Source organism: Ambystoma mexicanum, chromosome 8 (genome assembly GCF_040938575.1).
Source record: "Ambystoma mexicanum isolate Mex_15411 chromosome 8, UKY_AmexF1_1, whole genome shotgun sequence".
In the NCBI taxonomy this organism is placed as follows: Eukaryota; Metazoa; Chordata; class Amphibia; order Caudata; family Ambystomatidae; genus Ambystoma; species Ambystoma mexicanum.
Genome location: NC_090929.1, coordinates 963,578,083 through 963,722,261, shown reverse-complemented (window position 1 = coordinate 963,722,261; position 144,179 = coordinate 963,578,083). Strand labels below are relative to the sequence as shown.

Genomic DNA, 144,179 nt, shown 5'->3' with positions numbered 1-144,179 from the left:
GACAGGTCTTTTGGTCTGTCCTACATACACTTTGCCGCAAGGGCACTTCAACATATATATGACACCTGATGTCAGACACATGGAGTAGTCTCTTAATTTGATTTTTTGACCATTCCTGGGGTGAGTCAGTACATTACCTTTGATTGTGTTATTACAGTGTATACACCCTAAACAGGGGAAGGTGCCTAGTTTTTTGGTGGCTAGGAAAAGTTGTTTCTCTTTTGGTAATCTATGAGGTTTCACCAACTTTTCTCTTTATTTTTACTCCTTTTAGAACACATCATTGGGGAGTGGGGAACAATTCCAATAGAGTTTAATCATTGTGAAGGATATTCCAATGTTTCTTTATACTTTTTGTGATCTGAAAACTCTGTCTTGAGAATTTTGATATGTATAGAAGTGGGGTATCTTTAACATCAGATTTAGGTTTCAATAAATCCGTATTAGAGATCTCGGAAGCTCTCTATTTGGCAATTTCCAAAGTTTTGTGCATTCCTTATCTAGAATTTCTGGGTCAGAAATTATTATTTTCAAGCATAGAATTTGACTATACATTAGACTTTGGAGCATTGCCCTTGGATGGAAGCTGGAATAGTGAAGCAAATTATTAACATCAGTGGTTTGTGGTATATAGACGTAGCAATCTTATTGTTCACAATGCTCATGTTAACGTCAAGAAAATATAGATAAGGGTTACCAATCTCAATAGTAAATTAGATCCTGGGGTGCACTGAATTAAGGTATTCAAAAAACTGATCTAGGTCATCTCGTGTGCCACACCAAATGCAGAAAATATCATCAATAAACCTCTTCCAGGTTAAAATGTATGCTGCCCATGTGGGGTGTTCCAGTACATGCTGACTCTCAAAATGAAACATAAAAGTATTAGCGTACACAGGCGCCATCGATGATCCCATTTATATTGCCCGATTTATATTTTACACTATGTATCTGCACCGCATGTATTTTTCTTTTCAATCGATCTTATTTCACACTTTTGCGCTTTTTGGATTCAAATGACTCCCAGTTATTGTATATCTAGAGGTTCATACTCTATCACAACATATAACCTTGTTTCAAGATGGCTGATCTTTTCGGCATGATTGCTTATTAGTCCCTCTTCTTTATCTATAATTCTAGTCCTCTATTTATCTATTTATCTCCATGGTCACATGCTGTTTCCATAGTTTGTGAACAACAAACCGCTCGGCTGGACAGACCCTGTTCAGGATTGTCCCCCCACGCTCCAGGTAAGCGTGAATGCATTAGCATTTGTCTATCTAGGGACCAGGGATAAAGTAGTCTCATTATTCTTTTTTCCTTACACTTTCTTTAGTTGATACTCTACCTAATCCATTACTGCCGGATTCTTCAGCTGTTGACCGGCTGCACTATCTTGACATCAGCTTCACATCAGCTTCAAGAATTGTGCCATGTGCACATCCTTATCGTGGTAATTTTTTACATTTCAGTTTGCCTTTATTAAACATCAGGTTACGTTTTCACTACTCCATATCAGATTGCTGAGTATTCTATAGTAATCAGGACTCCATTCCTGTTCAGCTTCTTTATTTGCGTGACAGAACTCCTGCATTCTGAGGCACTGCTGCAGCGACAGCGGGATATTTGAGGTCCACACTTTACGTGGGTTCCTCTTTTGACTATTTACCGTCATCCACATTTTGGTAAGGTATGTTATTCGATTTTTTTCATACTAATGTCCGTTCCTTTTGAACATTGAACTTGACACTGATCAGGCTCTGTTATTTACAGATTTCTAGTATCCTTTTGGGAATTGGCCGTGTCTCTAGGAACTAACCGTTATATGAAGACAGTCTGTCTACTTATTTTTCCTGCACCGTCGGATTCTTTGTTTCCGGCACTTTCCACTCACAAAGGTAACGACTTTCGCATTACTTCCCCACTAGATTGATTGAGCTTAGGAACTACTAACATTTTTTCCCTATATATTCACTTTAGCTTATGTTTCACCTTCCACTTGACAAGTCCCATTAGAGGGATCATTCCACTGAACTATAATATGATGTACGTTTTACTGTCTATTTTACAGGAAGGGGTGTATCAATTGACCTTCAGTTTCTCTCTCAAACATGGACCACATAATTCACCTTATAATGTTGCATGTATTACAACGCAAAGAATGACATGTTACAACAAATGTCACTAAATTTTCTAAATTGTAAAATTGAATATGTTATTATTTTGTCTACAAAATTTTCTTTACTGAATTTGTGTTTTTCCTTTTACGTTGAGTCCAAGTTTGGCCTTTTGAAGAAGAGGAGAACTTCCTCGAAACGCGTCGTCATTTAATTTGGACTCCATTTTTTCTCAATTTGAGCTTCATCTATTGATTCCATTTTGTTTCTATGCACTGTAAATAATCTGTCTGTGAACTATAATTCTTGTTGAAAATAATATAGCTTGGCTATAAATATATATTGTTTATCTCACACTTCTGTGTCTGACCATATTTGTTAGAAACAAAAATATGTACAATGCGTATGACTCAATTTGAACAACTGTATTGGATTAATCCAAACATTTGAATGTGTGCAGGGGACGGGAAGGTTCCCAAGTTGAATCCTCTTTCTTTTTACTGTTTATTGTCGGGGTCTTGTGCCATGACCCCAGTTCCTCCCCCGCACCTAAAAATTATTTAAAATAATCCTCGAATTTCTTTACTAAACTTGCTTACCATAGGTGTGCACTTCTATCTAAACCCTAGACATATTTAGTACTGCATGACTGCGTTGGAAATGTAGGACCGGCAAAGAAACCTGAACATGCCCAAACACGGAGGGCAGATGAACCCTGCTCTGCTAATTCCCATAGAAACTCCACTTCTCCTCACAGTGCACATTCATTAGAGCCAGCCAGGCCAGCAGCAGACCTCCAACCCCCACCCAGCCCACCAGGAGTAATGGCCAGAGGCATAGCCAGGATTGTCATACATGTGGGGCCTTAAGCTAATGTAGTTGGGCTCACATCAGTATCATTAACATCTGTAAATGCCCATCCAGAGCTGCTGAGTAGGCATTTACAGAGTTTGGGTGGGTCTTGCCCGTTCAGGCCCTACCCTGACTACGCGTCTGACAATGGCACCCACCAGTGACCCAGTCGAAGAACCCCTGCATTCCATGATAGTGGGTGACCTCAAACCACCTCCCATAAAACCAATGGTCATAAAAGATCTAAACGAACACAACCATTTTACCTTATTCAATAAATACAACCTTTGATGTATGAGGTACAGGGTTGAATACATTATAGTTGAAAACGAGGGTGGAAGCCTTGGGTGTGGAGAGTGCCATATGAACTAAGCAAAGAATGTGTGGGTCAGCATGATTGTGCTCCTCACCTTGTGCCAGTCCCAAAGTTTCCCAAGTGCATGCCATACAGATGTAGTAGCATTATCGCACAATAGTAACTCAGTAATAGCAACATGTGAAGAGCCTGACATTCAGTCCAGGAGAGATGAACCCAGCCGACCCCACGCGCGGGAGGTCAGATGGATGAGACTGGAACCAATCGTAGCCTGGCATACCCTATGGAGCAGACCATGTATAGGGTCTCACCAACCAGCCGTGCAGGTTTCTACAACATGTAATGATGTCACTGATGACGCTATGTACCCTTATAATGTGTTGCTTGTGTAGATTCTGGCAGAACATTCTCGAGCAGCAGAGTTCTTTGCTTGCACCCTTACTTTGTGTACGATTAAAACTTCTAATCCTTGCAAGAAATCTCTTGGCCTTGTGTCCCTAGTGGGCTGTATTTTTTCTGGCGCCAGCATTCAGCAGCGTACCTTCAATTGGTGACCCCCAATGTAATCCCAGCGCCCCCGTACTTGTGGAGGTATTCAGGCAACCTCTCCGAAAGGCCTGTGCCCACCTACATCGACCAGCCCCAAAAACATGTACTTCCCACTGGCTGTGCTTGAGCTGTCTTCGCAGAATCCTGCCTGCTCTTTGGAGTGGGGTATGGCTCCAAGGAGAGGTGCAGACCACTTTTGGAACCCAGTGAACAGAGGAGTTTGGGTGATTGGGCGCACGTGAGTACAGCCTTGCAAAGGATAACAGTAGGGTACAGATATATGGGGAAATGTGAATGGTGTGAACACGCGGAAATTGAAGTTGGGATTGTGGCATGCCTGTGACTTGTTCTGTTTTTTGGGTTTATACATTTTATTAAGGAGAGTAATAAGGAGAAGAAAACGAGAAGATAGGGAGCCTCCTCAAGTGAAGGGGGAGGTGGTGCCACAACCATAGTGTAACTAAGAAGAAAAGAGGAAATACATAGGAGCTCCAAATAATTAGAGAGCTTGGGCATATTAGTGATTGTTATTTTAGCTTGTTATTTTAGTTTGTTTTAGTCATGTATTTTTATTGTGTAGGGAGGAGGCCCAGGAGGTGCATTGTGTGTTTTTTGTGGTTGTGAGGAGAGTGTGGTTTGTGTGAGCAAGGAGACCGAAAGGGGAACAGGTGGTTGGGGGAAGAAACAATAGTATTTTTGATTTTTGTGTGGGCAAAGAGGGGAGGGGGAAATTGAATTGTGTTTTTGACAATCATCTGCATAACTGTTGTGCATTAGCATAGGTGTAGCACTACTAGCAGGCACTCGAAAGACACACCCATTGGGGGAGGGACGCCCATAGAGCACATGTGCAAGGTTCTGCCATTGTACTGCGAGAAGATTAAGAAGTATCACAACCAGTGGGTGACTGAGACTAGGGCAGGGGCGATGCCCCGCTCATGGCCATAGCAGGACTCCTTTGACATAAGTGTGTTTGAACACGTCCATCTTTTTGACAGCGAAACACAAAGGGAAATAATTACAGAAGAGAATGGAAATATTGAACCTCTGGAAAACGTTTGAGGAAACAGAGGAGCATAAGGGGGAAGGAGGGGCACGTGACGATGGTAACGGTGCAGGCCCAAGCGAAGATGGGAAGGCCTCGATAGGAAACAAGGGGATATACCCTTTAGCAGCTTGTCCTGCAGCGGGATACACAAGCCCAATGTATGTGTCAACAGTTTTGAATGTATCGACAGCAGCGACAGCACAACCGCCCAATATGTCTCCCCTCCAGCTGTCGCAGGGCACGCAGATGTTAGCCCAAGTGTGTGAGCAGTGTGTCTTGTGGATACTTTTCCCATTACAAGGAAACTGAACTTTGCAGTCCTCTCTCTGTTTCCAGTGGAATTTCAAACTCTTCCTTCAAAAACACAGCGCATGCGCGGTATGCACGCGGTGTGTCTTGTGTCTAGTGGATGGTGAGTGGGGAGTGACGAACCCTCTATGTTGTAGTGGTAAGCCTGTTTTGCATTGACTTTATCCCCAAGCTGTCTAACAAGTTTCATACTGTCGCACCCCTTGGGCTATGCAAGGACTGAGCCCCTCCTATCACAGACTTTGACAAAATAAAAATTGCCCAAAACGGTGGAGTTATCACTTAAATTTATATGCCAACTGACCGGTGACCCATTCCGCAGCTGCAACTGCAGAGTTTACTCTTTGAGCAGCCGCGTCATGCATTTTGGGCTCCTGCATGGGTAGTATGCAGGTCTCAGTACTGATAAATAAAGTGTGTCTTCAACACGTGGCTGCAACTGCAGAGCTGTGCTCTTTGAGCAGCCGTGCAACTCTTTTCGGACAGTTGCACCGCATCTAGCACTTGATCCTTGTTGTCACTGAAAGTGAGCTTTAATTTGCGGTGAAAACCACAGAGCAGTGATTTTGGAACAGCTCACGTGTCACAGGGTGAAATAGATCGGTAAAAACACCTGTATTCTTGTGATCTCCATTGTGGCCTGTCCGCGTGAGTAGCAAGGAGGTGGAGCCGCATGGCATAATCTATTCCTGCAGTCTGAACGGTTGCATGAACAGAGCCGATCAGTGTTCTAGAACTACTTTGAAAATCATGGGGGCCTTAGATCTAAATTAAGTAACTGGATTTTTGTGATCTCTGTTGTGAACCGCTCGTCTTACTAATGAGGCGGCGGAAACTCAGGGTACATTCCAGCTCCAAGTGACAACGTTTGTGTGAACAGTTCATGACATCTATAATTTAATCTTTGAAAACGGGCATGCCAGACAACATAAAAATCTCCAGTGCCTCGGTGATATTAAAATCAACGCCAAGGAGACCGTCACCTGCGATTACAGTTAAATGTAAAATGCTAGGCCTTGAGCCCTCTGCACAGGACAAAAAGCTATGTGCTGGTGACATCCGTGACTTTTGCAGACCTTGCACTAATCAAGGTGGAAGTGTTCAAAAGTGTGACACAAAAAAGAATGAGAATGACAAAGAAAAGACAAGTGTGGCACCAGAGCAACCCTTCAACATTATCAATCTCTGACACACAGATAATTACAATTGAGGGGTTAGGGGTCACACCCCCCAGGCATTTGTCGCCCCCTGTTGTCTCAAATGAGTTGGACGCAAGGAATGATTTCCCACAACCGATTACAGTGTCTGATTGGGGGCCCCCTGACTCAATTAATCCAGAAACAGAGTCAATTGTGATAATTCCTGAAACTCAGGCTGAGTTAGATCCAGGGGCTCACTTTGTTGGGAACATTTCTATAATAGCATCGTCTTCTCTTATTGACTCTGACACTAATAGCCTCTACCAGTCACTGAGTCTTTTTGAAAACTCTACGCCAATGTCCATTTCCCAGCCAAATAGAGTCGGGTCACCAACTGATATCAATCAGGAGGCAGTTTGCCTACCAACAGTGTTACCAATTCAATCACAAATGGTTTTATTGGAAATAAACTTGAACGCAAGGCATATGACTATTATATCACTCACACAACTGTTTGATACTCTGGAGGGAAAAATTACTCCGCAGAGAAAACAAATCAACCAAATTGCAGCTTTGATGAATGATATTGTAAATGGTAATGGTAACAGAGTAATAAAAGAGTGTGATTGCGTTACGATACTGACCAAAGAACCAAATGATGTAGTTCAAACCTCTCAACAGCATAGTATCAACGGTAGAAGTGTGAGTCTGAGTGTGGTTCCCGATTACCACAGTCATTGGTCCAGTTGAGTTGGTACAAATGGAAAATAACTTGCAGGCACCAATTATCATATCATCGCAACATAGCGATACAGAAGAGACACAGTTGGGGTCTATGGCAATTTACAATCTGTTTGATAATAACATCAGAAATAAAGCTCATGACAAGTCCATAAATACAAAGAAAATCAAGAATCACAAGGTGCTTCCTCCTCGTGCTCGATGTAGTATCAAACAATTTGCAAAGAGAATTACGTCTGGAAACAAAGCAGCTCTAGCGGCCCGTGCAGTGTTATCCAAATATAAATGTTTGGCCACGAAAAAGAGTGACAATACAGGTGAGAAAGAAATTTTGGTGAGTGACTATAATCCCCTGAATGAATTAGTCCCTGCAATTGCGAATGAGCAGAATACTGCTCCAGTTAGAACTGAAAACTTTACAATCAATCTGGCCGACACTCAGGAGCCGCCCAAGAGGGCTATAAAGGTGGTTCCTAGTGCTGCTAGCGAGCAACTGGAACAGGACAGACTTTTTTGTGATATTAAAGCACAAACTGATAAATCAATCGAAATGTGTGTTAAATTGCAACAAACAAGAGCTGGCTCATCTAATTGCACCTTGCCCACTGCTGAACCCAGTAGCATCTCTGACTAACAACTAAGCGGTAAATAACATTGCCAAAGACACCAATTAGAACCAACAACTACTGTATAATCTCGAAGTAAAAAGACAGTGGAACATAATACAATCGCTACACAAAAGGCAGGTTCTCAAATTGAAGTGATACAAGGGCCTCCCTTAACAACTGCGAATGATCAAAAACCTGCTACAGTACATAAGGCGATCCGCCCTTTGGCAGCTCCCAATACGCAGTTTCCCTAAAAACAGATGTTCAGCTACCCAGTATACCATCAGTAGATGGGTCACTACAAGCCCCTGAAAATCAAGCAAAAGATGACATCAGTAAACACATTGCACAAGCGGTACAAAAGTACCTTGATGCAAATCAACTTATCATTGCCAAGCGAGAGGGATCTCAGAAAAGGGCTCAGCTGTGCAGTTATCCAAATATATGCAGAACTGGAACAAGAGACACCGACTTATCCAAAAATTTCATGCGGCCCCTTTCACTGCATATGTTCTTAATACAACAAGTATTGGGAGCCTGCAAGAAAAAAGCTCTCCCGATATTGAACAGGTAGAATTCCTTAATGACAACAACCTGTCTATTGTGCGCTTATGGATGCAGTCAAACGTTGTATGAAATGCCCTACGGCAGCCTCGCCTGGAATTTTTTGCATTGGGCTTTGTGTTGGCGCAGGATCCAACAGCTTTTGTCAGTGATGGTGATTTAAAATCTAGTGGGAGTTGCAACCCCACATCAAGAGACAAGCAAACATTCGATCAAGAGAAGTGTAGGTTCACTAGAAGGGAACAACTCACACAGTGCAAGCCTTATAGTGTGGCATATGAAGCACAATCATAACTTACTTCGACAACCCAGTCACGTGTTATATCTGTAGAAAGTTGGAACACGTGCGGGTTTACACACCTAATAGGCTGTAGTGTGGACTTTCTTGCTGAATATGACATACTAATACTTCAAGAAACACGGTTGACCGAAAAACCCATCTGGGAGTAACACTCTATCATTTTACATCCAGCTAAAGCCTCCTCCCGCGGCCGACCGTCGTCAGGGCTCTTGGTCCCAATCAAGATTCATAAAAACTGGCAAATTACACATTGGAAGCTCCTAATTTATATTTGAAAATGATCAAGGTGACTCATCTGGGAGGCACAATTGCAATTATTAATACATATCGCAACCCGGTGGTAATAATCGACGATACGTTTTTCACTGATTTAGAGCAGCTACTAAACAATGTTGTATTGGCACCTGAGATCACCAACACAATCCTAGCTGGGGATCTAAACATGCAACTAATTGGGCATAATAGTCATAAGATCATATCCACCAATAGAAAGTGATTGTCCTTAATGAAGGAAAGAAATGTTGTTATGTGCAATGGTTCACTACAGAGAGATATACCTGCTGCAAACACCTGGCGGAGGGCAACTAGTGCCTCCATCATTTACTAACTATATGTCAACCAAAACTCTCTTAACCAAGCAACAGACTTCAATGTGCAACAACAACTGCACAGCGATCATGAGTTTCTGAGTTTTCAGTGGTCTTTAGATTATTTCTTCAAGGAACACACTATTCTGAAATTTCAAAAGTCACTGGGCCTCATTACGAAGGTGGTGGTAAGGGATTACCGGCACCGGTAAGGACACTGGTGCCGGTAATCCCTTATCACCCTATTCCGATGGCCCTTAGCGGGTCCCTTCCTTAATGCCTGGTCTGACCAGGGGCCTCATTACAAGGTGGGCGGTAAGGGATTACCGGCACTGGTAAGGGCACCGGTGCCGGTAATCCCTTACCTCCCTACTACGAGTTCCTTTTGCGGGTCCATCCTTAACGCCTGGTTTTTGCAGGCGTTAAGGACGGAACCCGCAAAGGGATTCTAGAGCTAATAACGGTACCGGAATTTGCGGCACTGTTATTAGCGCCTTCCCCATTCCCATTGAGCCCTATGGGGGCTCGAATTGGAATGGGGGAATGGTTCCCGGAATGGGGACTTATCGGGTCCTCCAAGGTTGGTAAGTCCCTATTTCGGGAACCCAGACCCGGAATGTGGTAAGGGGGTAGCCATGGTGCTAATAGCTCCATGGCTACCTCCTACCTCGTAATGAGGCCCATTGACTGTTAATAATGCCTGAACACGATTTTCTTTGAACTTCCCTGCTTTAATGTCACTTAATACAAGCATAGAGAGAAATTATTCTGACTGAATGGAATCCAAACGATTGTATACGTCTTTTTTACATCTGTATCAAATACATTCCCAGACCCCGACACACACTTACTTCAAACCCAGGCATGAATATGATGCAGAAGTGCAAAAGTGGAAAGCTAGCTAAAGGGAATGATTGCAGCATCATCAGTTACCAACAAAAAGGAGGCTATTAGGACGGCACAGTGCAAATACAGGCATCAGATAATAGCCCACAAAGCTCAACTATTACAAGTGGATGGAGAAGTAATGCTGCAATCCATCTGCAAAAAAACACAGCCCAAATTTGGTCCTCGATAAATATAGCCAATCATGCAACCCCAAAACCAGTACAAATAAATGGCGTTAACAAGAGTCAATGGGTTCTGTATTACTCTGAGATGTATGCTCTTCCATTTGCAAATGAAGGAGAAACTATTCCCGAGCCGCCTAATTATAAGTGATTATATATTTCGGAAGAAGATACTATACATTGTATTACTAAATTAAGCAATTCCTGTGCACTGGGCCCAGATGGGCTGAACAACTATATGTTCAAAAAACATCCTGATATATGGGCGCGGATTCTAGACAACATCTTTAGTCAAATAATAAAAACAAATGTAATCCCTTCTACATGGTACAGCTCCGTCGTAGTTCCCATCTTCAAGAGAGGTGATTGGTTGAATGCGGCCAACTATTGATCGCCCTCTTTGATGCACCTGGAAAAATATTTTCCAGGTTCATCCTCAGAGATTTCAATAAATGGACAGCTGAATATTTCCTACGCGATCCACTTCAAACTGGATTTATTCCTGCTTTGGGTACATCTGTGAACTTGTTAACATTTACATCCATCATTTCACATCATGCCATCCTGAACCAGCCTCTATACTTAGTCTTTGTTGTTCTAAAGGCCGCCTTCGACTCAGTTTCAAGACAGATATTATTAAGGAAACTGATTCGTCAGGGCTGCCCGCCATATATAATTTCGTTCATTAGAGATCTACATCATGACAACATTATACAAGTGAAACTGTCATTGGATGGCAAATTGTCTTGTCCAATTAAAACATTTAGAGGGCTGAGGTAGGGGTGCACTCTGGCCTCAGCACTCTTTAATTTCCTCATTTCAGACAAAGGTGGTGCTTTTCAGAACATCCTCACCGATTCCCCTAAACTGAACAATCAAGTCATAACAGCCTTATTATATGCAGATGACTTCGTGTTAATATCTAAGACACCGAAAGGCCTCCAGAGACTACTGGATGCCTTAGATGCATATGTTCAGGAAAACTTGCTCAACATAAATCTACATAAAACAAAAGTGATGAAATGTAACACAACAAGAAAACACAAGACGAAAAATCACTCATGGTCTATCAGGGGTACACAATTGGAATATGTACAACGGTATATCTATTTAGGCACTGTCATTGCAAGTCTTATCAGATTCTGAAGTCTATAAACTAAGTCTAAAAGAGAAACTAGCAACATCGATTACTCACGCCAGAATAATTCAAGCAAAGTATGGCAAATTCATGCTAACTCCTGCTATTACTATCTACAAAAAGTAACACCTATCCTTCGGTACGCATCAGAAACTAAAACAGTGCTTGTTGAACGAGTGTAGGTCAAACTGGAAGGCAAATATTGGTGCAGCATTTTACAATTACCATTGGGTGTTCCTACACCGTGGATTCTTCCTGAACTCGGCCTAATTTCTCTGTATGCTCGACCAATGGCAACTGATAGCCATGTTTAGGAAGTGTATTATGGTGCTACAATCAACCATTGTGCTAGGCAAATTGGCTAACTATATCTTCTCTTCTAAAGACAAATGCATCTCAAAATGGCATAATGTGGTAATGCAAGCTCCAGCTCTTGCAAACGTAACACTATTAGTTCTGATCAAAAATCCAATGAGAGTCAAAACAAAACTCTTCAAGAGTGATTGGAGGCAGACCAGAGCTAAATGTGAATCTTATCGTGACTTCAAGAAAAATCTGTTTATCACCTAAAGATACAGCCATCCAGAGCAGTATATATTGAAACATCCGGCTGAATCATATAGAGGTGACTTTATGCGCCTGTGTTTCAATGTATGGTCTACCAAAGAAGTGCTAGCCAGGCGCAGGGTAATAACATCATCTGAGAATGTGTGTTGGTTTTGTAAGAGAGCAACTGTGAAAGAAACATGCAACATCTAGTAGTTGAATGTGTTGCTTTAGCAGAGCAGAAATTTGGACAATTTAAACTGGCAATGGCCGGATATTGTGAGGTCACACCTGAACTTTTTATGGCGAATGATTCACTGAGGGTTTCTAACACATCTGAGAATTAGAACCATTGACTTTTTGCATCAGCTGAAACTTAAAGAGCCTTAAAGGAAGACAACATTTATCGGTCACCAATCATTGGAACCACACACACATGAGTGAGAATTAAAGTTTTCCATTTTTTAATGGTTGTTGCGAAACAATGATGAGAGGAAGTATTTTAGATTCCAATATTTTACCAAATCAAGACAAAATTGTTTTTCTTCATAATTGTATTAAATTGATGAATGCATTATTACTTTTATGTTCAAAGTATTAACCATTGAAAGTGTTATATTGTATAGTTGACTTAGTTCAGCTAAATCAATAAACATTTTTTTTTAAAAGATGTTAGCCCAAGAGACCTAGAAATAGCACTGGCATCGACATGATCTGAACAAGCCAGACTGCGGGCGGCCTGTGACCTAACAAAGACAGACATGCCAGTGCAACAGGGCATGGATGAGTTGAAGTCAGGAGATGTTTTATTCAGAATAGACAAAACGCCCACAAAAAACGTGCACATAGAGCGTGATGGCGACGCAGACAGCTTGGGTTAGGAGAATGTTGGGTCCCATATGGAAGACAGAGATGAGTAGAACGAAAGTTGAGGACAGGGAGGATGGAGAGGCAGAGCAAGCGCCTCAACACACCGGAGGGTGGAAAACTTATGGGACGGCAGGTTGGGGGAGAAGTTTGTCCGGGTGGCAGTAGCAAGGAAAAAGGGAAGTGCAACAAAGAGCGGAAAGAACTAATTGAAAATGAAAATGCCCCTTATACACAAGGGGGCAGGGATGCCTTAATATGTACCATGGGCCCATGGACAAGAATAATCTCGTACAGGCTCTTCCGGCACTCACGGCGGACATGGGGAAGTAGATATACACTTTCCAAAAGCACACAGAAGGAGTACCCCTAGCAATAGGAGACATAAAAAGCTTATTGGTGGCTGTGGTTGGGGATCAGGCTGCCGATGTGCGGGTAAAGGCGGGATGCCTGAAAGTAGCACTGAGTTACAATGCTTACGATGGAGCATCGTTTAACAAGATCAGAGCAAAAGATTGGGATGCACTGCGGCTAGCGTTCCCAGACACGCCAGATTTGCAGTCCATCATGCAATGTTCAATGGGCGAGGATGAGGGTGCCGCATAATTCATTCTTAAGGTCCAAGAGATGTGGATGGCAGAACAGGTTAACGCCTGGGAACTGTCAATACCCCCTTTCTATTTCATAGTAAAACAAGTCCTGCCATAAGAAGTACAAAAGGCGCCCGACAAAATTGTAGGAGTTGACGCGAAGGGGTGGCCTGAAATTCAAAGCATTATAGTGCATCATTGAAGGAGAATAAAAGAGCACAGGAAAGAAACACTTCAGAGGCGACAGTCAGAGGAAGCAAAACTGGTACATAATAAATGAGCCAATGTGGCTGTGGTGGCATCGGGACCGACGCCAACAAATAGGATACACCCTTAACTTTACAAATGCCAGAATAGCTGTGTTGTGGGCTGAAGGAGGACAAGGACAGTGGGGCAGAGACCCGCAATCCTCTGGGCAACAGTGACAAGAAGGACTGCAGCGAGGACGAGGTGGGTTCAGAGGATTAAGGGCAGAGGGTTTCGGGGTAATGGGACCCAGAGGAGGAGCAATGGGACAATGTTTGACTGTGGGAAGTGGGGGCACTTCTCGAGGGAGTGCAGGAGTAGATAAGGTATGGGGTATAGCTATGGCTAGCAGAATTATGGCCCACCACCCCAAGGGGCCCCTCAAGGACTGGCCCCCTGAATGACCTTGATATCATACGTACGAGATTCACAAAGTTTGCACTCAGATACCCCCACAGATCACAGGCTCCCCCCGCCATGACACCCTAAACAAGTAATGCAACATTACCATCCCCACCCCAACATACATGAGGCGGGGAATGAGCACGCCTTTGTTGGCATGCCCAATAGTACAGTGGCCTCGTTTCAAGGCCCTACAGTGGTTGGGGGAAACCACTTCTCATTCCCAGGAACAGACACCTATCCTGGCTAAGACGGCCCACAGAGAGCACTTGCGTGTCCAATCCTGACAATGACCCTAAACCCAGAAGATGAACCCTTGCTGGGGACAGAGATAGGAAACAAGCAATTAATCGTTATGGTAGACTCAGGTGCCAAGAAATTGTGCACTAGTGAAGGTGACTTCCCGCTATCTGGCAAAACTCAAACATGCTAGGATTCTCTGGGGCTGTTTTAACGGTTCCATATACAAATGATTTGGATATAAAGGTGGGACTAAGGGTAGAACGTGCTCCCCTAATGTATTCTGAGAGCTCTCTGGTCAATTTGCTTGGCAGGGATCTGCTTAGCAAGTTGAACATGACAATCTCAATCACGGACAACAGCATTGTCTTCACCACGCCAGGCATATGCTCAATGAGGGTGATGCTGGTAATACACACCATAACACGTGACATAGTGGTGTGAGGCATTCCCGCTGATCCAGACCTGTTCATCTATGGCATAACAGTGCTTGTGCAAGCAATGCTTCAAATTTACAAGGCCTGCTGGAGATTGCCAACTGATTTCATTTTCCAACCTATAGTATTTCCAGAGTTAGTGGCAGGAACCATACTGTCCCTAGATCTGCAGGGGTTATTAATATCTGCCAAAATAATTGTGGTTGTATGCACAGAACCCAGAGGTGCCAGTGGTGCACTGTATTGTGCATCGATCCCACTATAGCCCTCAAGGAATTGACAGATGTAGAATGTTTTGAGGATAGTAAAAAAGCTGAGGAAATAATACTTAAGATTTGCATCCCCTGTGACATCATGGTGCAGTATGGGATAGTGCAGAGCCCCCTAATGGCCATTGTCACATCTCCCCCCATTTATCCTAGGTGACTTACAACATGTGCTAACACAGTTTTGCACAATTAACCAACAGGATGTAGGGTACTTAAAGAAGTGACCCCAGTGAGAATTCCACTAAAGAACAGAGCAGTACTACCCTGACTGAAACAATACCCAACATCAAGTGAGGCAGAATAAGGGATAACGGCACAATACAGGCCTTACTGCACCACGGGATCATAGTGCCCTCTACCTCACCATGCAAAATGGCCATATACCCTGTCAAAAAGGCAACAGGGGGGTAATTGGAGAATGATCCACGATCTCTGCCCCCTCAATGATGTTGTGCAGAGAAAGAATGTCCTCCGAACACTGACTGCATTTTGTGCAGAATCCCCAAGGAAATGACGCACTTCACATTACAATTGCACCCAGACTCACAGAACCTCACAGCATTTTCACATGGCTGAAAGCGCTATGGGCAAACCTGTTTGCCCCAAGGCTATTGTGAGAGCCCTAGCATATTTGACAGGATACTGCAAGAAGACTTAGGTATAAGGTTGACAAGGCCAAGCTCTAATACTGCCAGTTTGAGGTATTCTACTTGGCACAGATTATTTCAGCAGACAAAAAAGAATTCATCACACCAGCCCAGCAGCAGACCTCCAACCCCCACCCAGCCCACCAGGAGTAATGGCCCCCATCACTGACCCAGTCCAAGAACCCTTCCATTCCGTGATAGTGGGTGACCTCAGACCACCACCCATAAAACCAATGGTCATAAAAGATCTAAAATAACACAACCATTTCACCATATTCAATAAATACACCCTTTGAAGTACGGGGTACAGAAAGGAATACATTATAGTTCAAAACGAGGGTGGAAGCCTTGTGGGCAGGGAGTGCGATATGAACTGAGCAAAGAATGTGTGGGTCAGCGTGATCATGTTCCTCCCCCTGTGCCAGTCCCCACGTTTCCTGGGTGTATGCCATCATGATGTAGTAGCATTATAGTACAAAGGTAACTCATTAATAGCAACATGTGAAGAGCCGGACCTTCAGTCCTGGGAGAGATGAGTCCAGCTGCCCCTACTTGAGGAAAGACAGACGGATGAGACCGGAGTCAATTGTAGCCTGCATCCCCTATGGAGCAGGTCCATGTACAGGGTCTCAACAACCGGCTGTGCAGGTATCTACTATATGGAATATCACTGATGATGACGCTGTGTACCCTAATAATGTGTTGCTTATGCAGATTCTGGCAGAAGGTTTACCAACAGCAGAGTTCATTGCTTTTACCCTTTCTTTTTTGTACAAATAAAACTTGTTATACTTGCAAGAAATCTCATTTTTTTCCCTAGTTGATTGTATTTTTCCTGCGTATGGGGGCGTACCTTCAAGAGCACGTGTTGCATATCATTAACAGTGTGTGAAAGCCAAATTAAAGTAATTGGAGGAACTGATACAAATACAAACAGTGGTAAGAAAGGGTCAGTGACCCAAATCTTTGTTTTGCTTTTCAGACATGTGTAATGACCTCAGAACTACTCACCCTATTGCGTGGACCAAAAGTTCTTAGACTCAGGAAGGCAATAATACACACCTTGATCAACACTTGGAATATAATTGTCTCTTTACAGGCCCTTTCTTCACACAAATTATAAGCATACAATTAACTATTGGAATAAATACAATTGGCTATACATAAAAGCGCAAACAAGGATAGTTACAAAGGGTCTACATCACTGTTAGCGCAATTTAGGAGAAAACTTAATCACAGCCACAATGACACTACCCGGTTCCAAGGCAGGTAGGCAGAGAGATCACACGTACTAATGGGGTATGTAATAGAGCATCCTCCCTCTCAGCGAGAATTCATCACCCGTAGTTCCAATTCTCTGTGCTCATCAGGACACCTCTCTTCTTATGGGGGAAAACTCCCCACCCCTCAAAGGGTGTAGACTGCCCCCCAGCTGAAGGACAGACAGCGAGCATGGGGCGAGCATGGGAGGCAAAGAGTGGAAAAATCCAGACAGTAGTGGAAAAACCCAGCTTGTTTCCCGCACGCTCGTTCTCAGCACTCCTTATCAATGCACCTGCACATCTCTGACTCCCTTCTCCGCTCATCCTTGAGCTAACAATACAACAACTATCCTTCATAGTGAGCTTCTCTGTTTCATAATATAATATTGCAACCATTGTAGAATTCATGTCTGCCTTCTAAATGAGCTCACAGAAATGTAGACTTTCATTGCGGTTCGTAAGTGAATGTCCAAAATGGTTGTACACCGGCGCCATGTTTTAGCTCATTTTCGCACATGCATAACAATCTTGGAAGTAGAGATTGATACAAATACAGACAGTGCTAAGAAAGGATTAGTGACCCAAATATTGCAAAGAGAGATTGATACAACTATGAACAGTGTTAAGAAAGAGTTGGCGACCCAAAACATGGAGAGAGTGGTTGATACGAATACGAAAAGTGTGAAGAAAGGGTTGGTGACCCAATGCTTAGCAAAGGACATTGACACGCATATGACGAGTGTTAAGCAAGGGTTCTTGACCCAATATTTGAAAAGAGCAGTTGATACCAATAAGAACTTTGCTGAGAAAGGGGCAGTGACCTATGGAAAAGCATTATTTTGTGGATGAAAGTAAGACTGAGTGGAGAACGGAAAAGCCCTGGCATGATAGTGAACCAGGCAAACCGTGAGTCTGGGACTCACACCCATGAAAGGATATAAGGCCCTTGCAGGAGAGTAAACCAGACACTGTACGAGTCTGGGACCCACACCCAAGAAACAAAACTGTTATATCCTGGCAGGAGAGTAAACTAGGATTGAGAACAGATTTAATCCTGAAACCGTGGAACTGTAAGAACTAATACAAAAGGGAAGACCCATATCCCTTTTAAGGATCAGTGATAAAGTCACAAAACCCTGGCAGGAGGGGACACCAGGGGTAAAAAGAGGAACAATCCAAGTAAAAGGGAAGAACCATAGCCTTTTAAGGTTAATTAAGATACAGAGTGGGATAAACTGAATATTTAAAAGAACTGTGTATTTAAAGAAGGCTCAAGGGGCCTACTTGAACTGTGATAAAGTGACATTCAAACTACCAGAAGATATCTAGGGGAAGGGAAGACACCTTTCGTGGTGCAAAGTTATTCCTCGTTTTTTGACACCTTAGAACTTTATGTTTTGAACTCCGAAAGAAAACTCCAGGTACCTAGCTTACAGAAATCCCCATTTTACAACTTATATTGAGTTTAGTGTGTAAGGGTCAGTTTAGGGGTTTGGACACAGGCTGGAAAATGCTTTTGCTTTTCTGTTTAACATCCTGACACAGATGTTTCTTAGTTTTGTTGAGTCAGGGAGACCCTTCTTGGGATTAGGGATAGATAGGATTTCTCCTAACCCCCTTATTATTTGGTGACAAATACAAGTTTATAATCAGCACTTAACATGCCACTGTGTCTGAGTCTTACTCTTAATCACTTACAGCACTCAGTTTCTTAATGGCCCTCCTGTTAACAATAATTACACATCAAAAGGTTTGGTGCCAAGGCTCTAGGAGCCTGCTGATTATTACAATTTTCCTGCACTTGCTGACCCTGTGCTTCCCAGCACCTTCTGTTGATTGAGCTGACCCCATTGTCACGGTTGCTATGGCTGTCCTAGCTCCCTGCTGGGTTTGGAATACCTGATTCAATGGTAAGTGTGCAATTCCTTGGTGCTGTCCCTGCACCTGTTCCTGGAGACTTTGCATTTGCAACATCATGAGTTGATTCTCAAATGTTTCCTTCTTCTGTTCCTGGCAAGTGACTCAATGATTCATCACTGAAACCAGCTCAACTAATGGCTTAATCTGCCAGTCTATGCACACATTCTTAAGCTGTACCTGTACCTTTGGAAGCAAGCCAGAAATGTACAAGTTTGCTATGACCTCCTGGGTTGGTTTCTCCGGGTTTGGAATATCAGAGTGCTGAGTGAAAACCACCTTCAGCCTATCCAAGTAATCAGTGAGATATTGACTCGTATTATGTTTGTAATTCAATATCTTTGACCAATCAGTCTTCTTAGGGCACACCTCTGTTGCTGCCATCACTATCCTTTCCCTTGCCTGCATCAGGGCAACCCCTGTGCCTGGTTCGGCAGCTGGCCAAGTCGCCCACTCCACTAACCACTTTCAAACCTCCTGTGGCATTGCTAACCTCATAACTTGATTCATATTAGCCCTTTCAATACAACCATAGAAAGTAGGCAATTCATTTTTAGAATCTACTCGAAGTGATTGCAAACGTGTGGTGAGTTGGCCGACTTCTACAGCAAAATATAATCCTATTTTTGACTGATTTACCTGCTGGAGGCCGATCTAGTGGGGTGTCCAGCACTTCTACTGCGGTGTTGCGGCGTGACAGACAATTGTAGATAATCGCTCAGGTTACCACTGAAACAACAGTAGTAGAAACAGGACTGGTACTACTCTTGAGAACATAGGAAGGCTAACGGAAGAGGAACCAATTGGGGGTGAGCTTACTGGACTGTTAACCTCATAAATCAAGTCACCTGCGGCTCGTACTTACAACTTCCTGGGAAGATGTGGGTTGCTTTTCTTCCTCGCAAAGCTCTACACACAACCGCATTTACGATAAGCGTTGGTGGAATAGATGGTTAATACTGAGGCTCTGCTCGTTGGGCTAAACCGGTGCTCACACCAGTTTCTATAGGTCTGAGTTAAGACCCTGCTCCTCGTGGACGTATGGAGGACTATATTGTTGTTGTTGGGGGTGCTGGCTTTATTTGCTAGTCACAGATCGACGGCAAATAAACCTTCTTGACTTTGTTTTCCATTCGTAGCGAATGGGGAATTCAGATCCCGGGCCGCTTATCAGGAGACGCGAAGGGCGGTCCTAGAGACATTTAAACTGTTTAAAGAGGGAACAATGCTGAGAGGTTCTAAATCCATCGATGCAGATTCAGATCGTTTGGTAACCAGTATAAACTTGGTTGATGGCGGCCAATATAGGTAATTAGATTTAATTGGGGAAACTCAAAGATAACTGTGTGAATTGCGGTGCCACCTTGCTTTTAAATGTGGTTAATCCATATTGAGAGAGCACCCTTTAACATTGTTTTTTTGCCTTCCCTCAGATGGCCAGTTAATACCGCACTGGTCATTTGAGAGATAAAGTACCAGCAAAAAATCATAAGTAACGAATTCTTTAGCTTGGGGATCTCACCAGCCAAATTAAGATGTACTAGACAAAGTCCAGGCTGCCACCATACGTCCAAACACTTTATTCGGTAAGAAGCAGTGGAGGGCAGAGACAGCGGAACTCAATAGAAGAATGATGCTCTATGGGTGGGTTCATCTGATACAACTTAGTTCGAGCTGATGTTCTGTGTTTTTTTTGTGTTGGGCCCCTTTTAGCATGAGCCCCCCTGACCGAAAGATACAGAAGGGTACTCCACAACCAACGGTCCTCTGCCAGTAGAGAGAGATCTAGCGAAGAATGAAAGAACATACCCTAGAAGGAAGGGAAGTGGCTCTGGCTTGTTTGGGAAACCTTTGAGAACAGAGCTCTCTGGCCACATGTTTTCCAGAAAGGAGATGACTTCGGTCAGAGGTAGACTATGATGGTAGACAGAGGTAACACTGCTTGAACAGGCATACAGAGGCTGTCAATGCAATAAAAGTCACAGGGCATTTCTAAGCCATGATTTAACATAAAAATCTAAGGCAGGTTGATCGGGGTTGTGTTGAATTGGGGAGTAGGGACCAACAGTCTGTTTTAAGGGACTTGTAGATATTAAATGGCATGTAGTATTTCCGTTGTGATGAGAGATACTACCTAGAAGAGATTAAGTCTCTTTGACATATGAATCTTAATTCTCAGTGCCCGTTTTTGTTATAGAGGAAGATTTGTATATCTGTAGATGCCACATCAGAAGACTGAAACTTTAAGACGTATAATTAAACCAGGCGGTTTATGAACTACAATCGAATATTGTCATTTGGGTTGTTTGTGTCACAACAAGAAACCCCTGATGAATTTCCAAATGTTTTTTTATGCAAATGGTATGAAATGCGTGTGTTAAGTATGGTATGAATGGTGTGAAAGGTGAACAGTGTTTTAGAGTGAAGGTACTTTGATGTGAATTTACACAGCACTAGTCACTTTAATAGTTAGGAGTCGCAAAATAAGTTTTGTTTGCTTCTTTTCCATGTGTCTGTGTTCTGTGTCCCGCGTACTGTGACTACACCAATTGAATTGATGTACCGTCATGTATTTTGCTAAGAATTTTATTTTTTTACTACGCTATAATGATATTAAACTATGTAAATGTTTGAAAATCTAACTTTTGGCTACACTGATTACTTGTCCACATAGGTCAGTAGCAGTATCTATCCCTTATCACAAAAACACAAGCCATGTTGTTTGCTAACTGAAGGTTAGTCACCTATTTGAGGGATCGCTTGCTGGCTCTCACGCCCTCTTGCCTCTTATAGGTTTATGTTTTGTTCATATTAGCCCATGACATGTTATGACACTGCATTACTATCTGCAGTTCCACCACAAATCGTTGGGGCACTTTCCTTCTATTGGGGAACTCCTTTGACAATGCCTTAAGGACCCCATGTGACCAGGGTACATGAACAGTAACCAAACTCCGATGTTTTTCTTTGTCCTCATGACCAGATGGTACTTGCCAGAAGGGTGCTTGAAAAGGGTGTGAATCCCTTGCATATATTGTACTACCGCTTGTCATAGAGGGGGAATATGAGGCAGGTGCCCCCCTGGATGCCTGTGCCGCTGCAGAACCGAAAACTGTGGAGGCGGCATCTCTACCACTGGTAGCTCCTGCTTTGCCTCCTCTGGCCTTGCTACTGGAAGTGGTCTCATGCGAGTGAACAATTCATGTAAGTCTTCTGGCATCTCATTATCCTGATCTACCAATCTATTTCTCCCCTGCCTTTATCCATCGCTCTCCTTTGAATAAGTTGGGGGCACATCCAAACTCCTTCCATTCCTCTTCTACTTTTCAGAAGCTTTATTTGTCCCCTCAGTCGATCGTTGATCTCACTCAGTCCCCTCATTTTCCTGTCATTCCTCCTGGCTGTTGCCGCTTCCAGCCACGTGGCAAACATTCTCTACTGTACTTCTGATATCTTAGTACATTCTGCCTCCAAAGCTATTTTAAGGGCTCCCAATTTGTACAAGTTAAATGTCCCTCAACTGGAAGTTTAGTCTGTCCTCGGTTGTCAAATAATGCCATGAGTCCCAATAATCACAAGAAGAACTGCTGAACTGCCTAAACATTTAATGGATGGGCAACCCCTTTAGAGATTACTCCACCCACTTTGATTGCTGTTTGCCCTTTTTCCTTTCCCTTTTTAAATCTGCATTCACTCATCACTTGCTCCGTTACCCAGGCGCCCCTGCTACATCTGTTCTTTGACTCCACGCCTTTGTGGGTTAATATTTAACAATCCAAGGGGAACGCAAAGTGGTCTGGACAGGGATAAGGACTCTCAACTTGCAATCATCCCCCTGTCCCTGTTTAATTCTGGCCCTTACCCTATCCCAAAATTGTTATTCTAACCAGTACCTGGACGTGATACACAAGCCAAGATCACATACCCTCTTGAGTACCGGGTGCAATCCTACCCTTGCTATTTCGCTAGATCAATCTCTGGATAAAATAGAGACATAACTAAGAGAATCACAGTTATGAAACAAGCAAAAACTACCACCAATATCATATACCTAGCCAAAAATCACCATCCTATTTCAGCATATCCCTTGAAAACATCCAATCCCACATTGTCCATTCCTTGGTCCCAAATTAGACTCCCTGGATTTCCTGTGTTGCCCCGCATGCACACTCACCAGCTCTGGTATCCTGCTCCTGAAACCCCCTATTGACATTTGAAAGTAGGTCTCCAACCTTACCGTCTTGAGCGCTCATAGGGGTGTCCCGAAGCAGTACCTCGGGATCCAATGGTCTGCAGAGATTCAAGGTATAAATGCAAGATGCCATTTATTATGGGTTTGCAAACCAATAAACGCACAACACATCACTCACCCACCACCCAAGCTGACCCATCCCTCCTACAATTTGCCTTCCCCTTATATCTCCCCATGGTCTGTCCCCTTTCAATAGACATAACTTCTCTTTGACATCTCCCACCCCCAGAACATACCAATAGTACTCCTTGTACATTTCCATAGTTTGTCTTCAATGTCCATCCTGTCTCACGTCATCACGGGAACCTCTACTTTTGGGTTTGTCGCTCTGGTCCACCGATATCTAGCATTCACCTACTCAGATGAGGGCCGCAGGGACCATCACCCCCTAGGCACTTCTGGAAAAGGTATAGGGCTCCTTTGTCTGACCTGATATGAACAGGTGGAATCCATAAACGGCATCCAGATGGCCTTCACCAAATCCTGCGAGAGCTCCTGAAAGTGCTGTCTCAGCAGTCCCACAGCACATGTCCCATTAGAGAGCCCTCTGCCGAAGCATTACCGCAAGCCAATAAATTAATATTTCCCTACCTAAAGTCAGCTAGAATAAAAGAATAAAAGAAGATTAATAAACACTACGGCGTATAAAAGGAGTGACACTTCGGGTTCTCAGACGTCTTCCCAAACTCCTCCCTGATATCATTGTTTACCCACATTTATGACCTCTCATTATTGCATGCCTTTGTGTCATTCTCATAACATAAATCCTGTTCGCCCCACCCCCGGGGGCCATCAAAGTTCAAAGAGTAGAATCCCTGGCATTTTTGTTTTTTAGGAATTAATTCTATCTCAGTAAGCTATTCAGACTCCAATTTTATAAAGCTCCATGACAAAAGCATAGTGAAACATGTTTCCAGCTGCATCAGTCTCCTAAACTGCAGGGTCTGCTCTCCAGAGTGGCTAAGCACAAGTTCAGAGGTCAAAGACCCCCCTGTAACTGTTGCTTTGACAGCCAAGTTACTTCACTGTAGAGGTTGCCTTTAAATCTACACTGCTAATCCAAAACCATCATTCTTATGATAAACTACTGACCTGGTGGCACAATAATCTGGAAATATAAGCCATACCTATGTGGGTGCAGTGGTTGGTAGTTCACATAATTTTAAAGCCAATGTACTGAAAAACATTCCCTCATTTTGAACCTTTTTGAGGCCAGGTTACATTATTCTCAGCAGGGCTGTATGAGCACAAGCTTCCCTGGGAAACAATCATCAAAGAGAACACCCTAAACCAAATGGACAGCCTCACACCAGGATGTTGCATACCAAAAGTCCTTTGATGTGCAGGGCTAGAGAAGTGGGCAGATTAAGCCTGCAGGCAGAGCAGAACCATCAGGAAGAAAGGTTACACCATCTTAGTTTTGTGTCGGCCTTTCTCTCCTTCCTGTTTCCCATACTTCCTGCACAGAAAGCACATTATATATGAGACAATTTAGCAAAGATCAATTGTTACCGTAGCAGGAATTGGGTCACTCAAAGAAGGGGCTTTTTCATCCACTCCTCAGTAAACTTAGCCTTTAAAAGGAAAGCCCCCCCCCTCATTCTTTGATTCATTTTGCACATTCCAGAATTAAAGATTAATTCATTTTGGCCACTTTTTGAAGAGTTTACTTATATATAGCCCTAAGCCATTGAGGTGAAGTTGGAGTGATCCACGGCAGAGGCAAACTTGTCACCCTATCCAAACCCATGTAACATTGAGGGTGAGGTGCTGCTGAAGGAAGTCTTACCTCTCTATCAGCTACACTCGTACCCAGGACCATGCTGGAGGTGAATGACTCCTGCAGGTGTTAGCCAGCATCCCCTGGGATGGGAGCAAAAGGACATTGACTAATCTTGTCCCTGAGCCGCAGGATTGAGATTCATAGCAACTGAAGAATCAAAACAGCTTGCCTCCTGCATTTTTGCTGCATCAAACTGCATCAAACCATTATTGACCACCCTTGAATGAATTCAAAACAAAAGGAACCCACCTTACTGTCTTTGGCGCTTCTTTGAACCTCTTCAAACCGCTGTTTCTGCTCCTCAAAACAGTTTGCCACCACCCTCTGCACAACTTAGCATGTCGCTAAGAAGCTCCCCGCTGCGAAAGACTTTGAACTGCCACGTCTCGAGCCACCAGCATCCTAACCTTTGACCTGAAGTCGAGCATCAAGCAGACCATGGTGGCTCAATAGACCCACTTCATTAGAATTCTTTATCGAAATGCAACAAGCTTTACTTCGAACGTAACTCAACGCATGCTCCCCATCTAGATCACCAAGACTCGCGATATCCGAATCTAATTCACAATGCTCGCACAAGGATAAGAAGCCTGGTGTGACTCTGTCAAACTGCCAATAACTAAATAGGTACTGTTGGAAGACTCCAGGACCCTTGGTCCACTTATTGGGACACTGTAGACTGGTTAAACCCCCTCTTGCACCTTTTTCCCAAAGGTATATCCTTTTTTCAGCAACATTCAAGTGATATATTGCCTTTTCCTTCATGCTAAGTGTCCAGAATTCTACCATCATAAAGTCTGCATTCATGTGTCTTCCCTTACAGGGGTGGCTTTTGTTAGAATTTTCTAATGATGTTTAATTGCATGCTGGTGTGTTTATTTAAAGTATATATATTTGTATAGACCTTTGATTGGACATTCCTTTATTTTGGACTGTTGGACTATTGCTGTTTGGGTTGACACTGTCCCTCATTCACACCCCTCTTAAGAGTATAGCCGGGCATAAGCCCACAATAGCATGAAAGGAGAAGGAGGTATATCTTTTATCTTTGCTTATTTCGCATTTATGATTGGATTCACCATTGTTTTGTAGAGGTGTGAGGGCTGAATAAGAGGTTTAGCCAATACTCTTCCTTTTACTACAGCTGGGCAGTAGTCATTTGTCACAGCCCTGTTGTATTTGAAAGGGTGGGTGGTATGGGTTTGCCATGCATATGTCTATGTAAATAATTGTACTCTCAATGTAAGAAGAAGCCAATTCCAAGTATGGAATACTTTGTTATGGGTTGTCTGGGATTTGTGTGAACTGCTCATGGTCCTAATTAATAGAATGATGTATACGATTTCCCTATGAGTGGAAACTCAGTGATACATGTAAATAACAGATTGTGGTGGGTAATTTTGTGTGCTCACTTGAATGTATGTGTTTGGGTGCAAATCAGAGGTCGGGGTTAGCAGGAACTGTCAGAAAAATGAGTTCTGCTATTATGCTGTTAGTGTTGTTAAGAGTTCCAATACTTTTTACAACCATGTTCCCCATTCTGGAACAGTTCTTTTGAAGCCAAAGGATACCTCCTCATTTGAAAACCCTCTAACAGTTACAGATACACAGAAATAAGTGTTCCTATACATTATTATTCACATATTAATGAATCCTGGGTGACCTCTCAGCCTAGATGGACTCTAGTTGGCTTGATCCTAACCAGAGGAAGATGGAACAGGTCCTTGTAACACTAAGAATAGATCTCTCCTCACAGTCTGTATCCCTATGAATATTGGAACTGGGTGACCTCTCCGCCTAGATGGACTCTAGTTGGCTTCAACCTAACCAGAGGAAGATTGAACAGGTCTTTGTAGCACTAAGAATGGCTCTCTCCTCACAGTCTGTATCCCTATGAATATTGGACCAGGGTTACCTATCATCCTGGATGAACTCTAGTTGGCTTCATCCTAACCAGAGTAAGATGGAACAGGTTCTTGTAGCACTAAGAATGGCTCTCTCCTCACAGTCTGTATCCCTATGAATCTTGGAAAGCGTGTCATGAAAAAGTGTTTAAGGTTAAATGCTTAGATGTTATAGTTGATAAAGGTCCAGGCCATTCACAACAGGTGTTATTTTTATATCACTTGGCTATGCAAGATTTGTCCAGACATGCCACCTGGCAATTGTATAGTTGTAGTAGGAGCCCTATTTGACAAGTCACTTTTGTCGTGCACTCCAGGGGGATAATTCAATGAAAATGAATAGGAGAAAAACTGGTTTCTGGAAGTAGGAACAATAATCATGCTCTTGCTGCACACAGGAAGCTGCTATGACTTCCTGTGCATTCAAGAATTCCGTTTTAAATTCTCTGCACCATCTTTAATTTCAGCACGTTTTTACTCATATTAAGGCACACAATGAAAACCTCTGCAACACATTAGAAGCTGCACACTAGCTTTTTAAAATCCAAACACATTCTACAGTAATTATATGGAACCGCAAATGGAAGATCTCTTGCATTAGATTAAGCAAGAGGGCAGGTATTAAAGGAGATGGCAGTGTGTGGCCGTGTTTTATAAGTAATAAAATACCCCCCTAACATACGTATAAAGGCTTTTTGCAAATCATCTCCGATTTGCATGAACTTGAAAAAAACGAGGCCTTCACCCAGGGTTCTCTATTTGGCCATGGAAGTCCTTGGTGACTTGCAATATCTTTTTAACGTATGGTAGGGGTACTTTATTCCATGCATTATGTTGCTGCATCACTCTCAAGCTCCCTTTCATTGGTTTTCGGATGATTATTTTAACCTGTTGGAAGAATTAGTTGAAGCAGGTGGGTGAGAAATAAATGAGGAATGAATGAGCCAGCTTGTTTTCCTTCCACTATTTCAGCTGAATTCACGCCCGTGTGCATTCCAGCCCTGGCTGCAGGGCATCTCATCTTCCCAGCATCGCATTTACAGATTCGCATCCCTTGTGATCCAGAAAAAAAATGGCAGCATAGGGCACCACACAACTCGTATGCCACCGCCCTAATACTTTTTATAGAGCCAGGAATGGGTCTGAAAGGAGGCCTTAATGATGTACCCCAACACAGACGACGTTCACAAGGCCTGTGGAAGAGTTACAATTTCACAACTTTCTAGGACCCAAGGATGTGGTACTCGAATATTAAGAACGTGGGAATCCATGTTGTTAGCATTCACAATTAAATGATGAGGACCTGGGTCTCCAAATCTTTGTGGCAGTGGCTCTCGCTATTGAAAGAACCCTGTGCTGTTGCAGGAATTTCAGCCACAACATTTACAATCCTTCCAGCATCTTAGATATCTCTAAAGTCTGAAGCAGCATAACACAGGCCTCCAGAGAGGCCTACACAAATCCCATTAACGTTGCAATAGCCATGCTAACTCATCTACAAATGGAGGCCCCCAAGCTTGGTGCTCTATTGCAAATAAAAGTACATGTGTGTACATAGTCCTTCTCTTTATTTCACTGTACACCAATAGTCCCCTTTTCGCAATATACCTTCGATAATACACATAAAAGGGTACATTCCAACTCTTGCATCCTCTGGCACCATTGAATGTATGCATTCTTAATATTATGCAATATCCACATTTTCCCTGTAAAAATAGCGCACAGTCTGGTGCTACTTAACTTAAATCCTGTTTCTTCTTCGACCTCACCCTCTAATGTGTTCTTCACGGGGTCTCCACATACAGTGCTGATATCTTCCACATGCTTGATCTCATGTTACTGATTTTCACATGTGTTCCCCTTCTGCAATTGCCAGGCGGGCTCAATGACGATTCAGACGTTTGTCCAGAGCAATACCCGTGACTATGACTAATTCAAATTTTCCATCCATCAAACTTTAGTATCACACAGGGCCGCAGCAAACCAAGCTTTCTTCTGTCTGCTTCCATCAATACTGCAGTGGGTTTAAACAAGCATCATAAACACCTTTCTTCCTGAAACGTGAAAAAGGCTATTTCAGCGAACCCACACATGCCTCAACTCTGTCCAGCAGCCGCCATCTTTGGAATGGCCTCTGCATCTTAGAGCCACTAAAGAATGCATCTAGCTTCAAAAAATCTGATTAAGACCATACTTTCGGCTGCAGAAATATATCGAGAACATAAACAGCCACATAAATGTTCCACCTTCACTAGGGATTATCAGTGCAGCACAAACTGACGTTCTTCCAGTTGAAGCATTGGGGCAATCCTCGCCATTCATCACCACTGGTATCCTTGGTTTATAAAACATGAAGAAAAAACTTCTACCAGAAACATGAGAGTAGAATGGGATATTTTGAGCTAAGCCACGAATGCATAGTGACACCCTGTAACCATCCCTAGTGGTGGTGGAACTCTAGGGCAGAGCATATGAGCAATGCTATATGGCTATGCACATTTGATTAAAAGCAAACATTTTGCTCCAAAAACCTGTCTTTGTCCAGGGGTGCTGTGGCATGTCTGGCTACAGTACACAACCTAGCATATACTCACAGTTCAAGCTTCTTTCAAACCCACCATAACATTGATGGTGTTCGTTAAACATTACCCAATGCTCCAAGCACAAGGATGGCAGACTATACTGTACTGATGACCATATGGGAGGGCGAACTGGGTTCGTGGTTGCCTGCATCTTTGAGGGCTTGTTGTGTTATGCTTGTTTGGTAAAGCTATTTATGAGATAGCTTGGAGTACAAACCATGCATTTGAGCTGATTTGCATATGTACCATGCATTGTCAAGCGGCATTCACCTTTCAGGAGTGGCCACTGGGTGACACTGAAATTACCATGTTTTTTCAAACTCTGTGTACCAGTAATAAACTTTGCTTAACATACCCTAATGTTCCAACCATAAGGCTGTCAGGCTATACAGATTGATGCACTTTAACAAGAGAGTGAGACATTGGGCCTCATTACACGGAAGGCCGTAAGGGTTAACGGTCACCGGTAATGGTACCGGTGACCGTTAACCCTTACCGCCTTAAAAAGAGGTCCCTTTGCGGGTTGGTACTTTAACGCCTGCTTTTAGCAGGTGTTAAAAACCAACCCGCAAAGGGACCAGGGTGCTAATTACGGTACCGCAATTTGCGGTACCGTAATTAGCACCTTCCCCATTATGCCCTATGGGGCAAAAATGGGAATGGGGAAGGGCAATGGGGGAAGGGGTAATTACCGCCCCGCCAACCTTGGAATAGGGCGGTAATTCCCCTTTCCTCCAAGGCTCTGCCGGTATTTTACCGGCATGGACCAAGGTGCTAATAGCACCTAGGTACACCGCCAACCGTGTAATGAGGCCCATTGTGTGGTTGGTTGCATCCTGCTGCCTTGGGTTGATAAATCTATGTATAAAATACTACCCTATAAAGCAAAGATGATGTTCAGGAGCAAAAAGCATTTGAGCCAATGTGCATAGCCACTGTGCATTGCTCTGTGATTCTGAAGTGGATCAGAACTTCGAGCGATGGCTGCTGGGTGATGCTGTGGCATGTGCTGGTTAGATTACAAGGTCTATTCTACTCTCACGTTTCAGGTAGAAGTGCTATTGAGCTAAACTGCATCCCAATAATTCACTGCTCAGTTGCGCTGAATTGGAGCTGATCTTCCAGGGATGACTACTGGGGGGAGCTGTGGCATGCGCGGTTTAGCAGAAATGGTCTAATGCACTTCTTTCTACCCTCAAAGAATGATGTCTCCCCTTGGTGTCTCCATCATATTGACGCTCTGTTCTTCCTATTTCAAACTAGGTGACACTTAAGTACCACTTCCTTTCTCTATTTCAATATGTAGCTTTGTTACCATTCTCTCAGATTTTCCCCAGAGTCATATGCAAACTGTTTTTGTTGCAACTCCGGCCAGGGTTTTCAATCTGTATCTCACCATCGATCACATGTGTTTTCCCCCCCTAAATTAGTGGAACTGGGTTGGCTTTATTCAGTGTCATAACTTGAATAGGGCCCTGCTTCGCTTATGGACAACATTTGACACTCAGAAAACAACTCTAAAGGGGAACACACAAAATAACAGGATGACAAAATTAACAAATATATGTATTTGTTTGTTTATTTGTTGGTTTATTTATTTGTAGTGCGCACCTAACCTAAGGGTATCAGGGCGCAGAAGGAACAAGAGGATGGCAAAGCTTAGGTTAGAGGAGCATAATAGATGGAGTCCAGCTGAAGTTACAATGTTGGACAGCATCAAGAACAGTGAAAACCAAACGGTCAATAATAATTACAGGAGGTATACAATATTTACAAGTCTAAACGTGGATGATCAGTAAATGTACAAGTAATACACAATTTACAATGGTTGAATATGGAGCGGCAGGCAAAGCATAAGGTGTCATGTTCCTTGAGCCAGAGGATGGTATTAGATCTGAATTGGAGGTAGGGGAGATCTTCCCTGATGGATGGAGGTAGGGCGTTCCAGAATTGTGCAGCTTTCACGGGGAAGCTGTTCCCTCCAGGCATAGTGCATTTGAATCTTTGAAAAATATGTTATGGATAATCAATTCTGAAGGGGTACACAAAAAGTAATGGAATTGATGAATAAATAAATAAATAAATGCATTGGATAATAAGAAAAGGTTTGATTTGAATGACGAGGGCAACATCCCTCATGCCAGCTGCCTGCTCCCCTGCACACTATGCAAACATAGATTGATAAACTGTAGGTTGAATTCCCAAGGAAGACACTGTGGGCTGATCTCTGGAATTTGTGCGCCGAAAAACGGGGATTTGTGCGCCATTCTGCCCGCAAATCCCCATTTGTTGAACAGGGATTTGCGGGCAGAATGGCGCACAAATCCCCGTTTTTCGGCGAACAAATTTCATGAATCAGGTTGCCATCAGAGGAGAGATACATTGTGGAAAAGAGAAGTAAAGGCATAAGGGGAAATCAAATTGCACAACCTGCAAATCCAAATCGCTAAGTTTGCAATACATATAAATAAACTTATTTTCAGTAAATCAAATTGCAGAACAGGAAATGGAAGCAGGATCAGAAACCTGTCTTTGCTGTGCTTACACATTTTTAAATTGTGGCTAATATCATGATCACAGGGCATGGTTTCAAAGATTGCTTCATGTTCGGGCTCCAGTTCTCTGCCTCTGTATTTTACTTCCCCTTAATTCTCCGAGGTTCGAGGGCGCCCCTCGCCTGTGTGTAGAGCGCACCGAGCTACTGAGACTTCTACTGCATTGCTTTATTATCCTTAAAGAAAGCAGCCGCCAGCAAGGTAAGAGAGGCATCTCAATGACACTTTGCAATTGCACACGAAGATGGCACTCGCCACTAAAACAAAGCATGGGCACAGACAGAGCAATAAAGCATGTGGGCCTGATTCATGGAATTTCTTGCACGGTTCAAAGTGACTTTGAACTACTGAAAAGTGATTTTGCACTATGACACAGACCCTGAATCATGGAACGGCGAAACGTGTATTTTTCAGAGTAAAGTCAGTACATAGGCATGTTTGCAGTACCAAATGACTTTGCAGTGCAAAACTACACTTTGCACGGTTTCATGAATCAGGGTTTGTGTTGGTAGTGCAAAGTCACTGTTCAGAAGCGCAAAGTCACTTCGAAGTACAAAAAAATCCCAAGAATCGGGTGTGTTCAATACATTCTTAGATTTTGTTTCAAAGGTTCAGTGCTGAATGAACTCTATGTAGATGCAATGTAGAGTGCATTTCATTCTGTGTAAAATGTATGTAGAATATGCAAGCAAATCTGTAAAAAAGAAAAACACATTTCACAAGAAATCTTAAAATTGCTTTAGGTTTCTTCAAATATACTTGATTGCATTATATCATATTCACTTACGTTTTTTCGTGATAATGTGATATGATATGATAGGTTATTTATAACGCACTTAATACCCAGAGTTTTCTAAGCACGGATCCGGAGATCGAACTAGTGGTGCTCCGTGTTGTCTTGCTTCCAGGGCAAGTGTGTTGCCCCTGAGCTATCCTCTCAAGACCCCCTGAGCTATCCTCTCGAGTTAAAGTGCTGGGGGGCAGAATGCCGGAAGTGGGATTTCCTCTCTGAAGTACCATGGCGCGTGTGCAGCAATGCGAGAGGGGGGTGAGAAGAATGTCTGTTCACTAGAGGAAACAACAAAGCCATATGCACGGTTTCATTTCGTACATCTATAAATTGGATGTCTACATTTAGGGAACTCACCACCATTGAATGGTGCATACAATGCGCCTGTTCTGTACCATAAACGATCTACACGTGTGTACATACGCAAACATGATGCAGTATAACCGAAGTAGAACGCCCAATAGATGTTTATGTTTATGTTTATTGAATTTATATAGCGCTTTAAGCCAAAGCGCTTTACAATATAACAACAGGTACAAAAGTGAAAGAAGCCTATTTACAAACATGAAAAGGTCATAGATGCAGTAGTATGGTGCACAAGCCATGTGTATCCACACCACACAATACGATTCATTATGATTTGAAAATTGTTATGTCCAGACATATATATGTGAGGTTTTTACTTAAATAGATGCGCCCAGAATGATAATTGACTTATTATTGTAGATTAGATCAGTATAGTTCGATTCAACCAATTTAAAGTGTGCAATGCAATTGTAATTGGTTATTTATAACGCACTTAATACTCGGGATGGAACCTGTGGTGATTTATGTCGTCTTGCTTCCAAAGCCAGCACGTTGCCCCTGAGCTATCCACCAGAGACCATGCATTCAGGTATCCATGTGCCCCAGCATGTGCCATATATCAAACTGCACACATGCACACTCTCTCTCACACGCGCAAACACACATCGCAGACATATACATGCCATCAAACACACACATTCACACCCAAATACCCACGCCCCAGCTGTTGAGACTGGAGCCAGTGTCTGGCTGGACGAAGCTCTTAGCACTTCCAACCAAAGCAAACATTCAAGTGCGTGTCCTGCTCAATAACATATCAAAAGTGAATGGACGTCCAGATGGAAGGGGGAATTCCCCTGTTCCAAATGTGAACTTTACTCAACTGGCTCACTGCACGATGTGAATCACAGTGATGTTATCTCCCTCCACAATCTTGTATCCCTCACACACATGCACATATGCACTTGCACTCGTATTTCAATTGACACACTGACACCCAACTGCCAACTCAAACATTCACTCGTGAACACACACACACACACACACACACACACACAGAAACGTGCAGACACATACAAAACACTCAAAGATGTGCTCACTCATGAACTAGCACGCACACTTGCACTAATGAGGGACTGATGAGAATTACTTAATCAGTGATAGGAAGGGGTGAATGAGTGATGTCAGTGGGTGAGTGGTATGAGTCAGATACATGTGTGGAGTGATGTCAGTGGGGTGAGTGAAGTGAAGAGTGACCTTAGTGGGATGATGGTGTGCATGGGGTAAGGAGTTAAGTGGGTAAGTACATAATGATACACTCACATATACAATCACTCAGTAAGTGACTCGGAGAATGGCGAGTGATTGAGTGAGTGAGATAAAGAGTGTGAGTACGGCTGGCACGATTGTTCACGAGAGCATCCACTTGCCAAATGCTGTTGCTGAGCTTGAATAGACCTAATGCCCTGGGCGTGCCAAAAGCAGCAAAGGAATACACAAGTATTTGCAATGATACAATGTATGCTTGAGTTTATGCTGCTATTGGACTGCATCAGTCCATGGGCCGAAAGTGGTTAATCAAGTACCTTGCCTTGTATTGCAGGAACACATATATTTAGCGACAAACTCATATGTAGGCGAGATAGTCATTAAATAATGATGTCCCCACAGATCTGTGCGGCACCTTTGGCACCAAACCGTAGTAGGACAACTGTGTTGAAGGCGGAGGGGCGGGCCATGCATTGCAGAACCTGGGTATATGTTGCCACTTCTCGAGTTAGATGTATACTTGTTTATTTAAGGCTTTGCTTAGGCATATTGTTGCAATATCTGGGCAAAGGTTGGCAAGGCCTGGCCACCTGATGGTTAAACCTAGCAATAAGGGAGCAGCTCTTAGACATACAAATGCTACATTTGGCATTATAATGGCATATCATGGGTACATGTAAGAGATAACTTTCTGTATGCTGGCAGTGGCAAGGCAGAAGTAGTTCTTGGACATTTGAAGGGCATATTTGGTCATATGGTGACACGTCTATGGAATTTGATGAAAGTAGCTAGCCATTAGCTGAATTAACCTCATCATAACTTTACCCCGCCATTGAACATGGTGTCTAAAAATGGTCATGTATTGGTCATTCTAAGGCAAAAACCAGCCTTGCTTAGGATTGTGGTAGTGTTGGTTGAGCATATATTCAAAGTAGTTTGCAAATAGTTGCCAATTTCAGGCTATAGTTTCCCAGTGCCTGGGTACATGATTGTTGAACTTTTCCATACATAGCCAGTCTTATAAAGGCTAATGTTGACAGCATTCATTCAAACTAAATCCAAAAATAATACCAGCTGCTGTCATATTGATGCTCATGTTTGTAATCTTGCATATTTTCCAGGCAATTCCAAACCACACAAATCATCATTTTATACAAAAGTCTGGAGCAGGTCAGCACTAAACATACAGCATTTTGGACAATGAAAGGAGCCTCCTAGATATTATTTATTCAATTTATCTGGGACATTCCTATTACCTTATGTTGCAAGTCAACAAGTATCAAAGATTTTTATTTTTTGGGAGGGTTGGGGGAGGGACAATTGATATGCTAATTGCATAGAGGGAACATCCAGCGTTATCATGTATGTGCTCTTGGGGGCCCTCCATGCAGTGTTCTTTATTTGCAAAACAGAGCACAAAAATCAAGTGTACACACAGACAAAATCGCTTCTACGTTTTTCATTCCATTTTGAAAAAAAGTATAAGTTCCACCTGCAATGTACATATTACAGCCAGCATTTTCAATGGATTCCTACATAACTCATTTGCTTTCAGGAGGTGCTAAAACAGTGTGAATCCATTGGAATCCGCTTTTTTTTATGCCAGCGGGAAAATATCTTCATGGAATAAAACTAGCAGGGATTTGAAGGTGGAGGAGGAATACACAGCCACAAATGCTAGTTCTGTTCTGTGCCCCTAATACGCCCCCGCATGTCTTCAAAATCCTCCAGAGAGAAAAGTAAAGTATACATTGCTCATGACTTGGATCTTTGACTTACTCGTATACACTGAGACTTAGAAAATGACCGATTAGTGTGAAAGAAGGTGGCAGTCTTAAGGCCTAATTCAAAGAAAAAGTGCTAAGCCCCTACAAACCACTTAACGCCATAAATAACATTGCTCTTACTTTGCATGTGCAAGTCCTGAAACCACCCCCAACTGACCTTGCACTGCAACCCACAGGCAGCCCCTGCAATCCCTTACACCATCCTGCATTGACATCCGACCAAATCCCCATGCAGTCCCCTCAAGTCTTGACATCCCATACCACCACTGACCTCTGCAACAACTGCCAGTTAGTGCCCTCAAGTCCTGAAACCACCTGCCCCCCCACTCACCTCTGCTCCAACTCCCCCACACAGCCCCCTCAAGTCCTGACAACACCCACCACCCACTGACCTTCACCCCAAACTCCTGCCGTCCCACCCCCAAGACTGGACATCACCCACTACCACTGACCTTTGCCCAAACACCCAGACAGCCCCCTTATCCCTGACACCACCCACATCCACACTTACCACCACCCCAAACCCTGCACAGATTCCTTAAATCCTGACAACACCCACCCCCCACTGACCCCTGCCTCGCCCCCAGGCAGCCCTCTCAAGTCCTGACAACACTCAACCCCCACTCACCTCCTCCCCAACTACCAGGCAGCTCCCTCAAGTCCTGTGCCCCCCCCACTCACTTCCACCTCTAATCCATGGCAGCCAACTCAATTCCAGACAACACCCACCCCCACACTCACCTCTGCCCCAACCCCCAGGCAGCACCCTCAAGTCACAACAACACCCAACCCACCGACCTTCACTCCAAACTCCAGGCAGACCTATCAAGTCCTGTTAACACCCACACACCACTGACCTCCTCTGCAAAACCCAGGCAGTAAACTGCTAGTCCACCCTGCTCCCAACAACCCCACTGAATAATGGCCAGGCAACCACCTCAAGTCCTGACATCCCCCAACCCCCACTCTCCTCTGCCCCAACCCACAGGCAGCCCCCACAATTCCTTACATGATAGACCTCCGAAACTCACCTCCAACCCAACCACCAGGCAGTCCCCTCAAGTCCTGACAACACCCACCCCCCACTGACCACTGCACCAAGACCCAGGCAACCCCCTCAAGGAGTGACAACACCCACCCCTACTGATCTCTGCCCCAAATCCCAGGCAGCGCCCTGCCTGTCCAACCTTCTCCCAACACCCCCACTGACCTCCACCCCAAACCCCAGGAAGCAACCTGATAGTATACCCTCCTACCAACACTCCCATTGACCTCCACCCCAAACCCCAGGGAGACCCTCTAGTCTTCACAGCACCAATCCCTCACACAGACCTCAGCCCTAAACCAAGCCCCCACTCATCTCTGCCCCAGCCACCAGGCAGCACCCACAAGTCCTGACACCAACCACCACCCCCACTGACATCTGCCCCAACCCCCAGGCAGCCCCCTCAAGTCCTGAAAACACCCAACACACACTGACCTCTGGCCCAAACACCAGGCAGCCCCCTCAAGTCCAGACCCCACCTTCTACCCTCACTCACCTCTGCCCCAACCACCAGTTAGCCCCCTCAATTCCTGACAACTCCCACCCCCCACTCACTTCCGCCCCAACCACCAGTTAGCCCCCTCAATTCTTGACAACACCCACCCCTCACTCACCTCCACCCCAACCGCTAGGCAGCCCCCTCAAGCCCTGTCATCCCCCACCCCCCACTTTACTCTGCCCAACCCGCAAGCAGCCCTCAAAAGTCCTGACACCATCAACCTCCCAAACTCACCTCTGCCCCAATCCCCAAGCACCCTGTAAGTCTTGAAACCCCCACTCCCACTGACCTCCGCCCCAAACCTCAGGCAGCACCCTCAAGTCCTGACAACACAAACCCCCACTGACCTCCTCACCAAACCCCAGGCAGCAAACTGCTAGTACACCCTGATCCTATCACCCCCCATGGAACTCTGCCCCAACCCCCAGGCTAACCCCTCAAGGCCTGAGCTCCCCCATCCACCACTATCCTCCACTCCATCCCCAGGCAGCCCCCACAATTCCTGACACCATCTACCTCCTTAACTCACCTTCACCCCAACACCCAGACAGCCCCCTCAAGACCTGACAACACCCACCCCCACTGACCTCTGCACCAAGCACCCCACTCAAGGACTGACAACACCCATCCCCCACTGATCTCTGCTTCAAACCCCAGGCGACACGCTGCTGGTCCAACCTCCTCCCAACATCCCCAGTGACCTCCACCCCAAACCCCAGGGGGACCGCTCTAGTCTTGACAGCACCCACCCCCCACTGAGCTCCGCCCCAACCCCCTGGCAGCACCTCAAGTCCTGACATAAACCACGCACCCATCCACCTCTGCCCCAACCACCAGGCAGCACCCTCAAGTCCTGACACCAACCACCCCCCCCACTGACCTCCGCCCCAACCCACAAGCAACCACCTAAAGTTCTGAAAACACCCAATCCACACTGATCTCTGCCCCAAACCCAAGGCAGCCTCCTCAAGTCCACACACCAGCTACTACCCTCACTCACCTGTGCCCCAACCACCAGGCAACCCCCTCAAATCCTAATACCACCCAACCCCCACTCACCTCTGCCAGCACTCTGATCCAGCCCCCTCAATATCTGGCAGCATCCACCCCCCCCCACTGACCTCCACCCCAATCCCCAGGCAGCACAATGCTAGTTCCCCCTCCTCCCACCCCCCACTGACCTCCACCCCAAAATACAAGCAGGCCCCTCAAGTCCTGATACCATCCACCCCCCCACTGACCTCTGCCCCAAACCCCAGGAATCCCTCTCACGTCCTGACAATGCCCACCCCCACTGACCTCCTCCCCAAACTCCAAGCAGCACCCTGCTAGTCCACCTTCCTCCCAACACCCCCACCGACCGCTGCCCCAAATCCCAGACAACACCCTGATAGTCCGCTCAGACTCAACACCCCCACTGAGCTCTGCCCCAACCCCCAGGCAGGACCCATCTAGTCCAACCTCACTCCAACACCACACTGAGCTCTGCCCCAATACCCAGGCAGACCCCTGAAGTCCTGATAACACCTGCCCCCACTGACCTATGTCCCACCCACCAGGCAGCCCCCTCAAGTCCTGACAACACTCACCCCACACTGACCTCTGCCCCAAACCCCAAGCAGCATCCTTCTAGTTCACCCATCTCCCAACACCTGCACTGACCTCTGTGTCAACTCCCAGGCATCACCCTGCCAGTCCAACCTTGTCACAATACCCCCACTGACCTCTGCCCGAGTCCCTAGACAGCCCCCACAAGTTATGACAAACCCCACCCCCCACTGACCTCTGCCCCAACCTCCAGGCAGTCCCATCAAGTCCTGAAAACACCCACCCCACTGATCTCTGCCCCACTCCGTAGGCAGCACCATGATAGTCCACCCTCATCTCGACATCTGCAATGACCACGGCCCCAACCCCAGGAAGCACCCTGCTAGTCCATCCTCCTCCCAACAGCCCACTGAACTCTGCCGCAACCCCCAGGCAACCCACTCAACTCCTGACATCCCACACACCCACTATCCTCCACCCCAAACCCCAGGCAGCCCCTTCAATCCTGACACCAACCTCCACCCCAGTTACCTCTGCCCCAACCTCCAGAGGGCTCACTCAATCCTGACACCATCAACCTCCTGAACTCACCTCCAGCCCAACCCCCAAGCAGCCCAAAGTCCTGACAACACCCACCCACCACTTACCTCTGCAGCAATCCCCAGGCACCTCCCTCAAGTCCTGACAATACCTAGTCCCCACTGATCGCTGCCCCAAACCCCAGGCAGCACCCTGCTAGTCCCCCTCCTCCCAACACCCACACTGACCTCCACCCAACCCCCAGGAAGCATCCTGATAGTCCACTCTCCTACCAACACTCCCACCAACCTCTGCCCCAAACCCCAGACAGACCACTCTAGTCTTGGCAGCACCCACCCCCCACTGACCTCCACCCCAACCCCCATGCAGCACCTTCAAGTCCTGAAACAAACCATCTCCACTCACCTCTGCCCCAACCACCAGGAAGCCCCCTCAAGTCCTGACACCAATCACCACCTCTGCTGACCTTTGCCCCAACCCCCAGGCAACCCCCTCAAGTCCTAAAACCACCCAACCCCCACTGACCTCTGCCACAACCTTCAGGCTGCCCCCTCAAGTCCTGACATCACCTACTACCCTCACTCACCTCCTCCCCAACCAACAGGCAACCCCTCAATCCTGACACCACCCACGCCCCACTGACCTCTGCTCAACCCCAGGTAGCCCCCTCAAGTCCTGATACCACCCACCTCCCCACTCACCTCTGCCCCAAACTCTGATGCAACCCCCTTAAATCCTGGCAACACCCACCCACCCACTGACCTCCACCAACCATCAGGCAGCCCCCTCAAGTCCTGACATCACCCACCGCCACTCACCTATGCACCAAACCCTAGGCAGCACCCTGATAGTCCACCGTTTTCCCTACACTCCCACTGACCTCTGCCCCAACCCCAAGTTAGCACCCTGCTAGTCCATCCTCTTTCCAACACCTCCACTGACCTCCCCCCAAACCCCAGGAAGCCCCCTCAAGTCCTGACAATGCCCAACCCCACTGACCTCCACTAAAAACCCCATGCAACACCCTGCTAGTCCATCCTTCTCCCAACAGCCCACTGAACTCTGCGGCAACCCCCAGGCAACCCACTCAACTCCTGACATCCCACACGCCCACTATCCTCCACCCGAAACCCCAGGCAGCCCCTTCAATCCTGACACCAACCTCCACCCCAGTTACCTCTGCCCCAACCTCCAGAGGGCTCACTCAATCCTGACACCTTCAACCTCCTGAACTCACCTCCAACCCAACCCCCAAGCAGCCCAAAGTCCTGACAACACCCACCCACCACTGACCTCTGCAGCAATCCCCAGGCACCTCCCTCAAGTCCTGACAATACCTAGCCCCCACTGATCGCTGCCCCAAACCCCAGGCAGCACCCTGCTAGTCCCCCTCCTCCCAACACCCACACTGACCTCCACCCAACCCCCAGGAAGCATCCTGATAGTCCACTCTCCTACCAACACTCCCACCGACCTCTGCCCCAAACCCCAGACAGACCACTCTAGTCTTGGCAGCACCCACCCCCCACTGACCTCCACCCCAACCCCCATGCAGCACCTCAAGTCCTGAAACAAACCATCTCCACTCACCTCTGCCCCAACCACCAGGAAGCCCCCTCAAGTCCTGACACCAATCACCACCTCTGCTGACCTTTGCCCCAACCCCCAGGCAACCCCCTCAAGTCCTAAAACCACCCAACCCCCACCGACCTCTGCCCCAACCTTCAGGCAGCCCCCTCAAGTCCTGACATCACCTACTACCCTCACTCACCTCCTCCCCAAACAACATGCAACCCCCTCAATCCTGACACCACCCATGCCCCACTGACCTCTGCTCAACCCCAGGTAGCCCCCTCAAGTCCTGATACCACCCACCTCCCCACTCACCTCTGCCCCAAACTCTGATGCAACCCCCTTAAATCCTAGCAACACCCACCCACCCACTGACCTCCACCAACCATCAGGCAGCCCCCTCAAGTCCTGACATCACCCACCGCCACTCACCTATGCACCAAACCCTAGGCAGCACCCTGATAGTCCACCGTCCTCCCTACACTCCCACTGACCTCTGCCCCAACCCCAAGTCAGCACCCTGCTAGTCCATCCTCTTTCCAACACCTCCACTGACCTCCTCCAAAACCCCAGGAAGCCCCCTCAAGTCCTGACAATGCCCAACCCCACTGACCTCCACTAAAAACCCCAGGCAACACCCTGATAGTCCACCCTCCTCCCAACACCAAATATGACCTCTGCACAAAACCCCAGGCAGCACTCTGCTAGTCCACCCTCCTCCCACCACCCACTGACATTCGCCCCAATCCCTAGATAACCCCTCAAATCTGACATTACCCACCGTGCACTGACCTCCACCACAAACTACCAGGCAACCCCCTCAAGTTCTGATATCACCCACCCCCCCACTCCTCTCTGCCCCAAGCACAAGGCAGCCCCCTCAAGTCCTGACAACACCCACCCCCACTGACCTCTACCGAAACCCCTAGAGAGCTCACTCAAGTCCTGATAACACCCACCCTCCACTGACCTCAGCCCCAAACCCCAGACAGCACCCTCAACTCCTGACACCAACAGCCACCCCAGTTACCTCAGCCCCAACCCCCACACAGCCCCCTCAATTCCTGAAAATGCCTACCCCCACAGACCACCACTCCAACCCCACGCAGCTCCCTCAAGTCCTGACTACATCAACCCCCCACTGACCCCAGACACCAAACCCAGGCAGCACCCTCAAATATTGACACCAACCACCATCCCCACTGACATCTTCCCCATCCCCCAGGTGACACCTATTCCCACCGACCTCTGCCTCAAACCCCAGGCAGCTCCCTCAATTCCTAACAACACCCACACCCCACTGATCTCAGGCCCCAAACCCGGGCAACACCCTGCTTGTCCACCGTCCTCCCAACAACCCCACTGACCCCTGCCCCAACCCCCAGGCAGCACCCTGCTAGTCCATCCTCCTCCCAACACCCCAACTGAACGCTGCCCCAACCCCCAGCCAAACCACTCTGTAAAAGTATATTTTGCATGAACACCGCCTGATAGTAAACGATTGGCCTAAGCACATTTGCATCGCACTATAAATCGCATTGAATGAACCTGAAACAGGCTGACTACACCACCATGTTAAGTTATCCGCCATTTTGAATCGCCTCTTGCTTTCTGTCGCATGTTAGAATTGGTGTTTTCAGCTCCCGCAGAGCAAGATGAACTTTGTACTGTTTCATGATGTCCACATAGATAAACATGTTGAAGCTGATAAAGTGGATAGCTTGTCGTAGACTGAGGAACCTTGGAGCTAAACAAAAGGCATACTAATCAGTAATTTAGAAACCATCTGTACCAACAATGTCTTCTCCGTTCAAACAGCAAAATGGAATGATGAATAGCTGAACATGTGCTTTTGCAGAAATCTTTGTTTTCTCTCCTTGAAAATAAACTGACTTTAAGCTCAAGAACAAATGGTAGACAAATATAACTGAGTAAAAAAAGGAATGTTACCTTTGTGTCTTCTGTTTGGAAAACATGTGAAATATTTAAAGGAAAACAACAAACTATGTAAAGATGTTTGAGCATGTATTAGTTATCTGGAGTGGCTATGAACCCTAGGTAAATGTATTACACAAAGAGGGGCTGCGCGATGTATTTGGGATTGTGGAAGACTTGTATATATACATGTGTTTTTGATATGTCCAGCTCTCTCTCATCCCATGGTGTCTGGTTGCACACATTGCGGGGTGTTGAGAGCCAGACAGCTGCCTGTTAATAAATAGTACATTGTACCATTGGACTTGTGACAGGCGTATTTATTTTATGTAGTAATATGCCTCGATATTCTTTAATCTTTCAACTCAAGTCTTGACATCCCACACAACCAATATCCTCTGCCCCAACCCCCAGGCCGCCCCCTGAATCCTTACACCATCCACCTCCTGAACTCACCTTCACCCCAACCCCCAGGCAGCCCAAAGTCCTGGCACCACCCCACCACTGACCTCTGCACCAATCCCCAGGCAGCTCCCTCAAGCCCTGACAATATCCCCCACACTGACCTCCAACCTAACCCCTAGGCAGCCCTCTGAAGTCCTGATACCACCCACTGCCCCAACTGACTTCCGCCCATCACCTTTTGCAGCCCCCTGCTAGTCCTTCCTACTCACACTACCCCACTCACCTCTGTCCATCACTCCTTACAGCCCCCTGCTAGTCCTGCCCACTCTCACTATCGCCACACACCTCAATCCATCACCCCAGGCAACCCCCTGCTAATCCAGCATACTCCAAGTAGACCCATGGAGCTCTGCGTATCACTCCTGCCAAGTCCTTGCTAGTCTGCCCCCTACCAGTCCAATGTGTATCTTCAACTTAACCTCAACTCCTCTGGGCTGCCTGCACCATGAAGTAACCCTGCGACATATCCTCCTCCAATACGATTGACTGGGAGCACTGCTACTGAATCCAAGCCTGAAGCATCTTCCATTTCTCCCTGGTAGACCACACCTCGCATCAACAGGACAGCACAGAGTTGTACCACCTACATTAGACATGGTAATGCAATGCAATGTTGCATATGTATATTGCCTTTGTGACATTGCAATGGCCTCAATCCCTGTAACTGAATGCCTTGGTTGACAGAAGTCCAAGGAATCACTGACTGGGCTAACTATATAGAATGTATGGGTGCATTTCAGCCTGTGCAAATGTAGGTAGGTATGTAGGTGTGACAAAGTCCCTTCCAAAGCCGAACAGGCCTCTGATTATGGGTGATGTGAAGCCTGTCAGAGAGTGACTTAAGACAGAAATTGTGTGCTGCTAGACTCAACCATAAAACAGGGGACTCATTTGCATTCCTGGGCAGTGGTGATGCATGATAGGAGAGCAGGTAGAGGCTGACTGCCGAGCGTGTGCGGGTGGGTAGCTGCACGGTGTGTGATTGATACAGCAATCTACCATCCACTGAACAAGTGACGCTTTTAGCCCTCCCATCCACAGTGAGACCACATCTCACTGCAACACTCACAATGCCAAGCACCCATACCAGTGAATGAAGCGTTGGCACATAGACATTGACAAACAAGCCCCAGAGGAATATTTAAACATCAATCAAGCAATAAGGAACTCAACATACAATAAAATCCACTCCCATTACCAAATGATCAGCAGTGAATGAGCCGTCATATGTACAACAAGCAAGTAAAACATGTTGAACATTTTGTAACACACATGAATAAGTGAATACCCATCCACAATGAGAGAGACAAAACACCATAATTACGCATCTCACTCATCACCATTACCATCCATGTATGCCCACCATTACACACACACTGAACATATCACTCCACCAACACCAACACACTGACAACAAACATGCAGTGCCACTGAGCAAAGTATAGCATCAGAAAGACAGACATAGCCCACTCCAACTGTCTGCTCTCCCCACTCCTACATGAGAAAATCTATGTGCACATGTCCAAGTCAATCCAAATAAAGCCACCATTTCAAACAACATCACAGAATATCAACAAACACACAAGAAAACATTTAGCAATAAAGTATATACTCAACCACAGCAAATAACTCTCACGCGCACACACACACCATGCATACAATTCAATAACATGCCTGTATTTCAAAGCACGCCTGTAGGCCACCAACACGTGCATAAAAAAAAAATGGGAATCCAAAAGCACATCACCTTCACACACATACAAGCCCCCACACATGGTCATAGAGCATGGATGCCACAACTAACACACACGTGTAGCAGGCACACACGTTCCCCACAAAACATCACAGTAACAACATGAGACACACAGTGAGGCCCCAATCTACATGACTGACACAAAACATATGCACTAGGAGAACATAAAAAAAGGAAATGTGCACACAGACATAGAGACTGCACGAAGCACGGAATGACCTGAATAAAAAGTTGTATTCAAATGTAACTATGCACAATGAAATAATGGGAAGGGTAAAACTATCCATGGATAAATCATTAAAAAGTCCAAAATGAAACCTAACTCTAAGTAACTAAATACATTGGTAGCAGGATACTCCACTCCAATCTCTGACAACCCCTTGACCAGGGCTAACTCACAATCAAGGTACTCTGCCTTTAGGTGGGCCTCTGTTGTTGCCTGGAGGGCTTGCATAGTCGCCACCATCTGCTTCTCTGATTCATCTGCCAACCTGCAAGTATCCCCCAGGATGGCAGCCCACCTCCTCGCCCGCCTTAGTGCCACCTCAGCAATGGCCACCATCACTGCTCCTTCCCTCGCCCACTGCCTCTCTGCCACACAGAGGACAATGCATGCAGGACCTCCCTGTGTACCTCCTGCATCATGGTGCAAAATGCCTCCTCTGGATGGTAAACCCTGTACAAATCTGCCTCCTCATGGTCACCACCTTCTGCTGCTGGGCAGCATGGATGCTCTGGAGGCACGCCCTCCGATGACCGTCACCAGAGGCTTACAGCACCTGAACTGCCCTGCATTTCCAGCTGTGCCTCCACTGCCTGGGCATGTGTTCATACCTGGGCAGGCACAGTGACAACCTCATCTGCCATCTGAGGGACTGCCATCTTGGGCAGGGATGAAGGCGCAACCAGAACGGTCACTGGTGGCGGGACAGGTGCAAGGGTGCCGTGGTGGTATGTGGCATGGAAGGCTCCATGGAGGATGACTGACGCATAGAGGAGGAATTGGAGTAGGGGGCCATTGTAGCAGACAAACCTGAGATCCCTTCTGAGAACAGGGCCCTTGCCAGCTGGGACAGGAAGTGGCACATCTCATTGTGAGAAGCTTGTACAGCATACCGAATCAATGAAGTCCGTCTCGTGACACCCCCCAGCAGGTGCAGCACCTGATCCCGGATGGACACATTGGTCACAAGCGGGGCATCGGTCTGGGTGGAGTCATTCTGGAAGGTGGTCACTGCTGCAGCAGATGGCCCAGAGACAGGAGGTTGTGAAGAATGGTGGACTGCACAACATCATGTTCCTGGACTAGGGGTGCAGCCCGAATAACCTCATTGATGCCCCTACCTGAGCCGGTCGGCTGGCTAGCAATAGCCTGCTTCTCCACCTCCACCTCCATCAACCCTGATCACTCCAGAGAGTCTTTTGCCCTTGATGACCCTTGTGTGACAGCACCATGTCCAACCGCTGCTGAGGTGTCCCCCACCACAATCACCTCCTGGGACATACCCCCAGCTGCCTCACCCGATGGTACAGGTGCCCCCACAGTCGCATCGCTCTCAGAAGAGGAGTTACTTGTGTGTCTCTGTTGTCTGTGCCTTGATCTGGAGGCTTGGTCCCTTCATCTGTGCGCCACAGCATGGCTGCAACCATCTTCCCCAGCTGCAACATCTGTGGGATGGGAAAGTGGACAAAGAACATTGGGCCTCATTACACGGATGGCAGTGAACCATGGCGCTATTAGCGCCATGGTTAATGCCAGTAAAATACCGGCACCGCCTTGGTGGAAAGGGGAATTACTGCCCTATTCCAAGGTTGGCGGGGCGGTAATTCCCCCTTCCACCATTGCTCTTCCCCATTCCCATTTTTGCCCCATAGGGCTCTATGGGAATGGGGAAGGCGCTAATTACGGTACCGCAAATTGCGGTACCGTAATTAGCTCCCTGGTCCCTTTGCGGGTTGGATTTTTAACAACTGCAAAAAGCAGGCGTTAAATTCCCGAACCCGTTAAGGGACCTCGTAGTAAGGCGGTAAGGATTTACCGGTACCGGTAAAATACCGGTACCGGTAAACCCTTACTGCCATCCGTGTAATGAGGCCCATTGACATCAGTCAACAGTGTCGAAGGATGTGTGGCATACACAGAATAAACAATAACAGTAAGTCAGCACGGGTCAACCAGCAACAGCCACACACACACATCCATGCAATTTTCATGAATACTGACACACACATGTAGGGATAAGGATGAGTCACAGTCATGACACATGCACATGTCAACACAGCACATTGATGTGTGTCCACAAACCCATTGTAAGAAACATGACATGCCACAAAACCAATGTCAAAGTGACCTAAGTCTAACCAGCAGCAAGGCGAGGGATTGAAATAAGGAGTTGTCGGGAAGGAGTAAAAAGAAGCTCCTGGGTATCAGGCATCACATGTAACGCAGGAGCAAGCACATTCTGCAGAGCAAATCCGACTTGGGCGAATATGCACATCCTAACTTTTTGCACATAACATATTTTCCAATGATCTCTACATGTTCCTTACTTCTGTCCTACAATCTCTATCATACATATTCCCACAACTACAGGCATAATATCACATAGCAATGTTTTCATGTCACCACGTGCCTACAGAGTCAATCCAAGCTCCTGGTAGCTTTTGTTTGCAAACTAACCAGGCTCAACCTGGATGTTTCAATGAGCTAAATAGCTCCCAACACTTGGCAATTCTGAACCATGCAGTCCCATGGGAAGTGCACCTGGGCACATGTCTCCCTAACCCACTGCATGTCTCGCTTGATCACCTTGTCTGCATGCATACTCATGCGGTGTGGGAAAGGCTACAAACAGAACAGCCACAAGGATTCACGCATGGAAGAGGGAAACTTGGCTGCCATGCCTCACATCGTGACCCACAAGCATGGCAACAATGTGCACCGCTGGGGCTATGCTATTGAGGCAGCAAACCAATACCCCCTGGAGAGGGTCGGGAACCCCAACTGCCTTATGGAGCCAAACTAGCACTTCCCTGGGACATCTGCTTTGCCCCGTGGCCCTTCAACTGCTGGCCTTGCCGAGCCACTCCCACAGCATGCAGGCCTGAAGTCACACACCTGCTATGGTGGCCCAGTACCAGCACTGATGAGCTGCTCAACCTCCCATGCCACAAGTATGTCACACCTACCACAGAGTACAATGCATTCACATGGGGTCCATGGAGGCCTGCTGCAGACAGATGTGGTACACAGCTGGGCCAGCTGTGAATCAGACCATCAGGAAGGCGTGACCCAGCACCATGGGCAGTTTTGCATGGCCAAAGGAACTGGCCGAAGGAACAGCTGGATGTGAGTCCATGAAGCAGGGTCAGCAATAACACCGCCATCCAGGCTCTGGCCTTGAGTCACCAACCCTTTGTCTGGGTCTGCAAGTGGCAGAACACCGTCTATGGGTTGAGCCCCATCTAGAAGACTTGTGACCCCTAATCGATGCTGGGAAGATGCCACTTCATACCACATGCCCCATGTCCGCAGTTGTATGAACAAATAGCACAGTCCACTGTGGATTAACCACATCACTCGATGTGACTGAGGGATTCCTGGACATGTATTGAGTATCCACACAAATAAAATACCCTAATGTTGCATTCTGCCAACTCTGATCTGAGTACATAGTCAGGTGACATATACCCAGGTGGCTGTCCCGGGATGAGTCTCACATTCCTGGGCTACTCTGTGTGACCCTGTGTAAGTGGATGTTCCAATGCTAAAGGGTGGGTGTCCCTGTTGGTCAAGAATGCATCAATAGCTCAGTTGAATCATTGGGAGTAAGATCCTGGGCCCAGGCACAAATCTTGCGAGAAGGGGTTAGCTGCTGCGCATGCCCACACCACCGGTGTGGTGAAGGGTGGTCTGCCAACCTGTGCAACTGTCATCACCTTGGACTGCAGTTGACAAACAACTTTTGTTTAAGCGCATGGACCACGTGGGCACACCCCCACTGTGTGTAGTCAAAGCCCTGAGTCCATGCCACCAACCTTGTGCTCCCACATGACCACTGGGAAACTGCTGAACTACTCTGTCACAGCACTGCTTGATGGTGAGAGAGTCCCATGCAAGGTGGCAATCTCTGAGGAGCCATGGCCTCCATTATTCACTCTCCAAATGCAGGTGGTACATGGATGCCTGTTTCGACAGCCTTGGCTGGATGAGCAGTCCAACCAAAGATGAACCAAGTGTACAAATGCATCTGTGGATTGCAAGGAGCAAAACCGAGAGGCTGACCTACTGCCGTGGTGCAAGTCATCAAGGGTAATTTGATGACCATGCACAACCCACACCGAAGATTACCACTATCAGGCAAAGCTCTGTTGGCACATCGCGTGGTGAACGGCTGCTGTTCGTCTTAAGAATGTGTGGAGCATGGGTGTGTCAGTGGGAAACAAGTGCAGGGCAGACAGGACTGTTACACGCTGTCAACAATAGGCCAGCATAAGCAGTGGTCGAAGTGAGCGGGAGCGGTCGGGAGCAGTTCTCCTCTACTTTTTTTAATTACTTTTTACAGCTCCTATACTTTTATTTTAAAAATAAACCGTTTCCGGAATGGTTTCATTTTAAAAGTGTAGGTAGAAGTTAAAACTTGCACTGTCAGTGCACTGCACTGAACGTTCCCTTACACAGCAAGTGCAAGTGTTTAGTGGTGTGTATTGTGTGTGGGAGGGGACGTGATGATGGAATTTGTGGGGAGTGGGTGCAGGCCAGCAGGGAACATAGTTCTACTACTTCTTTTCGTACACTTCGACCACTGAGCATAAGGCAACTGTGCCAACTTCTAAACTGTGTACCTTGGGTGACAGAGGAGGAATAGTGTCCAAAAGTATCATGTTGCCTAGTTTACACAACTGGAATACACACCAGAATGTAGTACATCCAGCTCTTCGGACCAGGCCAGCCTACTGGGACTACTAGTCATACCTAAGTTCCACCATTACCGGGAATTTCAAAGGATCATGAAGGGCACATGCAGACTATGGACCAGCCCCGTTGCCAAAGCCCACCACTCCTGCAGCGTGGCCACAGGAGTCAGAACACAGTGGCCCAGGAGTGTGCAGTGAGTATCTTGGTAGGATTGACAACCACTGAATTCATGGAAGCATAGCTGGCATGGATTACTGCTGGGAACACATTGGTGTCAAGACACCCAGTTGTATGCTCAATCCCACAAGACAGTCTTGATTTGATTATGCACAGCATGGCCATGACAACACCTGCTTGGGTATCTGTCCACCCAATTGCATCTATTAACATGCATCCCTTACAGCTTGACCTGTAAGTATGCAACACGTACAGGTACACATTGCAGAGGTAAAAGTGCATATGCTGTTGGCCAGAACACAAACGTATGGCATGATCACACGTCAACTCTGGCTTCACATGCAGTGGGATGACAGATCACTTCCCTGTGCCTGAGAGGTCAGTGCACCAACATGACATTTTCCGACATCCATACACATGGTGTCACTCTCAGATGATGAGGCTATTTGGCTTCACTTGCAAATGTGCAACCCATTGAGGTGGTGTGCATGCATGTTCCTCACATGGCTACAACATCATTATCTGACATACGTAGTGTCTGAGCACTTGTTCCGAACAACTCACATTGTATGTGCACAAGTGCCCCGAGTCACCAAGAACCAACAGTCCACATACCAAACCATGTCAAATTAACAGATGCCTGCCATCACATATGTCCAGCATTGGAGGGAGGCTGCATGCCACTGTGGATCACTGCAACACACATGCTGAATGCAGAAGCTAGTATCTGCAATCCTGCATACCCCTGCACAACACACATACACACATACACTGTAGAGCTCTGCACCACATGGGTACTCACCAGCAGCTTCCATATGTCCTTGCCACTCACAGATCTGGGTGTGGAGGGCCAGATAGAACCTCTCGAGGACCAACAGCTGGACAGACAACATCCTGTAGCAGCCCACACAGCAAACCGCCACAGTGGCACCTGCATTGATGGCCGATACCGCCTTGGTATGGCTACGGGTCTTGAGGTCCTTACAGCGCTTCCGCCCACTCTTCACAGAATGGGGTGCCACCCCTCCAGGTTGATGGCAGCCGTGATGTGCACCCAGATCTGGTGACATCCTTTGGGCCCAAGCTGCAATCCTAGGTTGAAGAGGGCATAATAATTATCCAGGACTCGATCCTCCCGGATGCCAACTTCGGTACTGGAGAAGTTGGCAAACCTCTTCCATACTGCCTTGGGGGCACCGCTCAGTGGTGAGGAGGATGGAGCAGACATGGCAACCCTTGAGGCAGGCGTGGGAGGGCTAACTGGGTCCTGGAAATGTGCTGTAGAACTGTTGTGGTGGAATTGAGAGGTGGGAGTCACACGCCAGCAAATAAGGTGGTCAGAGGGTTTTACAGGCTAGCCACAGGAGCATAGGTAATGGGGGGGACAGCAGACACTCTTTTGTATTGCTGGTGAGCAGCAGGCATGTACACACGACCAGGCAGCAGCAGATGGTGAGGTGGGAGGCAGTACAGGGTAAGAGTAGACACAGAAAACAGCACAGAGGCCGGTGCATGCTCTTGTCACATCGGTCATGAGGCAGCATGGATAACGGAGTAAGGGACCTTAGCACATAAATTACATGGTACACGCTTCACGGAGCATGCTTACGCATCAAACGGCAATGACACTGATATTTACGAGGTGCACTTCACATTACTAGTTGAAGGGGAGATGGAGGATTTGCTATCGCTGACACATATTTGGGGGTACATCGCAAGCATTTTTTTGATTTTGGGAGGTATTCTACATATCACGTACTGCTTTTTTGGTTTTGGGGAGCCCATATGGTATCGCGTATGTACTTTTTGGTTTTGGGAAGCCTTCTATGTATCGCATACCTCTTTCTCTGGTCCAAGGGAACCCACACTGTTTTGCGTACACATGTTTTGGTTTTGGGATGCCTTTTACCTATTGCGTACCACTTTCTTTGGTTTTGGGGTGCCTTGACGCCTTGCAGGATCACTCATCTAGGTAGTCCATCACAGGCTGTTTTTTTTTTCTTTTGGTGTGATCTACTTTTGTGGGTGCTTTTCACTTTGCCTGCACCATGAGTGGGAAGGCTCCAAGAGGGAGCGAACAGGGATGTGATGTTGACACGTTTTCCCCAGCCCCAAGAAGAGGATGTGGTGAACCTCAACCTACAGGTGCCCTGGCACCTGGACGCAAGCACCTGGATGGAGGCCTACGGGTGGCCCAGCACCACCAAGAGCAAACGGGAACAAGAGGAGACGACCTACACCACCACATGATCAGGCACAGGTGAAGCAAGAAGAGGCATATCGGAATAAGCGCTTCACTTGTGAGGAGCTTGAAATTGTCACAGCATATGTGTTGGAACACCATTGGGACCTATACCACTCGGCTGGCAGCTTCCGACTCTGACACAAAGAATGAGGATGTGGCAGGAGGTCATATACCTCATAAATGCATGTGGAATTTGAAGGGCACACTGCTAAATAGGTCCACAAATGGATGTATGACTTCCTTCGAAGGACTAAGGATAAGCACAGTGTCACCTGGCCTCTGCCCAGGCCCCTGAAGCGGGGGCTGCCAGAAGTGAACAAGCTGACTCCATTCGAAGAGGTTGCAAGTGAACTGATCAGCAGTGAGCAGGTGCAAGGCATGGCGAGGCATAGAAGCCTATGCGCACACATCTGGTGAGTGGCATTTGTTCGTATTTTATGTGTTGGCAATTTTGCATGACATGCTCGTATATGTGTTGGACTACAGTTGGCTTTAGTTCACTGCCATCCATGGCCACTGCACAATTGCTATCTTGTATACTTCTGTCACATGACCTGTATTCAGGGAGGAGGTTGTATGGTTTACGTGTGTGGTACATGTTGGTGTCAAAGTACACATCACTGTCTGCTGGCTTTCACTGCTGTGCCAGTACTTGCATGAGTGGCAACGGCATGAAACACATATATCAGTGTACACTTTCACAGTGTCATGCATGTGTATTGTCTATTGGGAGAGATAATCATGACTCACATAGACTCAAATCAATTTGTGCATGATGTCACAGTCATCTATTCCTTGGACCTGGCTGCCAGTGAAAATGGATGAGCAACAATGTATGAGCATAGGCACATGAGGCTGTCTTCAAGACGGGATGAGATGTGGATGGCCAATAGTTGTTTCAGTGAAGTACATTCCACATTTGCAGGCGTGCCTTGTTCAGTTCCATGTCGCAGTCTCCTCACACATTTCTGTGAGGCATGTGATTGTGACCAACCGCATATCTTGTGAGGGGCTATGTTGCAATGGTGGTTGAGGAGATCATGGAAACACATATGCATGCCTTATATTTTGGGTCAACACTTCAACATGTTGCAACAAGAAAGTGTTGGAATAGAGAATGGGCACAGTGATGATACACAGACCTCCATCCTTCCACTGATGTGAATTAGAGACCATCATGTCAGTGTTGTAATATGTACTCTTGATCCCACAACACATGTCTTGTTGCACAGCCTGATATGCACAGCCATGATTGCACAGGTGCCATTTATGTGTGGTTTACAGGTCACAGTGTGCTCACTCACAATGTGTGATGTATGTATGCCTGACCATTGTGTGTCTGTATGCATTGTAATGCACATAAGTATGTTCTGCCAGGTACTCATGCCTTGGAATTCTGTTGTCTGGCTTTGTGCAGATGAAGAGACGGAGGAGGAAGAGGAGGCAGTCACATGACAGGCCACCAGTGGAGGCCGGGGTGTCATGCCCCATGAGAATCCCCATGTGCGGCAGGCAATTGTCTGTAGGGTTGTCAACTCTTCGGACTCTTCATACTCTGCAGATGCAGCTTCTGATTCAGATGTGGAGGACACACTGAGGGATATTGAGGGTGCCCCAATGGGCAGTCCGGATGGGGCCATTGAGTCAGAGGATACAAGCCAGGAATCACGGGTCAGGCCAGTGGGAAGCGCTGTGTCTACAGAGGTTATGGTTGCAAGATCGGCTTCACCTGTGTCAGAATCAGCATCAGGGGCTGATGTCCAAGGGAGGGTTGCAGATGTACAGCCAAGGACAGGGGTCCAACTGCAACAGGCCTGGACCCTGGCAAGCCACCACCGTCGGCCCGCACATGTGGTGGAAGTGTGCATGATAGACATTTAGAGTGGGAGCAGCAGATGCTACATGGGGACATCCGTCGCCTAGCTGAGAACATCTCCTTACCTGCTGCACGGGATGCACAGCAGCGGTTGATGGATTGCATGACAAGGACACTTCATGCAGAGATGCAGACCTCCAGGTACAGCAACACAAACTGGACCTCAACTCCAACATCAAAAGCCAGCATGCTGATCTGGCGTGTCTGTGTGATTCCATGCATTGAGATGTGGTGGCACCGAAAAAGAAACTGCAGCTAGAAATGTAGGCGTCTCGGGACACCCATTGCCATGAGATCCAGAGCTTGATTTCAATACATGATGAGCTTTGGCTACAAGGACCCACCTCTACCAGGAGGTGGATGCCTTGAGGCAGATGCTCTCCCAGCAGTCTGATGCATCACAAGTGAGTGCACATGTGGACTCTGATGCCACTCGTGAGAAAGTCCATTGTGACCTCATCCACAATTGGGTTAATCATGCATAAATCTCTGTCATGAGTGACCCTAGTCAATGAAGAGCAGGCTTTGGCACTGCATGGACAGGATGCTCCACCACTAACACCCTGAAAACCACCTGAGAAATCACCACAGGATGGCAGTCCCAAGCCACCCACATAACCTCAACCACCTGTGCCCTGATGTTCATGAGGGAGTATGATTTTTGTTTTGATGTGGACTATTTTCAGTTCACTTATGTGGGGACACACCTCCCCCCTTCCCTCCCTGGATATACTTATTTATGTTTACCCCTGTCCAACAACGACACTTTTTCTTTTTTTTCACCTTGGGGGGATGTGCCATTGCCCTCGTGAGGCCTTCCTGGGTGGATGACTGGGCATGCAGCCATTTACAGTAGAGTCAACTGCCATGGTTTACTTGACTGCAACAGCGCCACACATACAGGTAGAGATTGCACTCTGCATCGATGAACACATGAATGGCCTTTTTACTAGTCTATTCCAATGTCCTATGTCATTACAAGTGTCTTGCCTCATCCAGTACCTGCACTCATCGAGAAGTCCACTCAGCACCCTGTTTCCACCCTAGTCCACATAATCTCAGCCAGACACTGGCCCTCCATTACCCAACGCAGAAACACAGTGTTAGGTGGAGGTGATGAGGGAATCACAGCGCAACAACTCTGCCAGCATGTAAGGTTGTGCACTGTCATGGCTGTTGATATTTGCACCCCAATATTGGCATGCAGTGGCACAGGTACGGTTTGCATGGACAATGTGATTCCATGATGGTGACTGTCAATGAAGATTCGAATTGGGCAACATATCTATTTGTTTGTTTGTTTGTTTATTTTATTTGTAAGGCGCACCTAACCCAGGGGTAACTGGGCGCAACAAATACAAGGTTACTTTAGGCTTGAGTTACAGAGTACATCGTATTAGAGATAAGATTATACAGGCAAGAATACAAAGATATACAGTAAATGAAAGTAGTACAGTGAATGATACATGCAAAAAAGGAATGGAATACAGCAAAGTCAGATGTCGCTGGTTCGCAACCAGTTCAAATAGTTAAGTCTATAGCTGAGGTACGACTGGTCCACTCTGAGTGAAAGTGGGAGTGTGTTCCAAGTCTGTGCAGCTTTGACTGGGAAGCTACTACCTCCAGATTGTTTTAGCTTAAATCTAGGTTTGTTAAGGCAAGAGCAGTTGGCAGTTCTCGAAGGGCGGTGGAAGATTTTCTGACTATTCTCTCAGTTAGGTAAGGAGGTGCGGCTTTGTTGAGGCACTTGAAAGTAACGGAAACTGTTTTAAGCAGGATTCTGTCATTGACCTTCAACCGATGATTTTCTCTCCTTAGCTCTGATATATGTTCTCTATTAGGAATGTTTAAATCAGTTCTCAGGGACGTAATTTAGGGCTCGCCAGAGTTCACAACTGTGACCTCTGTGGTCTCCCTTGCAACCTCTGTGGTCTCCCTTGCAACCTCTAAATTTGTTTTTTTTTTTGTAATGTAAGCTCTGGGGCTGTGGCCAGCACCATGTGTCTCTTTACTTCTGGAGTGGCTGGCTTTCTTGTTCAGGCCCCTTAAAAAAAGAAAAAAAATAATAACATGAGTGTCAGGAGGGTGCCTTGCCAAAAGGTGTACATCACCTCACATGCACACTGATGGCAGGGTGTATGTCTCCCTGCATTCCACAGGACTGATTTAGCACACTAGGACTTTCAGGATTTGTACTGCTTGGCACATGTGGTCCACTGTCAGCTTTTAGATATGTTGCACATACAGTCACTTGTTGCTTTCGATTGGTTTTCTGTATGTTTTCTCATCTTTAATGTATTGCATGACTTTTCTTTTCAAAATTGTTGTCAAAATCTTGGACTGTGAGTGACTGCAATGTATTTGACAGTGTGTTGTGGGCACATGCATGTGAAATATCTTCCCCTCCCCACAGCTTATTTTAATCTGTTGTCCCTGCAAGTTGAGCTGTCCATGAACTGTTGTGTTCAACAAGGATGATCGGTGGGTGTGGCAGAGTCTGGAGTGGGGGTGCCACAGCGTTATATGCGTGGTGATTTAGGACCCTGGTCTCTTTCTGGGTTTCATGCCATGGGGGGTTGAAATGTTGGTAGGGGTATGTGAAGCTGAGGGGTCCCCTTTAGCAGGTATCCTTTCTTTGCCAGTCTGCCCTTCACCCTCTCCCCCTAGTGTCCTCCTTCATCACCATCCTGTGCTACATTTACAACAGTGTGCCTCCTCGACTCTCTGCCACTGATTCCTTCTTTTCCTCTCTTTCTGTCTCTGTTTCCCTCTCTTTCCCCCTTCTCTCAGTCCTCACCCACTCAAACAGCTGAACTCCTCCTTGGTCCCCAATGTCACTCTCTCACTCTGCTCCACAGATGTGCATTATTCACCCTGTCTCCTCTTTACCCAGTCCCTCTATCCCTCTTCCATCCTTCCCATCAGCTCCCCCACTTGTACTTTCACTCCACAGCCCTTCCACTCCTCCCTTGGTGCTCCTCTCCCTCCCCTGCATCCAAGGGTACCCCACAGTTCCCCAGGAAACTTGACAATGAGTGTGCCTGACTTTAATGCCTGCCACCGATGCACCGCCTTGTGCCTGCATCCCAGGGTAAACTAACCCCTGTGTCCAGAGTGCAGAATTTACTCTGGTGGTAATTTGTTTACTTCACAGCCAGTGATTACTCTGTACCTGATTTCAAATGTTGGTGTATTCATTGAAGCTCACACTCATTGATGTGACCTTGTTATTGTTGCCATAGGGCATCCATCTTGTTGTTGCCATAGGCATGTCCATCTGTGCATGGCACACACACTCATTGTGTTGGTTAATCCCCAGCCCAGAACTGTGGCTCTATCTGGGGGGCACCCGCAAAACCTTCCCCATGCTGGCGTGCCTCCCACATTCATGGCAGTATTTTTAGGAAATGGATTCCACCCACCTTGGGAATGTGTCAAGGGTATGCCCCCTCAGGTGGGCCCCCTTATATCTGGATGTCTTCCCACTACAGCCAGAGAAGAGGTGTAGCACCCTGGAAGCTCACTGCTGACCAGTTCATAGTGGACAGGGATGGGGTTGTATTCCCCAGTGCATGCACTCTCAGCCATGTTTTACAGCCTCAGTACTGAGCACCTATGGGCAGCAGTTCAGAACAACTGTTTAGTGGGGTGTCAACCCACCCTGTCACCATACTAGTGTTGGCACATGGCGTGACCTCTCCTACTTTCATTTGTGCCTGAGGCCAGTCCCTCCCCTTCCACCACCACCCATCAGTGCAGGTTGGGCTGCTGGTGCATATGTGGTTGACTTGTCAACCCCTCAAGTGTTGTGGCTTTGCATGCTCTGTTGCTTCTGTCCCCCAGAAGTCTCAAAGTGAGTGCAGATTGGCCCAAGGTCGGTGCAAGGCATCACCATTGCTAGGCTCGGGCAGGTGCATCTACTGTGAGTATACATACAGTGGCTTTTTCTTTTCTCAATGAGTGAGGCATACATGGGTCTGTACACATGGCTAGTATGGTTACAGTGCAAATGGTTCATTGAGATACTGATATCCCTTTTGATGGCTGGCACAGTTACGTTGATTTCCATGGATGATGTTCAACTAATACGTGCCAGCAGACGCTGATCTCCTGGCACGCGTGCATTGATCAAACCTAGAACATTATGGCATATGATGGTCAGTTCAGTGACTGTAGTTACACTTGTTAATTTTGCACCTCCGTTTGTCAGCAAACATACACAGTGATGTCTGGCATGTCAACTTCCCGGGCCTACCATGGTGCTCACAGGTAAGGGTGAATCAAGTTTCAGTTCAAGTGAGTGATCTTGACAAACAGACACCACATCCAAGGAAGGCAGCAGGCAGGCTAATTGGCCAATCCCAATTTGGCGAGGTAGTGGCTTTAATCCATCACATGATTCTTTAAATTTCCTGTGAATGGAATGTGTTCAGTTCACATCTCTGAACAGGGAATCATTGGGGGAGAGAATCTGGTGGAAGCAGTCATGGTGTGTCTGGGTCCACATGCATATGTTTCAGTTGCTGCACTTGTAATTGGCCCTTGCTGTTTCTTGTGATGGAGCTTGTGGTCTTGCACACAGCTCACATATGCCTGTCTCAACCCTGGCCACCATCACCATGGGAATGTCCATCATACTGCCACACACACCAGCAAGCAGATTTAGAGGTCAGTGCACTGGGAACATGTTTATTGTGTTAAACAATGTTCTTGTTGGACTCCCAAGTATGGATGCTGAAATGGTTATGGGTCCATCTCACCATGGAGGCAGAGTGACTGCCAGATGGATGGTGTTAGGCTGGTAGTGTCCAATAGCACAGTATTTTCAATGCAAAGAGCAGGTGGGACAACAAGAACCAAGAAGCACACAGACAGGTCCCTTGAACATTGTGTACAGTAATCCAGAGGAAGGTGAATTATTGCATCATATGTACCCTTGGTGACAGAGGAGGAGCTCTGGCCATGAGCAACCTGCCTCCTTCTGGACACACATATAAACTGGATTTTTTAAATTGTCAACCTTCTGGACTTCCAGAGGAGGGCAGTCATCTGGTAATGCAACTGATTCCAATTGTCCTGGGATTGGAAGGTCCATGTGGCCCCCTGTCCAAAGGACAGCAGGACCCACTGGGCAGGGGCTGCAGCAGACTCATATGTGATCCAGGTGCACAAGGGTCAGGGGCTAGGAGGTGCATCAGTGGCGCTCTGGCCAGGGGACAGGGACCCCAGCAGGATGTCCCAGGTCTGCTCTTAGCCAAGCAAACTGTCAACCCACATTCAAGGCAGGTTCTCAGGGATGGGAGTGGCATGCCCAGCCATCATGTAGCTCAGGCCAGGGGCACAAGATGGCTCTTCAAAGAGCTGTATAAGAAGGTTACAGGCCCCTGGCCTCCAGGCACCGAACAACCCCTTCTTCATGACCTCCGGAGTGCACGCCCAGGTGGTTGAATGGTCAAGGGGGATGGCTGTGGGGCCCTTGGTAGGGCAGGAAGCAGCTAAACACATTGGAGCTTTGAAGGGCCAGGGGCACACCCCAGGCACGCAGAAGGTAGTGCTCAGTAAACAGTGGTTGTCAAGTTTCACAGTTCCATGCAACATTCATTTACAAAGTCCATTTTTTAATATGAAATGCATGCCTAGGCAAGCAGGCAAGGAGGTTTGACAGACCATGCCTAAGCCCATCCAGATGACATGGCTCAGAGTTGTCCCAGCCATTGACCTGGCCATCCAGGGGTCCTAAACTAGCCATTGTACACCTGCCTCTGATGCAGTGTGCCAGCATTGTTACTTTGCAGAGTTCCTCACAGGGGACATAGCCCACTCTGGAAAGCAAAGCTCAAAGACATCGAGGGTAGGCTCCTGGATGGTCAAGGATGATAGCCCAACCTTTGTTGCCACTGCATGTCTATGCAAGCTGAGAAGGTGATTTATGGATGCATGCTGTGGATGGGAGCCAGGTGTGTACTTTGTGAAGGTTTGTTCATGGCCCTCAGGGAAGCACAGGGTATGGTGACATTTTTGGTAACAATGTGTTCACTGTTTGTGGTGTATTTATGTGCATTGGCGTGAGTTGAGCAGGTCCAAATGCATGGGTGCAGGCAGAGACACAGATATCAGACTGGCGAATCATTGCTTGCAGTTGCATGGCACTCAGGGGAGCACACATTGGTGGTGTTGTGGGCGGTGATGCGGTCACTGTGTGGGGTGTTTTTCAGTGCATTGGTCTGAGGTGAGCAGGCCCAGCGGCATTGGGTGCGGTGGTAGGTATGGAGAGGGGAGACTGGCGAGTCATTGATTGCAGTTGTTGCATGGCACTCAGGGGGAACACAATGGTAATGGCGTGGGCAGGGATGCTGTCACTGTATGGGGTGTTTTTCAGTGTGTTGGTCTGAGGTGAGCAGCTCTAGCTGCATTGGGTGCATGGGGAGACGTGGAGATGGGAGGCTGATGAGTCATTGCTTGCAGTCATTTCATGGCACTCAGCAGGGTACCCAGTGGTGGTGGTGTGGGCAGTGATGCTGTCACCATGTGGGGTGTTTTTCATTGTGTTAGTCTGACGTGAGTAATGTCTAGCTGCATTGGTTGTGGGGGGAGACAGGGATATGGGAGGCTGGTGAGTCATTGCTTGCAGTTGTTGCATGGGTGAACCAGGGTACACTATCATTGGGTGCAGAGATGGGTTACCTGCTCTTGCCTTTTTTTCCCTTTCTTCTGAGGCATTCTGCTGAGGGACATGGTTGCTACTATGCATGAACACAAGGCTGTGGAATGCCTGCACGCCACACCTCACCAGCATCAGCAGTTTTGAAGACCCACAGAGAGTTGCGTTGCTGAATGACTAGGGACAGTTGGAGCAGACTCTCAAGGCAACAGAGCTGAGGTGATATGTGCATCTTTTTTTAACTGAACTTGCACTTTTCACAGTCTGTATGACTATTTCTATGTAGATGTATTTTATGAGCTATATTGTTGGTAGTGAATGGAATAGCCACTCCACCTGCATATTGGGCTGAGCCATGCCTAGGGTGGCCAGAGCAGTCTTCGCAAGTGTTCATTACTGCTTAGATTATATTCTGTGCTTTTCTGCTCATGTTCTCCTGTGAGATCTTGGGTATCTGAGTGCACAATTGTTGGATGTGAGCATGTGGAAGCGATAAACAGGTTTCATTGATTGTGTTGTGTGCTTTTGTGTGTGCGCCAAATATACTGTTGTTTCCACTTGCTATAACTGTGTCAGTGGTTTGTGCAGCTGATTTGATGGCTATGGACACACACACAGTTTGCCTCTACCAGTCACATATTCTTAGGGTGTTGTTATGGGCAAGATGGATTATCCTTGATTCATCATAGAAGGGCAGCAGCGATGTGGCTTCACTGTGTGTGCTCCACAGAGGCTACAATTCATGTGAAGTATCTTTGCAAAAGCTGTCTGTATGCATCCTGTCCCTGTACCCTTTGGCCTGCCAAGGGGGCGGGTAGTGTCTGTGGCTGAGGGCATTGTCACTCCTGCTGCTCTACTGGTAGGCCACGCCATCTGGCAACATGGTGCAGGACACAAGATGCCACAATTATATTGCATACTACTGGTGGGTCATATAGAAATATGCTGCCAAAGTGGTCAAGGCAGCGGAAGCGTGACTTCAGCACCCCCGATGCGTGCTCCACTATGCCCCTAATGGCTACGTGTGCTGCGTTATACCTTGCCTCAGCTGGGGTGGCAAGATTCCTTAATGGTGTGAGGAGGAATGATGAGGGTACGTAGGTACTGTCCCCTGCGAATGTGGAAATGGTTGTTGTTAACATTGATTGCCGTTCTCTCTTATTCTGTGTGTCATGTGAATGCTTGCATGTGTGCTGTAGTTGATACTCACAAATGAGCCAGGTGTTGCCAAAGGTTCCTGTTGCCAGGGCCTGGTATAGTGGTGACCGCCGGCAAATGAAGCTATCATGTTTTCTTCCAGGAAAATTGGTATTCACATGCATGTGACTCCCTTTGATTTGCAGATGACCTGTACATTGGGTGAATACCAATGCTTGCGGTACATGTGCTCAGTTGCTCGGGGAGGCTATAGCGCAGCATGCATGCAATCAATGGCTCACAGTAACCCTGGGAAGTGTGTAATGGCATTGCACTCCTGGTACACTCTCAAACTTTCCTGCGGTGTGTGTGGCATGTATATGTGCCTACGCAGATGTGATGTAATGCAGCACAATAACATACATACTCCTAGCCAGAGTTAATAATAAATTATACATTTATTTAAATATGACAAGTGGTAATATCACAATTATACAGACATTTTCATACACAAACACCTGATAAAAAAGATTTTAATGCCCCAACTCCACTCAACCTATTTGATTAAGCGGACTCAGTCATAAACTCATTTATACTTCTCATTAGATGTATATTTTCTGTGGCCTGTGTGAATAAAAGGCTTTGTAACAATAATTCATCAATTAATATACCCCCCCATATGTCTACAGATATGTCTTTCTATTACACAACAAATGTTGTTGCCACTTGTTTTAGTTGGAATGTGCGTGCCTTTGTACTCTGGCCCTCAGATGTCTCAAACCTTCTTCAGGACAAAAATGAGTGCCTTGCTGTGCCCCACTTCTACGCTTTACAGTGTTGATGCCTCATCTCCAGAGATACATTCTGGATGCAGGCTCGGGACCATGGGATTTCTCCGGAATGTTCCGGCGACTGTATCAATTCCAACAGTGCCTGTTCTGTTCTGTGCATTTTTATTTTTATGTAAACAGGCTAGAAATAGTTTCACAACTTTGCACAAATATTTCTTGACGCTGCATATTGAAGAACATTTCCATAAAATAAGAGGTTCTATTACGTCAGCAGAATTATACCCACATTTTTCCTTTAGTTCCTGAGGAAAGTTTTACTTCTACATTTTCACTTTTGTCTTTAACTCTGTATCCTCTTTCTCTTTCACTGATAGCAAAAGTAAGTGGCATTTAAATTTGATGGAAACTCTCTTCATTAAAAAAAACTCTCAATATGAGATCTATGTAACCATTCTGCTCCAAACAATGTAAATGAATGTTCTTTCTTTACTTTACTAAACTTTATAGTTCAATTCAAAACTAAAATGAACACTTCTTTTTACATTTGAACCCTAATTAATATGTGCCTCTATTTCTTTTCTGTAGAAACCCTTGTAGATAACTCTGCTTTAGTGCCACACTCCTCCAGAGTTTTGAATACATTCCATGATGAAACATTCTTAATTGTATTCCTTACAACAAAGAGACTGTGGGGGTAATTCATAGAAATTAGCGGACAAGTGGCGCATGGGGCTGGCACGCAGAGTGCCCGTGTGGCAGTCTGCGCCAGCCGCGTGCGCCAAAACCCATTTTAGCGCACAGCGTGTTCATGGATACTTTCATCCATAACCAGCCATGGTGCAGAGTGGCACAAAGACCAGTGGACCAGCATACAGCCCCCCTACCATGACAACGCGTGGAAAACTCCCTGCGCACCCCTCAGAATACGTGTACCCCGCTTGTGCTTGGGAAATCGCATGTAAAACTCCCTGCGCACCACTCCGAATACGCGTACCCCACTTGCGCTAGCAAAATCACGTGTAAAACTCCCTGTGCACCCCTCGGAATATGCTTATTCCGGTCGTGCCAGCGAAACCCCATGTACCCCTCAGAATATGCGTACCCCACTCGCGCCAGAGAAATCGCGTGTAAAACTCCCTGCGCACCCCTCCGAATACACGCACCCGGCTCGCGTTAGCAAAATCGCGTGTAAAACTCCCTGCGCACCCCTCAGAATACGTGTACCCCGCTTGTGCTTGGGAAATCGCATGTAAAACTCCCTGCGCACCACTCCGAATACGCGTACCCCACTTGTGCTAGCAAAATCACGTGTAAAACTCCCTGTGCACCCCTCGGAATATGCTTATTCCGGTCGTGCCAGCGAAATCGCATGTAAAACTCCCCATGTACCCCTCAGAATATGCGTACCCCACTCGCGCCAGAGAAATCGCATGTAAAACTCCCCGCGCACTCCTCCAAATACACGCACCCGGCTCGCGTTAGCGAAATCGCGTGTAAAATTCCCTGCGCACCTCTCCAAATACGCTTCCCCCGCTCGCGCTAGCAAAATCGCGTGTAAAACTCCTCGCGCACCCCTCGGAATACACATACCCAATTCGCGCCAGCGAAATCGCATGTAAAACTCCCCACGCACCCCTCGGAATACGCGTACCCCACTCGCGCCAGCTAAATCGTGTGTAAAACTCCCCACGCACCCCTCGGAATTCGCGTCCCCCGCTCGCACCAGCGAAATCACGTCTAAAACTCCCTGCGCACCCCTCCAAATACATGTACCCCGCTGCGTCAGGTAAAATGTGTGGAAAAAGTCCCCCCTGTGTTGTGGGCTGCCTGTGGAGCATGGGGAGGGTGGATGGGCTGCCTGCGGGTCATGGACTGGGGTGATGGGCTGCCTGTGGGGCATGCCCAGGAATGATGGGCTACCTGCAGGCCATGGAGTGGGGTGATGGGCTGCCTGCGGGTCATGCCCAGGGGTGATGGGCTTCCTGAGGGGCATGGACTTGGGTGATGGGCTGCCTGCGGGGTATGGATGGACTGGGGTGATGGGCTGCCTGTGGGGCATGGACTGCGGTGTTGGGCTGGCTTCGGGGCATGGGGAGGGTGGATGGGCTGCCTGCGCGTATATCAGGGGTGCGTGTGGACTTTCGCACGCGATTGGCCTGACGCGAGCGTGGTACGTGTATTCCCAGGGTGCGCGGGGAGTTTTACACGTGATTTTGCTAGCATGAGTGGGGTACATGTATTCCGGGGGTGCGCAGGGATTTTCACATGCGATTTGGCAGTGAGTGTCCTCCAGGGTGTGCCCCCCCTCTCCATGCCCCGCAGGCAGCCCACACCACAGGGGACCACCCCACACCCCTGGCCATTCCCCGCAGGCAGCCCATTACCCCAGTCCATGCCCCACAGGCAGCCCATCACCCCTGGGCATGCCCTGCAGGCAGCCCATCACCCCAGTCCATGTCCCGCAGGCAGCCCACACCACAGGGGACCACCCCACACCCCTGGCCATGCCCCGCAGGCACCCATCACCCCATAACATGCCCCGCAGGCAGCCCTTCACCCCAGTCCATGCCCTGCAGGCATCCCACACCACAGAGAACCACCCCACACCTCTAGCCATGCCCTGCAGGCAGCTCATCACCCCATACCATGCCCCGCAGGCAGCCCATCACCTGAGTTCATACCCCGCAGGCAGCCCACACCAAAGGGGACCACCCCATACCCCTGGCCATGCCCCGCAGGCAGCCCATCTCCCCATACCATGCCCCGCAGGCAGGCCCCATAGCACCATGCACTTGGGAGCCCAGACACATGTCCCCCACCCCACCCCCAGTGACGGGCACCTGCCAGCAGGCCCCGACTCATGTACCCCACCCCACCCACCATTGACAGGCACCTGCCAGCAGGCCCCGACTCATGTCCTCCCACCCCCACACCCACCCACATTGACGGGCACCTGCCAGCAGGCCCCGACTCATGTCACCCCACCCCCCCACCCACCCCCATTGACGGGCACCTGCCAGCAGGCCCCGACTCATATCCCCCACCCCACCCCCCATTGACGGGCACCTGCCTGCAGGCCCAGACTCATGTCCCAAACCCCACCCACCATTGACGGGCCCCTGCCAGCAGGCCCCGACACATGGCCCACCAAAAAACATGTCCTAACAAAACAGACCCATGGCCCTAATGCCAACCCAAATCCCCCCTGCCCCCCAGTACAAGCTGGCAACCATCCACTGCACCCACTCCCAAATTACCCATGCCATGAGAAACTTAAAAGTTTCACCATGGCCATGCATAAATGCACAACAGATCCACACAGTGGCAACACATGACTGAGGCAATGTTCATTGAGACATGAACAAAACCAATGATAGTACACAACACCAATCATGAAGTAAAAAGAAATGTATTAAAACACATAATGAAATAACATAATGAAAATCAAATTTGCGAATTAAGAAATAATGAAAGCAATTCCAAAAAAAAGTAAAATCCAAAGAAAAACAAAAATCCACGACATGAAAAAAGAAAAGTGGTCCATTGCCAATGTCAATATGAATTAACTAATAATAAAAAAAAAGAAAACCATTGATCCATGGGAATTGTAAAAAAAAAGTATGTACAAGTCTTGAACTATATGCAATGCAAGTCCAAAGGGTCCATGATCCCAAAACAAAAGGAAACCTACAAAAAAGTCCTATGAATAAAAAACTATATACATAAAGGGGAGCAAAGTCCATGAACTCCCCAAAAAAATATAAAACAAAGGAAACCTACGCCTAAAGAACTATGTACAAAGGGGGCGGGCAAGTCCTACGGCTCACTTTTTGATGTTCCAGGCCAGGGCATCATCGAACTCCATGTCTATGTTCCGGAGGCGGGCCTCCTCCCTGGCCTTGGGGTCTCACAGGGATGCATCCATGGCGTCCTCCAACTCCCTTTGAGTTGCCTTGAGACACTCAGCCCACCTAGATGCCCTGCACATGGAGTTCTCTGCCCTTACCATAGTGAGCCGTGCCCTCTCCGCCCGCCGCCCGCCCGCCGCCTCTCTGCATCTATTTGCCGGCCCAACCACTGCCACATGGAAGACACTCCCAGTCTGGGGTCCTCCTGCCCCTCGGCGGATGCCTGCCCCCGGGGTGTTGATGGCCCTGAGCCATGATGCCTCCCATGCTGAGCCTGCTGCTGCCTCCGACGAAACTGCCTCTGCCACCACGACGGACTGCGGGCTGATGGAATTCCCCGGTGCCGTCGTACACATTCCCCAGGAAGCACGCACCTCATCAAGAATGTCACGTGTGCGCAACGCAACGCCAATCAGGACGGACTCAATCCGGTCACAGGTCCCCACATCCACAGGTAGAGGAGTGCCAGATGATGTGGACCTCCCCCCTACCTGCAGACGGGCCTGGAACACGGCATCCCTGCTGGTGCACAGTGATGCAGTCACAGTGTCAGGGACAGTGACATGCACAGACCCCTCCGCGGCGACCTGTGCTGCCTCCTGCCCCTGCCCCTGGACTGCACCACTTGCACCAGTGGTATCACCCCCACCAGGCCCCATGTGTGGCAGTGTAGCGGCCTCCTCCTCCTCCATACACACCGCCAACCTGGATGGCTCTGCACCGTCTTTCGCCGTTGCAAGCCCCTGTGGGGGCTCACCCACCCCTTCCGCTTCAGCCGTAGTGGCAGACGCGGCACCAGTCCCCTCGCTCCGGGATGATGGAATGTCCTGGGAGGGTGACTGGGCCTTGCATCGGCGGCCGGTGGAGGCGTCCCTGCCGCTTTCCTCCACAGCATTGTCTCCGCCCTCTTCTTCGCTCGCCACTGTGTAAAGGGAGACATTGAACACAAGCATCAGGGTACTGTACAATAGTCCCCTAGACACAAAACAATAGCACATGAGTGGCACTGTCAAACGTCACTTCCATCATGTCCCTCCACAACACATGGGTCAGTGCAGGCAACACACATGCAGGAATAGGCATGGCACATGCAACAAACATTTGCATCCATGTCCAAGGCACCATGGAAACATTCAATGGTGGGCTGAAACTCACATGCATCATGGGACATGCTGATCACATGCACACGCATCACCGGAGGGTCATGCATCTGGCCCTGTATACCTCAAGACACAGTGGAGACAAGGATGACTAGGCTGTATCAGTGGATAAACACATCATGGACATGTGTCATGCATCCATGGCGTTTACCAGTCACTCACACACTACTCAGACTCACGGACATATACACCATGCATGTCCATGACAGCAGCACCCATCTCTCAGACCCCAAACATGTCCAAGTACAGAAACAGGCATGTATACACGTGTACAATCGGCATGCTGCTCCGCATGATGCATTGTGACACATACACCATCCATGTGGGTCACGCCTGACTGCACTCACATGCAGCATCATTATGTCCCTGCACACACACATCCATACATGACCCATGTCACACATACAGCCAAGTAGCTAACTACCACCACACTGCAACATGCACTGGGTACTTACCGCTCGACTCCAGATGGGACTGCATCCTAAGGATCTGGTGGTGAAGCACTGGGCGAATGCGCTCCAGGACCCTCATCTGCTGGGTGGTAAGCTGGCCCCGGCGCCCCACTGCATCCGCTGCGTCTAAGAGGTGCCGGGCCTTCTTGGGGGTCCTGGACTTGTAGTACTCCCAGTGCTTCTGGACGTGTTTGATGTCGCGGGGTACCACCCACTCCGCGTTGATGGCACCCACTATGTCCGTACAGATCCTCCTTCGTCCTTCCTTGTCGGCGCGTGATGGTGTGAAGAGGGCATCATAATGCCCCAGAACTTGGTCCACCAGGATACCAACTTCCTTTTCACTGAAGCTGGTAGCCCTCTGCCTCTCCGGCTGGGTGTTGCCAGTGGTCTCGATTGGTGTTTGCCCTGACATGGCATTCCCCGAGGCAGGTGTGGGTGGACAACTGGGTCCTGGGGCTGGGCTGTGTAGTGATGGAACACCAGTAGGGAGTCTTCTGTTCCAGCAGGGGTGATCACAGCAACTGGACCCCTGCAGATCGCTGATGTGCAGGCACCAAATGGCAGGGCACGGTGGCAGCAGGCAGGCAGCTGCAGATGGCTCGTGGGAGGCTGCTCGGGACTCTGGGGGGCAGTAATTCAGTCTTCTGGGCAGGAGCGTGGTCTTCAGTGTGTTGTCGCATGGCCAGCTTGATACGGAGTGATTTGGCACGTGAAAAACAGCATGTTTGTATGAATTCCGAGGAAAGGCCCTTAGCGCGTAAGTGCGTAGGTGACGTAATGTGTGCATGGGCGTTTCCCTCAGCACTGGTTAACGGTCCCATGTGGGTTTCCATCAATCTGTATGTGCTTTTCGTGGAGAGCGGTGCTTGTGTTTTCCAGTTGTTGGGATTCACAAGCGAATACTTCTCAGCGACTACAGTGTATACTTCTTCTTTTGGCCTGGGTGTTGGCTACGCGTTCTTCTTCTACACGCAAGGCAGACGGTGAGTCGCGCAGGATAATTTTCTCACTGCGGGTGTCCCTGTTTGTTACATACCCCTTTTTTTCAGTCGTACTAGCTTGCGTGTTGATCATGTAAGCATTTTTTGTGTTCCTGGCTGCCACAGTGTACTGCGTGTGTTTTTTTACACACACGTGGGCTACAGGGGTCCTGTATCTCTTTTTCTTGATTTTTTGGGATGCCTGAGCCTTGCGTGACCTGTCATTTTTCCTAAGGGGCCACAGGCAGCCTTGCAGGAGCACAGGGGTGCTTTTTGCATCACGTACCTTGCCCCCCTCACCCAAGTTGCCCAGGACAATTGTTGTGTGCACCTCCCATTGGTACTAGTACATCCGTGCCATGGCTGGGAGGCTACAAAAGGTGAGGGGCACCTCAGTTGGGCAGCCTCCACGTGCCCTTTCCCCTCCCATGCGCAGCGCCTGTGCGTGTGGTTGGGGATGTGGGGGCACCACCATATCCACCGGTACGCCCCGCCTTGTTGGAACAGTGTGCAGGACACAAGCTGCCACAATGATCCTGCACACTACTAGGGGTGCATGGAGTAGCTGCCTGCCAGAGCAGTCAAGTGAGCAGTAGTGTGACTTGAGCACTCCAAATGTGCGCTCCACTATGGCCCAGGTTGTAATATGGGCTGCCTTGTATTTTACCTGTGGTGGGGTGGTGGGGTTCCGTATTGGCGTCATCATGTGGGTGCTCAGGGGGTAGGCACTGTCCCCTGGGGAGGTGATAATGGTGGTCATTAGTTTGGTATGTGTATTTGTCTGTGTGTGACATGCATGCATGTGCACAGGCATTTGTACTCACCAATGATCCATGTGTCGCCATGCTTCCCTACTTCCAGGTCCCAGCTCAATGCGGACATTCTGCATATGAGACTGTCATGGGTGGAACGAGGATAGTTAGCATTGACAGAGGTGATGATCCCCTGTGCATCGCATACTACCTGCACATTGATGGTATGTCAGTGCTTGCAGTTGCGGTGGATATTCTCTGTGGCCCTAGGTGGACGTAGGGGCACATGGGTGCAATCTAGCGCACCGGGCACTTTGGGGAAGTGTGCCACCCTGTAAAAGTCCTGGACCATGGCCTGCCTTTCTGAGGGTGTTCAGGACATGTATATGTGCTTGCGGACTAAGGGTCGCACAGTCATGATTGCCAACACCTGGTGTAGGCAGTTGTGACTGCGGGGGCTGTGAGACCCCCCCACTATGGCAGTGGTCTGCTGAAATGACCCAGTGGCCAAGAAATGCAGTACATTGAGCACCCTTTCCAAGGGGCTCAGTGCTTGGGAGCACAAGGTGGGTGATGTGAGGTCATCCTCCCACTCCTGGACCAGGTATAGGATGATATGAGGTGGAAAGCTGTACCTGCCATAGACCTGGTCATCAGGCATCCCAAAAAGGCTGGTCCTGGGCAAAAAAATGCGGGTCCTGGCTATTCTCCTTCTCCTGCAGTGTCCCATGATCAGTGCTGAGAGAAATGGGACATTCAGCGTAGCTGTATGTACGTGTTTGTTGTTCGCGTGCATTTTTATACTGTGCAGGGTTGCTTCCGCCAACCTTCGTGTGGCGGACGTCTTTAGGCCTGTGCGTGTCTTTAGGCGTGCACAGGTTTCCCCTTTTCGATTCCATGAATAAGTGTGGTTCGCGTGTGTGTGGGCGTTCCGTGTACTTCCCAACAGTACTTCCCCAGTTACGCCCTTATTTTTACACGTTGTTCCCCATTCTGCGTGTTCCACCCTGTGTTCCGCCCCCTTTTTGGTGTGTGCGCTAACGTTTGAGCACAGCATTCGGGATGTTGCAGTGACGTGTGCGCCCGTGTGTGCCACCTGCGGATTTGCCGCACATCCCGGGGAAAACACGTGCAGGGCCTTCCATGAATCTCACGTGTGCACATGCACTTGCTTTTTCACGCTTGCGCCACAAATTTTGGCGCACATTTGTTCCATGAATCGGCCCCTGTGTGTTTCACTTTTTTTCTGAGTGCTCATATCTTTCCCTTTTTGAAGTAATCTCCTAATTGACATTTTATACTTATTTTGGGATTTCTTTTGATGTGGTTCTACTTGTATCTGTAGCTCGACTGACTTATTTCACTAATTCTGCGTTTTCATATATCTGTTGTTTACTAGGAATCACAGTCAATGATTCAATACATCTTTTTAGAACATGTCACAATATCAAACACATTGTTTTCCTTTTCACAGGTTCATTTCAGTCCTTTGTTGGCATTTGTAATTCATTTTCTTTTTTTTTAATTATGAATTATTCGTACTTCTTTTTATGAATAATTAAATCCAAAGAACACATAGAAAAGCACCCATCCATCTTCTTTCCATTACAAGAGGAACTCATTACATGCACAATTAATGCATTAACTCTAAACACTCTACTTAAAAATAAGAATTGCAGGCCCTAAATAACATAAAAATGGTTGTTACTAAATGATAGAACGTGCAAGAAACCAAGCAATATATATTTGTCAAGCAACGCCGCCACAACAGAACTAAAAACTGAAAATATTGCAAAAAGACAATCATTGGATGTCACTCTCTCACAAATGGATATCTAATACCACACCGCGCCTTGAAACACTTGTGTATAGGCGCGTTACAAATGCCATATCATATCATATCATATCATACCATTGACTGGGAATAGCAAAGGTAATTCAAATGCCCAGACATTGTACATTCTTCACTAAGGGCCTCATTACAACTGAGGCGGTAATGGGTTAACAGCGCCGGTAAAGTTGTCGGCACCGGTAACCCCGTACCGCCTCATTACGAGGTTCCCTCGCGGGACCCGCTCTGGACGTCTGGTCAGATCAGACGTCCTTTGCGGGTCCCGCGAGGGGACCAGCATGCTAACAACGGGCCCGACATTAACAGGCCCGTTGTTAGCATGCTCCCCATTCCCATTGAGCCCTAGGGGGGCTCAAATGGGATTGGAGATTGTCCGGGTCTGGGTGCCCTGAATGGGGAAATACCGGGCCCTCCGATATCAGAATGGCCAGGTATTTCCTCATTCAGGGAACCCAGACACGATTTTGGAGGCAGCCATGGTGCTAATAGCACCATGGCTACCTCCAAAGTCATAATGAGGCCTAATAATTTGCCTTTACACTTCTTAAATAGAAATAACCACAACATGTTGGTTCCACTCATTTAAGTGTAAAAATATACTGATAAAAGAAAATACAAAGTGTTTTCACATCATGGAATGAAAATAAGAGGAATAGAAGATCTGATTTCATAGTTTTTAAAAAAAAATAATTCATTATCCACTCCACTATGTAGCTACAACAACCTTTCACACACAATTACAACCTGGTGGTAGGGGTTAATGGCGCTGGTAGAGCTGCCAGTGCCATTAACCCCCTACCGCCTCATTACGAGGTCTGCTTGCGGGACCCGCTAAGGACGCCTGGTAAAACCAGGCATCCTTAGCCAGTCCCGCGAGCAGACCAGGATGCTAAAAATGGGCCCGTCATTAACAGGCCCGTTGTTAGCATCCTCCTCATTCCCATTGAGCCCTATGGGGGCTCAAATGGGAATGGGGATGTACCGGGTCCGGGTTCCTTGAATGTGGAAATACCGAGCCCTCCAAGGTTGGAATGGCCCGGTATTTCCCCATTCAAGGAACCCAGACCCGGTACCCGGTATGGGGGTAGCCATGCTGCTAAAAGCGTCATGGCTACCTCCATACTTGGAATGAGGCCCATTTTGACCCTCATTACGATACTGGCAGTAGCCATGCTGGTAAAACTAGCACCGCTGCCGATGTATCATTTTTTTTACTTCACTTTGAATGGGCAATTACCGGGTCATTACGGCCTTGCCGTACCCGGCAATTGCCCATTAGCGGGCGCCAGAAAATATTCTTCCCCAATTGAATGGGCAATTACCGGGTCATTACGGCCTTGCTGTACCCAGCAATTGCCCATTAGCGGGCGCCAGAAAATATTCTTCCCCATTCCCATTGAGCCCTCGTAGGGCTCAATGTGTATGTGGTAGCCGGATGCACCGGCACCATTCGTGAATGGTGCTGGTGCATCTGACATGCTCTGCTCACGGGTGCCGGTACGCCCGCCAGGTAAGACCTGGCAGGCGAAAAGGCACCCGTGAGCAGAACTCGTAGTTTGCCAGTCCGGTAATAACGATAACGGCACCGGTACCTTACCGGTGCCATTACTACTAGACCGGCAAACTTATAATGAGGCACAATTGGCTTTTCATCACATCTCAGTTTTTCTCTAATCCTGCTTTGCTACACACACAGATGCACCCATATACCCTATTATTGAAATGTCATCCCTCATTCGTCCTCAAAGTGGTCTCTATGTTCCACCAATCAAACAAAATTGTCCTCCTGCCTTCTTTCCAAATCTCTCCTCTCCAGAAGGAAAACAACAGAGTACACTGGATGTACAGAGCATGGCACTGGCCTAGAACACTTGTGTACACGCGTGTTATAAATGCCATATAGTATCATATCTGGAGGAGTGTAATCTTTTCTGCAATTCTAATACGGTGGAGGTTGAGTGTACAGTGCAAGAAATAAGTGTTTGGATCCACTCTAAAGATATGATATGATAGTTTCTTTATATAGTGCCTATACACAATGGGCCTCATTATGACACTGGCGGTACGGGGTTAACGTCGCCGTAAAAGGTGCCGGCGCCGTTAACCCCATACCGCCTCATTATGAGGTCCCCTCGCGGGACCTGGTAAGTAACGCCTGGTCAAACCAGGCATGCTTACCGGGTCCCGCGAGGGGAAGAGGGAGCAAACAACAGGCCAACTCGTAATGGCCCGTTGTTTGCTCCCTCTCCCATTCCCATTCAGCCCTATGGAAGCTGAACTCGGAATGGGGAAGGACCGGGTCCGGGTCCTTGGAGGGAAGAATTGCCGGGCCTTCCAAACTCGGAATGGCCCGGTAATTCCTCATTCCGTGGACCCGGACGCGATTTCAGTGGCACCCAGGCATGGCACCGCCGAGGTCGTAATGAGGGCCAATGTGTTTCAAAGCGCTTCACGGCAAGGGAGGCAACAAGGGAAAACACAATGACATTCTTACAGGCCACGAATAACAAGAATGTGAAATTAACTATCGTACTCAGCCAAACAACATTTCAGATAGTTCAAGAGCTAAAACACAGATAGGAAGGAAATGGGAAACATACAGGCGACTACCGTACAAGGCCTGATGACAATTCTGGTAGAGCCAGAGATTAACAAGAGGTGAGGGAGGGGGAGGAGAAAAGAGGGAGAGGAACAAAACAAGTGTCTATCGTACTATGCCTGATGGCATTTCAGATAGTGCGGGAGGCGGGCGACAAGTAAAGGGAGGGGGGGAGGAGACAAACATGTGTTGCTATCATACTAGGTCCAGGGACAATTTTGATAGAGTAAGTGCTTAGAAATGTATGAAGCTGTCTTCAATATAAACTCCCCTAGTCTCAGGCCATGAAGCACACATTCTCCTTGAACATCTAACCAGTACTCCAGAAGTGGGGTCTGATCTTTAGGCCAATGGTCTAAAGTGGGGCATTACCACTTCAGGTAATGGTAATTACCTCGCTTCACTTGGGCCTGTAACTATGGGCCCCGGGGCATTACCTGAAGTGGTAATGCCCCTTTGCTTTGGGCTTATTGCTTAATTCAATGTTTGGCAGCTTTTATTTTCTTTTTCCATGCAGCTAACTCACCTACACCCATGACATAACCTTCTAATTGTGTGTGCTTGTATAATGCCAAAATAATTTTTTGTTCCAACGTGGACTGCAGATTCGGAGGCAGGTTGTAGTTTCTATGGGTATTTTCGGGCCATGGGAGCAGTATTCCCTGTGAGTTAGTCAAGTTTTAAATATGATGCCTTAATCAGGAGCCAGTATAGGGATTGCAGTGCTGGAGTAGTTAGTGCAGATTTTTTTAAAACCAAGCATCTCTGACTGCATTATCTCAGATTCGTTAAGTGTTTGTCTCTGACATTTGAGTGCAACCTGAAGACTTTGTAACACTCCCAAAAAACCTGAAGCTATTGAACATTTATTTAGGGAGTGTGGAGGCGCATTAAATATACGTAGGAATCACGTAATGTTGACAGTGAAGAAATAAACTCTCTAAGATTCTGTTAAAGACTTATGAATTGCAACATCTCCATTCTGATTCTGATATACAGACCATATATCGATCTAGACCATGTATTTGTATTTGTATTTATTATTTATAACGCGCAAACCCGCAGGCCCGGAGGCATCAGGGGGAATTTGGCTACTTGTTAATGTTAAGAATTAATTTACTTTAAATTGATAAATGATCTTGCATTGTGATAATATTTTTGTAAAGTAGTATTAATGCATTATTACTGACGCTGAAATGGCTTTTACATGAAAACATTAATTAGTAGGCTGAGATGAAATCAGGGAGATGCAACAGTATGTAATATTTGTATGAATGTATATGGGAGTTGTGATATCATGATCTATATATTTGAAAGTGTAAAGGTTTTATTTAAATCATATATACATAAAATTAAAATTAAAAACGTAAAAAACTGTTTATTATTAGGAATCCTATTACATTGACTACTAGATGTGACATTCCGGATGAAGGAAATGTATTAATGAGTCGCAAAGGAAGGCTTTTCAACACTTTTTCCCTTTTTCGTTTGTGGTCCAGTGGAGAAATGGCAGCCATTGCCAGCATGACAGTGAAGATAATGCTGCTACATTGGATGGTGATCACAATTGCCAACACCCAAAGTTGCACTGGCCGTTCTGCTATACCCGGTATTCCTGGTGTGCCCGGTACACCTGGGGCAAATGGGAATGATGGAAGTGATGGTGCTAAAGGAGATATTGGTAAGCAAGATAAACGAGATAATATTGCCTCCCCCACTCCTCAAGTCTCACTTTTCACCCACACAGAATTGGATAAAAATACTCCTTGCTCAGCTGGGCATATTCACTTTTGTATCTCAGCCCAGCCTCAGAACGCAGACAGGAGCAAGCCATTTGGGCAGAGGGGTTATGACACTCATCAATGTGTATCTCGATTCACTACGGATGCTATTGGATCTAATATGCAGCAGGTGTATGTCCCTTTCCCCTTTTCCTGGTCTGCCCTGTCCGAGACCAGTTTCAATGGACAGAGCATTGCTGCCAAGGGTCCCCTTGAAGTTTTGTTCTGCCTACTACCTAAAATGTAAATGCTCATGCTTTGCAGGAACATTTGATCTTCTTTATATTTTCTTTAAACATTTCTACAAGCCACACAAATTCGAAAACTGCATTTCCAGTGCCGGCCTTTTAAAGCTTGTCACTGCAAATGCACTTGCTGACCTGACATGCGTTGAGGGTGACCCTATGCCTCAGTGCAGGGAGATAGTAAGTCAACGAAGGTCCAGTGTTGGGAACTTGCTTAACTCTTGAAATGCATGGAGGGGGTGGTTCTGGGTCCCTCATACTAGCAGCCAGGCCCTGTTTCTCAGCACAGGCACGAGGGTTGAAATCTACATGAAGAGGCTGCATGTGTACTTTGCACCTCACATCTCTCACCGCAGGGACTTTTTTGAATGTGCCTCATTGAGAACATTGGCCTTCATGTTTATGTATTTGCTTCTTGTTCTTATTTGGCACAATGACTGAGGCATTTTTACAGCACATCTTTCACTACTGTCAATAAATTAAAATAGTGGCAATACAAACTTCAACAAAGATGTTGCCATGAGTATCTCTGACTTGGAGAGTGCTGACTTACCCATGATATGCTCCTGGAGGTTGGCATTTGATTCAGGGCTATTAAAGCTATATATTTATTTATTTATGTTTACATTTGTGAAGTGCCTAAGCCGGAGGCATCGAGGCACTGTTTTAGGACCAGTTACTCACAGGATGACTTCAATGAGAGGGGAGGAGGGAAGAAAAAAACATTACAGACATGTAGGAAGTTTCACAATGTTACTTGCTGAGGCATGCATGTGGCATGCCTTATAATGTTCAGAGTTTAGGAGAAAAACAGTGTTTTTTAAGGCATTTCGAAAGGCCCAGTAGGATTCCTCCACTCGTAGGGCATGTTGGAGGGCATTCCAATGTTTGATGCTAGTGTAGGGAGGCTAGATCCTCCTCCTTTAACTCGATCAAATCTAGGAATTGCAACGAGGTGTGCATGCATTGACCTGGTCGGTCTGACTAATTTCTTGGGCCTGGTATACTTCTATTCACTATTGCTCCTCAAAGACGTTGCTATGAGTAACTCTTACTTTTTCCTGAGATGAAGTCAGGGCTGCTCATAGCTGACTGTTCTATGAATGAATAGCCCTTTGCAGAATTCAGTCAAAGGTAAGTCGGTTAGTCGTAGTCATCAGTCCCATAGTAACTTCATTGTGAATCAAACAGACTTCTCCAGGAGTAATTTAGCAATTATGAAAAGCAGCTCAATACTTAAAGGATACAACCCAACGTATTACCTTGTTAAGAATAGCAGTCAGCAGATCAAGGTTAGGTAAACATTTAACACAATCAGAATGCCATCGGCTATTCTCGGGGAGTAAAACCAGGTCACATATACTTTTTGAATTGTCAGTAATTCAAGAGTAGTAGATCCTGTCAGTCATGCAGTGACACTCAGTTAAGGAATCCATATTAACTTATTTGTGAACTGATTCCTATAAAATGAACTCAATAAATGATACATCCAGTTTAGTAGGAATAACAGACATATATCATATCCAGAACTCTTACAATTTATAAGACACCCTCAAACTCAGATTAAAAACATATCTCCAATCATTTCACGCAGGTAATCGTACAGACTTTTAATAATATCATGCCACATTGTAATTTGACACATTCAGGGGTGCATGAATGTCTCCTGAGATAACTAGGTCCAAACCAAGAGGGTGAGATGAAAGAAATGTCAGTGTCTTGACATTTGTAAAAAGAGACCATGAATAATGATTATAAATATTGCTCTAATATTTGTGTGATTTCTTGTGTGAATTTCTTCTTACATATGTATGAATATATGTACAAATATATCTATTTCAGAACCATTGATAAAACCTCTGTAGTTATGGTTAATTTGAAGTTACTATTAAAATGGACATTTTGTGGCTCGTAACTGTGACATCGATCAATGAATGTGAATGATGAAATTATCAGGAAAGTCTGAATGTTTACAATAAAATGCTGAATCAAGTGTCTTTCAACGGTGTTGAAAATATTTGCATTTGACAAAATTTAAATTTTCCATAAAATTATAAGTGGTTTATTATTTTTTAAATTCCCTGGTGATATTTGAAAATCTAACAAAATATACTACATTTGCAAAATTATCCTTATAATGTATAGGAAAATCAAGCATACTGTGTTAGGAAGATAGCTCAGGAGCAACATGCTCATCTTTTGAGCAAGACAATGCAGATCAACATGTGTTCAATAACTTGTCTTGCACTTAGATACATGAAGCGCAATATAAATACCCAATTGTCTATATTGAAAGATATTTAAAAATGTTTTTTAATTATTAAAAAATGAATATATAAAGCCTTTTGAATGTGAACGGTGAGATTACATTTAACATGAGCTCTTGTAAACTGTCACAACATTATTATAAAGTGAGGGGACATTAAACAAATCAAGTCATGTTTAATAAGAATTCACATAAACGTTAAAACTAGTTAAAACAAAATAAAAAATTAATAATTTATCAAAAAATGTGCGACAATTTCCAAGGACAAACTTCCTAAAATGATTATATATATTTCTTATAAATCATGCTGTGGAAAAGGCAAATGATCAAAATATCATATATAGCTTTGTTTTAGAAATCTTTAATCAATTAAAATGAAACATGTAAATTGCTATTAATAAATCAAGTGTTATCATGGTACACATTTGTATTACAAATAGATTATAAACTCGAAGAAATTGCTAAAACATATGATATCATTATAGATGGTTTCACTCATTACCTTTATTTAGAATGTTTTCTTGTGCTTGTTTATTAATTTCATATCACATTCCTTATTGAAGATGGTTACCATTTTAAACAGATTTAAAGTATCTAAATGTGTACAAACATTTGACTACACTTTGTACACGTTATAATGCCTAACCTGTATCAGGTGAGTCCCATTACTTCAGCTACCAAAACCTTATCACCTTACTCACATATGAGGTCCTTCCACCTCATCAGTACCATGTAATATATTCTAACTCATGCCTCCAAATAGTGCCAAGGCCCCCCTTTAGGCTCCTGCCATAGGGGCTCCAGCACTTATCTCACATCCTTGGCTACCTCAGGGGACTTACAGAATCCAGTGGGGACCCCTGAAATCCAGTTAGGAGGGAAGAACGATTGGTAGGTAAGGTGGCAAGGAATGGTAGTGGAGGTAATGGGAATGACCTGGTATATTTAGGCATAACCCCCCTGCTCCCCTCCATCATCAACCTCCTCCTTAATCAGGATATACCTAAGACCTTTTTTGCCAGGTGCCTAAAGAAATTAGAGAGATCCACAACAATCTACTGCAACCCCAACACTTTATTTTGTGTACTCCCTCTTCGGAATTTACAGATTCCAGAATCGAAATGCCTATGTTAGTATCTCCTGCACCTTTAAATTGGATTTTGCAGTGATAAAAAAAATAACAGTGAAGTCCAAGTTGCTGCTCGGCAAATATGAATCGTAGAAGCCCCAGGACCTGTGACCAGCCCCGCGTAATGGGAAAAGGGGCTGCCTGTAAACTCTTATGCTTTAACAATTGCCAGCCAAATTCACCTATTCAAAGATGGCACTGCAGGGTAACTGCCATGTCTGTGTCCACCAAAGGGACTGCCATGTATCTTAAATTATGCTATGAATTTCAGGTAACCAGCACTGCCCTTCTAACACCTAGAAGATCTATCTTATTCTCTAATTCAAATCACTTAATGAACCCAATGCTGGAATGATAATCTCTTTCAGTGGAAGGAGGACTCATTTTTGGTAAAATGCCCAGACTTAGCTTGAGAATATCTGGGAGAATATGCAAATAGGGTGACCTACACAGAAGATGACTCAGATCCCCAATCTATAAATAGACAGAAGTGTGATAAGAAAAATAATCTTATAAATCAGACACTCAAGTAGTAATGGCTGTAGATTTTCAAATGGGGACTGTATCAAGACTTTGAGGCCTAGGGGGGTATTCCATTGGGGAACATTTGTATGCCTAAGGTGTTAACAATGAATCCCTTAAAGAAGCTCAAAATTAGGCTTTCTTGCACTTGCCTTCCTCCCCAAGGACTTCTAAAGGACTTCTAGGATTTCTAAAGTTTATGATTTTGTGATTTGAACAAAATGATTTTAGAGTGGCCTTTTACATGATTTTAAGTTAAAGAGTGAGGCCATTTTGCGCAAAATTGTGGTTTCTATTGATTCACTGATTACAAACACATTAAGGGTAAAGAAGACATTATTTCTCCATGATTGGTGCAACACAATTGGGAAACAAACCCATTTTAAAATGTATAGTCATGTTCCGAAATGTGATAAACCTTTGGGCTCATTACCAAGATACCTGTCCAAAATTCTGTACCCATTTTGAAGAGACCAATTCTCATGATTTTGATTTAATTTGCTCTCTACGGGGGAGATACTGACTGTGCGGAAGAGAATGATGGACTCAGAAGAGGCTTTTTGTTTTGTGGAATCCAAGCTGCTACTCAAACACTCAAACAACTTTTGCTTGAGTGTCTTAAGTTAGCCAATATATGTATATGCATTTTTTGAAAATGTGTGAATATGAATGAATGGCTTTCTGAAGAGGATTTCTTGCTCTGCTTGTCGAGTGGAATGAAACACCTCTCACAATCGCCTTTTTAAAATGTCTACAATACATCAAGATAATTGGCGTCTGCAGCAGGACGGGCCTTTACTATTTTATTACCCATGACCTGATAGAAGACAACGGGTATCATTAAGAGTTTGGTGGTCCGGATATAAAGGTGCCGATAGCAAAGTACCAGAACCCTTTCCAGACCGCTAAACTACGATTCTGCTGGCAGGGGCACGGTACCCCTACCGGCAGTGTTTTCACTGAAGCACTGGCACTGTTAGCAATGGTTCCAGTGCTCCATTGACCTCCTTCCGGTGGAGTGTCGGACTCCATGGGAATGTGGATTTACTGTTAAACTGTTGCTCGTGATATCCCAGTCCTACTGGGATATCAGATGGCAGAAACAGTGTTACGGGGTTGGCAGTAGCTTGTTGCCTACTGGTGGGTTCTTCCGGCGACCTCGTAATGAAGTCCAATGTTGCCTTTCTTCTGATTCCAATGTTATTTTACTTCTGATTCCAATTGTGTTTGCCTAGAACAGAGGGATATATTATTTATCAAGCGCATAAAACTTTATAACTATAAATTTAATTATTGTGGAATGCTCTTGTTAAATAATTCTATTGATCTGCTTGTTTTAATCATCCTAAATGTTGATAATGTATTGATATGCTTTAAATGTACTAAATGTTGATTTACTGATATGTTTTGGGATTTGAATTTTTGTGTAAGGTTTATGTGCTGTACACCAATATCACAATACATTTTTTAAAAAAAGAAAGGCTTTTATAGCAACCTATTGAAGCTACACAGTTGAGAGGGTCAATAATTTGCAAAATATCTCCAGCAAGAATTCATAGATAAACGAAGTGCCACAAGATAGAACATGCATAGCCCAAGCCCCAGACCAAGATTGGAAGGAACACCAGAGATGCAAGTGCACACTAATGGCAGAGGGATGCAGAGCATTGTGGAGTTCTAATGCTGCCTCCGCAGAAAACCTTAGGCCTCTGTACTCGCTTTTCAATTCCATGCCATCAATCAAAGATGGGACAATTTCAACATTGGCACAGAGGAATCCCCTAGAAGGGTTGGGAAGAGAGGAAGAGCAGGTTCTTAAAATGCAACTAACTCCAGAAGGAGCAGGAATCAATGTTCTTCTTATCCAACATTGAGCTGCCAGATTCAAATCGCCCTTTCTTTCCACATCAATTTCCTGAATACTTGGGAGATTAACAGGAAGAGAGAAAAGGCATATTAAATGGTTTTTGGCCACTAAACCCCAAGTGCATCTGTGCCTCAAACTAATGAGTCCAGACGCATGCTGCAGAATGTGACCGCCTTCACATTGTAGCACAATGAAAATACATCTATTTCTGGGGATCCAATCAATCAAAATGAACTGATAGACACGGCAACTCTTGGTAAGAGGGAAGGCCTCAGCTTAGCCTGTATGTTCCCTAATTAAGTGACCTCCGGATGTAAACAGTTGATAGCACGGTATTTTGAAATCAGCCGAAGCAAAACATTTCTCTGCTATACTTGATAAAGACAGTGAAATAGTGCCTTATGTATTTTTTTAAATTTATTTTATATAGGCCCTGGCAACCATATTGTCCATCTAAACCAAAACAGCTTTGTTCTTCTGCACTGGAGCAAATGCCAGCAAGGCCTCGTGGATTACGGATAACTCCCTGCAGGGTTTTGACAACCTGCTCTACAGATGGGACAATTTTCCCTTTGTGCAACAGTATTCTGTTATTATCCTCACACCAGCTGGCTCATATTGGTTGTCAACACCTTTGGCTCTGTTGGGGTCCTATAGATTCCCTTTTCCACGTTCTGCATTGATAACCACCATTGGCATAATGCTTTGGTTTCCTAGGTGACTGTTAGTAATACACCAATTATGGTCTCCAGTTGTTCAGCATAAGGTTGAAAAGATACTTGATGTGGTACTTTGCACGGGGCACCAGGAACATGGTAGCCACCTTCAACCGTTTCACTTTATGAAATGACTGGCTGAGCTGTGATGGTGATGACAGAGTTGATACAGCCTGTACCAACGAACCACAGTTCTTTTCGGTGACAGAAACACTTTTCCAACATCTGTTACAAGGATATTTCCAATGAAATCCAATTGTTTGACTTGAGTGATATCAGAATTCTCGTAGTTGATTATAAATTCCAGGCTCCTGATCAGCTTGCAGACTCTGTTCACATGTGTTGTTGCTTCTGCCCGTTTGGAGCATAGGATAACACCAGTCATTGAGATAAGGGCAGACACTTATCTTGTATGGATGCAGCAGAGATTTGACTCAAGACAATATTGTCATTACAGTCAGTAAATCTGTTTTTGGGCATACGTCTTGAAAATGGCATCTGAGAAAGGTGAACAGGAGAAACTTGTGGCGAAGAGGAGCTATCAGAACATGAAATACATCATGTATTTTCAGAGATCAAAGGTTCACACCTGGTCTTAACATTGGGCATTTTTATTGATAGGACCCCATCTAAAAATGAATGTCTCAACTCAAAAGCTTGGCCAATTCAAGTTTAACACCAGCCTGTACCCCCACGTTCTTCAGAATGAGCCACACAGAGGAGTAGAAAGCATTTCACATGTTTCAGAAATGGGGTTAAAACATTCCTGCAAACAAAATCTTTAATCATCTGGGTCAGAGGTAAGCTAGAAACCTAGGCTAAACCTTTGGTATATGCATCTTCACTGTCCCATTCTCAGGAGATAGAGACCAGAATTCAAACTCATATCCTTTTGATACATTTGACACGGCCCATGGATTGGTGATATCTGCTACCAATTCCTTCTGGAAATGTTATAGGCGACCTCTGATCAGTATTATTTCCATCGGAGATTAATGATAAATGTTGCTTAGTGGACATAGTAGACCCCAATTTCAGTGTTCTACCTGACACAAAATGTGGCCACTTCTGGGCAATGGGAAATCCGTTGGTCTTTCTCAAGGACCTAGCTGCCATTACGAGCAAATATGTAGCAACAAGCAGGGTATTATGCTTCCCAACACACCCTGAGATAAACATTCCTGGCAACTTTCCTGTTTATCATGTGCACTATACCAGTCTGTTGGGCAGCGTCCTGCACAGCATTTCAGTGGCATCTTGCTCCGCATCTCCCAGAAGGCCCCACATCCAAAGTACATGGCTGGCTCATGAACAGGAGAGTGGCTAACCACTTGCTGTTGGGATCAATTAGAATCATTAAACTATTCTGGTGAGGATTGTAAGAGGATTCAATTCAACACTACAGCTAAGTCAACGCCTAGTCTATAATACTGAATGAAAACCCTTATTGATATATCTTTATGTCCAGTTCATGCGTTCTGGATGACTACCCCTATATAACACCCCTCTCTTGGAATCCCCCTGACCCCACTGAGCCGAGAAGTAGTTCTGTTTTGCAAGTTAAAAGGTTTATTTGATAATTTAAACAATAGATTTATAGATCACACTTTATAATAAATTAATAATTGAATATCACACTTAATCTAATATGATAAATATTAACAACGGAGAATCTGGCACTAACACGCTTCTCTATAATCAATAAGGAGTTGACATGAAATGGATAAGGTAGCACACAGGTGAATAGGAACAAAAGAAGAAGGTGGTACAGAATGCTTTATGTAAGCTCAGGTGGATGCAATATTCAATGAATGCAGTACAGAAAATACTCAATATGATTTCATCCAAACAATGTAATCACTTTTCTCTGGCTATTCACTCCCCCCCTCTTTATGCAATGCAAGGAAATGGGAGGAAAACACACAGTTCTCAGAAATGCAATCAAATGTGATTCAGTTCACCGCAGCAAGCTTAGACAACAGAAGTTTAAAACACAGGCAAAATGCTTTGATATGTGCTGGCAATTCAGGGAAAAGTATGCTAAAATGCTTTTAATTCCCTTTCAGAGGTTCAGGGTGAGTGATATCTAGTTAATATTAGCTCAGGCTCACTCTTGCAATGATTCAGGGATAGTTTTTATGAGGCAAACGATTTTCTGGCAAATGGAAGGCAAGCAGCAGCTGATTTTACATGTGGAGAAATTTGCAAATCGCGGCAAAATTCGCGCGTGCGTTTTCCGCGATTGCGGTAAAACTATAGGGGGTAGGAATGCGGTTCTAGGTTCGTAGGAAAGCCACGATTCTAAGCTTTCAGATGAAAGTTATTGCAAGTCTAGCACAAACGGTTGCGGAGATATGAGTGATTAAATAACGGTCGTTTTTCAGATTTGAAATTTTAAAGTTCAAAAAGACACGTGCAGCTTGCAACTAGAAAATGACAAGTGACAGCTTTACAAATGACAGGTGACAGTTAGGAGGCAGTTCTACTTAGATTAAATAGATTGAATTATATTATTTTAACTAAGAGATGTGTTCTGAGTTTTGCTGAGTACTCACAAGAGATTTTGAACCGGAAAGCGACTTGGTCACGGACTTCAGTCTGGTCCGATCTCCTCGGGTTCTGCTCACAGCGCCTGGCCTCTGGAACTGCTCACAGCATCGGGGTCAGCACTCTGGATACAATGGCCTGGTCTCTCTCTCTGGGTACAGCACTGCTTCTGGATTCTGGAGATTGAGGGATTTGAAGTCTCTGTTTATCTTGGAGTCTAAGTGTTGGCTCTTTGAAGTTTGATGGAGGTAAGTATGGATTTTTCCGGCAGAGCGTCCCGCTGCAGATGGAAATGAATCTCCCTATCTGTCCTGACTCTCTGCTTTTATGTGTTTAGAATGTGGGTGTGTTCTAGCATCACTGACCCTACCTCTCTCTCAGCTTCTAATTGGTCAAACTTCCATTTCTCATTTGATTGGGGGAGCTAAGTTGTGTCCGAGTGATGTCAGCCATTTATGATCTCTTGAAAAACCTCCCCTGTCATCTGTGCACCCAAATCTATATATGATCAAAATCCATATTTCACAGTTACACAGTTGTTTGAAATTACATATACATGGTGTGGCTGAATTTAGCCATGTCTCTGTCCAAATCTGCTGTTTCTAAGAGCTTGCATTCAGAAATGGCACATAATTGACTTTTTAACTGATTTTTCAATTTCTGACATTGACCCAACTTTACATACATGTGCGCAGGGAGTATGGACATTAACTGATGAAGTTTCAGATTTTTAACATGCATACATTTAGAGTAATATCCACTTTTCCGCTAACACCCCCCTGAACATACCACCGGTTCTAAAAACCTCTTAAACTGTGGGCAGAAAAATCACAAGAATTATGGTATCATTTATAAAATTTTCACATGTCCGCACCATGAGTTATTCATCTTTTTCTAAACAATATTCTGGCTACAAAGGGGTGTGGTTTCCCAGGTCACATGGTGGAAATACTGGTTTATCCAGTTCTGACAAGCCAGCTTGCTCTCACAGGCAGTGCCCCTCCCAGCTTCTGCCAAGAGGAAGCTACATTTTACGACCGCTGTAATAAAACCTTTGCCTGAGTCAAGACAGGCTTTGTTCAGAGCTCCTGTAGAGCACAGGTAATTCAATTATCAGATAGATGGTATATTCTTTTTGGTGTGAGCAGCAAAAGGGCAGCTAGGCCTGGGAACACAGCTGTGACTAAAGTTTCACTCCTGATGGGGGTAGTTGCCAGGCAGAATCAAGTTCCTTAAGCCAGACTTTCAGCTAACTGTCATGTTTTTTGTTGCTTTTTAAATTAACTTGCAATTTTACACATGCAGCTAGAATGCTGATTCTAAGTGCAAAACTATGACATTTCAACAGTTACAAAGGCATGTGACACCATACATAGGTCACTCATTTAATCTAAACATTTTCGATTTTAGTGTCTTTAAATCCAGTGCAACTTAAACTGCTGACTCCATAGCTCAGCCAGTTTTGTTATAAGCATTGTTCTGGGCTCTTCATTTCCCAGATTTTGTAGGCACACAAAACTCCATTCTGCCAAATGTCTGCTGGTGTTCAGTGAATATTTTGCACATATTGTAATGTTTGAAAATAGGCATTTTGAGCCTGCCTTCAGAGAAACACAGGGTGGTTTTAAAACGCCGGCTTTTGGATAGTGGTGAGTACTGGTACTGCACCTATTTTTGGGATTTAAGAAATTAATTCCCCACAATTCTAGGTTGCATTTGGCAATCAGCATTGCCATTCCCAATGGTTTCAGACTGCTGTGCGGGTAGTCCAATGGTGATTTTAAAGCGCTTTGAAGCTAACCGGCGCTACTGTTTTTCCTTTGGCAACCCATTTCCCTCATGGCAACCCGGCCTTTCATTCTCGCACTGGTGGGTGACAAGTGAGGCAACCATTTTGGTGTGCGCACAAACTGCGCAGCTTTCCTGGATTTCGGCGCACATGTGGGTTTTGCGCCATCTTGAATTTTCTAAGCCCACAGCACCAAATGTTGTGGCATGATAGCTTAAACGTGGGTCAGGACACCCAACAAGCCCCCCCACGCGACTGCACTTTGAATTTGAGTCGATGGGGAGTCGCGTGCCTAAGGGTTTTGACCCACGCACCGGTCTGTCCGCATAATCTTCTTCCTACTCTGTAGATGGCACAGTTCAGCATCTTCTTCTCCATCCAGTACTGATCGATCGGTCCTCCTCGCCGGTCCTGATGGGAGTATTGGGCGGTACGCTGGGCCCACTGGATCTTCGTTCCCGGTCTCCGGATCGCCCTCCTTGGCCCGTCTTCAGGTTTTCTTTCTCCTAGGACGACAAAGGAAGAGCGGCAATACCTACTCATAGACGTTTTTCCACCACTGTTGAGATAGTGGGGCAGCATATGCATTTCATCATCACGAAACATTACATTCTTATTTTGAAAAAAAAAACAGTATAACTAAGAGACAGTTTCATGCAAATCACAATATTTTAGAGACTAGATGTGGTATGTTTTATGATTGGAACAGAATTAGTCTGAGACAGTACCCGCTAGGATTCCAGAGGATTCCTCCAGTTGTTGCAGAGCGTGCCTGGGATGGCAACACTTCAACTGGTTTATGTGTACCCACTTGTCTTCCCCCGCTGCCAAAGGACCTTTGGGGATGTGGATTTTGTAGTCCACAGGGGAGATTTTGTCGATGATCTCAAAGGGTCCCTTCCATGTAGGCAAAAATTTGCGCTGCTTGGCCTGGTTCCTTTGGAAGTTGTATAGATAGACCCGGTCCCCCACCTGATATTCCTTCCTGGACGTTTTCAGGTCATAATGGGTCTTCATGCTATCAGCCGATCTTTCTAGATTCCGCTGAGCGTAAGCAAAAGCATGTTGGAGGTGTTTCCTTAAATTCTCCACATACTCATGAGTAGTGGAGGCATTTATCAGTGTCTGCTCTTGGGTCCTATAGAGCAAATGCTGAGGAAGCACCATCTTGCGCCCAGTCATCAACTCAAATGGTGACATTTTGGTTGCAGATGAAGGGGTAGATCTGATGGCCATTAGGACCAGAGGTAATCGGATATCCCAACTTGGCCCAGAATCTGCCACAAACTTTTTTAAGATGCTCACAATTGTCCGGTTATATCTCTCTACTGCCCCAGAAGAAGCTGGTCTATAAGCAATATGCAGCTTTCTCTTGACCCCCAGTATCTCCCACATCTTTGTCATTACTTCACTGGTGAAGTGGCTACCTCTGTCTGACTCAATCGTTTGAGGTAGACCAAAACGGGAAAAGATGTGGTTAATCATCAAGGCAGCTGCAGTTTCTGCCTTGCAATTTGGGGCTGGGAGACATTCCACCCACTTGGTAAACAAGCATGTCACAGTCAACATGTACTTATTCCCCCTAGCCGAGCGAATCACAGGGCCTACAAAGTCGATTTGTAAATCTGACCATGGGAGTGTCATTCCCCTCTTTTGTAAAGGCGCCCGGTGCGTGAGGGATGATGGCTGAAATTGTGCACACACAAGACACCCCTTCAAGTATTGGTCGAGGTCCTGCCCCATGTGTGGCCAGTATGCAACCTCTCTTAAGATTTCCAATGTTGTGTGAAACCCCCTATGACCGGCAGTGGCCGCATCATGGGCGTGACTTAACATCAGGCTTCGGAATGAGGTAGGAACCACCCACTGATCGTGGCCAGCTTTGGATTTCCTTACCAACAAACCATCTTGGATCCGGAACATTTTTGGACATTTCATCAACACTCTTAGGTCCTCTTTCCCAATGTAATCGGTATCCGTCAGGGGAAAGTTCTCAGGGTCCTCAAGGTGCTGGTAAAATTTACCAATAATTGGATCCCCCTTCTGAGCGGTAACCAAATCAGCATCAGGGGTCTCCTTACTCCATTGTACAATTGAAAGGTCGTTGTGAGCATTTGTCTGGGACCTAGTGATGGCAGTGACCTGGATTTCCCCCAACAGGGACTCAATCTCAATTAGATCCCCTTGGATGGCCCCGGTTTTGGCCAGCTGATCAGCTAAGTCATTTCCAGTTTTGTCTGGTCCCTCTACTTTGGAATGACCCTTGATCTTTTTCCAGTAGATGGTCATCCCATTCGATGTGACCAGATCATCAATGTTTTGGATCAACTTCCCATGTTTCAAGGGTTTGTTGTTAGCACATAACATGCCTCTGGTTTTCCAATTAACCAGGTGCTCCACGAACCCGTTCCGTACATAATCCGAATCTGTGATTATGACCAGTTCGTGGAGTTGATGCTGGACAGCAGTGAGGATGGCCTGATGCACAGCCATCAATTCTGCCACCTGACTACTTCGGGGACCAATTTTGTATCCAGCAGAGGGTTCTGGGGACTCATTCACCCATGCATTCCCTACGCCGGCCACCAGTTCTTTCTCCCCGTTGTTGTCCACATGGTAAGTGCATCCATCCACATACACAGTGGGCATTCCCTCACACTTGTCTTCTTCAAAGACTTTGTGGGGGGAATTAAGGTATGCCTCCATGTTGTCCTTTATTTTTAGACTTTCGTCCTCGAGACAGTTTTCTCTGGCACAATCATGCAAGTCAGCCAGACCTTGCGCGAGGGGACTCTTCTTGTTTTGGCCATATCGGACCTCCACAGGAAAGCCTTGCATTGACAGAATCCAGGAAGTAATTCGGGAATTACTCACATTTCCGGTCCGGATTCTATCACTTTGGAGATATTGCAGAGGCTGGTATGGAGTCTCCACTATGATGTGTTCCCCCTGGATAAACGGGCGGTAATTCTTCAATGCCCACACCGTTGCCAGGAGTGCCTTCTCACAATCGTTGAATTTTTCCTCCACAGAGGATAACGTTTTGCTCGCATAGGAGATTACTTTATTGACCTTGTCATGCTTTTGGTATAATACTGCCGTCAAGCACGTATTAGAGAACCCCGTCTCCAGGAAGAACTCCTTGTTTCTGACAGGGTAAGCTAGGCAAGGCGCTTGTGAGAGGCTTCTTTTGAGTTGTCTTACTGCCTCGGATTGTTCTGGACCCCATTCCCACTTGACCCCCCCCTTCAGGAGATGAATCAGGGGTCTGGTGATCTCTGCGTAGCCCTCAATGAACTTTCTGCTGTAATTAGTCAGTCCAAGGAGGCTCCTTAGTTCCCGCAGAGTTGTGGGGTCTTTCAGTTTCTGAAGTGCTTCCACTTTCTTTTCCTGGGGACAGAGACCCTGAGGAGTAATCTCATGCCCCAAGAAATTAACACGGGTTCTACACCACTGTGCTTTCTGAAAGGAAAGTTTTGCTCCGGCGGCTCTCAACTGGGTCAGAACATAACGGATCTCCGCTATGTGTTCTTCCACAGATGAACCTTTGATGAGGACATCATCTACATAAGCCAGGTCACCCCTTGCACCCAGGTCGGGCATGGCCTTATGTAGGAAAATATTGAACTCATTACCGGAGTTAAGGTATCCGAAGGGCGTCCGGGTCCATGTATACTGTTGGCCCCCAAAGGTAAAAGCCAGTTTGTATTGGTCCTCCCTACTGACAGGCACGGTCCAGTACCCATTGGTCAGGTCTATTGCAGTGAATACCTGTGACCCCTGGATCTGGGCCAGCCCTTGGTCAATGTAGGGCAGAGGCCATCGGGAAGTATGGACCCGTTTGTTGAGCTCCCTGAGGTCAGCGCAGAGTCTCCACTGGCCGTTTGGCTTCAATATTCCCAGCACCGGATTATTGAAGGTGCTGTGGACTGGACGGATTATTCCCCGGGACTCAAGGTTCTTAATTATTTCAGTAAGGGACTCCATTGATGCGAGAGGCAAGCGATATTGCTTCACAAACACAGGAGTCATGCCAGGGTCCATGGGGATTGTTGTTGTGTGGATGTCAGTGCGACCACAGTCATATGAGTCTACCGCAAAGAGATCTTGGAAATCCAAGAAAACTTGTTTCAACTTTTGCTTTTGTTCCAGAGTCACACAGGCATCAGCTAGGTTGACTCTCTCTTCCACCATCTGCCTGAAGCCTGGAAAGACTTCTGGTTTAGCTATTTCAGCGGCCTCCTCCAGCTGGGTGGAGAAGTCCCTGGTCAGAGTGCTGATTTGGACTGGAGGCTTCAGGTGGGAAAGGCAGCCCTCATGGACCTGGAAAATCACCTCATCCCTCCTGAAGTCACAAGTCACATCTTCCTTACCATAGGGGCAGGAAGTGTACACCAGGAAGTTCCCCCCATGCCGGGTAAAAATCCTGTCTGGTGTTGTGTTGTCATCACTGTCACTGTCAAAGCAGTCCTTGGGGATTGGCCCTAACAGTTCATTTCCAAGATCCATGGAGAAATGTCGGTCATCAACCGCCATTCCAATAATGGTGCCTGCGGCTAGAGTAATACTCTTTAAGTCGCTGTTATCCACCTCTATTGGAATGGTGTCATGTTCTATGTTGACTAATGGTGTTGGGTTTACCCCTAACCCTTGCTGTTGGAGAGAAGCATTTAGATGTATGTAAGCATCAGGGTTTTGCAAATATTGTCCTCTTTTAACTTTCACTTCCAGGGAGAATTGTCGGGTCCTTTCTGGGATGGTGACTTCCTCTTTAATCTGAATTTCAACTGCATAAGGTAGCAATTGGGCTGACCTAAATGCTTTTTCTGGATCATCAAAGCCCATGGGATTATCCGCTAATCGGGACCAAGCTTTGAAGTTTATTAGGTCCAAACTAATGGCAAAGCGATTGAGAATGTCACTGCCTAAGTAAAAGGCGACAGGGACGTCTCGCACGACCCAACAATTGTGGACTATGCTCTTGTTGCCAATGGAGATTTTGAGCATACACCTGCTTGGCAGGAGATGTTTGGAATTAGGTGCTTCCAGGTCCATTTCCCATTTGTCTATCAGTTTGAAGGTGGGAATGGCTGGATCTTTTGGGAGTTGGCGGAACATGGCTTCGCTGATGAAGCTCTTACCGTTGTTCACACACACTCGAGCGAGAACAGAGTCCTTCCCATCATTTAACTGAACAGGGATGAACAACTGCTCTCCAATTTGCTGAATATCAGCGAGGCTCTGAGCTGATTTCACATCTTTCTGGACTATAGGAGTGGGAGTTTCTGATTGTGGATTAGTATAGAATTTCAGGGTGTTTCCTTCCAGTGTGGAGTACCACCTTAAACTGGAAGGAAGGTTGATTTTCAGAAATAGAGAGGACCCGCCATCACCAGTTTGTTGTCCTACTGCTATTACTGTCACGTCTGGAATTTGGCTATTCTGGAAGTGAAATTCTACTTGGTCAGATTTTTGTTCAACCATGTGGCAGGTGCCGTTTAAACTAACATGGTTGACACTCTGTTTTAATTTTATTGGTCGGCTAGTCTGGGTCCAGAGGACCTTGTTTACACAATCTATTAGGGGTGACAACCTTCTCAGGAGGTCATTCCCTAGTAAACAAGGGGTGCCCTCTGGGGTCACAACTATGACCGGGTGTTTCAACTTATGTCGCCCAATTTTAATGTCCAAATCTGCCGTCCCCTCGACGGGAATTTCCTTCCCGTCAAAGTTCTGCAGTTGTCCAGGAAGAGAGGTGAGAGGAATTTGGTAATTCTCTCCCCTTCCTGCATTCAGTTCATCAAAGGCCCTTCTGGACAGAAGGGTAGCTTGAGATCCAGTGTCCACCAGTGCCAAAATTGTACCCTGTCCCTGTACTTGTACCGGGGCATAATATCTTCCCTCCTTCTCCTCAAGGGGGCACAGATAATGTACATTTTTGGACAACTGGTGGGCTAATTTTCTGGTTTTGGACATCGCTAGCAAAGAGATTTGGGCAGAATTCTGTGGAGAGCCTTGGGAATCTGAAAGAAAAAGTTGGCAACTGGAGATCAGAGCCATTGTGGGTTCCCCTGGCTCCGGTTCTGGGCCACCCCCCCCTTTTTGGAGGCAGTCACCAGGATGGGTTTGAACCAGGGGATTTTCTTGCGGTTGGTTCTGGGATGAGATGGTGGGCGGCGGTAGCTCAGTCTCCACATCTCCCCAGTCTGGATTTGCATCCCTAGGGACCCATTTTTCTTTGGGAGGAGTTCCCCCCTCTCTGAAGGAGAAGATCCTTTTCCCAGGATCCTCTGAGGATCCCTCTCCCTCAAATTGGAAGATCTGTACCTCCTCCTCAAACTGAGTCTGTTTGGGTCTTTTGTTTCTCCTACCCCCCCTCTGCTCCTTAGGAGGCAGACTTTCAGGGGCAAGAGATTTTGTTTCCGGTTCCTGGGTTTCCAGGGGCTGTTTACAAGTGAGGAAGGAAGCTTCCTCCAAGGCTTTACACCCCCCTTCCCTTTGTGCCTCCTCCCTGGGAACCGCTGAGTTATCGGGGTGCTGCCCCCGTCATTGTTCTGGAGCACCAGGTCCAGAGTTGGGTGCGTTCTGCACCGGCACGCCCATCTGAGGGTTCTGCTGAGCCCTCAGTATGTGACCCAGATCCCGCGCCATGTTTTGAACCTGGCGCTCTAACTGGGAAACCCGCTCAGGCTGATACGGGGCCCTGTTTTCTCCCCTGGGCTCATCCCGGGAAGGGTAGCTGTCCCTCCTCTGGTAATACCCCGGGTTGGGAAGATTTGGATACCCCTCCACCCTTGGCCTCCCCTCTCTCGGATTCAGTGGTCTGGGCTCAGGGAATTGGGGAAAGAAGGATGGATGGTTTTGGGGCTGAAAGTCGGGTGGATATCTGGGGAAAAAGTTCTGCCCAGGGTTTGGTAAATTTCTGCCCTCCTGTGGGAAGTTTGGAGGGAAGTTCCCTGGGTTAGGTGCTTGGCTGGATCCCCCCCCTTGGGCTGGAGGAGTCCACACATAACCCAGGATGGGTCGATTTCCCTTGTAACGGGGACTTACATAATCAGGAGAGCGAGGGACCCCATTTGTGGGGCTGCCTCCTTGGCTCCCTGTCTGTGACTGACCCGAGGACCTCCTGGGCCTAGCATTATTAGGTGCAGGTAGGTTTTTAGGCCCCCCCATCTCCAAATCCAAAACAGGGGTGATCTTTACCTCTGCCACCTTGGCAGCAGCAGGGGTGCTGTTGGCTTTGGGGTTTTTCTGGGCATTACTTTTGCTATCTATCGGTTTCTGCACCTCATAGATCCGGGTAGCCTGTTCAATGACCCAGTCTAAAGATCTTTTCTCGTGAAAATCCCTCACGAGCTGGGTCATGATATATTTGGGCAAGGCATGGAAAAACGTATTAATAAATTCCCTGCTATCCGTGCGCACCCTTCTTGTGGTCTGTGCAAAAGCACGCTTTAACTCCTGCACAAATTCTTGTGGGGCCTGATCCTCCCCACATTGCAAATTGTAGGCTGCCTTGCGAGCCTCTTGAGGATTTCTGTGAACAGAAAAATGTTTCAAGATGGCCGCCTTATAGGTGTACCATCTTAAATGATTTTGGTCCTCCAGCCCCGCAAAGAAACTGGAGTATTCCGGGGAGAAGGTCCACTTTACATATTGAATACAGCTTTGGCTGTCCTTCAAATGGAAAGTCTCCATCATGTGTTCAAACAACTCTAAGTGCTCCCAAACAGAATACTTAGCGTTCTTATGGTAAGGCGTGATGACGCTCCTGATCGCCTTAATCTGCTTTAAGGGGTCCTTAAGCAAGGCCCTTTGTGCCTTATTGGCCTTTTTGGTTCGGGTAACCCTGGTCCATTCGTCCTCGGACTCAGAGGCACTGCTCCCAGAGGTTCACCTCTGTTCTTCCAGGTTTTCCCGGATTCTGCGAGCCTGGGAATGGCTGGCAGAATGTGGGGACCTGGTCTCCTGTGTCCTGTGCAGTTCAGAGGAGTCTTCAGATTCCTCCTTGCTGCCAGGATTTGATGGGTACCCCCTCCACTGACCTAACTGGGCGGTGGTTTTCAGGATGCCCTTAATGGGCCTATTCTCCCGGGGTTCCCCACTGGATTGCACCATGCTTGGGTGCCCATGCCCAGATGCCCGCCCATCCATTCCTGGGAGGTACTGGCCTATGAGCCCCATGCTTCTGGCTGGATAGTAATCTGCCATCCCTGTGGCCCTGTGCTCACGTGCGCCAGGGGACATGGGGGTGGCAGAGTCCAGGGACTGAGAGGTATGAGGGCCTCTGGTACTAGGGCTCCTGAGGTTATGCTCCGGAGTTTCCATTTCCCAGCGAACCTCATCTCTATCCGCCCCTGCTCCCTGTTGCAATGCAAGAGCCTGCATTTGTGCCTTCAGTTCCTCAGTTAAGGCCTTACTAGACTCTATCAGTCTCTCCTGCATCGCTACCTGTTTTTGGAGCCTATCATTGTGTTGACAGAGGGCCTCATTTTCCCTCTGTGCTTCCTGGTTGGTCCTGGAGAACTGGGCCAGTCTTTGCTGCAGGAGGTTTACCTCCTGAGTCCCATCCCTACCGGCCTGCTCCTTTCTTGCCAGAGCATCTTCCACCCTTCTGGTGTGCTCTACCAAGTTCTGGTTTTCTTTTTGGAGGTCACCCAGCCCCTGGAGGGCCAGGTGATTTTCTTCAATTTCCTTTTTTAAGTGGCAGACTTCCTGGCCTAAAGTGTCTCTTTCCTGACTGAGATCCTGCATTTGTGCCGCCAGGTCGTCCCTCTGCCTTTGGAAGGCACCAGCTTTCTGGCGCTCCTGATCAAACTCTGCCTGGGTATCCAGGTCTTTCAGAATCAGTTTATTGCTCTCCTCTTTCTCTCTATCTAGCTGGCTTTGCAGGGTGACTACCTGCTCCGCGCATGCCCTGTTGAAATTGATCTGTTGCTCCGACTTTTTCTGGTTCTGCAGTAAGGAGTCCAAACTGTCTTGGTGCTCCTTCTGCAGGGCCAGAAATCTGGTATCCTGGTCTGTCTTTTCCTGTTGTAGGATGCCCATATCCTCTTTTATTTTAATGATGTACTGCCTGCTGTCATTTTCTGACTCCTGGCTCCTCTGCAGCCTCTGCTCAGAAGAGACCAGGTCAGATTGGACCTTCTCTAACGCCATCTGTTGCCTATTTGCCAGATTTTGGCTTTCAGCACATCTATCCTGCATGTCTCCCATATATAGGTACAGGTATGCCGCTATCCTAACAATCTTGTCGTGTTCCTCTTTGGCCTTAGGAGCCATATATAGTTCACTCAGGGCCACATGTAATGGACCCTGATCTCTCCATAGGTCTGACCCTGTTTCAGTGACCTGTCGCGTGATGGCCTGCAACCAGGCATCCTGGCCCTGCTCAGCCCATTCACCTCTCACAAATAACTTATGTAAGAAGTGCTCTCTGGCTATTTTCATGTCTACTAAGGTCGTCATTCTAGAGATTGGTCTCTGTCCTGACTTACAGAAGTTTGTATTTTATTCTTGCAAAACAGACCGTTTCCTAGAGCGTTCCTTTGAGGAGTGCTTTACAGCGTAACACAGCGTGGTGATCCGACCGGATATGTGTATCTGGTCAGCTGGCACGCTGTATTAATCTGCACAAATGGTAAATCTAACCCAACGTCTCGGCTCGAGCCCCCAATTTGTAAGAGGATTCAATTCAACACTACAGCTAAGTCAACGCCTAGTCTATAATACTGAATGAAAACCCTTATTGATATATCTTTATGTCCAGTTCATGCGTTCTGGATGACTACCCCTATATAACACCCCTCTCTTGGAATCCCCCTGACCCCACTGAGCCGAGAAGTAGTTCTGTTTTGCAAGTTAAAAGGTTTATTTGATAATTTAAACAATAGATATATAGATCACACTTTATAATAAATTAATAATTGAATATCACACTTAATCTAATATGATAAATATTAACAACGGAGAATCTGGCACTAACACGCTTCTCTATAATCAATAAGGAGTTGACATGAAATGGATAAGGTAGCACACAGGTGAATAGGAACAAAAGAAGAAGGTGGTACAGAATGCTTTATGTAAGCTCAGGTGGATGCAATATTCAATGAATGCAGTACAGAAAATACTCAATATGATTTCACCCAAACAATGTAATCACTTTTCTCTGGCTATTCACTCCCCCCCTCTTTATGCAATGCAAGGAAATGGGAGGAAAACACACAGTTGTCAGAAATGCAATCAAATGTGATTCAGTTCACCGCAGCAAGCTTAGACAACAGAAGTTTAAAACACAGGCAAAATGCTTTGATATGTGCTGGCAATTCAGGGAAAAGTATGCTAAAATGCTTTTAATTCCCTTTCAGAGGTTCAGGGTGAGTGATATCTAGTTAATATTAGCTCAGGCTCACTCTTGCAATGATTCAGGGATAGTTTTTATGAGGCAAACGATTTTCTGGCAAATGGAAGGCAAGCAGCAGCTGATTTTACATGTGGAGATATTTGCAAATCGCGGCAAAATTCGCGCGTGCGTTTTCCGCGATTAAATAGATTGAATTATATTATTTTAACTAAGAGATGTGTTCTGAGTTTTGCTGAGTACTCACAAGAGATTTTGAACCGGAAAGCGACTTGGTCACGGACTTCAGTCTGGTCCGGTCTCCTCGGGTTCCGCTCACAGCGCCTGGCCTCTGGAACTGCTCACAGCATCGGGGTCAGCACTCTGGATACAATGGCCTGGTCTCTCTCTCTGGGTACAGCACTGCTTCTGGATTCTGGAGATTGAGGGATTTGAAGTCTCTGTTTATCTTGGAGTCTAAGTGTTGGCTCTTTGAAGTTTGATGGAGGTAAGTATGGATTTTTCCGGCAGAGCGTCCCGCTGCAGATGGAAATGAATCTCCCTATCTGTCCTGACTCTCTGCTTTTATGTGTTTAGAATGTGGGTGTGTTCTAGCATCACTGACCCTACCTCTCTCTCAGCTTCTAATTGGTCAAACTTCCATTTCTCATTTGATTGGGGGAGCTAAGTTGTGTCCGAGTGATGTCAGCCATTTATGATCTCTTGAAAAACCTCCCCTGTCATCTGTGCACCCAAATCTATATATGATCAAAATCCATATTTCACAGTTACACAGTTGTTTGAAATTACATATACATGGTGTGGCTGAATTTAGCCATGTCTCTGTCCAAATCTGCTGTTTCTAAGAGCTTGCATTTAGAAATGGCACATAATTGACTTTTTAACTGATTTTTCAATTTCTGACATTGACCCAACTTTACATACATGTGCGCAGGGAGTATGGACATTAACTGATGAAGTTTCAGATTTTTAACATGCATACATTTAGAGTAATATCCACTTTTCCGCTAACACCCCCCTGAACATACCACCGGTTCTAAAAACCTCTTAAACTGTGGGCAGAAAAATCACAAGAATTATGGTATCATTTATAAAATTTTCACATGTCCGCACCATGAGTTATTCATCTTTTTCTAAACAATATTCTGGCTACAAAGGGGTGTGGTTTCCCAGGTCACATGGTGGAAATACTGGTTTATCCAGTTCTGCCAAGCCAGCTTGCTCTCACAGGCAGTGCCCCTCCCAGCTTCTGCCAAGAGGAAGCTACATTTTACGACCGCTGTAATAAAACCTTTGCCTGAGTCAAGACAGGCTTTGTTCAGAGCTCCTGTAGAGCACAGGTAATTCAATTATCAGATAGATGGTATATTCTTTTTGGTGTGAGCAGCAAAAGGGCAGCTAGGCCTGGGAACACAGCTGTGACTCAAGTTTCACTCCTGATGGGGGTAGTTGCCAGGCAGAATCAAGTTCCTTAAGCCAGACTTTCAGCTAACTGTCATGTTTTTTGTTGCTTTTTAAATTAACTTGCAATTTTACACATGCAGCTAGAATGCTGATTCTAAGTGCAAAACTATGACATTTCAACAGTTACAAAGGCATGTGACACCAAACATAGGTCACTCATTTAATCTAAACATTTTCGATTTTAGTGTCTTTAAATCCAGTGCAACTTAAACTGCTGACTCAATAGCTCAGCCAGTTTTGTTATAAGCATTGTTCTGGGCTCTTCATTTCCCAGATTTTGTAGGCACACAAAACTCCATTCTGCCAAATGTCTGCTGGTGTTCAGTGAATATTTTGCACATATTGTAATGTTTGAAAATAGGCATTTTGAGCCTGCCTTCAGAGAAACACAGGGTGGTTTTAAAACGCCGGCTTTTGGATAGTGGTGAGTACTGGTACTGCACCTATTTTTGGGATTTAAGAAATTAATTCCCCACAATTCTAGGTTGCATTTGGCAATCAGCATTGCCATTCCCAATGGTTTCAGACTACTGTGCGGGTAGTCCAATGGTGATTTTAAAGCGCTTTGAAGCTAACCGGCGCTACTGTTTTTCCTTTGGCAACCCATTTCCCTCATGGCAACCCGGCCTTTCATTCTCGCACTGGTGGGTGACAAGTGAGGCAACCATTTTGGTGTGCGCACAAACTGCGCAGTTTTCCTGGATTTCGGCGCACATGTGGGTTTTGCGCCATCTTGAATTTTCTAAGCCCACAGCACCAAATGTTGTGGCATGATAGCTTAAACGTGGGTCAGGACACCCAACAGGATAGAGGAGTGCTGGGATAAGTAATTCCTTGTAATCTATAGATATTTTTCTTGAATATGGTGTCAACATTTGTAAATAAACGGCTCATGTTTTTATTATTTCAAATAGTTTAACAATGTATAAATGAAACCTAAAAAACATATTTCAATATTTCTGCTATTTTTCTACACATTGGGCCAGCCATGGCCTGAATGGGGAAATACCGGGCCATTCCTACCTTGGAAGGCCCGGAAACAAAATGAGTTTCAGGGTTCAAATCGCATCTCATTTGGAATGTTTGGGGAATGCTTAAGCATACCATAGCATTATTGCAGGTTACTGAACGTAGAATTCATTGAATATCTCTATTGCACATTTTCTTCACTTTGTTTTCACATTTATGTAGCCAAGATCAAAGAATATTACGTAGGAAAATTAAGTCGATGCTGTATAATTCACACATTCCCTTTTCACTCATTTTGATCTTGGTATGTCAAACTTTCCTGTTAGAGCATTTTAAGCAATTATAAAAGATTGTTCATTATTTATTGCTTTATTAAATATTATGTGGTTAATAGAGCTTTTGTCTTGGGATTATGATCATGGAGAAAGCTACTTGGCTCCTACAGAGTGTTCTGTGTCACTTCTCCTTCTATTTGTGTTATTAGTTTGCAGAGTCTTGGCTGAGAGCCTTATAATGGATACATCGATAATATGCTATACATGTTTTAATCATTATAGAAATAAGCCTTTACATTCACTTGTTTATCACAATCATTCTGTTATAACTCAAGACAATCATCATCTCTTTGCACAAACATGCTGAAGACATAAGGGACCTAATTGTTGATAGGGCTCTGGATATACTATTTCTTATGAGAACTATTGGTTGGAAGAGCCCTCGGATAAAGATGCCACTCATTTGGAGGAAGCACTTTCAAATATGGGGTTCACACAGATTTTGAAAGTAGCCACGCATAATAAGGGTTACAACTTAGACCGCATCGCTACTAAGAACATCAGTAGTGCCTTTATGTCTGTAGAGCCTTGTATGTGATCTGACCATGGTGTGGTGTTCTTTGACATCAAGTCACGATCAAAGCTCAAGAGAGCTTATCCTCCTGTTAGTGCCACCTTAAGCCATAATCTTAAGAATAGATCAGCTACTGAACTTTCTAATTTCATGGATTCTTTAATCGCTTATACTAAAGCTACGGATACACCTGAGGCTTTGGCTGAGGCCTGTAATTCTGTCTTGATCTAATTCTTTGACAAGATAACCCTTCTTAAATCAAAAAAGGTTTGTCAAATCTCCAGACAAAAATAAATGGTGGTCTGAGGAGATGGCCAGATTTAAAAAAGCCAAACAGCTGAAAGAAAAAACATGGCAAAATTTCCCCATTCAGGGAACCCGGACCCAGACCATCCCCATTCCCATTTAAGCCCCCATAGGGCTCAATGGGAATAGGGAGGGAGCTAACAACGGGCCCGTTGATAACGGGCCAGTTGTTAGCTCCCTGGTCCCCTCGCCGGACCTGCAAAGGACGTGTGGTCTGACCAGATGTCCAGAGCGGGTCCCGCGAGGGAGCCTCGCAATAGGGTGGTATGGGTTTAACGGCGCCGGCACCTTTAACGGCACTGTTAAACCCATACCTCCAGGGTCCTAATGAGGCCCATTGTAATGATTTGATTGGGATTTTCAAATACTTTATCCAATGACTATGAACATAATCAAAAGCTCTTTAGTTCTAAATTTGCAAAAAATGTCACTAATTCCATAACGTTTGACGATTGAGTGCATAATTTCAGTTTGTGAAATTGAAGTTAAAGAATGTATGAAATTTAAGTTGCGTAGATTTGCTCAGTGCTTCCTATATAAGGCCTGGGCCAAAAAAAGAAATTCACATTCAGACCCACTCCCCAATAAGGAAATCTTGCTCTAACCACACACCATTGGATGCATTTATCCAAACTTGGATTACTAGTACAAGTTTGGATAAATGCTAGTACAAGCCGGTCAAGTGGCACAGCGAGTAGAGCGCTCGCTTTGACATCTGTGCAGAGCCTGATAACGCAGGTTCGAATCCCGGCAGGTCCAAACTCAGCCTTTCATCCTTCCGAGCCCGATAAATGAGCACCACACACCATAAGCAGCGCTCAGATACCTGAGGGTTCGTAGCGCTATTTAAATGCAAAATTATTATTATTATTACTAGTAGGCATCTAGGCCAATTTAGGAATCTGTCCAACATTTCTATTTAAAACACATAATTGTGGTCTAGATATTAGAGAAACATTAAATATTCTGTTTAAAATAGTTTGCAAACTTCAATTCAAATCAGAATCCCAGACTATTGATGATGGATGCTAGTCTGAGATGTCTGTGGCATTTTCATGAAGGAGTTACCCTTACTACTGGAGAGATTATAATACATGTTAGAAAAACAAGTTACTGGCAGTACCCCTAACTTATTGCAGCTATTCTATTCTTTTTTCAGCATTAAGTCAGAGTTATGACTCATAATTTCTTTAAGAATCGCATAATGTCTGTCCAGGAATAATCTAGAGTATGATTTATTTGCAAGTCAGCAGCTTTGAATCTGGCATCCGTCCTTGTTTTGCAACTCAGGTCTGAGTTTGATAAGGTTTCACTGCAAAATGAGTTTCAGGATTCAAATCGCATCTCATTTGGATGTTTGGGGAATGCTTAAGCATACCATAGCATTATTGCAGGTTACTGAACGTAGTATTCATTGAATATCTCTATTGCACATTTTCTTCACTTTGTTTTCACATTTATGTACACAAGATCAAAGAATATTACGTAGGAAAATTAAGTCTACGCTGTATAATTCACACATTCCCTTTTCACTCATTTTGATCTTGGTATGTCAAACTTTCCTGTTAGAGCATTTTAAGCAATTATAAAAGATTGTTCATTATTTATTGCTTTATTAAATATTATGTGGTTAATATAGCTTTTGTCTTGGGATTATTATCATGGAGAAAGCTACTTGGCTCCTACAGAGTGTTCTGTGACACTTCTACTTCTATTTGTGTTATTAGTTTGCAGAGTCTTAGCTGAGAGCCTTATAATGGATACACCGATAGTATGCTATACATGTTTTAATCATTATAGAAATAAGCCTTTACATTCACTTGTTTATCACAATCATTCTGTTATAACTCAACACAATCATCATCTCCTTGCACAAACATGCTGAAGACATAAGGGACCTAATTGTTGATAGGGCTCTGGATATGCTATTTCTTATGGAACCTTTTCTGTCTGATACTTCAGGACCAGTAATTAACATCACAGTTGCAGCATATTATTCTATCTCTAAGGTCAATTGGGCAAGGGGCAAAGAAAGTGGACGGGCGGTTATTTATCGCACCAATATTGGACGATTCCAAAGCCAGAGGGATAGCGTAGATGATAGCAAATGTATTTTGGTAAAACTCACACCAGATGACAATTTTTGTATTTATTTCATCCTTTCTTAACATCCATCGAAAGACATCACATACTTCCACAATGCTCTTGTGGAAGTTCTCTTGCCTTTTTCCGAGCCCAACCTGGTTACTATTATCTTGGGCAATGAGAACTATTGGTTGCAAGAGCCCTCGGATAAAGATGCCACTCATTTGGAGGAAGCACTTTCAAATATGGGGTTCACACAGATTTTGAAAGTAGCCACGCATAATAAGGGTTACAACTTAGACCGGATCGCTACTAAGAACATCAGTAGTGCCTTTATGTCTGTAGAGCCTTGTATGTGATCTGACCATGGTGTGGCGTTCTTTGACATCAAGTCACGATCAAAGCTCAAGAGAGCTTATCCTCCTGTTAGTGCCACCTTAAGCCATAATCTTAAGAATAGATCAGCTACTGAACTTTCTAATTTCATGGAGTCTTTAATCGCTTATACTAAAGCTACGGATACACCTGAGGCTTTGGCTGAGGCCTGTAATTCTGTCTTGATCTAATTCTTTGACAAGATAACCCTTCTTAAATCAAAAAAGGTTTGTCAAATCTCCAGACAAAAATAAATGGTGGTCTGAGGAGCTGGCCAGATTTAAAAAAAGCCAAACAGCTGAAAGAAAAAACATGGCAAAAACAAAACTGTCTTGATGATAAACGAGTCTGGAAACCTTTAGCAGCTGAATATAGACTTGCTATTTGTCATGCAAAAAAAAGAGTATTATAACTCTCGCATTTCATCAGCAGAAAACAAAATGTGGCAGCTTTTTTTTCATCTTAGGTGAGTTAAAATGCCCTATGGAAACGGGAGATTCTTTCTCCCCTGACACTCAAGATTGTTGTACAGTTCAATATCATATAAAAATGAGATCCAAAAGACCAAAGAAAAAATAATGAATTCTAAGTCAGTCGAGACTATTGTTAATATCACAGCAGATTACTCAGCAGGAGCCTTAGTTCACTTGAAACCCATTGTGGTGAAGGATATGAGCTCCACTCTTAGAAGCATGCTCCTTACCACCATTATGAATGATGCTTGTCCGGCTAAGATCATCCTTACATTTCCTGAAATATTTTCTCCTTTTATGACTCCTTTTACAAATGCTATCTTCAAGCACTGTTTAGTGCCAGAGATTATTAGCCAGTAAAATGGTTTAGCGGGTTAAATGCTCGTTGATGTGTTTGATCTGCATGGTGCAGGTGCAAATCCCAGCAAAGTCAACTCAGCTTTTCATACTTCTGAGGTTGATAAAAGAGTACCAATTTCGATTGGGTGAAAATAGTAATATATGTAAATATGTCCTATATAAAGCACTTTAGATTAAAGTGCTATATAAGAAAGAAAGAAATTGTTATTATAAACATGTCTGAGTCACACCACTTATAAAAAATGTGGCCTAGATCCATGTGATCCAGATAACTGCCAGCGTATAACATACGTTCCATTCTTACTTAAAGTGGTGGACAAATTAGCCACATCCCAATTTCTCAAAAAGCAATATATCTAAAAGAATGATATTCCACACCCTCGACAGTCAAGATTCCGTCCCAGACATGGTACAGCATCAGCTTTGCTCAATCTCCAGTCCCTGATGTTTGACATTATCGACAGGGGAGGGATGGGGTTTCTCATGCTGTTGGATCTTTCAGCAGCATTCGATATTTTGGGACATGAGATTTTTCTGAATAAACTAAGTGACAACTCAGGGTTCTCCACCAACTAAGTATTATGTATATCCTCATTTCTGTCAAACCGGCTATTTAAAATCTGCTAGGGAGGAAAAATGACAGAGAAAGAGGTGCTGACCTGTGGAGTTCCCCAGGGTGCCTGCTTGTCACCATATATTTTTATTGTATATTTGAAGCCACTCTTCAACCCATTGTCCAAACATAATATTTTATTTACCAACTTTGAGGATGATACAGAGTTATTGATTGGACTGTCTGGCGACTTTATTACTGATCAGGATAAGATCAACTGTACTTAAAGATTCATCAAATCTTAGATGGGTCGTAACTGCAATAGCTGGAATGGCGCTAAAATGGAGCTGATTTTGGTGGTTTATGTATGGAAAGAAGGAAGAATCAATCAAGATTACAATCAGTTGTGTAGTGATGGCTGTGCGATAAATATTTTCCGTAAGTTTAAGACCCTTGGTGTAACACTAGACACCTCTCTGACTATGGGCCGTCACACCAGTGTGCTGGTAAGTTCCTCATCTTTCCATGTAAGGCTGCTCCAGCAGATTCGTCCTTATCTATCTGGAAAAATAAACTGTGCCGCAATTGCTAGAGCAGTTGCCCTTTCCAAACTGTATTATTGTAACAGTTTTCTTTTGGGAACTTCTGCACAAAATATGCATAAACTGCAAGTTTTGCAAAATGATGCGTCTCGAATCATTATGGCATAAACCGCAGGCAACACATTTCTGACAATAGGGCGGCCTTGCATTGGCTTCCGGTGAAGGTAAGAGCTGAATTTAAAGTGCTTTCCTTGGGTCATAAATGCTTAAATGGTCAGGCTCTAAGTTATTTGGCCGATACCATTCAGCCTTATAAACCGACTCGCTCCCTGCGGTCTAACTCTCAAGCACTACTCTATTGGCCCAGAACTCGCCAAGTAGGGGGCAAGTGGAAATCCTTCTATTCCTTGGTGCGACTCTTCGGAATGAACCTCTATTGGGTATTTGGCTAACATCTAGCTTCTCAGTGTTTATAGCGACTAAATACTTGGTTAATTGAGAGGTATTAATAGTACTAGAATCTGAACTAGTTTTCTGTCGGGCCTTCCCTGCTGTCACTCTGATTCATTTCTTTGGTTTTATATTGTTAGTTCTCTAGTTTTATATGTGGCACGCTGATGCCTGTCGTCTCCGGTGCTTGATAGGTAAGTAAACCTTGTATTTTAAATAATGTGTGCGGCTTACATTTTTCTTTGTTATTCAAAGAAAGAGGTGCCACGTTGCACAAATATAACTGTTCCCATTTAACATTTAACAGTAGCCTCCTTGGATGGAATTTGACTACCTGCATGAAGTGTTGTCAAAATGTAGCAAAACACCTGAATGAATAAACACCCTGGTGAAATTCCATTCACTGGGCAATTCTCCAACTCCGCCTGCAGGCAGACCACCCCTCAGGGCTCAAGTCGAGGGTACACACGGGGGTCCACCCACTTTTTTTCCGAGGGCACCTTAAAATGCTTATTTCTGGTGACACCACATCCAATTGATATCTTAATGAGTTCCCCACTTTTCTTTTTTGGACTTGACCCGTGCCATCTCTAGTGGTTCATCAGTTGCTCAGGGACCCTAGGGGAGCTCAAGTAGCCGGGCCTAAGGGGGTGTATCAGGTCAATCGGTAGCTGAGCTTTTATCCCATGTACTGCACTGTCCCCTTCCATCCTGCCCTCCGCACTTTCCCCTTCCCATGCACTTGCGCGAAATGAAGATACCTGGTCTAGTAGGATCGTTGTCTGTCCTCCCCCTGTTCCCCTTCCCTGCCTCGTCGCCCCTTGAAACACTTGTGTATAGGCACGTTATAAATGCCATATCGTATCATACCATTCCCGGGGTCAACATCGGATGACTCAGGTGTTCCCCAAGCAAAGTGGCTGTAGGCAATTCCCAGTTGGCACCTTGGGTGTCTGTGCAGGCACAGGACAGGACCAAAGAGAATGCCCAGGGCAACAAATCCACGTTTCATTACAACGGGTCATGGCCAGTGCGTACTATAGGTAAGAAAGTGTTGACCGTAAAAAAAACATTCAGTAACAATCTTTGCTAAAGGAGTGTTACGATTAGGTTTACCATTAAAAAACTTTGGATGCAGTGGAAAACATTATTAATGGAGTGTTATGGCTGTAAGGAAAAAATGTGAAATTCCACATGTTCTCTAGATATGTTTGCCCCTATTTTAAAGGAACCATAACTTGGGAACCAATAAACACTGGTCATGGAGCCAGATATGCCACCAAAATGACATGAGGTGGTTAAAGTTTGTTCAAATTTTATTCATTAACATAGATTTTCAACGCATCCAAAATAAAGCAAAACAAATGTACATAACATCCACACTTCGTTACATCATCATATAAGTACTATCTTGGCATGATATTAAACTATCTACATGAATTCATGCTATCTTCTTCATTAATCTTCTTCTCAGTGCAGCCCTTACATGATATGATATGGCATTTATAACTCGCCTATACACGTCTTTCTAGGTGCGAAAATAATAATAAAATAAATAATATAATAAAATATGTCATATAAAAAGTCTACATGATTACATGACATGAACCCAGCAAAACAAAAGAGTTGATGGCTGGAAGGTTTAGAATAAATCTTGACCGCTGGCATTGCTCTGGGCAACCCTCCAGACCATCGTTCTTCGCCTGCCAAGCCATTACAAAAGGGGAAAAACCATATGCAAATCAGGCTTGGTCCCACCCCCAAAGGGGTAGTCCAGCCCGAACTGCTAGGTCACATCCCTTTTGCACGAGACCACAAGCATCCCCAGACATGTTTCAGCCTTGTTGGGCGTCATCAGTGAGGAGTAGCTTGGGTCTCTAGGCCCAGCAGGCAAGGGACCCACGTCTGGGCATACCCTTCCCACTCGGGGTGACAATAGCAAAACAAAAGAGTTGATGGCTGGAAGGTTTAGAATAAATCTTGACCGCTGGCATTGCTCTGGGCAACCCTCCAGACCATCGTTCTTCGCTTGCCAAGCCATTACAAAAGGGGAAAAACCATATGCAAATCAGGCTTGGTCCCACCCCCAAAGGGGTAGTCCAGCCCGAACTGCTAGGTCACATCCCTTTTGCACGGGACCACAAGCATCCCCAGACATGTTTCAGCCTTGTTGGGCGTCATCAGTGAGGAGTAGCTTGGGTCTCTAGGCCCAGCAGGCAAGGGACCCACGTCTGGGCATACCCTTCCCACTCGGGGTGACAATAGCAAAACAAAAGAGTTGATGGATGGAAGGTTTAGAATAAATCTTGACCGCTGGCATTGCTCTGGGCAACCCTCCAGACCATCGTTCTTCGCCTGCCAAGCCATTACAAAAGGGGAAAAACCATATGCAAATCAGGCTTGGTCCCACCCCCAAAGGGGTAGTCCAGCCCGAACTGCTAGGTCACATTCCTTTTGCACGAGACCACAAGCATCCCCAGACATGTTTCAGCCTTGTTGGGCGTCATCAGTGAGGAGTAGCTTGGGTCTCTAGGCCCAGCAGGCAAGGGACCCACGTCTGGGCATACCCTTCCCACTCGGGGTGACAATAGCAAAACAAAAGAGTTGATGGCTGGAAGGTTTAGAATAAATCTTGACCGCTGGCATTGCTCTGGGCAACCCTCCAGACCATCGTTCTTCGCCTGCCAAGCCATTACAAAAGGGGAAAAACCATATGCAAATCAGGCTTGGTCCCACCCCCAAAGGGGTAGTCCAGCCCGAACTGCTAGGTCACATCCCTTTTGCACGAGACCACAAGCATCCCCAGACATGTTTCAGCCTTGTTGGGCGTCATCAGTGAGGAGTAGCTTGGGTCTCTAGGCCCAGCAGGCAAGGGACCCACGTCTGGGCATACCCTTCCCACTCGGGGTGACAATAGCAAAACAAAAGAGTTGATGGCTGGAAGGTTTAGAATAAATCTTGACCGCTGGCATTGCTCTGGGCAACCCTCCAGACCATCGTTCTTCGCCTGCCAAGCCATTACAAAAGGGGAAAAACCATATGCAAATCAGGCTTGGTCCCACCCCCAAAGGGGTAGTCCAGCCCGAACTGCTAGGTCACATCCCTTTGAGTGGGACGGGTATGCCCAGACGTGGGTCCCGTGCCTGCTGGGCCTAGAGACCCAAGCTACTCCTCACTGATGAGCCCCAACAAGGGTGAAACATGTTTGGGGATGCTTGTGGTCTCGTGCAGAAGGGATGTGACCTAGCAGTTCGGGCTGGACTTCCCCTTTTGGGGTGGGGCCAAGCCTGATTTGCATATGGTCTTTCCCATTCTGTAATGGCTTGGCAGGCGAAGAACGATGGTCTGGAGGGTTGCCCCGAGCAATGCCAGTGGTTAAGATTCAGTCTAAACCTTCCAGCCATCACATCTTTGTTTTTGCTTATTGACCCCGAGTGGGACGGGTATGCCCAGACGTGGGTCCCGTGCCTGCTGGGCCTAGAGACCCAAGCTACTCCTCACTGATGAGCCCCAACAAGGGTGAAACATGTTTGGGGATGCTTGTGGTCTCGTGCAGAAGGGATGTGACCTAGCAGTTCGGGCTGGACTTCCCCTTTTGGGGTGGGGCCAAGCCTGATTTGCATATGGTCTTTCCCCTTCTGTAATGGCTTGGCAGGCGAAGAACGATGGTCTGGAGGGTTGCCCCGAGCAATGCCAGTGGTTAAGATTCAGTCTAAACCTTCCAGCCATCACATCTTTGTTTTTGCTTATTGACCCCGAGTGGGACGGGTATGCCCAGACGTGGGTCCCGTGCCTGCTGGGCCTAGAGACCCAAGCTACTCCTCACTGATGAGCCCCAACAAGGGTGAAACATGTTTGGGGATGCTTGTGGTCTCGTGCAGAAGGGATGTGACCTAGCAGTTCGGGCTGGACTTCCCCTTTTGGGGTGGGGCCAAGCCTGATTTGCATATGGTCTTTCCCCTTCTGTAATGGCTTGGCAGGCGAAGAACGATGGTCTGGAGGGTTGCCCCGAGCAATGCCAGTGGTTAAGATTCAGTCTAAACCTTCCAGCCATCACATCTTTGTTTTTGCTTATTGACCCCGAGTGGGACGGGTATGCCCAGACGTGGGTCCCGTGCCTGCTGGGCCTAGAGACCCAAGCTACTCCTCACTGATGAGCCCCAACAAGGGTGAAACATGTTTGGGGATGCTTGTGGTCTCGTGCAGAAGGGATGTGACCTAGCAGTTCGGGCTGGACTTCCCCTTTTGGGGTGGGGCCAAGCCTGATTTGCATATGGTCTTTCCCCTTCTGTAATGGCTTGGCAGGCGAAGAACGATGGTCTGGAGGGTTGCCCCGAGCAATGCCAGTGGTTAAGATTCAGTCTAAACCTTCCAGCCATCACATCTTTGTTTTTGCTTATTGACCCCGAGTGGGACGGGTATGCCCAGAAGTGGGTCCCGTGCCTGCTGGGCCTAGAGACCCAAGCTACTCCTCACTGATGAGCCCCAACAAGGGTGAAACATGTTTGGGGATGCTTGTGGTCTCGTGCAGAAGTGATGTGACCTAGCAGTTCGGGCTGGACTTCCCCTTTTGGGGTGGGGCCAAGCCTGATTTGCATATGGTCTTTCCCCTTCTGTAATGGCTTGGCAGGCGAAGAACGATGGTCTGGAGGGTTGCCCCGAGCAATGCCAGTGGTTAAGATTCAGTCTAAACCTTCCAGCCATCACATCTTTGTTTTTGCTTATTGACCCCGAGTGGGACGGGTATGCCCAGACGTGGGTCCCGTGCCTGCTGGGCCTAGAGACCCAAGCTACTCCTCACTGATGAGCCCCAACAAGGGTGAAACATGTTTGGGGATGCTTGTGGTCTCGTGCAGAAGGGATGTGACCTAGCAGTTCGGGCTGGACTTCCCCTTTTGGGGTGGGGCCAAGCCTGATTTGCATATGGTCTTTCCCCTTCTGTAATGGCTTGGCAGGCGAAGAACGATGGTCTGGAGGGTTGCCCCGAGCAATGCCAGTGGTTAAGATTCAGTCTAAACCTTCCAGCCATCACATCTTTGTTTTTGCTTATTGACCCCGAGTGGGACGGGTATGCCCAGACGTGGGTCCCGTGCCTGCTGGGCCTAGAGACCCAAGCTACTCCTCACTGATGAGCCACAACAAGGGTGAAACATGTTTGGGGATGCTTGTGGTCTCGTGCAGAAGGGATGTGACCTAGCAGTTCGGGCTGGACTTCCCCTTTTGGGGTGGGGCCAAGCCTGATTTGCATATGGTCTTTCCCCTTCTGTAATGGCTTGGCAGGCGAAGAACGATGGTCTGGAGGGTTGCCCCGAGCAATGCCAGTGGTTAAGATTCAGTCTAAACCTTCCAGCCATCACATCTTTGTTTTTGCTACATGACATGAACAACATCATAGAATCCTAATACTTTTAATAACATGCGGCCTAAGCCATTTTTTCCTAAAATCAGTAAAAAATGATCTGCAAATAAAAAAAATGTTATAAATCGTCATCTCTGCCCCTACCACATGGGCATAACCTATCTGGGCTCAGCCAGATCATCTTTACTCTTAAAGGAAGGACATTTAGACTGACCATCAGTATTAACCTTCGACATTTCTGGGATTTGATGTGTAGAATGTTGAAGCTGACAGTGTACACATTCTGTCCTGTGTTGAACAAAGCTCTATTTCGCTGGCCCTTTGCTTAAAAAGGGATTGATGCTGAGTGTTCAAAGGTTTGCTGAGGGAAACTACATCCCCCAATCCCCAGCTTTCCTTCAAAGCAATCCGACTGTTGAGCCAGATTAAAGGATCCTTAATAGGGAACTGGGTTGGCTCCACCAAAGCTTTACCCAGATTTGGATTGGCTGAGCAGTTAAGCTGAACCCTTAGAAAAAAACTCCCAAAACCTCCATGAGCCTGTAAGGTCATGCTAAGAATTCCCACTTCACGCCTTAACACATCTCCCAGGGAGATGTATGAAAGCCAGAGATCTTCCATAGGAAGGAGTTCTGCATGACCTCTGGACAGCCACATGCTATAGCCACACCCGTTGTCCGGTCAAAGGTTCGAATCCAAAAGGATCGAATGCCATAGGGTCCAGTCAATTTGACCTAAAAAAAGGTCCCTTTTTTAAAATATATTTTTTTTGGGGTTTCCGTTTTGAAAAAAAAGGTGTTTTTTACCACAAAAATGGGGCTTCGGGGGGGAACCCCACCAAACCCCCCCCCAAAAAAAAAAAATAAATAAATTCGACCCTTTTGCTTTTGGTCCTTTTGATTCGACCCTTTTGTCATTCGATCCTTTGCATTCAAATCTTTTACCTATAACCGCCACACCCGGATCTCCCAACCATATAAAACAGCTGTCTGGATTTAAGTCTCCACCACAAGTGGACTTTTGTCAAGCCTGTTATCGCCACATCAGTAATAACAGTGGAGCAGCCCTCTAAAACCTACGACAGCTTGTTTGGCTACCGAGTTTATTTGGCTCTGCCAGCCTCCTTTTTTGGAAAAAGTCAGGCCTAGGTATTTATAATTGCAAGATGACTAAAGGAACATTATTACAAATGACCTTTGAGAGCACTCAGTTAATTCAATAATTCAATTCTGTCGCAAATAATCAGTCATCAGTATTACATGTCATGAGATTTTGAGCAAGCGCAAATAAGTGTGCTGGTCTTCTTCAGTAATACATTAACATATCTGAAATACCCATTTAAGTGCTAAGGGCTTCCTACTTACCTGCTTATTTTTCATTTTGTAAAATATGTAGGGCCCCTTCATTATTTCGAAATAACTATTGTATTAATTAATTAAGTAATTAATTAATTAATTAATTCATTCATTAATTCATTCATTAATGCCTCCAATAGGAACGCACCTTTTCTATCAATTAAAGATTTATCTCTACTAAAAAAATATATTTTGATTGGAGGTTTCTAAAACAATTCAACAGATGTTACAATGCATTATTTAAATTAAATATAGTTACTTAAGTCCCCCAGGTGTACGTTACATGGGGTAGATATGTATGCAAAATAATGGTCACAATAAACAATTAATTACTTTTCTATTCATATATAATTATTGACCTCAATTGAAATACATTACTTTTTTTTTTATTCATCTACAAGTATAGTGAATACCCTGAAAAACGGATACAATTTTACTACTTGGTGGGTTCAGGGGCCCAATCCTATAAATTAATAGATCTTGCTGTCCGGTAAAAGAAATAAAAACAGAATTTCATCATTTTTTTAAAGTATTAATTTGCTTTGCATTTCCAAGTCGTTCAGTTTCATGCAGATTAACTTCACACATGTTTCAGTCCCCAAACACTGAGTATATGGCCCCTGCTTCGCCTATAAATTCCTCCCAAAAATTCCCCAGAGACAAAAAGTTGGACTTTCATGGAGGTGCAAATTCCAGGTGTAAGTGCAAGGGGCACCCAGAAATCCCATCAAGGTACTATCCATGCATCCAGGCATGTATCAGACACCTAGATATTCATTCAGCAGATAAGCTTGTGTGATTGGGGAGGCTGAAGTCTGCCCATCACTCAAACTTTTTCAGTGAGTACATTTGCATTGATGGGTCTTAAAGGACCATGCAAGCATAGTTGTGCTGAGTCATCTCCCTGGAGGGTGAGGGTGATAGAGACCTTCCTGTAACTTGTCTGACATGTCTTACAAGGTCTCACCTCACTTGTGTGTCTCTCCTTGGACCAGTGCTGAACATGCTAGGTTCTTGCTTGGAGGGTGTTTGGTTATGCCCTTGTTGCCGTCCAGCTGCAGAGTGTCAGACAACTGCCAAGTGGTTCTCTTTGCCACACTTGGTGCAGGTATGTCCAAATGCACGACACTCCAGAACTTCTTGATGAGGAAATGGGAGGCTACACCCGTATCATCTCCCACATGAAACAGGCCCACTGAAAGTATTGTTGCTTGCATGTCCACCTCGAGTCACTGGCAAAAACTTGATATATTTGTTCTCTTCCAGGTACCTTAGTGGATTCAATCTGCAAGACTTGTGTGTCCACTCTGGATTCTGTCCTGGGCATTTCTAGTATGGTCGCTAGAGAGAGCAGATCTGGGAGTAGTTTCGTTCTAAATAAAGAAGACAGGCATCCTCCTATGATTCTTAGTCTGATGGCTTCCTCATTCGTGAATTTGTGGAATTCACAATGTGCTACCAAATTGCGAATGATGGGTTGAGAAAGTGTCTATAGTTTTGCCCACTATCTGGCTTGCCGTATTGAAGGTGCGCCTCTCATGATCAATATTGTGCTGTGGGTCCGATTCCTTGAGACCTGCCTACGTTTTAACATATTTTGGCAGGAAAGTGGGTCTGAGGTCCTCTACTTTATGTGCAACCAGATTCACCAGCGGTGTCCTGGTGAATTTGTCAGGTGCATTTTCATTGTGGGCATGCAGGTAATTTTCAAACCTCCCTTTGCATCTCTACGAGCATGGCCACAACAGGGCCTGCTGGTTGTCCATGTCGAAGAGCACAAGTCAACGGAATGCTGCTGCACTGCACACATCTTCCTCACTTTAATCACCTTCTGAGATCTGAGTGGTTTGGTGTCCTTTCTTGCACCTCGAAATTCAGCTTGCAGTGTATGTTTGAAGATAGGTCTGTCGTTAGTGGGAAGACAACCCGACCTTCGTTACCATTGTTGTATTTCTTGTGTGGGTACTTTCAGGATCACTCACTGCTGGTAGGCGCACACACACACACACACACACACACCCACACACACACACACACGTATACAAATGCCACTGCGTGGCAATCAGATGCAGGAGCCACAGAGAGATTCAACCTTTCTTTAGTAGCTTTCTCAGCGAACCGCAGAGCGCATGTTTTTCTTTTGTCCATGTGAGAGAATCACACATCCTCATTGGTGGATGCACTCTGTGACGGAGATCCAGGGCTCCAATAATTGTGTCCTCGCCAGAACACGACATGAATGACCCCGTAACTAATTCCATGACTAAGTAAAGATCAACAGACGCATCATTTATAAGATCCTCTTCAAGTCTGGAGCATAGTGTGACTAATTTGGAGTCGGTTGAAGTTGGCAGGCAACACCTAGTCTTGAATGAAAGCCTGAATCTAAACAGCTTTGACAAAGATCATTTTCTCATACAGAATTCTAGGGAAAAGGCACATTTCCTCTCTGAGTCATTGGTTAATTGTCTGAATACAACCACCCCATCTACACTTGGAGTAGTACACTCAGTGCTTAGCTCTCTGATTGCCCTGCATGACAATACAAAAAGAGGGTTGGAAGTCGGCTGAGTTACAAGAGAACATTTTGGAGGTTTGTGGAAGAGTGAATCAAAGCCTTTCTATAATTGCTATGAGACTGGTGGGGATAGTGTAGAACCAATGGCCTCTATTGGAAATAGGGGTTCAAGGGTTCCAGCCGACCGAGATGTTTTGGCTATGGGTTCTCCTGTGGTCAATTACCAGAGTGCTTCTCCTACACTAACCGGTCTTGTTAGCCCCTCATTGGGGGCCATCTGAGGAGAACGGTATGGGGCTTCTAACTATACCCCTCCTCCATGCATCTCTTAATGAATTTACTCTTTATGCTGTAGAGTGCAGTTTAGAACCTCAGCACAGGTCTTAGAAAAAGAAGATAGCAAAAAGTATGAGGCATGTACGATCAAAAAAAGGGAAAAGAAAAGTGTATTTCCCAGGGAATAATATGACTCCCACAGAGTGTGTGTCTGATCATGAATCAGTTAATGTGACATTGGATGAAGCTTGCTGTTCCATTGAGGAGAAATAACTGTCTGTGATGATAGCAAGCCCAGTGATCTGCATTGATGACTCCTCGTTGCACGCTCAGCCCCTAAGGAACAAGGGATGACCGAAAAAAATCGACAACAAAAAAACAACATGGTAACTGTGCGTAAGGGCCGTGGGAAAAAAGGACAAACAGACAAATATCAGAACCTTTCTGAATTTTGAGAAAGAGAAAATCATTCCTTTAGACTCACTAGATAATTAAAATACAGATTCAAATGTTTCCCACCAGAGGAGGGGTTCTCATGAGTCACTGCTGGAATCTATGAGGAAGTCCTTTTTTTGAGAGACCCGTGCTGCGTAGAGATTGTGCTCTTCTTGGGTCCAATTCTGGTGTCATTCCAAAGTTGGATAGGGCTCCCAATAACAGCACTTTTGATAACAGGACAAGCCTTTTCTGTCTACATTTTGACCAAATTATGGATTGTGATGCTGGAAATGCATTGGAGGGACAGGGCCTCCCTGTCATTGTCCTGTAGTCCTTTTTCATTTGTGTTCTGTATTGTTTTCTGCCCAGGAGTCCATGTGGGACTCCTGGCAGTGCAGCTCTTCCTGTTTTTGATTTGGTGTACAGACCCATTGGATACACTTATGGCACCCATGGGTGGGGGTACAACCCTGTGCCCTTAGTGTATGCTTTTGCGCACCTGTGTGTGGCCCAAGAGCAGGGTATGGGCTGGTGGCAGCTCCATGCTAAAGTTGACAGGTGCTCTGAGTATCCTCAATTTTTCGATACTCAGGCCCTGCCATTGGAATCATTTGATTCCTGATAGGAAACAAGATGGCCTGGGAAGCCCTGACTATGTCCCTTCCTCCTGACTGGCTGTTGGGTGGAAGTTCCATATATGGTATTATAGTGAAGTCCAGGCCAGACTGGCTGGAGCCTTCCCAGTGACTGTATGTTGTGGGTACACCCTTTGGGTGGGACCTGGGTGAATGGAATGTGTGACGAATATGCATTTTGTGTTATAGGTGTCTAGTATCTGGTGGTTGACACAATGACTGAGACAACACTGCCCAAAACTGGTATGAATGCAGTGTGTAGTGTTGAATGGCATGGTACTTGTCCGAATCCACATTCTGTGTTGTGAGTGTCTGGATGGAGAAGAATGGCCTGAATGCACCGTGCGCCTGATTGGCTGACTGACTGCCTGAATGCCCTTCTGAGTGATTGGTTGCCTGAGTGTGACCCAGCAGAATGAATAGGAGATCAGCAGTATATCTGGGGGCCTCTCACTGCTAGATTTTGTTCATAGCTGAAGTAGAAACTGAAGTAGAAACTGACGCAGTTCAGAAGCTGAAGTAGAAACTGACATTGAAACTGACGCCGTTCAGAAGCTGAAGTAGAAACTGACATCAAAACTGGCGCCATTCAGAAGCTGAAGTGAAACTGATGCTTGATCTCGAAGCTGAGCCCGTCAAGACTGATCCAAGAGAGGAGCTGGTTAGGCGCCCCCTTCCCGAGCTCCGAGGGACTATCGAGCACCGTTAACCTTCCCGAAGCTACCTGGAAGTCAGACCCTCGACAGGCTGCCGACCATAGACGGGGACCGTTGAGGAGAACGAAGAGAAGCACCGGACATTCCGTCCACCATCATCAACCAGGGTTTTTCAGCCCTTCTATAACCGCTATAACAGCTGGAGGCCTGTCGAAGCAGTGTTGCCCAGAAGCGGGGACTGCTTGACGCCGTGCCATTGATGACCAGAGCCACAACTCTCCATTGATTACAACGTTTTTGTTTCACAGACGTGCGCGTCCGCACCGCTGACCGCCTTATCCTGCCGGAGAAGGCCAGGCTGTGGATGCACCGAGGAACATCTGCCAGTGGGTTTCTCGCCACCCAAAGACCATAGAGATGCCAGACGACTCGACGCCCTTTCTGGGCCACAGTTATTCTCAAACTCTTTGCAGTCCTGAACTATCGACATCGAGGTGCCCCGCACGCCTCTTCCTTGCAGGACGTCTTTGAACCGTCGTCGATGAGCACCGCCGGGACTGAAGCTGCCGCCTGGAGGCCGAGTTCACTTTCTTTGAGGGATCTGGACGATCCGTGGCTCCTGCTTCAAAGGGAGCCGCTCAAGAAGGATCCGGCGATGAGCCATCGTCGAACTGCTATTCCAGGTACATTGGGGTGGTAGCAACACTTTAGAAGGAAATAAGACTCATTGAACAATATATGGACTGGGCTTGTAGTGCATCTTTATTTTACAGGTTCCCCAGGTGGGGGGATCTCCACACAGAACTGAGTCTAGTGGTAGGGGCTAGTATTCTGCCAATTGTTCTAACCAACTGCTTTCCTCCTATGTCTTTTGTTTGTTACCTTTATTAATTGATTTGTGTGACATTTGACCAGAGTACAGTTGATGCACTTTAATGAAATCTGATGATAATTGTGGTACCACTTAGAACTGTATATATTTGCCATTATAGATAAACTGAGCACAAAGTGAGTTTTTGTGATTGTGTACATAACCTTGAACCTTAATTATATAAAGACTGTGTTTTAACCAATAAAGTGTGCGGACATTACTTTGTGGGTGCTTGGGGACTACACTGTACTTAAGAACCAGGCCACATCACCTCCTGAGAAGCTAGTTCTTGATTGCTCATCCATAGAGAATGTTGGCCGGGGCTCTCTGCACCTCTCCTCTACCATATAGAGAGCAGAAGTACAGACACCCCCCTCCAGTCTTTACCTGGATCACAACATGGTTTGACTGAATTGCTCTAAAATTCTTACCTTGTTTAATGAAATCCCAAGGTTCAGAGTGCTGAATTCATTGAATATTGACAGGGTAGAATTGGAAAAGGTGGATGGTGGGGATCATAACCAAATTACTATGCTCAGAATTTGATTTGTTCTTGTTCCTAGGTATAGATGTTATTTCGGTGTCACTAGAGGAAAGCTGCTTACACTCCACTCCCCACAAGAGTGAGGACAAGTCTGAAAGATAAGTTGTTCCAGCCTTTGGATCTCCATTACATGGTTCAGAAAAGATGGAGGGGCACATGGCTGGGACCTAAAAGCTTCTATTCCCAAGGAAAAGGGATCATGGTGCAACGTGATGAACCTTGAGGCTAACGTGATAGCATTGATGGATTGGTTTTGGCTGGCTATGCAACTAGCATCTCAGCCCTAGCACTGAACAGGGTTGAACAGCTTGTTGTGTAATGATAAATTGGCAAAACATTGCCAGGGTTTTGATATCATCTGTTGTCAAAAAGTGTGGTTGAAGGATGAATTGAGCGTGGACGGGTATCTATGTCTTCTAAATCCTGCACGTCAGGGGCCTATAGGGAGGCCTTCTAATTATGATCAAGAACTCACTAAATTTCATGATAAAAAGACTTCCAATTACAATGAAAGATATCCTGTTTTTTTGGTCATGGCTACTAGTGGTTCTCTTTTGATTATTAATGTGTGCATCCCTCCAAAAGGCACAAATGTCACAAGATTATATTAAGGAGTCTAAAATTAATGCCGGAAAAATTTGCAGGCAGTGGTCTTATGTTTAATTTGATAGTTTGCAGGGATTTTAATGCCCATTGCCTTGATGTGTATTGCACCAATGACAAAACCTGGGATAATGTCAGTTCATTGGAGGTGATGAAATGTATACTATTTGAACCAAAAAGGGTTGAAAATGAATAGATATTGGGAGAATTCTTCCACTCATGGCTCTTCTTAATTCTCAATGGACGAAGGAAAGGTGATTGTCAATGGAGAACTCAGATGCACCTTTGATTATATTTTCGTGTCCACTGCCTTTTGAGAAAGGATTTAGAATTGATCATTAGTGACCCGGTCGTAAGTGATGACAAACAATGAATGGTAAAGATTGTCAGGGGGCATAGTTTACCTTCATCTGAATTCCACAGGTAGTTCCTTGACATAAATAATATATGGTCTGAACACAATACACAGAAATTGGATTTTTTGCTACATACAGCTCTTGACCATCCTAGGTGCGAACTACTTAGAAAACTGAGCGGCTCGGGCTCCTTCTCTCAGACACTGAGAACTGAGTTCACTACCAATAATAAGCCAAAAGGGAATGTAGGTATTGTAGAGCTGAGGGAGGGATCAAACACACCCATTTCAATAGGTTAATCTCGGAAAGGAGAAAAAGTATGGGGCAAATTCTCAAACAGCCTAACCTATTGCCACACACAGATATGAGGGATTGTAATAATGAACATTTACAGTGTATTCGGCAAGCCAATACAAACTGGCTAATTGCACATAAAAAATAGAAATGTAATTTAACAATAGAGAGTTGGTAAGGATTCTGGCCTTGAAGGACTAGAACCAATTATGGAACTGTGTGTCGGACTGTAAAAGAGGGGGGGTTGAGAGACCTATAGATAGTTCCCATTGAGAGAGATATATGGGTGGAATTCTACATAAGGACATTTGTGAAGTTAATTGTCAGTAAGGACCCAAGCCGAATAGTGTTGTGGTCTAGTGAATTAAAGACATTTTGTATGAAGACATTAGTTTTGTAATTAGGCAGTTTAACAATTCAAGGGCACCATGTCCTGATGATTTACCATCATGGGTTATAAAAAGGAAAACTGTAACCTGGTCACATATTTTATCTGTATTATATAAAAATTATCTTGAGACCCATAGCAATCCTGCCTCCTGGCGGCAAAGCATACTTGCTCCTTTTCACAGAAATGACCCAGGGCTGATATGACAATTCTAGTTCTATATTGCTTTTGGACACTGTGCAGAAGATGATTTTTTTGTATTTTTCAAAGACGTCAAGCATGGGCAGACATTAATAATACTTTGAGTATATACCTGGCAGGGTTCAGGAACGGTGTGGGTACCCAGGTGGTGGATTTATAGTAAAATGCCTTATTGAAGACCATTGTAATAGATAGTGATCTCCCATTTACATTGCTTTCTTGGACTTTAAGCTGCCTTTGACACTGTGGACCGAGGGAGGTTATCGAACAAACTCCAATCACTAAATATTTGTCACGATCCTAGCCCCTGACCCCCTCAGGTATAACAGCCCCTTGGCAGCAGTGGGGCTAAAGCACTTCACACTGGCCCCAAGGGCCTAAAAACTCTATCAGAAACATACATGGAGTCAGTTCTGGCGCCTTTGGTGCCATGCTCATTATCAGGAATAAAGCAATACTCGTTTTTTTACCTAAATCCAACATGGAGGCCTTTTATACAGCTCAGTTCTTTAGAACCAAGCCATGCGGTCTAGTGTTTTGGGTGTGGCTGGGCCTGGAACTACTTGGCTTGCAACTACTTTACCTGGGCTATTTATACCACACCCAAACAGCAGAACACGCTTCAATTTATTTTGAACTCCTTCAGCGTAACACTCACAGTGTCCAGCTCCTGCCCATCTGCTTCTCCGTCAGCCGGATCCTGAAGCACTTAGATCTGGATTCCATTAATAAACTGGAAGAACAAGAACAGCATTAGCGAGCAAGAACACTTACCTCTGAAGTAACCGGTCTTGAATCCATCCTGCATTTCGCTTACCTCGCCCATCTCCGGAGTTTGCCGCAACCTGCAAAGGTAAAGAAACAAGGACAGCATTGATAACAATGCTTACCTGGGCGAGAAGCGAGTCCTGGCAGCATCCTGCACTTCTCTTACCTCGCCCATCTCCGGGTTTCACTGCAACCTGCAAGGGAGAAGGAACAAGGTCAGCATTAACAAAGCACTTACCTGGGCAAACAGCGCTTCGATCGCTCATCACTCCGGAACATCACAGCAACCTGTACAAAAAAGGGAAGAGAACACAGGTTAGCAATTAACACCAATAAACAGCGCAGCGCTCCGTGCATCAATAACTCACTGTGGTCTTCGCCATCGGTGTGGCAACTCCGAGATCGCAACCATCCCTTGAAAACAAAAAGAGACATTGTTAGCTAACAACGTAGTGGAACAAGACACCGAGAAGACAGAGAAAACAGAGGGAAAGGAAGAGAAAGAATAAAGACGGAAAATACATTATAACTCACCTGGAAGACAGCAAGCAGAGTCAGAGTCACAGCCGGTCTGGACCTGACATAAGGGCACACGGACCAGTGAAGCAACTAGGTCCACAGAACGCACGCACCAACCACGCCCCCCAGCACAGAGACGCAAGACGGAGAGTTCAACGCACAAGAACCTAAGGTGAGCAATAACCCCAAGGGAGGGGATTTGGACCAGAGGGAGGTGGGAGTCCACCCATCACAGAGCCAGTATCTTAACCCTCCATTCTCCTGTTATAGTCGCTATCCAATGTCTGGCACATAACCAAGCAGAGAGAGGTCCGGGATAGCGCTTAGACCTCCATCTAGTATCGTGTGGCGCCCCCTTGGATACCAGGTGAGCGTAACATATTCCAGTAGGTTTTTTCAATCTGGTTTTTATGTTACTTGAGGAATGTGGAAGGATTAGATTGAATGAACAGGGCTTAGTATCGAAGAACATCTTGGTAATGTAAGGAGTAAAACAGGGGTGCACTTTGGCTTCTTTCTTATTCAATCACTATCTCTCAGTTGTTGCTGGCTTAGTAGACCTGACCCTAAATCTTCCTCCAACCATAGGAGGATTGAGAGCCAGGTGACTGATTTACGCTGACGACCTGATCCTGCTGGATGAAACACCTAGCAGGTTGCAATGGAGACCAGAGTCAGCCCATAAATATGCACAGCAGAATGCCCTCATTCTGAATCAGGAAAAAACAAACATACTGGTTATCCACTTTAAGGTGGTGCAAACCTAAAAAGTATCAATGAACACTTTGGTGGTGACTGGAGGTGGTGGAAGAATTTAAATACCTAGGTTTTGTTATCTTAAATAATTCAGGAAAACTTAAATTGCTCAAAAGAATAAAATGAAAATCATTCCATAGCTTTCCAAAGTCAAAATATTTGATCGGCTCAGGGGGCAATATTCGTGGTTGTCCATGTTAGAATTATATCTGTCACAAATTGTCCTTTACTGACATATTGGATGAAAATTATCATTGAGGTTGATTGGACATGTATTTCTAGAATTTAGGGTTTTATAGCAGGATATCTATGGGGATTATCTTTGGCACAAGTAATTAGAGCAGAGCTTGAATTAACCTCTCTAGGAGTTCAAATAATGAAAAAGAGTCTCATATTTTGTGCCAAGGCTGATTGTTCCTCCATCGCAGGGGCTTTGAAGTCATCATGAATCAGGTTGCTTGTACGACGCCCTACAATTTCTCCAGTGAATGTAAAGACTTCATCGAGATGCTTGGCATCTCTCTGAAATCTCTTGAGGGATTAGGATTCTTTAGGCAGCATTTCTCCCAATTGATAGAGCTATCGGATAGAGAATGTGATTTTATACGATTGGCAAGTAGGCAGTTACTCTCAGACGTGCACTAATGTGTCCCGCATATAAACAAGTGGAGGGTTATTGCAAAACGTGCCCGAGCAAGGAAGTGTCTAGGCACTTTATACATTTTAGATTAAATTGGTTACCCACTTAAGTCAGATTGGGCGCAAGAGAAAAAAAAAAACCCTGTTTACAAGGAACATGTCTTGCCTGTAAAAGATAGGGGTGTATAAAGAACGATGTGCAGTATTTTTATCCATGCCACTGTCCCATACGGCACCCCTTTTGCCAATGGGGAAATAAAACTGCCAAAATGGAGGCAATAACCCCTGTGCGCACTAAATCTGCAAAATTGCACAGAGTTCATAAAGCACCAAAAGAGCTGCACACCCTGCCACCTACACAGGCAAGGTGGTGTAAAAACAGGAATCACTCCTGTGATCTGTCATCTGTCATCTGTCACCTGAAATAAGGCTGCAGAAAGGCCTAATCCGAAAATGCCCTTAAAAATTCAGTCATTTTCCCAGAGAATTATGGAAAGGAAAGTGCGCTGAAATCATGGATTCTCTGGGCAGTCAGAGGAGTTCAGGCATCACTGCCTGACAGCTGCTTAAGGAAATTAACTGTCAAACCTATTTAAAGGTGTCCTTTTCTGGAAGAAATTGCAAAATCCACCATTTCAAGCATGTTTGTGAAGGGCTAATTCTTTTTAAAATGTTTACATCTTTTATAAACTGTGCTCACATTTTATATGGGAAATGAAAATACTTTAATGTCAAAGAGCCCAGTCTGGGGCCAATCCACTATGTAATTGTGATCTGACAGCCTGGCCTGGGAAAACTGACATCTCCGCTTGACACTTCCTTGAGAACAGGAAAGCTATTGGCTGTTAATGGTTCCCTCATAATCCCAACAAGCCACACAATGGGGCTGTATTGGACATTTGTCTGCTGGCTGACCAAAGAACAAAAGACTGGCTGAGCATTGACCTCTGCCAGGAGGGGCAGAATGTGGAGTAGGTTTCTCAGTGAACTTCAAAGGACTGGACAGCTGCTGCCTAGAAAGGGAGGTTACACAGGAGGACTTTGGTATGAAATCCTTATTTTTGATTAAAGTTTAAAACTCTTTAACTGAGCAACCTAAAGAGTGATAAACCTGAAACTTGGTAGACATTAAACTAATTTCAGCCTTGTGATTTGAAGACATTGAGGAAACTCATACCATTTAAGGAACCAAAGTTATGAAAAATGTCTGATTGTGGCTAAACTATTAATCTTACAAACTTACAATTGTATGTACACGATCCACTGATAAGCGCCCAGAGATTTATCAAATTAGAAATGATTAATCCGAAGTGTTATGGGTAAAATTGATAAAAATCCATAGAATGACCAATACAGCTCTCACAAAGATGGGGAGCGAATGTAAATGTAGACAATCGAATACAATGTATATGTGTCCAATTTTATGAGGATACATAATGGTAGAAATGTACATTTGTGCAAAAGTATGCTTTGGGTAAAAATCAAGGTGGGAGTTCCTAACCTGTCATAAAAGATGACAGCTCTGTTCAGACTGCCAACCAGGACTAAGCACATGCCTGTAGTCCCTCACAGACATGTGGGGGGTGTTTTTGAAGTTCTGCCCACGCCATAAATGTTGTAATGATTAAACATAGGAGTTTCTCTACACATAAACACACCCTGCTTCCAGAACACACTTCTTCCCGAACAGACGGCTTCCAGAACCCATCCAGACGTCCACGCAGCACCTTATTGCAGAACTTTTCAACTTATAGCTGACTCCAGAATTCTTTGAAAGATCCAGATTTCTTTGCAGAATCCAGACTCTAGCATTGCAAAATTATTGCTAGCCATACCCAATTGCGAACATCCCAAACTTGAAGGGATTTAATTCTGATTCAGCTTGGTTTGCTACCATTAAGTGTTGCCCGCTGAAAACTTGCATCCTGCTATCTACCATATCCAGAAACCAGATGGGGCCCTTCCAAATTCAGTCTGAGGTGCAGTCCAGATTGAACAGTAACGCCTTGCTGATCCAATCCCGCTAGAGGTGCCCTGATGCCAGTAGACCATATTCAATTAATTAACCAGAGCTGACGGTCCAATTTAATAACTTCTTCTGTAAGTATTAATAGGAAGAACAGTGACCCATAATATATCTGCATTGTATGATCCCTATCTCAACCCATCCCATCCCATCTGTAATTTAGGCCTCCAGTACTGTTAGAATCCTCCTTGCGCTGATTGTCTCCCGTGTGTTCCAAAACCAAAGCTCCCTAGTGATTCTGAATAACCAAAGTAAATCCCAGGAAGAAGTAGAGTATCCACAACGGGACAGTTTCCGCTGATCATGTGACTGTAAGATCCATATAAGGCATTCTCTTGTTCATAGTGATAGTATAGTGTAATCAAACCCATCTGTCACTTTCAAAAGCACATTTCTGTTTTCATTTTCGCGCCTATTTTGCAAAAACGCCTCTCACGAAAACATCTATAACTCCTTCAGTTTTAAAGATAGAAATGAAATTTCAACTCTTACTGATACCTAACATCCCTAGCTGCATCCACAACTAAAATTGCGGAACAGCGTATTTGACCCGTTTTTCTTCAATATTGCATAGTAAAAGTTTGCCGCAAATTTGCAATTTTAGTCAAAGTTACATGTGTCTTTTGTCTATTTCAAAGTGCTTTTTCCATCCCATCCTGATCTGAAGTGTGTATTGTTGTTTATATTATAGCTCATGTATGTTAGGACCTGATTAGTGTTGCTTTCTGTAGAACTTGTCTCCATTTAAGCATTTTTGCACCTTTTGCAGTATTTCACAAAGCCATTTTTCACCTGTCAATTTCAAAGTGTCATTTGCCACAATTAGGTTTTCTCTCTTGTTTGGGAGGGAGGATTGCCTATAAACTTTAGACCTTGTCCTTTACTCCTGGATACCTGCTGATTAATCACATTGATGTAGGATTGCTCATTTGTATTTAAACAAAATTTTGCAGGGGGAACATTGACCTAAACGCTATCTGTGTGCAAAACAAACGGTTCTTTTTCCTGTGTTTTCTACTCTGCATCACTATGAGTGAATTCAATTGCTTTGCTTTTTTTTAAATTGTATTGTCACCCTTTCGGTGATTGCTGCCCCATATCTATATATATTAAACTTATGTGTGATTTGAATAAATAAAAATACATCTTTACCTTTACAAAATAGCCTGATTCCTTGTTCAGTGTGACCGGGGGGTATTTTGTGAAGGGTGTGATATGAGTGGTATATCATTCAGAATATTGAACTTATTGACAAAAGTAAAATAAGGGTTTCATTTGCGCACTACATTGCTAGGCGAGACCTGGGTGTGTGCCTGATTGAAATCTCTTACAAAGAGCACCATTTGTAAATAGAGTGGGACAATTTGGGCCCATTAAGAGTTAAGCACTTTAAGCGCTTTATCGTGCAATTCAAATTAATTCAGATTAATGTGGGTTATGCCTTGCTGCAACAATTATTTTATGGATCGCACATTTCTATGGTTATGGCATCTTATGAATTTTGGAAGTCCCTATATTTTTTAAAGAATCTTTTAAAAAACTGCACTTTTTAGACATTAATTGTATATCACTTACATATTCATTGTATCTGGAATTATGTGTGCATAAGTAGGTTTACATTAACCCAAATTGGCTTAAAGAAATGTTTTAAAACATTAAATCTGGCCTGAGTGGTCTCATTGGGCTTAATGAAATGAAATGCAGCACAGCTCTAATAAGTTGACACATTGGAATCTCATGTTGATCATTTAGAATTCAAAGTAATTCTAATAGAGTTAACTATACAGTAGCACTGCAGTGAGTGTCAATGGCATGAACAGGCAGAAACAAGCTAACAGATAAATCCTAGGACCACTTCCTTGATACTGTATGTTCTTTTTATTCCACAGTGGGCACATGCAGTACCAAGGAAGTCTGTTGGACAGATTGGAATCTGCCACTGCTGTACTATGTGTGCAATGTGGAAACTGAAATGTCTGCACTAACATTGTTGACAGTACCTGGCCTTAGTGGCATAATGGATTTGAACTTGCTGAGTTGTGTGTGCAATATGGTGACCTGCCATTGATGTGACTACTGTCATCAATAATTCTAGCACTGCAGAGGTCTGTAACCTGTGGCTCTCCAGATGTTTAGGAATACAACTACTATTATTCCTTGCCATTGATTATGCTGCCTGGGGTTGATGGGAGTTGTAGTAAAACATGTCTGGCAAGCCAAAGGTGTGGGGCACTGGCACAAAGCAATCTGAACACACTCTGCTAGTTTTGAAAAATAAGGTGTGTTACTGCTGTGCTACCTCAGCATATTGGAATCAGAACGTGCTATCTGGGTACCCCAGCACTGCTGTGCTCACTGGGAATAAAGAAATGTACAACTGCATTGCAAAGTAGCCATAACAGTATCTGTATTTGCTTTGATATGGGATGTAATGGAATTTGGCTCTGTGTTATATTTGGTCATAATACAACCTGACACTGCTGTGCTAGTTGTCCATAATAGAAGCTGACCTCCTGTGATTTCTGGGAATAATGCAATCTGCCATCTCTGCATCGACTAGGCTTAATGGAACGTGGCACTGCTGTGCTATCTTGGCCTAATTTGCTGCTGATTGTGCCTTCCGGGCATAATAAAATGCAGCATTACTACAATAACAGGGAATAAAGGAATTCTACACTAGTTTGCTAATTGGGCAACATGGAATGTGGTCATATCCTTCACAATGCTGCGAGTAGCTGTGCACAGTGTGTCAATAGTGTGAGTAATGGGTTCTTTGATGGGCATTCCTGGCAATAACCGTCATATGATTTATTACCAGAGCATATGATGACAATCCATTGGAAAATGATAGTGCTACCTAAGCATGGCATGTCAAGTACCAGAAGGAATTCTCAGTATCACAAGATTGTGTCAAGAGCAAAGGTGTGCAATGCACATTCCCATATAATATAAGGTAGTGTTGCTTGTTTTACCTGGGGTTTTTCAAACATCCTATAGCAATAACCAGGACATGAGAACACAATCAAAGCATCAGCAACAATTGATGGGCCCACACTTTCACTCAAGAAGAACATAAAAGTGATTCCATATACAGAGTCCCAATAGATAAGTGCATCCATGAATGTGTCAATTTATTCACCCACTCATCCATCTGTACAACCATCGCTCCATCAATTGTTACTGCTTTCTGCCTAAACATCTGACCAGATCATCAAGGCTATTCCATTCAGAGAGTCACACTACACGTGCCTTCCTTACATACATCTTGTCATCTACCTATCCATCCAACTGTCAATTCGTCCATAAATCTACCAGTCCACACGTCCGGCCATCTATGCATTCATCCATGTCACCCATCCACCCCCCTCCTACGCCCTTCCAGAACAAAGAATAAAACATTACAATGCAGAGTACTTGAAAGGGATGGGTTCTGCACGCAAAAGGATTTCTACCCGGTAGTCAACAAAAAGTATCCAGGTTAGCATTCCTGCATGGCTGGAGAAGGAGAACATTGCTGAAGGAAGTGGGAAAAGATGATCTAGAATGAGATGTGTTAAAGTTCCGATATTGGCACCTACTAGCTTTCCTCATTGCTAGACCCACCTGTATTTTAAACGTCCATCAAACCAGAACCAAACATGATCACCAATTCTAACCAAATGTATATTTTGGTTTGATACATATCATGCTGATACATCCATGTGTTTGATATGCTTTGTAAGGTTGTTGGTACTGTATAGTTGCAGTGTTAAGTAAAGTTATGGAATTCATAAAATGATAATCTTTGTCTTTTACATCAAGGGCCTTCTGGACAAGCCGATGATCTGGCAGACCAAGGTGAAAAAGGCGAACCAGGACCCGCTGGGAATCCTGGGAAAGCTGGCCCAAAGGGGCCCGCCGGTCCTATGGGGCCTCCCGGTCCACTGGGTCCCAAAGGAGAAAAGGGAGATTCAGGTGACTACAAGACCAGCGATAAATCAGCATTTTCAGCATCTAGAATAATGCTCCATCCCCCAAAAATGAATCAGCCCATTCGTTTCGAAAAGGTGATCACCAATGAAGCTAGTCATTATGATCCGAGGACGGGGAAGTTCACATGCAAGATCGCCGGACTCTACTACTTCACATACCATGCCACGCAAAGATCCAACCTATGCATCAAAATTATGAAGGGCGCCGTAAGAGGGGAACCAGTCGTGACGTTCTGCGATTCTGTGTACAATATCTATCAGGTTACCACGGGAGGGGTGGTTCTTGATCTAATTGAAAGTGAGTCTGTGTGGCTTGAACCAACAGATAAAAATGGTTTAATTGTAACAGACGGTGCTGACAGCATCTTCTCTGGATTTCTTCTCTTCCCGAATTCAGCATAGCCCACCAAGTTATAGATAATGTGTAATGGGAGTGGCATCTGAGGCTGGATCACAATATGAAACTGGTGACAGTGCTGTTTATCTATTTGTTAACACCATTCTAGATAAAATGAGGTTTTTGCCCTACAAGAATTGTAGGCAGTACTTTTTTTTCCCACCACAAGTGCATTTATTGTGTTCAAGTCTGTACAGGGGTTAGTGTAAGTTGGGGGTGAACATGTTTTTTTCATTCACCAGTGCAATTTTATAATGTGTACACAGTGCCTGCATCTCTGACCTAGTCATGGATCCGTAGGTGGTATCAACCCTTTACTTTCTTTCGATCTGCATTTCTCTTGCTTCTTTGCATCTTTTTCATTTGTTCTCTCTTTCTCTCCTTCCACCGTAGTTTTCACCGCCTGACCTCTCCTCTCTTGTTTCCCCTCTCCTTGTCCCTACTTTTTTTAAAATTTCTTTCCTCAAGATTGGGAAGGAATGATTGGTCGAAAGAAAGAGAAAGGTTGCTAAGGGCGTCATGTTAGGAGCTAGGTTTGCAGTGGAAGCTGCACTACCACCTTTGAAATAGTGGTGGGTCAATTGGAGACTTCTGTGTTTCTAGCAGGAAATAACCTTAGAAAAAAAACAATCAGTGCGAAATAAGAGCAGTGAAACATAATTGTTATGTGATATGTTGAAACATGTGCACCTGCTCTGTTATGTCACTATCCAAAGTAAATTGCAACACCAAAAAACGTGTATTCGATTGACATCCTTTGCATTAGCCACTGTTTATTTGAGAGAGACGTCCCCCCTCTCATGCTCATGTCATTTCACAAAGGTATTACATTTCTCCTATGCACAGTGCTATATTGTCCCCAATGAGTCTTTTGACTAGGTACATGCATGCTTCGGTGTTTCAACTTGCCCTACGATACTCCAACACTGTCCATAGTATTTGATACAACATGTACATCTAGTGACATTTGCAAAGAACGAACACACAAATGAAAAGGACGAGATCCGAAAGAGTTTATGAAGAGAAGATGATTATGGAGCAGAAAGAAATTGCAAAAAGTAAGAGCAAGTACAAATAATGTTAGCCACCCTGTGGCTGATTCACAAAGACATAAACATAAGTAATTCTGAGATACTCTGTGAGAGAGAATATTCAATTCACAAAAAAGTGACTGATGGCAAACATGACTTACTCTTTACTTACTTTTGTCTGTACAGGAGTAGGTCAGAGTTACTACTGATAACTGCTTTTTTATTGGAATAGTCTCCCTCAAGGGGTTGGTGAGGGCTGTGACCAGTTAACTTCTTTTGAAGTTCCAATCCATAATCCAGCAATGAGTGAGCCTTTGCGTTAACAACTTTGTTTAAGCCAACTGCTAAATTCTGTCCCATAAAATATGCACCGGCCATCACAGTCAAATAAAATAAGTCGATCAAAAACAATTCTCAAGGAAGTTACTATGTGTAACTCTGGCTTACTCATGACTTACTTGCAGTAAGTTGGTAGTAAGTCAGGTGTATGTCATGCAAATTCTTAATAATTTCTTCTAAGTTATGAGTATGTCAAATGTACTCATAGAATCTTTTTGTGAATAGTTCCCTGTATGGATATTATCAGTGGATATAACCAGTGGAGGTTAACCCATGAGAGTAACTTTGGCAAATGCAAGGCTAGAATGATCATTAGAACAGTGCTCTGCCATGGCCTTTTGTTGAAGCTTTTTCTCATGCACAATAGATGCACTTGCAATGGTCAGTCTAGAAATACATACATTGTCACTGTCAAGAATTCATATTTTGTGGAAGAACTGAAGACATTGCTTTTGACAGATATCAAATGTGAATTCCTTAACCAAGCACAATTGCATCTGAAATGCATAATATTTGGCTCTTCAAATCACCCTGGTTGTATCATTAATTTATTTTGTTATTTATTTTAATTCTTATAAACCGCTGCATGTCCATGGGCCTCAAAGCGCACAAAAAACAAGACAAGACGAAACAACAAAAGCATAAAGGAAGAGTCATACCAGATAGTCAGCTGTAGAATGAAAAGCATTGGTGTAGACTGACGTTGAAGAGATATGTTTTAATTGATTTTTTGAACGAAATGGAATTTCTGGCAAGACGCATAGAGGCAGGAAGAGAACTCCAAAGAAGAGCTGCCGGAACATCAAAGCTGCTTCCACTAAAGTGGGCTAGCTTGAATCTGGGTTGGACAAATGTGGTTGCCAGAGAGGAACAAAGGCTTCTGTTATGAATATTAAGCTTAGCATGATCAGACAGGTATGCTGGACATGAATGAGAAAGGCATTTAAAAGCCAGTGTCAGGATTTTGTGTGTAATCCTTTGTTTAATGGTATGGTTAGTGTCACCACAGAAGTATACATGTTGGATAACTGAGGAGACTCCCTTCAGTGTGCTGTTAGACAGTACCAAGCGTGTTAACAGAGCAATAAATGCATTTTTCATTTTTAATCCAGATTCCCGTCCAGATTTCACAGCTGAATATGTTCTTTAGATGTGTATACCATTATCAAATTATAGTACAAAATATGTGCGCTTGAGATGACAACATGTTCAAAGCAGATTGTTAGGGGATGTATCAAGGATCAGAAGTTAGTTGAGTTTGGGTGATATGTGGCACCTGACAATTCATTAACACATTGGGCCTCATTACGAGCATGGCGGTAGCCGTGACTGTATGGCAGGCACAGCTACTGCCATGCTTGCTACCAGCCCCGCCACCTGCGATTGCGCAATAATCAGCCCATTACGAGTTGAATGGGCCAGTAATTGCCCATTCGCGGGTGGAGGTAATGCTGGGCTCCTGACCCCCATTCTGCCCCATAGGGCTTTGAGAATAAGGTGACCTGAGCATTTCTGAAAATAAAATAAATTAAGCAAAAGCACTTTTTCTGTGCTCCTTTCATTTGCACTGATTTTTGAGACTCTGTGCCACGAAGTAACAGATTGCATATCCTACAGGTGTCAATTTACTCAACCTAGAAAGGCGAGGAATTTGGTGACCTCTCCCTTTCACATTGGAAATCTCAAATAACCCCCAAGTCGCTTAAAATCCATACTTATAAATAGGCTCAAACAAATTCACTAAGCAAAAATAAAAATGAATCCATTTATTAAAAACTTGACGTGTTTAATTACATTGAATAAAACATGTCTGCACTCATCATGGAAACTAATGGAACTCTTTCACGCTCCGATTTGGCCCAAGGTCTCCTACTCCTTTACCCTTCCTATTGTCACCCCAAGGTCAAAGCCAATGCCCTAATGATACTATCCACGCCCCTATTAGTGTCCATCATGTTGTCTCTGCATGACTGTACTCCGACCTCAAGCAAGCTCAAGAATGTGAAAAATTAATATTGGATAACATATTTTGCTGCTGAACATTGCTGTGACTCCCCAAGTAAGGTAAGTTAAATAAAGTGGTTTTATATAGTGCCCTTCTGCCACGAATGTTGGTGTCACTGCACATGACTCTGTATTAGAAAGGGCTGTAGGGGGTGGTGCTAGTACGATAGAGTAATAGACTGATGCTGAGAAACCTGTGGTGTGAATGAAGTGAGGTTGTATTTGCCCAATGTCTGCATGTTGATGTGGTAACTGTGTTCCTGGGAAGGGAGTATATACCGTAGAAGCTAGCTATAATGTTTAGGAAGCCATGATTTATTGTTGGGGTTGTTGATAGAAAAATAATAGGGTATGGGTAAGTTTAGTATACTTAACCTGCTGGATGCTCTGATGGCAAGTGAGTAAGGTAAAAGGTTGCAATATTTAAGTGGTGAAATGTTAGTTGTGAGACTGAAAGGCTGGGAGTAGAGGTTGGGGTTAGAGTCCTGTCTATTAATGGATCTTGGTTGCATGGTCTCTACTTAAATCAGGAGACTTAGGTCTGCTCCAAAATCATACAGCTAATGGACCTGCAGTCAGACGTTTGTCGTATGAGTAGAAATCATTAGAGATTTGATTAACTTGTATTAGAGTTAGATTCCAAGGAGAAATGTGATATGTTATTAAAGAGGCTATTCATATTGAGATGTTAATTTGTAGATTAGAGACACCCATATAACATTTAAGTAAGAGTAGAGGTTGTGGGTGTTGTTCACATATATTGTGGTCTATTGGGTTGGTCTGAAAGTATGGAGGGCTTTCAAGACGGGCTAGACACTGTGCCCCCTTAGTACATGTGGTGAGGGATCGTGTAAGTTAATCATTCCATAGCTTTTAGTTCATTACTATTTCTACATTTTTGTTAGTTGAAGAGCCATGTGTTGTGCTGTTTTCAAAATGCAGGTGGTTTAATTGCATGAGGAGATGTCTAGGCAGGGTATTCCAGAATGTTGCGACTAGCAGGTAGAATGCAGATCCTCCAATTTGCTTTTTATTGAAGCTGCGGAATGTCCTGGACGGCATGTAGTGCTGGAAAGAAATTCTGAAAGATTAATAAAGACAGAGTAAGAAAGAAAAAGTGAAGGGAGACAGAGGGATGTCCATGAAGGAGCTTCAGCAATGCAGAGGGTTTTGAAATGTATCCTTTTTTATACAGGAAGCCAATGAAGTGTGTGTATAGTGCTGGGACGATGTGTTCAGACCTTTTCATCATGTGGAGTAGTTTGGCTGCTGCATTTCAGACTCTGTAGTTTTGATAGGAGGTAGTTTGAAGTAAAAGATATTTTTGTAGTCCAGTCTTGTAAAAAGCTGGCGATATCATGGCCATGATTCTGTGGGTGAATTTTATGAAAGGTAGAATGAAAAATTGGAGAAAGCAGTTTCTTAGAATGGCTATCACCTGTGGTTCTAGTGTGAGAGCACTGTCCATTATGTTTTTGAGATTCTTACCATGGAGGATGCTATCAGGCCACAGGATTGAGGTGGTGTTTGAAGGACATGGATTGCAGAGCACCAATCTTCATCGGGTTGAGTGTTAGTCTTTTTGCTGTCATGCATGTGTCCACTTGTAAAAGGCATGTTTTTATATCTTAGGGGGTTTGTTGATGTTGTTTGTGTGCCATCTGCATAGTTGTGATGGGTGACCCCGAAAGAAGGTTTGAGGTCCTTTAGTGCTGACATGTAGATGTTAAACAGAGATGGTAGTGTTTATTCTTGGGGACTGCGGCAGCTCAGTCGGTGAGAATGGGATTTGAAGTGTGCAATGATAGTGATTATGGTTCTACCACTGAGGAAGTATGTAATACCGCATATAGCTATTTCTTTTTTTTTTTAAATATCTTCTGGTCGCTTTAGAATTATCTCATGGCTAATGTTGTTGATAGAGTATGAGAAGTCTGGAAGAATGAGCCTGCTAACTTTGCTTTCATCTGCATTGTTCTTAGGTGTGTTCCAGATAAAACATAAAACTTCTTCTTTGCCTCCAGATTCTCTGAATCCATGCAGAGCCTTATCCAGGAGCTCTCTCTTTCCCAGAGTTGGCTCTATATGAATTCTTCTAGTACTTTTCTGATAAAAGGAATGTTGTTTTCGATGGGGCAGTAGCTAGCAGGATAATTTGTGTCAGCTGTGTTTTTTTCAGTAATGATTTAATGTGGGAAGACTTCAGTAGAGCTGGGACAGTTCCTGTGGAGATAACATCTTTCAGTAAGTATAGGAATTAGCTGTACCTTCTGGATGTTTAATGAAGTATTTGTACCAGTTGGCAGGACATGGATCCTCTGGAGATCCCGTTTGGTTGCAGGAATCAATTGTGGCAAGGTCCTCTGCAGAGAAAAGCAGGAAGAAGATTATTTTGGATGCAGATGATAGTGTCAGTGATGTCTCGTTGGTGAGGTATGAAGGTGACCACCATTTATTATTGAAGTGCTCTTCTTTTTGGAGGATCTTTTTTGTTGAAATGGGCTACACTCTGATTGTAGACTCCTTGAGTCAGAGTGTGACTTGTGTTGCAAACTGTCAGGCTTTTTAACTCTTGCATGATCTTAAACATTTGCTTTTGGTTGTATTGTGCCTATTTTATGCACTGGGAGCAGTGTACTTCCCTGGCTTGGATAATATCTGCTTAGAAGAAGTATAGCTTGGTGTTACAGGTTATTTGATTTCTTATGGGTTATTTTTCCTCCAGATAGTTTTCCAGTTTCAATGTTCCTTGTTCAGGTGGTTAAGCTAGGAAATAAAGCATTTTGCTAGTTTCTTCTTAGTTATTAAAGGTTTTTTTCGGCGCAATGCAATCCAAAGTAAAAAGAAACTAGCTATGCATGTTGTGGAGTTTATCATCCAGTTTAGTAATTGGCTTACCCGTAATGAATGTCTATTTGTTTGCTTTGAGTCTTTCCAGTAGGGCCCTTTTGATGGTTTCATGAGAGGGGGTGCCTCTGTGAATATTGTGAAAGGTATGGGTAGGTGTACCTGAGAATGAACGATGACTGTATTTCCATTATGGAAAATGCCTTCAAGGGTGTACTCTACTATGTGAGTGGTACCCTTAACCATGTGTTTGACATGCATTGTGGTAATAGTGGCTGGTGAGGAAGCTTGGAATTGAAGTGTGAGAGAGGGAGCAGGTAAAGGTGAGGTATTTGCAGTTCAGGAAGTTGTCAGTGGTGGGTGTGGGACTACGATAAAGCCTCTGGATAGAAGTTCTATCCTACTGTCCTAGAGGTAAGATTTGCACATAATATCGTGTCGTGATACTCTCATGGATAACTGGCAATTGGTTGTCAGAGAACCACAATTCTTTGGATAGACCTATTTGGTCCTCTGAGAGAAGGTCAACGATGTTACAGGCAAGTTTGGAGATGCATGGGTTGATAACAATGCATCTGGTGCCTATAATTCCAAGGTGGGTTTGGTCGCTTGATGGATAGTTCGTAGATCAGCTGTGGTTCTTTTCATTGATTGTCAGTTGTTCCATGTTGACACTTTCGAATTCAAATAGACTTTGAAGGTTCTTTTGCGGATTTGGTTCATACGTATGTCCTTCCTGTAGGTTTGCAATAGGTGATACAGGTTGTCTAGTGATGAATGGTGTAGGGAATGTAACTGCTTGTGGTTGAGGTCCTATGCTAGATTGGGTGCTTGCTGGGGGAAAGAATGGGTGAGACTTTTGGGATGGTGGTGTGTTGTGTATCGGTTGGATGCTTTAAGAGGTATTTGGAGATGAAGGTCCTGTGGTTTGATCATATTCACTTGCTTTCGGTGGACCCTGCAGGAGCAATTTGGAGATGAAGGTTGTTACCTGTCTTCTGAGTTGAAGTAGCAGATTCCTTTAGATCCTGTGGTTGACTGATCCAAAGAAGTAGCTAGAGCAAATACTTTCTTGTTCCTTCTCTTTTCTATTTTCTGATTCTGCTTTTTCATGGTTTCTTAGCATGTTGCTGTGGGTCCTAGTGAGCTGTAGGTTGATATTATTCAAACGGAAAGGGAGGGGTTGGGAAAGGAAAGATGGTACCTACCTCGTTTGATTTGCAGATCTATCCTTGAGGTTTATACAGATTGGACTGTGGCAGGAATTTCCAGGGGTAATTTAGTGAACGTAGCCCCATGCTTGGCAGATACAGTTTCTCAATGGAGCTGGTCTGATATTAAATCAATTCACTTGAAGTGTAGGAGACACAACGACTGTGGCAAGAGGGGCTAGTTGGGTGGCAAATGAGTGACATGGTGAAATGGCATGTTTGTGTACTGGAGAACTGGAGGCTCGGCCTATGTAGATATGGCACTATATGACTGTGAAGCTTAGGAACTACTGTGCATGTGCAAAGGGTTTCTTGCTAGTCTGAATTTGTGTTGTGGTAACAGGTGAAGTGATGTTCAGCTGGTCATGAGAGTGGGCACCCTATTATGCCAGTGACTAACTGTGGCTGTGCTATGGATATGCAGTTGTTCAGGTGGTATGTTCTGACTTGGGAATGGCCAAAAGTGGCAATAGTGAATTAACTAGGCTAGTATCTTAGTAATGTAAACATACAGGTGTAATGATGAGATTTGGTGATCTACAATGTTTGCAAGAACACTCAGTTACTCTAGGTATATCAATGGAATGCAAGTCTTATGACAAAAAAATGTATTCAGGCTTTTCTATTCACAGAATGTACAGAGGAGTTGTGATCCAGTCACTATTTGAGCTAATTTGCATACCCAAAATGCCTTGCTGATGTGGCTCTGAACTGGAAGTGAACTTCCAGCGATGACTACTAGGTGGTGCTGTGGAATGTGTGAAAAGGCTCAACTAGATTATCCTACTCTGACATTTCAGACCAAATGTGTTTTTTTCAAGCCTTTTTAAACCTACCATAACTGTATTGGTGTTTAAGAAACATGCCCCAACGAAAAGGCTGTCAAGACAATTTGACAATCCTCACTGATGATCCATAATAAGGGTGCAACCAGGTATGTAGTTGTCTTACAGCCTTGTAAAATGTTTGTTTTGGGTTGATTAAGCTATCTTTACAGTAGCATGGCCCTCAATGACAAAGACCATTTCCTGGAGCAAAAGGCTTGCATTTGGGGTAATTTGCAAACCCACAATGCCTTGCTGATGTGGCTGTAAACTAAAGGTGAACTTCAAGTGATGGCTGCCAGGTAGCGTTGTTGGAATGTGTGACTTGGATCAAATGGATTATCCTGCAGTATGTATGTATAATACACATGTGTTAACACTAGCTATGCAGTTGGTATGTGGGTGATACAAAGAGATGATCCAGATATGTGGGTGGGGCAATGCATCAAGTAGTAAAATACAGAGATAAAAAGAGTTGATCTAGATCTGCAGATCATATAATGAGTCAATCTAGTTATGCAATTGAAAAGCGATGATTCAGTGAGTCTATAGTTATGTAGTTGATATGCAGGTAACACAAATGAGGTTATCTGTGCTTGAACATACGCTACACAATGTGAGGGGTCAGAAATGAGAGACAGTGACAAGATGGTAGTGATTGCAATATCAGTCAATTTTATTAAAAGAAAAGGGTTGAGTAAAGGCCTCTCTGTCCCCATCCTAAAGAGAGTTTCCCTGTATGTCTTGTCATCAGAATGATGTAAACTGTCCTTGTGTCCAAAGCATATACGGCCCGCACATTAGAAATTAAATAAGAAAGATAAGGACAATATCTCTGATCCACGTTTAACCAAACAGTGTTTGACTGTAAAGCAAATGGATAATTCCAAAAAAATGATTTCTTCCAAGGAGAAGTACTTGGATCCAGAGGGTAGGTGCCTTCCCCAGGATTATTTTAGGAAGGCTGGCAAAACTGACATTTCCCTAATAATGTTTCCTTAACCAATGTCTCTTCTATACAACAAGTTCTCAAGGATGGCAAAATGGTCTCTTTTACATAACTACTTCAAGGATGGGTTCCTGGTATACTCCCCAGCGAGGAATTCTTCAGTAGACTCATTAAATCCCTGGTATAAACACCTGCCAGGTATCTTTTCACAATAGCTTTTCCTTCCATACACTTTAAGTACATTTGCTGATATACTCTCTGGCCAGGTACCTTTTCACAATGTTCTCTCTATTTCCCAGTATAGCAGATTTGTACTCCTGCACTGTCTATACTTCATTGACTTTAGATATACACTTGCCCAAAGATTCCCAATAAGGACCTCTCACATATGAAGACTTGTTAAAGTTCTGTCTTTTAACTTCTTCACCAGTACTCATCATTTTCTTATGCATGCTTGCTCCAACTTTCTTCATATGAACTTCGCCTATATGGAGAGTTGTGCAAATGTTGTCTTTCAGCTTCTTCATTTACATTCATCTGCTTGTGATAACATTTGCTCCAGCTTCCCCCATATTGACATCTCAGGCATGAAGAAATGTGAAAATTCTGTCGATGATTCAAAATATTTTTTTAATTGTTAATGTGTCTGTCGGTACGGACCGGGGTTGCCACCATCACTAGGCCACCTCGCTGGTGTCTCATAGCATTTCCGACCCATGCCATGTTGCTGCAGCGAAGTCTCAAGTTAAGGAATGGCATCTCCCGCTTGGCAGACCCTCATTCAGCACTTCTGCTGGCCTCACATTCACTTGCGGATAAAGTTGCTGCTGTTTGTTTGACCGCGTCCCTGATAGCCTCTCTGCTTCTGCCATTTATATTGTGGCTCTTCCCTGGAGCATGCCACACTCCTCTGGGTCTCCCGCTGCTCCAGCAAGACATGCTGACAAGCGGCACCTTGAAAGTACCTCCCTGCTTCTATATGGTCCACTACCGTGTGTCTGCCTTCACCTGCGACTCTGCTTCCTGCTTCGCCCGAGATGATTCTCTTCTCTCCGACACCCAATTGCAAGTGAAAAAAATCTTTAAATGTCCTGTGCAGCTGATCTGCATTGTAACAATTAGTTTGCATGTTTGGTTTAGGGTTTCTTTCAACCCATACTAACTCCTTCTTCCTCTGCTTTGTCTCAGTACTTGAGGCATTACGTGAGTTGGATTCCACAGGATTAATAGGTCTTCTAAGGTGATTTCTTTGGGGGATGTTAGTTTAGAAAAAACATCCATCAGAGACAGGGGATGTTATGGGTGCATTATGTACATATGAGGTCTGAATGGTATTCAGCCTAGAACGTTTGTTCGGAAAGGTCTTTAGAGTTTTGTAACTGGAAGGATTTGTATAGGGATAACATGCAATTAGCAATTTAGGAATTACAGGGTCTTCCTCATTTATAAAGGAAGAACATTGTGTCTCTCCTGATGGAGTCATTACATCTACCTGACAACTATCTACTCCCATGAGATCATCCCTCATAATACTACCCTGTGTGTCAGAATCAGGTAGCAGCCTTAGGATTTAGGTAGCGGCTTTAGGATTCATCAGAGCAACCAATACAAAGAGTCAATTTAGCTATGTGTTAGGTATGTTGGTTAGTTGTAAGTCAGAGTAACTATGCAGATATAAAAATGAGTAATTGAAGCTGTATGATTGGTACGTATTGTAGTTGTACACGCTTTTCTTTGTGTTCAGCATGCAGATAACAGAAAGAGATAATCTAACTAAGCAAGCAAATCCATGAGGCAATATAGATATGCAGGTAACATAGTGAGTCAATCTCGATATGTAGTTAGAAAAATGTGGCAATCTGGATGTACATGTAACAAAATGAATCAGTCTTGATATGTAGATAACACAATGAGTCCAGCAAAAAATATGCAGGTAACACAAGGAGGTAATCTGGATGTACAGGTAGCACAAAGAGTCTTTCTAGATATGCAGGTAAGTCAATCTAGATATTTAGTTGAAGATTAAAGGAATCTGGATGTGCAGGTAACACAATGGCGATCAGGCAAAGAGGAGACATGCTTAGACTCTGCCTTTTTCAGTTGCATGCAATGCCCTCTGTTATATTGCCTATTGCCCTTGAGTGGTATCGGGCTGGAGGCAATCTTCTTAATCTGTAATTGAGGAATTTGTTGTAAGAGTCACATGCATGTTCAGATTTGTGAAAGGGTGTCATTTGACAGGTTGGTTTTTCCACCAATTGAAATATTGGACAACCTTTTGGGTTGGGCTGGCCAAATAACTTTGTCTGAACACCAAATCACCTGAATGTTCACCTAATTCAAGTGATTTTGATTCGGCAGAACTTTTCAAGGATTCGGGTGCCAGATTCAGGTCAGGCTTATGACAATTCATGCTGATGAAATGTTGCTGTAAACACTAGTTTTAAGAGGTACAACCATTTCCTGCCAGAACAAGTCCATAGCAAAAAATAAAGATATTAGAATAGGTCAGACGTTCAGAACCTTTACTGCCAGGGATTCAAAATCAAAGTGTCTAAATGAATAATTGGTGCCTCTTGGCTTTTCTTGACTATAGAACCCACAACTAACTATTTGTTTGCAGCTGACATAAAATGTTCAGGTTACTTTACTCACAAATGTGGCCAAGGGAGGGTGTGATGCAGCACAGATGTTTTGCTTGCCATCCCCTTGTTCCATAGATTAGTGTCGGAGTCATAGGGCTGTTGATGTGGATATATGTTATATGCTTCTTTCCAGGTGCAGAGTTTATAACATTACAATCCTATCTGACTCAATTATATTCCTTTACGGAATGTACAAGCTGACATCATGAGTGTTTGACATGTGACTGGATCTGCTGGTCTGGCATGAAATCCTACAATTCTTCACTTCAACGTTGCTAGGGGGGTGAAAGACTGAGTTCTTCTTATCCATATTCAAACCTGGGACCTGATGGTTGCACTTAGATCCCTGCAGTAGGTGCATTAAACTACTGAGATACCTTACTGTAGATATTAACGTGGTGCCCTACTTGAAGGATATTCACAGATGAAAATTACTCCATTTACTCATTGTAACCCACTTACCTTGCCTCGCCTGACCCCTGTCTTCCCGCTAACCTTTTTCCTCCCTTTACTATGCCTTTTGTATTATTTTCGGTATTGTTTTCAAACAAATCAGCCCAAACGTGCTCAAACTTCTCCCGAACTTCCCTGAAGATGTATAGCTATTTAAGGAGAGTCAGGCAGATTTGTCCTGGATGAAGAGTCTGTGGGAACCAGCAAACCTACCCAAATCACACTGGGAGATTCACAGGAGTCCACGGGTCACGTCTGAAAATGTTCTCCCATGGATACTTTTGTGCATTGTGCACTAGATCTGCCTAATCGCCCTCTGCCTGTGATCTTTGTGCAACAAGCGGCTCTATGTGATCAATGCGCACCAGAAAATATCGTAAACAACAATGCTGAATGTGAGAATGGAGTCGCACAGTGATCACATAGATCACACTTAACAGCATTTGGCATAGAAGCAAACCGTGTAACCATAAATACTTTTTGGCAGTTTACTTACCTTTCTTCCGAAGCCTTGACTCGTCTGTTGCCATGCGACATGAGTTTTCTATCCCTAAAGTGGGTAGAAACTTCCGCTGCACGGTCCTTTTATTTTCTTCAAACTGTATAAACATCCTCAAACCTTGAAAGTGATTTATTTAGTTGAGGAGGGGAATTTGTCCCTCAAAGTCAAATTCCGACTTGCTAAAGCATGATTTTTGCTAAAAGTGTAAAAAATGCATATTCTCCACACAGTTAGCTGTGGTTTGAAAACCAGAACTTGATTTCCCTAAATGGATGTATAGTATTTCTGTAGAGTGAAACCTTTATCCACATCAGGCTTAAAAACAAAATGCATGACTGCATCAAACAATGACTAAGAACAGATGACATTAACAAATATGTAAACAGCCCAAGCCAGACATTGAAGAAAGCTTGAGTTGACCCTTGTCAAGTGTAATATGATTAGCCAATCCTGCGTGTAAGCTTCTATCACATTTCATCAGGGCACATCTAGACATGCCCTCATTACAACCCAGGCGGTAAGTATCCAACATTACCGGCATGGCGTAATTAGCGTTTACGCCTTGGTCCGATGCCGTAAAGTGCGCCACATTACGACCCATCGCTCACGAGCATTACACCATGCCGGTAATGTAAACTACGCCATGGCGTACATGACCCCAAAACGGCCCTTACCGGCATCGTACGCCGCACAAGGTGCACTACCGCCACCCATCATTGCGATGACCGTAATTAGCGGTCACCGTAATTAGCGGTCACCGTAAATAAGCGGAACCGGAAGTAGCGTCATCGCGGCAGAACGGGAAAGAGCACGGCAGCCATCTTTGAAAACACAATCCATTGCCATCCTACCCAACCACACCACATCTGACCCTCAGACCTTGTAAAACCCATTACCCACCCATTTCCCCACCTAAACATGCCCAAAGTTCTGAAAAAAGCCTGCGATCGGCAGCGGCAGGACCACTTCAGTCGGGAAGAACTAACGATGTTGGCAGAAACGCTGCAGGAAAAGGCGGACATTGTCTTCTCGCCAGAAATGACAAAAGCAGCCATAGCCCGCAAAAAAGGAAATATGGGAACTTGTGGCACATCGGGTCAGTGCCGTAGGTACCACCCCACGCACCTCCAAACAGTGCCACAAAAGGTGGGATGACCTCCGGGTCCGAGTAAGGAGCATACTGTCAGCCAATCGCAACCTGGGCCTGGCAACTGGCGTGGGAGCAGACTCCCCAATCAAGATGCAGCCATGGGAGGAGATTTGTGCCTCGACGATCGGCATAGAGTGCATTGAGGGCG

At 45.2% G+C, this 144,179-nt stretch overlaps 1 protein-coding gene across 2 annotated transcripts; it reads left to right on the top strand.

Moving 5' to 3' along the window:
* The first annotated feature begins 31,805 nt into the window (after window positions 1-31,805).
* C1QB (complement C1q B chain) lies at window positions 31,806-132,553 on the top strand. 2 transcript variants are annotated; one of them, XM_069610871.1, is made up of 3 exons: window positions 31,806-32,039; window positions 76,358-76,539; window positions 129,510-132,553. In XM_069610871.1, the coding sequence occupies exons 2-3, from the start codon at window positions 76,365-76,367 to the stop codon at window positions 130,079-130,081; spliced, it is 747 nt and encodes a 248-aa protein (XP_069466972.1). In that variant the 5' UTR covers window positions 31,806-32,039; window positions 76,358-76,364; the 3' UTR covers window positions 130,082-132,553. The 2 variants fall into 2 exon arrangements, with proteins under 2 accessions (XP_069466972.1, XP_069466973.1); XM_069610872.1 differs by lacking the exon at window positions 31,806-32,039 and adding an exon at window positions 61,309-61,443.
* Window positions 132,554-144,179: the final 11,626 nt, after the last annotated feature.

Excerpts from the sequence above, each read along its gene's own strand:
- C1QB (XM_069610871.1), top strand. The coding sequence starts at position 76,365 with ATGGCAGCCATTGCCAGCATGACAGTGAAGATAATGCTGCTACATTGG. Across the intron at positions 76,540-129,509 it reads TGGTGCTAAAGGAGATATTG|GGCCTTCTGGACAAGCCGAT; the intron begins GTAAGCAAGATA and ends TTTTACATCAAG.